The following is a 144,179-nucleotide window of genomic DNA, read 5'->3' as shown; positions in this document are numbered from 1 at the left end:
TATAGAAGAAAATATTACAGAAGAAACATACAAATCTCACTTTGTACTACTTAAAAATTTATCTGGATTTTTAAGTGGTAAAATTCATCATCAGCATGAACATCTACATATTTGTAATAAATGTTTTAAACATTTTGAAAAATCTGATGAATTAGAAGAACATATAAAAACATGTTATTTATTAAAAGATGATAATAATATAATACAAAATATAAAGTTACCTAAAGAGGGTGAAAATATTTTAAAATATAAATCTAATGGTGCAGAATTATTTCATCCATATACTTTATATGCTGATTTTGAATGTACTTTGGAAAAAATTAATAAAAAAAAATCTGACAAATGTAAAAATACAATATTACTTCATGAACACATTCCAAATAGTTATGGTATTTATAACACTTATAACAAACAATATATTTCAAAGAATACTTCTAATAGAAAAGTGCTATTGAAATCATTCTTAGATAATTTAATAAAATATGCTAAAGATTATTATGAAGTAAGAAAATTGAATAATATAATTCAGGATAAAGAATCGATATTAAAGTTTGATAATACTAACAATTGTGAAATTTGTGATATTCCATTTTCTGAAGAAAATAAAAAATGTTGGGATCATGACCATACAACTGGTAAATATAGAATGGCTTTATGTAATAAATGTAATCTAAAGTTAAAGATGCCAAAATTTTTACCAATTATTATTCATAATTTAAAAGGTTATGATTCAAAATTATTTCTAAAATATTTAGATGAATTTCATCCTGAAACTGAAACTAGTGTTCTAGCAACGAGTACTGAAAAATTTAAACAAATTAAAAAACCAGTTATTGTAGGTGAAACTAAATATTTAAAATGTAAAAATGAAAAATGTAAATATCAATATAATTTAAAGACAAGAAACACTTGTCGTAATTGTAATTCAACAGATTTAGAATTATATACAGTTGTCGAAAAAATAGAATTAAGATTTATAGATTCAATGGAATTTATAAATACTTCATTAGATAAAGCTGTTAAAAATTTATTAGATGTTAATGATATATATTGTGTAACATGTAAGAAAATAAGAAAAATGGATTATGTATCTTATAAAGTTAGTAAAAATACTGAGAATAAAATATATGCTTGTAGTATTTGTTCAGTTTGTAATACTAAAAATATAAAACCTATTAATTTTGATCATTTAGAAAACTTTAATAATATTTTTAAAAATCTATCATTAAAAAATAAATGTTATTTACTTAGAAAAGGTGTATATCCATATGAATTTATTGATGATTATAAAAAATTAAGTATAACAGAATTTCCAAATCTTGAAAATTTTAATTCATCATTAAATGGAAATATTAATATTAACGATTATAAATTTGCAAATAAATTTTGGAAACATTTTAATTGTAAAACATTTAGAGACTATCATAACTGGTATTTGAAATTAGATGTTATACTTTTAAGTGATGTATTTGATAATTTTAGAAAAGAATGTTTTAAAAATTATAATTTAGATCCTATACATTATATAAGTTCACCACATTTAAGTAATTCATCTGCTTTAAAATTAACCAAACAAAAATTAGAATTATTAACAGATCAAGATATGTATGAATTTTATGAAAGTGGAACTAGAGGTGGAATATCACAAATTGCACATAACTATGCTAAAGCTAATAATTGTTATTATTACATTTCCGAAGGAAACGGTTCACAGAGTGAACATATTGACCATGTCAACGGTTACCGAAAGGAACATGTTGACTCTGTCAACGGTTCACAGAGTGAACATGCTGATATTGTAGAACAAGTTTATAAATTAAGTAAAAAGGAAGCTTCTCTTAAAGGTATATACGATTCTAAAAAATTAACAAGTTATATTTTATATTTAGATGCAAATAATTTATATGGATGGGCCATGTCACAAAAATTAAGTGTTGGTAATCATGAATGGTTAAATGAAGATGAAATTAAATATTTTTGTAATGTTGATAATATTTTAAATAAAGATTTTGATGATAATAATATTGGATATACATTAGAAGTTGATATAAGTATTCCTCCGGAATTACACAACTTTTATAATGATTATGCTCCAGCACCTCATCATTATGTTCCACAATTTGAAGATTTATCACCAAATCAAACAGACTTAATTAATAAAGGGATTGGTAGTAAACCAAATGATAAAATTAAAAAATTAATGTGTACGTTGTTACCAAAGAAAAATTATATAATTGATATAAGATTATTAAAAGAATATTTAAATAATGGTGTAATTTTAACTAAAATTCATAGAGGTATTAAATGTAGACAAGAAGCATGGTTAAAAAATTATATTGAAAAAAATACAACACTTAGAAAAGAAGCTAAAAACGATTTTGAAAAAGATTTTTTCAAACTTATGAATAATAGTGTATATGGTAAGCAAATGGAAAATGTTAGAAATAGACTTAATGTTAGAATAGTTAAAACTGAAAAAATTATGAGAAAACTAATAAGTAGAAATACATATCAATCAAGAAAAATAATAGATCATAATATGTGTGTAGTGTTTGGTAAAAATACAAATATTAAATTAAATAAACCTATCTTTGGAGGTCAAAATATTTTAGATTTATCAAAATTATTAATGTTTAAAATGTATGTACAACTTAAAACTAAATATGGTAATAGAATGAAATTATTAGGAACAGATACTGATTCATTTATTCTTTATTTTGAAGGTAAACATATTGATGATGATTTTGATATTTATTCTGAAATGAAAGATGATCTAGATAATTATGATACCAGTGATTATATAGATAATTTTCCAATTGAAGATTTAAAATCTAATATTAATAAAAAAGTACCAGGAAAATTTAAAGATGAATATAATGGAATACCAATTAGAGAATTTTGTGGACTTAGAAGTAAAATGTATGCATTTAAGACCGATGTTTGTGATAAAAAAGTTTGTAAAGGAATAAAGAAAAATAATATTAAAAAGTTAACAATTGAAGATTATAAGAATTGTTTAATTAATTTAAAAAATAAAAATGAAACTGTTCATAATATTAGATCATATGATAATAAACTATATACTACAGAAGAGAATAAAATAGGATTGTCACCCTATGATGATAAGTTTTATTTCAATAAAAAGTTGAATAATAATGATAACGATAAGTTAAATAAGACTTACAAATTACCCTGGGGACATTATGAAATAGGAAATGTAGGTAACTAAAACGAACCCCTCCTATTTACTATACATTAAATTATTAATTATATTAGATTAAGTTTTTTTTTTTAATTTCAAATGAAATATGATGTGAACATATTTCAACGATGTTGAATATTTGAATTTTTATTTTGATTTATTATTTTTGTTTATCATTTATATATGTATGAATTTTTTAAATTATTTTTGAATTATATTTGTTTCAATTTGTAGTTTACTTTCTTCAATATCTGTTTCACTTTCTTCAATATTTAATTGTTTTATATATTCATCTACTTGAATACTTTTATCAATCTTATTATTAGTTTCATCATTTTGTTTAGTAATATTATTTTGATTAATATTGTCTTTATTTTGTAAAACTAAATCTTTAAGATAATTATCAATTAAAATTTGTTTTTCCGAATAACTATCCAATTGTTTTTCTAAACTGTTTTTAAAATTTTCAATATTTGTTTCTATAAAATCTACTTGTTTAGTTATGTTAATAATATCTTGATTTAAATTATTTTCTAATTGTTCTATTTCTTTATATACAACACCAAAAGCTACCACATTATCTTTTTCTTGTTTTTCAACTTCTTTTTGAAGTAGTTGATTTAATTCCATTAATTTACTAATAATATCTTTCATTTGATCACTATTTGAACGAATTTCTTCAACTTCATTTTCTAATGATATTATTCTATTAAGAGAATATTCATTAGATGAATTTATTTCTGAAAAAGATTTTTGTCCAAACTTATCAATTCCCATTTATTAGAAAAAAATTTTTTAATTTATTTAAATTTATATGTAATTTAATTAAACAGTTAATACGTTTCCTTCGGAGAGAGTCAACATATTTTCTTCTCTTAGTTCCTCAATAATATTCATAATTTCATTATGTATTTCTGGACTATCATTTCCTGCATTATACTCTCCTAACAACAAATTTAATCTATCTTTTAATTCATTAATATCATTCCAATAAACACGTTCACATTGTGAACGATTCGCAAAACGAACATATTCAGTAAGTAAACTAGTTTTAATTTTAAAATTTTGTAATGATTTTGAAAGATTATTTTTTGAATTTAAACCAGATCCTACTTTTTCTTTTATAATTTTATTTTTAATCAATATTGGTCTAATAAAATTCATATATTTATTTCCAACGCTAGATTTAATACGTTTAGAACTTTTGTCATTATTTTGCATGTAAGCATATGTTGATAATATAATTTCCTCATAATTTTGTAAATCATTATTTGTTACAGCTGTTGATGGTTCTTTTAAAGTTATTAATTCCCATAACCCTTTTGTTCCATTATAAGTTTTATTATTTAAAATAATATCATTATTACTAATTTTTACTTCAGTATTACCAATCCATAAATCTTTTCCATCTTCAGATCTTAGACCAAAAATATTGTCACATAATTTCATATCAGAATTATTTAAATTTAAATATTTCATTGCCATATTTCCAATTTTTTCTGAAATAAATTGTACTGGTGTAGATAACGTTTCATTTGCACTACGCAAAATAGCGTCTTTTGATGTTGATGGAGTTAACTGTTCGCTTCGTGAACATGTGCTAGTTGTTGGTGTACTTTCAACTAATTTTTGTTTGTTTGTTTTTCTAATTGGTGATAGTTGCTTTTCGTTAAATTCATTAGTTTGTAAATTCATATTATTGTCAAACGGTTTGGACTCCGTTGAAACATATTCACTTTGTGAATGTCCATCTATTGTTTTTTTATATGATTGATTTAAATCTACTATTAAATTTTTAAAGCTATCATTTAAATTGTGAACATTAATAACTGATTGATTTAATGGTTGAATAATTGCTTGAAGATCTTCATTAATTTTTTCTTGTTTTATTACTTTGTTTAAATTAAATTGTTGAAGTTTATTTTTTAAGTCTTTTTGTGTTTTAATATATTCTTTTAAAACTTTATCTGATATCATTGTTATTTAATTAAAATAAATTTTAAATATTTTTGAAATGGATAAAGATGAATTTATTGATACTAAAAATAATGATTTTAAAATAGCAAAAGAGTTGCATAAACCAGTAAGAAAAAATTTTGAAAGAAGAAAAATTATTACTAAAGGCATAAATGAACTATGGGCAGCAGATTTACTAATTATGACAACAGTTAATGTTAGAATTAATAGAGGATACAAATATATGCTTAATGTAATTGATACATTTTCTAAATTTGCTTATATAGAACCATTAAAAAAGAAAGATGGAAAAACAACTTCTGAAGCATTTTTAAATATTATTAAAAAAGCAGGTTGTGCACCAAAATTACTTCATACAGATTCTGGTAAAGAATTTTTAAATAAACATTTCCAAGAAGTTTTAGATAAATACAATATTAACATGTATCAAACATTTAGTGAAAAGAAATCATCAATTGTAGAAAGATTTAATAGAACCATTAATGAAAAACTAAAAATACGATTTGAAATTCAGAAAAATACTAATTGGATTGATGTAATTGATAAAATATTATATGAATATAATTACAAAGATGTACATAGAACTATTGGTATGAAACCTTGTGAAGTAAATGAAAAAAATGAACAATTAATTTTTGATAATTGTTTTAAAATTAATAGAAACAATTTAGAAAAACCAGTTTTTAAAATTGGAGAAAAAGTAAGAATTCAATCACATAAAAAACAATTTGAAAACAAATATAAAAATAATTGGACTCGAGAAATATTTTATATTAGTAAAATTTATCCATCTAATCCAATAACATATTTAATAAGAGATTTAAATTATGAACCAATATTGGGTAAATTTTATAAATTTGAACTTCAAAGAGTTCAAATTTGAAGTTTCAATTATTTTGCGTCCACCCTCTTCTAACGCTAAATACATACTGCACTTGTAACCATGTTTGACAAAGTCAAACGGTTTCGACAGAGTCGAAACATGTGTTGATGTATAAAAGCTTATCAAATATTATGCTTATCTTGCAGTTTGTGACTCGTATTCAACAGTATTTCATTTTTTTTTGGTTTGTGCTTATGCTTATTCTATTTATAGATTGTGAGCAATGTTGATAAGATCAGCATTGCTTGCTTTGCATACTACTCAGCTGTAATTACATTACTTCAGAATATGATGTTTAGATGAGTTGGTTAAGCAGTTGGAATTATAACAATAATTTTGTTGCAAGTTCAAATCTGACTCAAAGACTCTTGTTTTGAGGAGTTCGTCGTTTTTTTTGAAAGGTACTTTAAAAAATAAATGTATCCCTTTTTGTTTTTTTTTTTTGAATAGATTACTTTAAATATTTTGTAATAAATATTTAAAATTATCAATCAATAATAATCGACCCAACTCAAAATTTTTAACTTTTTTTTTTATTTTTTTTTTGAATAGATTACTTTAAATATTTTGTAATAAATATTTAAAATTATCAATCAATAATAATCGACCCAACTCAAAATTTTTAACTTTTTTTTTTTATTTTTGTTTGAATAGATTACTTTAAATATTTTGTAATAAATATTTAAAATTATCAATCAATAATAATCGACCCAACTCAAAATTTTTAACTTTTTTTTTTATTTTTTTTTGAATAGATTACTTTAAATATTTTGTAATAAATATTTAAAATTATCAATCAATAATAATCGACCCAACTCAAAATTTTTAACTTTTTTTTTTATTTTTTTTTGAATAGATTACTTTAAATATTTTGTAATAAATATTTAAAATTATCAATCAATAATAATCGACCCAACTCAAAATTTTTAACTTTTTTTTTTATTTTTTTTTGAATAGATTACTTTAAATATTTTGTAATAAATATTTAAAATTATCAATCAATAATAATCGACCCAACTCAAAATTTTTAACTTTTTTTTTTATTTTTGTTTGAATAGATTACTTTAAATATTTTGTAATCAATATTTTAACATTTTTTCACTTAATAGACATCGACCCAACACAAAATTTTAACTGTACCAACCTAAATATTGATTACTAGTACATCAAAAATAGATATCTTTAATATCTTAAAAATATTAACTACGAGTAACTATAATTTAGGGGTGGACTAAATCGACCCAATTCAAAATTTTTAACTTTTTTTTTGAGATAATATAAGCTAAAAAAATGAGTTAAATGTTAAAAAATGTTAAAATTTTGAGTAACTGTAAGTTAAAAAAATGAGTTAAATGGTAAAAATGTTAAATTTTTGAGTTAAAATGATAAAAATATTAAAATTTTAATATTTTTGATATTGTCCTGTAGCCCGGAATATACATACTACTGTTATGTAGTGATACCTTCCCTTGATAAGGTTTACCATATAGAAGATAACCCAATCGTGTGCAAAGTGAGCTAATCTTGTACCAGAAGCGTATAGGCTTGCCATGAATGCTGTTTGGTTCTGTGTTTACCAAAATAAGGCACCATAGACACAAATAGACAAATGCTTATCTCCGGGAAGAACTTTTGCCATAGTTAATTTCATCATAAAGGGGTTTCCAATAACAGCTGTTACAGGTTAATGAATTGCGCTATTATAACTATTTTTTATGGCCGGAATTGGATGGTATTGATCTGGACAACGTTTATTTTCAACAATATGGCGCTACGTGCCACACAAGCAACGAAACCATTGCTCTTTTACGGGAAAAGTTTCCGGACCGTGTTATCTCTCGAAGAGATGATCACAATTGGCCAGCGAGATCTTTTGATTTAACACCTTATGACTTTTTCTTTGGGGCCACGTGAAAGAGAAAGTCTACGCCAACAGCTCAGGGTCGATTCAAAACCTTAAAGATGGAATTCGTGAGGCTATCGAGGACATAGGCCAGCCCACGGTGCTCTAGAAGGGGGCTTAAATAAAAATGAGTTGGCACTTCGAAATTCCTTTTGATTATGATTCTTGGGTTAGTAGGGAATGTTTTAATATAGAATTTAAAATCAGTTCACGTGGCCGATTTTAAATAATTTGAGTTTGAAATTAGAAATAGCGCTATTATTACTATATTATATTTTATTCAATACTTTTTCGAAATCTCAAAACTGTTTTGAAAATTGGGATCGAAAGCCCTCGTTGTCTTCTATTTTATGCAATTTATTTGAAAAGAATCCGATCATAAATGGCAAAGTTATTCGCATTTGAATGTCCACCACAAGCGCACATTGTTCATTGCTTCAAATTGCTTGCTTTTAATGCGTATTGGAATTGATTTAATGCATAAATGTAATCATAAAGAAACAAAATAATGTTCATGAAATATTTTATTAAACTAATTTTATTAAATATAAATTAAAACTAATACATATAATATACTGCTCACAAAGCTATATATGTGTACTATTGTAGCTACGTACAGCTCGAAGTAGTTTTGCAAAGTAATTTTCATTAATTTTTGCTACCTTAAAGTTTTTCCACTTTTCGTTGAAATCGTGATGTACCGATTCTGTGGCTTGTTCTGCAAAAAATCCTAGACCTTTCTGAAATTTTGAGCAAAACTGTGGAACGTGGTTATAAATTGTGTGAACTTTTGGTGTTACCGAAATTCCTAAAAGTTCATAACTTTTCTGAAATTCGGTAACATGTTGTTGAAGCTTTGGCCGTAATTTAAAAGAAAAACAATCGTCAACAACTGTTTTAAACTTTCTAAAAGTATCTACGTACGCAATGCAACCTGATAGACCACCAAAATTAACTTCGCATAACCGTTGAAGTTTGTCAACATTATTAAGTAAGATCTTACAAGCATTCCCTTCAAACGAAAAATTGCCACCATTTGTACAACTTTTTTGAACATGACATTCCTGCGCCCACTTTTCTGCAATATTAGGATGTAGTTTAAGCATGCTACTGTAAAGAGTGTTAACACATCCTAACAATAGATGCAGTTCAGGAGGAGGGATCACATCCAAAATTAATTGATCCTTATCTGAGCAAAACAAAGGTGGATGTATGCAATTTTTGAAATCCTTCACTTTATTTTTCACACTTCCTTGATGACACCAATTATTGTAATTAGACAGGCAGCTTGCAGTTGTCCTTAAAGTACCACAGGAACTTAAATCAGATTTTGTGACGTCACACCAAATGCATGGGCAAAAACTTGCGTTACTTGTCAAACCCGTAATAATATTTGCAAGTTTCAAGTCCGTCGTTACTGTTGCAGGATATTCAATCAAACATTTATTTATTTCCAATTTTGACCACAGAAGTTTAACATTATTGTAATTTTCTTGGGTATCTGGGGCAAGAGCAATGATAAATATTTTTTTCACTCCAGTATCCTTCCATTTTTCACTGTTTTTTTTAGTTTTCTGGTTTAAATCATCATTTTCTTGACTTGATTGTATAGACAAGGTGAATTTCAGGGAACCTCCGCCACCGTCGAGACCAAAATTTAAGTGAAAATCAAAAATTTCCCGTTTATCAATAATGTGCCTTACAAAGAGCATCAAGTCAACACAAACAACAGCAAAGTTTGTAGCTTTTGTCATTACGTCTTTTTTTGTTGTTTCAAAATCAAATGACTGCACTTCAAAAAAATCATCCAAGTTGTGGGACGTAAAAACAAATTTTTCTTGAGCATAAGGTTCAATAATATCTCTTGTACTCGTTTTTTTTCTTATGAATTTAGAAACATTCTTTACCTGACGATTCGATAAATTTAGATCTGTTTGTATATTAACTCACATAAATCATTAGATGATATCTGACGTACTACTTTTTTCGGATTTGCATTAATGAGTAAATCTAAGGGTTTACCATGCTGCTGCGATAGGGATGCTGGAATGGTTGTGCTTCCTTCTTTGACATTTAATTTGTCTTTAAGTATGTTCTTTTTTAACAGTCCAGATAATAATTGTTCGGCTTGCTTTGGCGATTGGATGCATTCATGAATATTTGTCAACGTTGAAGTTGCATAACATTTATGACTAACACCTTTAGCAATTAAAGTAAGACACTTTGAGCAGCGCCTACTATTAGTAGTAGTAGTCTTTAAAGATTTAGATTTTTTTTTAGCATTTACGGCATCCAAATTTCCTTGTCTTGATCTAATTTCGTTGCACAAAGTACACTCACATTCTTTTTCTGACACTGATGTACGGGTTTTTATTTTAAAATGGTATTTTGAGTAATCTGGCATTTGAAGGGAACCTTTCAAACTTGGATTTGCACTAGCTCTTATAGTTTTGTGCCTACAAGCACAACAAACCACATCAGGAAGCCTTGAATCCTTTTCATTAAAATCAGGAAATAGTAGTTTGATTTGAGCTCCAATTGCGCCTGTAGTTTTAAAATACTGTTTCTGCGGCTTCCTTTTGCAAATCAAACACATACTATGACGATTTTGTTCATGATTTTTGGAAGATTTACCTTGTGACTGCATGTCTAATGATTGCTATTTAAAAATGAATAATAATAATAATGTAATAGATTAAATAAACACTTTGCGTCAATAGTTAAAGTTTAAAATTTCGAAAAATTGACTTACCTAATCTAATTAATTTTTACAAATAATGAACATAATTATTCTCTGTTCTTGCTCTACTGCGCATTTTATTTTAGTGACTATAGGCTCCTGTGTAAAACTACGACGCAATTATTTTTCTACTATGACTATGACTCTGACTCCGATTGTTGCGCAGTTAGATTCGTGAAATATATGTAATTATTTTGATGTTTACCGTTATAATTTCGCATTGGAATGTGATGCCGCAAGGGTCGTCCACCAGTACAAATCCTATACGTCCTATACAATGAACAATGTGCGCTTGTGGTGGACATTCAAATGCGAATAACTTTGCCATTTATGATCGGATTCTTTTCAAATAAATTGCATAAAATAGAAGACAACGAGGGCTTTCGATCCCAATTTTCAAAACAGTTTTGAGATTTCGAAAAAGTATTGAATAAAATATAATATAGTAATAATAGCGCTATTTCTAATTTCAAACTCAAATTATTTAAAATCGGCCACGTGAACTGATTTTAAATTCTATATTAAAACATTCCCTACTAACCCAAGAATCATAATCAAAAGGAATTTCGAAGTGCCAACTCATTTTTATTTAAGCCCCCTTCTAGAGCACCGTGAGCCACTTTGCAATTTGGTTATGGAAAATTTCATGGAAAGGATATTGTCCTGTAAGCGTGGTCGTGGTGGTCATTTGCCTGATGTTATTTTCCACTATTAACGGCATACCTTCCTCTTTATAATGAAATAAACATCCGATCATTTATATTAAAAAGTATCTTTTTTCTTTGAATATTAAAATAACACCTCTTATTGGAAAACCCTGGACCAAGGATAAACCCTTGCAGAACACCAGTGTGTACATATCTGAGCTGCCAATTTTTTAGCATTTTTGTTTGAATATCAAAATAATACCTCTGTTTGGAAAACCCTATATATTAAGAATGAAACAGGATGGGTGGATATACAAACGGATGGTTATTAAACGATAGCAATAAGTATTATTAAGGGGTTACATGGATTTCGTCGGGTAAAAAAAGGCCTATTTTCAATATTTTTTTTCTATGTAAAAAATTGTTTATTTAATTCAAACTTTTTTCTGTCTTATAGATACATATCTAAAGAATAATTCTTAAAATTTACAAAAAAAAAAAAAAATTAAAACTCCTCCATTGTGACGTAATTTCTGGTGACCCCTCGAAAAAAGGTGCGACCGCGTTGTCAGCATAACTCCTGAGAGGATCAGCAAAAATGGAAAAACAAAAATAAGAGTCTTAGTTAAGATCATAAACTCATGCTTGAACGAAGGAAAGAAATAAAAAGTAAAAATTGGAATTTTTGCAGACATTTTTCCAAAAAAATGAAAATTTCGGTAAAATTTGCTTGACATTTTTATTTTTTTTTTTTAAATTGTAATTGAAAAAAACAAAAATTCTTCTTTCAAGCATGAGTAAATTGTATCTCGAACACCTTTGTAAAATTTCATCAAGATCGGTTGAGTCGTTTTCGAGAATATTTGATAACCGACTTTGAAAACACGGTTCCGAGAACAACGCGTTTAGAGTTTTGAGTAACAATAAAAGTGGCTTGGAGCGCACACCTTCCAAAGGCTGTATCTCCGAAGCTATTATTCGGATCGACTTGAAAATTTAGGATAATATTCTTGAGATGTAGAAATTAATAAGCCAAAAAAATCGATTTTTGGAACCCACGAAACCCATGTAACCCCTTAAATGGAAATTTTTGCCATTCTGAAAATAGCAGAGTGGGTAATTGAGAGGAGATGGAAACAGATTGTAGTCTTTAGTGTAAGTCTACATTGAATACACTGAAGAACGCGAAGCAAACCTCAAAGATTGTTCAAGAATGTAAGAAGAAGCTTGAATCTGTTGCAAGATCAGTTCTACAGGAATTATGAATGACACCAGCGATTATGTACGCTGCAGAACTGAAAAGTGTTTTGTGACAAGGCCGCACAGAAAACTGTTGAACTTTCTTCTAAACCTTGGAAGAAAAGACGTTCGTTTGTGGTCGTTATAAATACAGGCCACAATCCATGGAGTCAGCCACTATGACCACCATTGAAATCATTCAGATTCCGATTTGCCTGCCTTGCTTAGAAGAGGCGGAAAGCACTGAGGAGTTTCTCTGTGAGTGTGTTGCCTTTCCTAGCGCAAGACTACGAGTTTTGAGTATAGATGCCATGAGAATGAGTAAAATTCGTTCTCTTTAACTGGAGGATATTTTCAGATTTGTGGAAGAATCTGGAAAATTCTCATAGGACTACAGGTAGATATCCCTGACTCTGTCTGTATTCTAAGCAATCTCTTTCTTTCTTTTACCTCTATGTACACTTTTACTTTCTAGACCTTCGAATACAATGGGCTTTTTAGCCTGAGTGTATTAGGAATTACCAATATCTCGGTGCTTCTTCTCTCACCTTTTTCAAAGTTCAATTCCATATTTTCAATTATCAATACCAATCAAAGACACTTAGAATGATACTAAATACGCCATGGTTTATTACAAACGAAAGTATACATAGTGACCTTGAAATTCCCTATGTCAAGGAAGAAGTGCGGAGGCTATCCAATCGATACTTGAACTTTAAACTAAGCGATCACAGCAATACTCTTGCAATATGCTTATTAGATGATAGTGAAGAAACAAAACGATTTAAAAGGTTTCACGTCCTTGATTTGCCTTTTAGAAATTAAGTATTTATGCTCATACATATGTACATATGCACACCAGATATATTTGCCATAATTGTTAAGAAAACCAAAAATTGAATTGAAGTAATGCTGCAATGAAATATGTTTTATATTTATTCTTATATTCTGCTACTTGTAAAAATTTATCACATTTGTTGAATGTTAACATGACAGATTGTAAATAAAGTACGTAAAACAAAAAAAAAAAAAAATTTTCAATTAATACGATTGAGACTTATGTACAGTGCCGGTCAATATAATAGCACCAGTTGCAATATTCTGATTCGAAAGATGTAAAAATTTGATCTATTTACTATATTATTTTTTGGAGGGTCAAAAACAGTTACATTTTTTATGCTATCTCAGAGCGTGTGCGTTTGTTGTCAAATTTCGTAACTGTTAATCAGTTATAAAAGATCTTTTGTCAACACTTATCATTTTGTGCAGTTAATAAAATAGCACCAGTAGGCTTTTTGTTTTTTTTTTGTTTTGAGTTGAATCGGCCCAACAGTTAAACAGATGTAAACGGAGTCAGTATAAATTTGTGCGTGTTGCTATTATATTGACCGCAGTTGTATGTATGCACCATATGTGCATTTTATTAATAGGAATTAAAAAAAGCATGATTGTTTATTTCTTGGACTCTTTAAAAGGTTCGATTCGGTTTCGATTTGAATTGGGCTGATGTTGGGCGAAGTTCTGTCAATTAAAATCGATGTTCGGTTGTTCTTTAGTTAAATCTATTATATTTTATTCTTATACGCATTTCTTCATGTTACACTTGCCAGTCTCACGCATTATTGAAAATGAACCAGTATCCAACATGAATTTCAACTCTCGCTGATAGTTTATATGGTTAGAGGTGTAGATTCTCACACACAACCTGCCATTCGGATTTGTTATTATATTCACAAACAGGAGACGAAGTTACTGAGCTGTAAGATGGTGTTTGTGCATTAGTGATGCATTTTTTTCTACAAAGGCTGATTGCATTTCAACTGCTCTTATGTCGGTAGTAGTGTTAGCCATAATGGATTTGCAGAAATTATTTCTCTTATTTCATTTAAGAAATATTCAGCTCTTATGAAAAAATTGTAGATATATTTGTACTCTTATATTCTCGTGGTTGAATATTTATGCTCTATAGACGTAACAGAATTGCAAATTTCGAGCAAAAAAAGTTTATGTGAAATGTAAATGTATTTGATTTTCCTTGAATTACTCCTTGTAATTTGTCTTACAAATTTATTAATATGTGCATACACTTGAACGTTGAATTTCCTGGCAATACTAATTTTCTTTCTTTAACCTATTACCCTCTAACTTCTGAGCTAGAAAATATGCAAAACAGACAGGCAGAAATGCTCCATTGGAATGCTCGCTTGCATGTCTGAGGAGGTTTCTGAATGTTAGCCAAAACGTGTTCATATTATCAGTTGTTATTGTTGGTTTGTAGAATCATAATTTAAAATATAAATTAATTCGCATGTATGTGTGTGCACAGCAAGTGTGATACTAAATATACTCGTACATTTGTATGAATATTTACGAGAGGAAGACAGATTTTCAAATCCATAAAAATAAATTATTGCAGAGAACGTAAAAAAAACTTGCAACATGAATATATTTGAAATGCATTTTTATCAAATTTTCAATTTATTATACCAAGTAGAGCAAAGAATTCTGAGCATTTTTTTCACTTTACTGTGGCGATAAGATTAATATAGTTACGATTATTCGATTTATATCAGATATGCGCCGTTTTGTTCTACAACTTTTTCCATTTTGAAGACAATTTCATAAGCCTGTAATTGAAGAACTCCTCACCACTGTTGGGGAAAAAAGCTCAAATCCAGTTTTCATCCACTAAACAATTTTTTGCAAATGCCTTAAAAGGTAATAAACACTTTGAGCCGGATATTCTGAGCACCTCCCATCCAAGATCTCGTAGATTTTGCATGGTCTCTATGTAATACAACACCTTACCTCTTTGGGTTTGTAGCATCATAAATATTCTCCAAACATGTGTGGAGTATACTGCTGAAGTTAAAATCCTTGGCTGGTTATAAGACAGCTCATTTCGGTAACGTAGACTGTCGTAGGAACAACTTCCTCTTCGTCAATTCTGCTCACTTTGGTTTCTTCGCCAGCCGCACTCTGGCCAATTGTTGACTGTAGCTTATCAAGTCAAGTGATTGGACCCTTTAGAGTAGTTCATAGTAGATGACTTACTTTTTTAATCAATGAAATTGCTACTCAATGGCGTCAATTCGGTCCAAGAGGATCGTCTGCGTCACTTTGTGTAGCATTAACAAAGTCGAACTTCCTTTTAAGACCAGCCGTATGAAAATAGTTCTAAATGGTTTTCTAGCTAATCCTTAGTTCCTGATCTATGAAATAAGTGCTCACATTCAGATCTGACGATTTCCACAATTTTCAAGACCTTTTTGCCGATTCACCTACTCGAGTGCGCATCATCCCGTCATTCATGTTTCCCAAACGGAATTATCGGAACCATCGCTTAAAAAATTTGAAGAAATATTGAAAAAATATTTAAAAAATTTTTATGAGTTCTTGTTTTTCTGAGTCTGAAAAATAATTATGGGGCAGGTATCTGTAAAATTTGGAAGAAAAAAATTTTTTTTTCATAAATTATTAAAATAATCCTCTAAGAGTATGTCAAAAAATTTTTAGAACGTAAAATTAATCTTGAAAGTAATAGCCATCACTAGCGACACATTTTTCCCATCTCTCAGGCAATTGGCCGTCTTTGGCCGCAAACCAATCTTCGAGCCATTTTTTGGTTTCTTCGTGTGAATTGAAGTGCTGCTCGGAAAGTGCGTGGCCCATCGAGGCAAACAAGTGACAATCGGAAGGCGCCAAGTCTGGTGAGTGAGCCGTATACACCAGCGGTTCCCAATCGAACATCTCCACCAATTCCCGGGTCGCTCTTGTTCGATGTGGCGGTGCATTGTCATCAAGAAAAATTACTTTGTGACGCTGATCGGCATATTCTGGGCGTTTTCGGTGTATAGCGCTGTTCAAATTGGCCAATTGTCGTTGGTAGCGTGCACGGTCAACTGTTTTACCTGGTTTTAATAGCTCGTACCAAATCATACCACGCTGATCCCAGAAAACACACACCATTGCCTTGCGGCCGAAGCAATTTGGTTTGGCCTTTGTTTTTGGCTTTTGGCCGGGCGGACCATTCTATCGTTTACGCTTGGGATTGGAGAAATACACTGATTTTTCATCACCCGTAACTATTCGATGCAAAAAAGACTTCCTTTTGAATCCGGAGAGCAGGATTTCACAAGTGGTTTTGAGGTTCTCTTGCTGCCTTTGAGTCAGTTCATGCGGCACCCATCTTCCGATCTTTAAAATCATGCCCATGTCTTTAAAACGTTTGGAAATGGTTTTTTTGGTCACTCCCAACTGCTCTGCCATCATTTCTTGCATTTGACCATCATCTTCATCCAACAGTGCTTGCAGTTCGGCGTCCTCAAACTTTTTCGGTGGTCGGCCACGGTCCTCATTCTCCACGCTAAAAGCACCATTTCGGAATTTTTCAAACCACTTGACGCACTGTGCTCTCTTAGAGTATGTCCACCATAAGCTTCTATAAGCGGTTTTCTTCAATTGATAACAGAAAATCCACGGTGTTATCAAATCGTAGTTTGAAGGCACGAAATTCGACATTTTTAAGAGCGATAAAAATGCATTGTTGTATGAAACGTAACAAACAATGAACTGAATATTGTTGACAGTTGGCAGACGAAAAAACAGGACATTTGGGAAGGTTTAAAAATCCTCCTAGTAACATCTATGGACTAATAGCTGAAAGTCTCATTTCATAGGTATATACCAATTTTGAGTTTTTGTACTCAGATCCCTGACGCCGATGCCACAATGCCCGCCGATAGAGAAACCCCGCTGCGACCTTGCTGGAAGAATTGAGGCTACATCCGCCATTTTAAATGATTTAAATAAAAAAAAATTTTAATATATATTATTTTAATGTATAAATATCTTGACTTCTTCATTTTAAATAATTTTAATGAAAATCAGGGAAAATATCGCTGTTTACAGGTATCTTTAAACTCTTAATTTGATCTGCCATATGTCCTTCATAATTTTCGAGGACCTATAAAATTTCACATTCTATAAAAGTTCACATAAAACTTTAATGTTTTGTACACAAGTGCCAAATGCCGCCCAACTGTAGCTGTGTGTAGTATCACTCATCTCTTTCTATCAGTCATCTCTTTCTAATGCAGTAAACTCCCTCTTCGGTATAGCCACATCCTACATAGCAATTTAAGTTTTTTTCTTTCGGTAGACATTTTTTAAATTCTTTGTTAAATCGCAATTGAAGCGACTGTTCAACAGATTCCATTCATATATATGTACGGGTTGCCCATATTCGACGGACCCATGCGTTTTTTGGGTCCATTCCAATCGACGAGGCTTGTCCGCAGGCAACAATCTTTGCGTTAATTGAATCTTATACGGAAATAATTGCAAATCAATGCGGATAATTCGTTGTAAAGTGGTCCGAGCAATGCCCAACTGCTGAGAACGGCGATTTTGGGATGTCCTTGGCGAAGTCTCAACACTGGCCCGTACAAGAGCAATATTCTCATCTGATCGCCTTGGTCGCATCACCAGTCGAAAACCTTTTGTACAAACGTTTAATGGTGTTCATAGAAGGCGCACTTTTCTCATTATTTAATTTTTTATACGCACGTTGAGTTTTCACAATTGACTTCTTTTGATTAATGTAAATTTCAACAATCTGGGAGCACTGTCGTGGCGTGTACTGTTCCCTAGTAAAAATCTGCTTGGACTGGCGCTTCCAACGCGGTATGTCATTAAGCCATCTGACATCTCTGTCAAAAGATACAGGGTTGCCAGATGGGTCCGTCGAATATTAGCAACCCTGTAAAAGTATATTAATTATCACCATTAGAATACATAGCTCATGTTGTTGACATGTCTCAAAGAACAGCATCGAGATTTAAATAATATTGTATATTTATTTGATTCCATAGAACAAGGCAACATTTTTAAAGTTCTACTTATAAAACAAAAAATAATAAATTTCAAATTCTGTAGCTCAAACTAAAAGTAAAATCATGAAGAATATATGAAAATAACGGAAATATTCAAAATAGTTTGGAAGATTTCAGATTTGATTTTCACATTTATATTTTAAGATCCCATATCAAATGAGAACTATAAACTTTGAGGTGGCATAAAATGAAAAAAAATTACTGATTCAAATATGGTAAATTCGTGCCGCCCTGCGGCTTCTGAAGAGGAAAACCTGCTGGCTTCTAGCCAAGATACCGCGGAGTCGGTCAAGAGCAAAGGAAGTACCAGCCCTAGTATACCTTTACCAAATAAACAACAAACTCAAGCAAAAACATTACAAAAGCTATTATACGGCACTCAGAAATAGAGCCAGACCGCGAAAACACCTAAGTCAGAGGGTCTTATCGTGAAGTCTCGCTACACCAAGGCTCGGTTCATTTTAATCAAGATTGCTAAACATGAACTTGCTGGAGCACCTTATGAGCGCGACGCGGCTGACAAAGTTAAATATCAAGAGGTGGTAAAAGAATATCAAAAATTAAAAAAAGAAAAGTCGAAAAGAAACAACAACAAAACCGAAAAAAAAAACAGATCACAGGACGTCAAGCGAAGATCACTACTGAAGCACTTAATGTACTAACACATCTACTACCATTAGACTTACATATAAAAACAGTCGCTACTTGCAGCGTGGTGAAACTCAGAAATATAGGAAGCTGGACAACAAGATCGTACAGTCACTGCAAGATCCTCCTACAGGGCCCCTCACTGCTCAAAAACAAATCAGACTACACAGTCCCCGACCTTAACTTCAAGAAACCTTTACGGTACGTTTTCCATCGGGAGCCGAATGAAGGAAAGGAAAAGTGATTGGTACATTCGACATTAAAATCTACACTGATGGTTCTAAGATGAACTGTGGTGTTGGGGCCGGCCTCTGTTCGGAGCCGCTCAACATATCCAAGTCAATCCGATTGCCTGACTATGTCAGCGTGTTCCAGGCAGAACTGCTACCAATCAGAGAAGCATGCAAGTCAGGAAACTACAACAAAGAAATTTGTGCAAGAGTAGCTATCTTTTCAGGCATTCAAGTAGCTATTGAGGCCTTAGATTCCAATTGCATTTCATCGAAGTTAGTTTTACAATACAGACAGGAACTAAAGCTACTTGGTCGTTGGGCTCAAATTACTCTGATATGGGGTCCCGGCTATAGGAACATAGAGTGTAATGAGATGGCAGACGAGCTAGTAAGAAAAGGTTCGGCACTAGACATAACAGAGGCGGTGGCAGTTGCTACCCCTTTTAACAATATAAAAACATCCATTGCTTCGCACTATCTTGCTTTAGTCGAAAGAAGGTGGAAGCAAATAAATACGTGTAGTACTACAAGAAAAACATGGCCGTCGTACAACATCCAGAGGAAGAATTATCTGTTAGGATGCTCTCGGCCAAACATTTTGTGCATAACTGCAACCCTTTCCGGTCACCGGAAAGTAGGGGATCACGTAACCAGAATTAACCTCCCTTTCAATCCCATCTGCAGAAGCTGTGAAGCGGAAAGTCTCTTCCGCTACTTATGCGAATGTCCAGGTCTGGCCAGAGCAAGACTTCGCTCTTTCGGCAATCCCTTCTTACAGCAAATTAATGAAATCTCAGACATAGAGATAAAAAGTTTGCTGTTATACCAAGATCTAACGAAATGGATGTGACTTAAAAAAAATACAAAACATCATCGGACGACAACAGTGGTAGTAAAACGGCGCTAGTCGCTAATTACGAATATTTCAACCATTACAACAACAACAACAACAACACTTGTTAAAGTCTCCTTATTTTTCTTAAACTATCGGAAAAATACTATGAGGCCCAAGGGTTCAAACTTTTTTTTCATTTTATCGCACAATGTAATTTATTAAAAAAAAAGAGAATAATAATAAATAAAAAAATGCCATGGAAATAAAAATATATCATGAGTGTTTATTTTTGAGTAGTCTAAAAGTTAACGCGAAGGCATAGAAGATGATTTACATCGGTGCCGTTCTTTTGCGTTAAAAAACGGGTGATAATGTGGAACAAATTGGTAATCTGGTCCGATTAGGATTATTAGTATTGGGTAGTCGAAAAAGTCTTTTCGTATTTCTAATCAAACTTCAACTCACTTTTTTTTTATATTTATAATGAACTTTATTAAACCAAATATGTACCATTTTGGTCGCCCACCTTTCGCCATTTTTCTTCTAGAGACATTATTCCATCAGTGTAAAACTTTTCTGGTTTCTCGGCGAAAAACTGAGACAAGTAATTTTCACAGGCTTCTCTTGAAGGCAACTTTACTCCATTAAGGGAGTTCTGCATTGGCCGAAACAAATGGTAGTCCGATGGTGCAAGGTCAGGGCTATATGGTGCATGCATCAAAATTTCCCAGCCAAGCTCTCCCAGTTTTTGCCGAGTCATCAAAGATGTGTGTGGCCTAGCGTTGTCCTGATGGAAGACGACGCCCTTTCTGCTGATCAGTTCTGGCCATTTTTTTTCGATTGCTTGCTTCAATCTCATCAGTTGTTGACAGTAAAGTGTAGAGTCAATCGTTCGAGCAGGCTGGAGCAGCTCATAGTGGATGATTCCTTTCCAATCCCTCCAAACACACAGAATGACCTTTCGAGGCGTCAATCCTGGCTTTGCGACCATTTGTTGAGCTTCACCACCCTTGCACCATGATCTTTTTCGCACATTATTGTCGTATTTGATCCACTTTTCGTCTCCTGTTACCATTCGCTTCAGAAATGGTTCGATTTCATTTCGATTCAGCAAAGAATCGCAGATGTTAATTCGGTCGACTAAATTTTTCACAGACAATTCATGTGGTACCCAAACAACGAGCTTCTTTTTGTAACCAGCCTTTTTTAAATGGTTCAAAACCGTTTGATGATGAATGTTTAGTGCCTTGGTGATGTCATGGCAGCTTATGTGACGGTCCAGGCCAATCTTTTCCATAATTCCATTGACTTTTTCAACGATAGGTCGATCGGAGCGAGGTGCGTCTTTCACATCGAAATTTCCAGAACGGAAGCGAGCGAACCATTGTTGTGCTACACGAACTGATACAGCATCGTCTCCGTGAGCTTCACATATTTCATTGGTGGCTCGCGGCATTCTTCCCTTTTTATATAAAAATTTCAAAATATAGTGAATTTCTTCATTATTTTCACTCATTTTTGAACAGCGATCACTTTTTTCAACTTCTCCGAATTTAATTTTTTTGGTTAAATGAAGTTTAAAACGTCACCTTTCTAACTTCATATGATATGACACAATGTGATTGGTAGCACTGGAGATAGATGACTCCAACGAAATCTATTGACAAAATACGAAAAGACTTTTTCGACTATCCAATATTATGTTTCAGAATGCCACACCTTAGTTAACACTACAACCTTGACGCTGTTGTTTAACTCTGTGAATGTATGAAGAAAAAATTAACGGCATTGTATTCGTTTGGTTTCAATAGTTTGGTAGCTCAGCATTTGCAGTTAGGAGCATTGACAAATCAATTTGAAATTTGAAATTATTTGAAGTAAATTAGAAAAGCTTTTTTCTAAAGATAGATTTCATGTTGCATGAGATTTTCAGCAAAAATGCTTTAATACTTTGCTAATAGGCATAAGCTACTCGTATTATGGCAAACTGACCGGACTTGAATTGAGCAGTTTGTGATTCATCTTTAATGCTGTCATCTTCCAAATAGCAAATGTTATGTAGAATACATCTACATACAATACGGACCAAGTTCTAGCATCTTGTTGTTAGTAACCCGAATGCATTTTCGACAAAAAATCTTGTGAGTGAATGTGTGAAATTATTTACGTTTCTTCTTCTTCGTACTAGCAAAACAGACGTTTTGTTTCAATGCTGCCAACACCCATACAAATTATGCGGATCCTTCCAGTACGAATTGATCGATGAGCTGGATAACTGCAGGAAATACTCCAGTAAATTATCGTTCAAAATACGCGCCTAGATGTAGTTAATAAAAATAAAACATGTAACAGTTTAGATTACTTCAGGTTTCACTATTTTTATTCAAAATAAGGCTCTTAACCGCTTGCCTTATGAATCGAGCGACGTCTTTGTGTGCCACTTTCGATAAAAGCCTTTCTCTTGCGTAAAAGGAATATCGTTAGGTACGGAAGTAGAACGAGCACGAGCTACGGGTAAAATTCGACAAGCAGGCCATTCAGGAATGCTTAGTTGTTGAGAACGTCGGAATATCGATGTTGAAGGTTGTTGAGTAGCACTCTGCGCTAGAGTTGTGGTATTCTCAATGTGCCAGTCCTTTTTCTATCCTCGACAGAACCAGTTACTTGAACAATTTTCCCCAACTTTTGAATTACCGACTCATTCGTACGATTATTTTCACCAAAAAAAAATTACACATTTTTTTAAATGTTTTTCTTAGCGACCATTTTCATAATAAATTTTTAATTTTTCAATCTTGAAAAATTATCCATTGGCGAATTTCAAAGGTGACATAAAAAAGGTACTGTCTATTGGCATCTAGGCATCCCTTTTTAAACACTCTTTATTTGACGAGTATTTCAGTGATTATATGAACACAAGGCAATGCGAAATCAATCTTCCAATTTTATTTTTGAATTACTTTTTTTTACTAAACATAAAAAATTATTTTATATGATGAGAATCTTTATTTTGACCTTTAAGTGCTCCATTTTTGTTTTTTTTTATCGGCGCAGACTAGCAATTACAGCACTCATACAGAATTATGTCCATTGCAATGCACTCGGATTCCATTTTTAATTTTCTTTAAATCTACTCGACCTACGAAGGAATCGAGCCAAGGCTGGGCAGACGCACAGAAAGTAGTCCGCCGTCTTATCCTCCTCTTCACATGCTGAGCGGAATGCACTGTCCGCGATGCCTAACTTTTCCATGTGCCTTGCCCATAGAAAGTGGCCCGTCATCAGTCCAACCAGCCTCCTACAGTCCCCTCTGCTTAGTGATAGGAAGAACTGCGACAGTCGGTCGAACATGACAGGTAACATTTGTTTTGACCATCTGCAGCTTCTCTCAGCCTGCTAAGCTCGCTTATGGGTTAGAGTAACCCGTTTGCTTACCGTGACTTTGATGGCTGCAGAAGGGAGTGGCAGAAGGAAGTTGTTCTCAGAGCCCATTCTCGCTAAAGAGTCAGAGATCTCGTTACCCGTGATACCCACGTGTCCCGTGTCCCCATGTTAACATCAGGATATTATGTCTGCCGACATAGTTCAGCCTATATTTACAGGACTCGACCACCCTTAAAGTGGGTGGAGGGTTGTTTAAGGCCATAAGCGCAGTTTTGCTGTCGCTGCAGACACATATAGATTGGCCTCTCCATCTGTTTCGACAACAAAGTTTATCGCTTCTTGAAAAGCATACACCTCCGCTTGAAACACTGATGCTTGCATTCCAAAAGCAAAGTTCAGTTTTCTCCCGCTGGATTCCATTACTTGTCTGCGTGGATCCTGTAGCTGTCTAGTTCACAAGACTTGAATAAGATTGGTGTACGGTGCCACTTGCACAAATTATAAATCTTTTGATGGGGTGATTAATTTTCCGCCACCTTTTAAAACAATGTTATGAAAAAATATTTAAAGTGAGTAAGGATACAATTTTCTGGACATTTTTTTAAATGGTAATGGTGGAAAATTTTGTATGGTAAGATATGAGAATTGCTAAGGTAGCAAATGATAGAACTAAGATAATAACTCCTCCGAACGGAAGATGGAATTGAACGTAAAACTCCATTAACGAATTTTGTGTAGGCACTCCAAAAATAAAATCACCAAGTTTGAGGGTTCATTCGCTGCCGAGAAGGTATGACCCTAACTACCAGTTAAAATTTCGTTTAAGTAAGAACTACCAGTGCCAAAATAACTTGGTTCCGAATTCAGTCATCTGCATTTTGACTAAAAAATTTGATATATAGGATTTGATATTGATAACTGTTGGTTTATATACGTCGAACTCCGCACTAAACTAATCCATTCGGCTATGCCGGCTGCCAACGAATAGTTATTGTTAAATTATTTTATTCGTATTCGAAAGTATTAAAATGGAAATTTAATAAGAAACTAGAAGTGTCCTATGCAAATAGTCTGCATATTTTCAGATCAGCCACAAAAATTTGTATGTGGTTTCTGTGACAAGTATAAATATATTCATACGTATCTATGCGTATATTAATTTATGTAAATATTGGAGAATAAATTTTGGCACCTGATATTTTGATTGATGAGTCAGCCTCGTTTTATTTAACATCAATTTATCACTTTCTTCGTACTTTTACACAACCACAAGCGATGCTACGAAAATAGCTCAAATTCGAAGCAATGCAGATACTTCACATACCTCACATACATATGCATACATATCTACATCTTCTATTGAAATTTCTGAAATGCCGTGGTGGTATAAACAAATGTATGCACGAAAAAAGTTATTCATTTATCTTCATGCAAATTTTTCACAGTAGACTTCCCATCCGAAAAATCATTGACAAATTCATTCACGTGAGTTGAGATTTAAAATATCTAAATAAGAATCTTAAAAGTGACAAATCTGTTTTTATTACATTCTCAGTCCTGTTGAATGATGGCAAATTTGTGTTTTCATTAAATATAACAGTTATTTTGGTACTTGGAGATCTTTGACCCAATAAAGTCACCCATCGATGCATGTGAAACACAAGCAAGTCAAATGAATGGAATTCCAGATTAGTATGGACTCGAAAATATGCTTTATATGTAAGCATGAATGTGTTCAAAATTGCCAAGAAGGTTTGTAATATTGCATATGTTTATTTGTTTCTCTGTTTGTAATGAGTGTTGCATGCACTTCGCTTAGTTCATTTAAGTGCAAAAGTTAAGACTTGCAGTCAGTTGGCATTCAGGTAGTCTTATATTCACATTTGAATGAATTCAATGAATTTGAATTCTTGAAGATATTTGTATTGAGTTTTAGTTGCAGAGCAGAAAATGTGGAGATGGAAAAAGTTAGGTAATAAAAGTTTAAAATAGGCTCAAATTGAATAGCTGAGTTGTGGTTTTTGTAATGCAGCAGAGATATGTGTGGAGCAGCACTTGCTTTTGAAAATGTGTCGGAAGATATTATTTAGAGGGAGTTGCTATTTTTATGTATGTATGCTATATTTTTACATCAATTCAAGCAAACACCAAAGCCTTTCATCTAATATAGATCAAAATATTAAGTCTTTTAATGCTTCCAATTTTTGCTATTCTAATTTTTTACATGCTTTAGAGATGCACATCTGTATTTAAGAAACAGTATTTTTTTATATAAAAAACAAAAACTGCAACCGTTGTTACCTTAGACTTGATGCGTCTATCATTGATGACTAACCCGGTCTTGCTAATATCTTCTCTGCTTCGACAGATGAAGCTGGAAGGCAAAGGTATTTCTTGGCACAAAATGGTAAAGGTTCAAGAGCAAATCATTATTCACCTTCAAGAGGGAAGATATTTAGTAATTTGTTGGAAAAATTTGTCTTCATAATGTTACCTTCCAAAACGTAAATGGATCAGAATTGTAATTGCAGTTGTGGTGCTCCAAAGATTATTTTTTTTTGACAATTGTCAAAAACTGTCGCTGTTCTATTGTTTTTGGTGATTACTCAATGTCGACGATTGCTTGAGGTTGTAGGAGGGCCATACCGTTCTGCTAATTATGCATTTCGTCTGGTCTCTCCATCTACAACCTGCGATTCGAAGGTATTTTAGGGAAATTGCATTCTTTACAGCACCTAATGGTGTGAATACTGGTACTGCAAGAACGCTATTCATGGCAGATCCCCCTCTTGCCAGTTTATCAGCTTTTTCATTACCTTCTATGTTCCGGTGTCCCGGGACCCAAATTAAGGTTACTTTATGGTTTTCACTCAAGGTGGTAAGGCTATTCCTACTGTGTTCCACCGCTTTAGAGGTTGTTATAGCCGCGTCCAGTGCCTGAATTGCAGCTGGGCTATCCGAAAGAATAGCGATATTGCCCTTAAAAGAGAAATCTGCGCTTAGTAACCTACAAGCTTCCCCAATTGCCAGTACTTCCGCCTGGAAGACACTGCTGGTATTAGGGATTCGCACAGTTTTTTCTATTCCAAGTCTATGAGAATATATACCAACTCCAACGCCACAATCCATTTTACTGCCATCTGTATAGACAGTCAGTCCTCTTAGTGATTAACTGAGCTTGTTGCATTGATAGACTAGCGTGACCATAAGTTTTTTCTTTCCAGCGACTCGCTTCATTTAACCTAAATGGTTGCCGTCTTCTTTATATTTAGGTCTATTGGAATAACGTGTGTCAGTGCATTGAGAGCCTCTCTAGGACATGATCTGATTGCACCGACCGTTATTGCACAGGCTGATCTTTCTAATCTGCCGAGTAATTTGGAATTGTACTCTCTCCCTAGAGCTTTCCACCAAACTACCGAACCATATGATAAAATAGGTCGTATAACCGCCTTATACAGCCATAAGGTTTACTTGGGTTCAAGACCCTATCTTCTTCCCAGCATACGTTTGCAAGCACATAAAGCAATTTCTGCTTTCCTTACCCGTTCTTCGGCGTTTAACTTCCAGCTAAGTTTGGAGTCCAGAATTACCCCTAAGCACTTTGCACTGGGTGATAGTGAAAGTGTTTGTCCGTTTCTGGACATGGATAAAGCAATGCTAATAGACCTTTAATTTTTACTGCGATTTCATTTAGTTAAATATTGTTATTTCAATAAATATCTATTATTCAGACGGCTCTCGTTTTGCCTACATACATACGTAAGTATTTGACTAAATATAATATGTAGTTAAAAAATAGTACTTCATCATCACTGTTTATATTACTAAACTCTTGACTTTAATAAAACGTCTATGTATTTAAAAATTCAAGTATGTGTATGTAAGTACGCGCCCATGTAATACTGAATGCCTTCCTTTTGACACTACCTGCCAGCAGAGGTGGCAAAAATTTAAAAAATTCGATTGGAGGTTGCAAAAACCATGAATTTTCTGTTCTGGTGCGCACGGGGAGTTTCTTGTACAAAAACAATAACAAAAACACTACAAAAAGTGATGCTGCATTCTGCATTTCAACACTTTTTTGCAACTCGCCAGTGTTAAAAAAAAAAATGGAAAATCTGAAAGCAATTTTATTGGTAAAGGCATTCCTTATAAATTGTGAGAAGAGAGGAGAAGACAGACTACCAAATACTATTCCACATACTATGAGCGTCAAATGTGTGTTTACTCCTATGCAGCTTTTTTGCCGCAAGTATGAAAAATAAATTTTTAAGTAAGTAAAATAGGTAAGGGAGACTATGTTCAGTTCGGGCTCGTGCACATTTTCGTAAAGTTTAATTTGGTTTGGTTATTTATTTTTCGAATCCCAGAAATGCATTGACAATGAGAGTAATAGACTGTAATGTCAGGATGGAAATTTAATGCTAACACATGAAAAGTGGGCGTTGTTACACCCACATTTCACAATATCATTTAAGTCAATTCTAAATGAGGTGGAGGGAAATAAGGGTAACAGGTTTGGGCGAGTTTTAATCAATTGTTATCGAGATATACGCACTTACCCAAAAGTGGAATCGTTCAATTTTAAAAATTTTACCTGCGTTGTAGCTAATTTTTTGGGTTCAACATTTGCGTTCAATCTCAGTTTTTTTCGTAAAAAAACCGGTTCATAACCCCTGCTACGTCAGCCCATCAGCTGATTCTGTTAAATCCGCTGAGAGCGGGCTAACAGGCTGATAATAGCCACACCTGTAAAAATCGTTTCACAATGATATATGTATGTATGTACATAGGCCACGCTCCTCGTTCTATTTTTGGGGTTGTTCCACAAATGGAGGGACCTACAGTTTTAAGCCGATATTAGTTTTTATTAGCAGATATTTGTTTTTATGAGGAGCTTTTTCATGGCAGAAATACAATCGAACGTTTGCCATTGCCTGCCGAGGGGCGACCGCTATTAGAACAACTTTTTCTTCATTTTGGTGTTTCACGGAGATTCGAGCCTACGTTCCCCGAATTCCGAATGGTAGTCATGCACCAATCCATTCGGCTATGGCGGCCGTCTCCCACTTACTCGCCTGATATCTGGAATACATGCCAGTCTCATAAGCCCATATCTCGTCTCCAGTAATGATGCGTTTGACTGATATCAACACGGCCCCTGTTTTGCAAGAAATTCAGGTAATTTGGGACCAACTTTGCAGCAAACAATCAACATAGCGTAAATCCGAAGCACTAACTACAATATCCTAAACAGATCCATAAGCAATGCTCAAGTGTTCTGCAAAGTCTTGTTTTCATTAGGTTTCGATGTTGACGGCCTGACACTACATTCGTCATACCCAATAGACTCGGGATCTCTGCTGAATCATTCGTAGCACTTATAAACCACTTTTTTCTTTAGAGTATCATTACGGAAATAGTTTTCCGGCATTCCTAAGGTTTTCGTGCCACTGAACCCATTTTTAGCGCAACATTATATACAACCTCGTTGTTGCGTATTCAAATCCATTTTTAAAACTGTAGAAAATCAGAAACACTTGCAGAGGTAGATTTATTCAAGACGCCGTAACTTTTACAAATTTACAGCAATGGCAATAAATTTGGTAGGAATGACATTCACAGAACTCAAAACAGTTACCCTTAGAGCGTCACCGGGCGGTTACCGTGGGCACTATTTGACGAAAGCGGTATAATTCTTAGAATATTAAACTTTTTTGGATAGCCAGATTGACATATTAGCCTTTAAAATACAATAATTTGATAATGTTTTACTTCCTTTTTTAAATGAGAACAGTTATTGAAAAATCGTAAGTTTAAAACTTTACGAAACAGGCACTTTTAACTGTCAGGATTGGGCTAAAATTTTATTGATAATTTTATATAATTAACAATCCCTTTAACTATCATAGATGACAGAAAAAAGTCGGAACCTTGAATTGAACTTAAAAAAAAGTCAACGTACAGACAAAAGAAATATATTTGTTAAATAATCTTTAAAATCGAATGTCCCGAAAAATATCCATATTTCAGTATGCAAATTGTAAATTGAGTTCATTTGACTAGATATGTTCGGGTGAATGCATACAGTAACAAAGCTCTTTGAATCATCGATTCGTTGTTGTTTTTGCTCCGGTGTGAGCAAACGCGGCACACATTTGGAAAACACCTTTTTCATACCCAAATGTTCGTGTATTATGGTGTTGTCACTGCCTGCTGATATCTTTAGAATGTCAGCAATCTCCCTCACTTTCACTTTACGGTCGGACATAATGATTTTCAGTGTTTTTTTAACGTTTTCCGGAATAACAGCGTCATTTGGCCTTCCAGTAGATGGAATGTCATCGGTGTCTGTACGACCACGTTTGAATTCGGCATACCAATAACAAATGCTTTTTTTTTTGATGGAGCAGAGTCCGAATAAGGTTTTTCAAGCCATTCCTGGCATTGAACAGTGTTTTTTTTTTCATTAAAAAACAATGATAAATCAGCACACGGAATTGCTTTGAATTCATTTTTTTTAAAAACTCAAAAATAGCGTCACTTAAAGCACTGTAACTTGTAAACAAATGGTCGGATTAACATATGATTTTGACAGTAAGCCTAAAAAGGTTGCCAACTTTCGAAAAAATATTGATTTAGTACTAGTGCCGCTATCTAAATATGTGTCAGTCCACAAATCTCCAGGCGCCCTAAACTGCGAATATTCGTCTATTTTGTGAAGTCTGTATTGTTGTACGAAAGTGAAACTTGGCTGGTCTCCAACACCACATAGGCTACAATCTTTCGTCAACAAATGCCTCCGCATCATTTGCAGAATATTTTGGCCGATAACATCACGTTAATCGGAAAACAATCATACTTCTAAGCTTTTTCTCTGAATACACGTCCAACCCAACAGTCCTCTGCAGGCTAACATGATCCTCGTGGCATTACTGAGAGTTTGGTCAAGACGGGACTCCAAACAAGTTTGCTATTCAACGTAGTGTTCAGTTTTTAAGGATGTTAGCTCAATCAAGCACTGCCTGTCCAATAGTAACAGAGCCATAGTTGGTACAATAGCAGATTTTGTGCAATATTTTGTATTGATATCTTCGTAACAAAAGGAATAGTTGATAAGAAAAGGAAAAACTGAAACTATGTAGTTTAATTTATATTTTTGTCACCTCGTTGTAATAGTCAATGTAAGCAATAATTAATCCATCCAACTACTTAATACGTTTGACGTGAGTTTTGTGAATAAATTACAGTGATTTGTAAATGCTGCTCTGTCATATACTTAAGTCTACTGTACTACATAGAAACGCCAAAAATGTGTTCACTTCGACATGTAGTCCAAAAGCTTTACACAACGTAATAAACACCCGTTACATGTTAGCGAAAATGGAGCAGAAATTCCTTCACCACTTGGTGATATTTCTTTTCCATCGCTGATTTATCACAATTCGCAGGCAATAGGGGAAGCGAGAGCTTCTGTACCACTGCCACATTCGAATACCACAAAACCCTGTCGGGAATTGTGCAGACAACTACTAAAAAATATAGCTCTGAGTTCACTTATTGTAGTTAACCACTAAGTTGGTTCAAAATCATGCAGCTGTAATGCAGATCACAGTTAAATACAGATGGCTTATTTTTCAACAAAATACCAAACATCTCTAATATAACTTTTGAAAAAAAAATTCCAAAAAAATTGATATTTTCGTTATAAGTAAATTTGTTTATTTATTGAATAAGGAAACACGCCAATGTTTTTAAATTATTGTGTGAAAATTATTGATGCTATGCCACTTACCACTAAAAGTCACAAGGCAAACTGGATGAAAAAATTGTATTGGAGAAAAAAGGAAATAATAAAAAATAATAAGGAAATAATTTTAACTTAAGGGGTTATATACGGCCAGAATTTTGAAAAAAATTGTATTTCTCGAAACTACTTTTTTCGGCATGGTCTGCATGATAACTCAGACAGATTTTAATACTTCTTTTTCAATATTCGACAATTTTCTGCCGAATTTTTGATATTTTTATTAAAAAAATTTATAAACATAACACAGCCCGACAAAATTTAACCAACATTCAGACCCAGAAACCAGACTATATATTTCCGAAGATTTATGATGCGCTGAATCCAAATCTGGCCTCAGAATTGCTCTATCACCTCTGGTTTTCGAGATATCCTCACCTAAAAGTGCAAAAAACACCGATTTTGCCCATATTTGAGGTTATGTAGCCTTGCAGATGTTTTCTCTCACCAAAATTAAAGGATGACATCTTTAAATACAAGCCTTCTTTTTTCAAATGGCGTTTTGTTTTCTCAAATATCATTTTTTTCGCTGAGATATCGCATTTTGAAATTTTCATGTTTCTAAATTTTCCTACACCTGCAAATCGATTGAGATAACATAGACATGATATAGTCGATTACTAATTTTCTTGAATTGAGTCTTATTTTTCTTAAAATTTTGTCTCATACCATAAGTGTCCTGACTCACCACACCCCTACACTATCTAACCTTTGGGTACCGAGTCACACACAGCCCTAACCTCTAGAAATCACCCCTATCATACCGCAAGCAGGCTAACCCACTTAACCCTGGGGACAGTGAGTTTAGTCACATATCTTTCTTGAAAAAAATCTTGTTTTTCTTGATGTCTCATAACACAAGTAGGCTTAACCAATTTTTTGTTACATTGTTTCAAGAACAAAACATGCGTCTAAACTCTCTGTTTCTTGTGTTAGGTGGGTTAGCTTGCTTGCGGTGTAATAGGCGTGGTTTCTAAGTGTTAGGGGGTTTATGGGGGTTGGTGGGTTAGAAGTTAAGTAAATTAGCCCACTTGTAGTTCGAGATATCAAGAAAAATATGCGACTAAACTCGCTGTTCCCAAGGTTAGGTGGTGTGGTAGGGGTGGTTTCTAAGGGTAGGGCTGTGTGTGACTCGGTACCCAAAGGTTAGATAGTGTAGGGGTGTGGTGAGTCAGGACACTTATGGTATGAGACAAAATTTTAAGAAAAATAAGACTCAATTCAAGAAAATTAGTAATCGACTATATCATGTCTGTGTTATCTTAATCGATTTTCAGGTGTAGGAAAATTTCGAAACATGAAAATTTCAAAATACGATATCTCTGCGAAAAAAAATGATATTTGAGCAAACAAAACGCCATTTGAAAAAAGAAGGATTGTATTTAAAGATGCCATCCTTTAATTTTGGTGAAAGAAAACATCTGCAAGGCTACATAACCTCAAATATGGGCAAAAATGGTGTTTTTTGCACTTTTAGGTGAGGATATCTCGAAAACCAGAGGTGATAGAGCAATTCTGAGGCCAGATTTGAATTCATCGCATCAAAATCCTTCGAAAATATATAGTCCGGTTTCTGGGTCTGAGATGCTGTCGGCCTGTGTAATAAAAGTGGGATATTTTTGTTTAATAGCCGTTAATTGCAAAATTTTTCAAAATTTAAAAATCCGGCTAGACAGACTGTAGCCACGACTTTATTTTACAAGTTTTTTTTTACTTTTTGCAGATGCATCAACATTTCAAGGAGAAATGATGCAGACCGTGGAGCAACTTTTTTTATATATTTATATATTAATTTTTGTAAAGAAAACTTTAAATTAATGTTTTTATTATATAACGTTTAAGTACTAATAAACAATGTATACAATTTTGTTATATTTATTTATATTGTTATCCCTTCAGAAAACAGTTTTTGTTTTAGCGCATTTTTGGCGTTGCTGGACGGATGTAACTCCTTACTTGTTTTAAGAAAATTTGATTATAAAATGGCTTTTAATGTGTAAAAAATTGTTCTATAAAGGGTTATCAAAAAAGTCTTTCAAATACTTAAGTACAAGGCGACGCAAAATGTCCATCGTAAGTCATATTTGAGCTAGAGAGCTGCAGTATACATATCCCTGGGGTAGTATACAAACAGGCAAGCAATGGAGTGCGTAAATGTCATAATAAAGATTTTCAACTCTCAAAATATTTTTTTTATTTAGTGAACAACTTATTCAAAATAAAATCGAATGACTATTAGATGCGCAACTAAGTTCTCCCTGTTTTTTTGATGAAAATACAACTTTATTCTGAAAAAATGGTTAGAAGTGAATCATTGAAAGTGTTGCCCATCGCTGGCTACTACTTTTTCCCTGTTTCTTTCTGTTAGATCTTTTATACCGTCGCGGTAAAACTGTTAATTTTTTGAGGCTGTTCACGGATCAAGCCATGTTTTGATGTCTTCATATGAAAGGACAGCTAGAGACCATGTGCCATCGATCGAACAGGTAATAATCGGACGGCGCAATATCTGGAGAATATGGCGGGTGGGGTGGGATTTCCCATTTCAGTGTTTTCAGGAAGGTTTTAACGGGTTTGGCAATGTGAGGCCGAGCGTTGTCATGCTGTAGAATCACTTTTCCATGCCTCTCCGCCTCTCGGCTCAATCGCATCAATTGAAGTCGAAACCGATCCCCAGTGATGGTTTCGCTTGGTTTTAACAGTTCATAATAAATAACACCAACTTGGTCCCACCAAATACATAGCATAAACTTCGCAGCATGAATATTCGGCCGAGGCGACGGCGTAGAAGCATGACTGGGTAGTTCCCATGACTTTCTTTTCTTTGGATTGCTGTAATGAATCCACTTTTCATCAGCCGTCACAATGCGATGAAGACAACCCTTCCTTTTTGCCGCTGGAGCAGTCGTTCGCAGGCGAAAAAACGACGTTCAACATCCCTTGGTTTTAACTCATAAGGAATCCAAGTCCCTGTTTCTGAATCATTCCCAAAGCATGCAATCACTTGGAGATGGATTGGCGGGTAACTCCTAATACTGAGACAAGCTCTTCTTACGTTTGACACTGATCCTCATTGAGCCATGCCTCCAATTCAGCGTCTTCGAACGATTTTAGCCTTCCTTGACGCGGATGGTCGTCAACATTAAAATCACCGTTTTTGAAGCGACGGAACCATTTTCGGCACGTTGTTTCATCTCCATAAACTTTTTGTAGCTCTTGATGCGCTGCAGCTGCCGTTTTATTCGAATGAAAGAGGAAAATTAACACTTCCCGCAAATGTCGATTACTCGGCACAAAGTCAGAAAACCAAAAGTATATGATACCAAAACAAAATCATATGATACCAAAACAAATCGAAGCAGTTTGGTTGTTAGTTTGGTTCATGACGTTTAGGTTAGTCAGAATCGAGTAGCACACACTGCTAGCGGCATCTATTGACAAACAGTGGGAACTTAGTTGCGCACCTAATAATTTTTCGTCAGCTTGTGCATTATTATTTAGATCTTTTCCAAACCTTTACCGTTTTCATTCGATTTTAAAGATTATTTTGAGAAATATAATATTTTTTTTGTTTTCAACTCTACGTTGCACTTTCAAATTGCAGTCCATGGGTTACATTTTTAGCATGTCATGGGAATTATATTGGGTATGGGAATAAGCTTCCGTTCTTTCTTAGCCAAAGTTACGAATTATTTAAGCAATGAAATAATATATGCTATTATGTGAAGTATGTCCCATTGGAAGCCACAACTTTACTCCATCTTTCAGGCAGCGGACGGATTCCTCTGACGAAAAATTTGAGCTCTTTTGACTTGATCCATTCATTGAGTTCCAGTTTTCGATGCTCTCGTTATAAGTAAAATGCTTTCCAATAAGGGCGGGCTGCATGCATAGGAACAGTAATCCGAAGGTGTAATGTCTGGGGAATATGGCAGGTGGGGCAATGTTTCCCAATTCAGTCCCTCTAAATACTTCTGGACCGATTTAGCAACGTGTGTCCTGGCGTTGACATGCAGCAAAATTAGTTTTTCATATCTACCGTCCCATTCCGGCCGTTTTTCTTTGATAGCTCGATTCAAACGTATTAGCTGCAGTCGGTAATGACCGTCAATGATGGTTTAAAGAGTTCATAATAAATTCGCGGTCTTTATCACTCACGTCGAAATTGACGAGACGACACGATTCAGCTGCACTTCTCTTTAAAAGCTAATAATGAAGCATAACTTTTTCTTTGGGAGAACGTAGACATGTTTGGCGTCAGATGAAAAAGGATCTTTATGTTTGAAACGAATGTCAACCACTGCGATGGAGACCTCACATATACACCTTCTTATTTGCATACCCAATAATAAAAATCATCTAGAAAATGTGAGCCAAACCCTGACAGCTGCTTGACAAAATTTTTAATTTACAATATTTCACTCAGTATTTCCTTCTCCACATCATTAAAAAAAGTTTGTACGCATACTATTCTGCAAATTTTAAAATTCAAAAAACAGAAGCAAGGTAAAAATAGGAAGAATCTCTACAAAGCTCCCATCACTTGTGGGTGATATTGGGAACTTAAGAGTTAAAAGGGTTATGAAATTGTGAAAGCTGTGCCTTAGAATATTCTATGGTGTCGCTTATGGGTGACGCTGTAGACTTAATTTATAAGATATGCATTTAGTAATATATATAAAGAATAGCCTGCTTTATGCGCTTCTGCATACACATTTCGCCTCTAGGTGTTGTCTGGTCTCCCGCATATTCGACTCTCTTGGGGATTCCAATCTAACGCAGGTCTTGTGATATCGTCCAGGCGTTTACGCAGTGCATGGCTGATCCACTTTCATTTGTGATGTCGTACTTCAAGGAGGATGGGTAATTGCTTATTAATAGCCCATAGGTCTGTGTTGCTTACGGGTTTAGACAGGAATATTCACACAATTGTGCGTAGACAAGGATTAAAAAAGTTTGCAAAATTTGCAAGTCGCATGTGTTCAGGTTCCACGGCCGATTTTACGTTGGCGTCGAAAATTCGCAACTTCCTATGTCTGGATATGTTCGCCGATCTCCAGACTTTATTCAGTATACCAAATGCAGAACGTCCTTTTGATATGCGATTGCGAATATTTGCTGCTGATCCGCCATTTTTTGGGGGTGCTCGCGGTCTGGATGACGTGCGTTTCAATGGTGTTAATACACATAAGTTTTGTTTTGTCAACGTTGATTTTTAGCCCTGTTCACACAGCTAGCTTCAATAGCATTAACCGGTCTGATTTCGGTTCGTACTTCAATACTGGCACTTACAGCATTTTTATGATTAACACGCGTTTCTTAATGCTACTATGACAAATTTAGAAAATTTAAGGTACATACAATTTTAACGGAACAGGAAACATTCTATTAATAAATCCTACTACCTCTCTAAATCAACCAACCATCCCGCTTGCCTAGGATGAGTACGGCGAACATATCGTCCCCTTAGTATAACAATAGCCTATGTGCTCATAGGCTATTATTTTTTTTATTGAATTTTTGGATTCTCCATCGTCGATTTTATATGTGGTCAAAATTTTGTCAAATTCTAGTTCCACAAAGTGGGTCAAAACGTCAGTCAAAAAATAATAAATATTTACAGACATAACGAGATTTGAGTGAGAGCTACTTTCGACAAAAAGTTTGAAATTCATTTTCTCAAAACATCAAAAAATTTATAGGCTATTTTAATACTAAGGGGACGATATAGTCCTCACTCGCAGTTTTGAATGCGAAACTAGACAAGTCCATATTGGAAGCCTCGACCTCCTCAACCAAAATAATGCTACTAACTTGCATCAACAAAATAACAAACTTTATTTTATCACTCCCAGAGAAGGAATATAAAACATGAGTTTGAGTACTGACGGGATATTGTATCACTCCATATCACGCAGCTACAATGGGATTGTTCCAGAACGACACGTGTGACTTATGCGAAGAACATAGCCGTACTTTAGAACACCTCCTTTGCCACAGTCCTGCTCTAGGTAGAACTCGTTACAACTGCCTGGGATCGGAGAACTTTTCATCTCCGAAGAATATTGCTGATAAAAGTTTAAACTGTTAATAAAAAACTCCGCCAAGACACGTATCACGAACTACGTTTAACACAACTCGAACAATACTGGTAACATTACGACCCCTTGTGGTCTATGAGACATTTATTCAGATCAACCCGATATATCTAACCAGCTCCTAGTGAGCTAAAAAGTAGTTGACTTTTTCGGCACTATCGATATACATATATAGTTAAGTATAAAAGGAGCTAGTTAAAATCAAGTAAAATATTCGACAGGCGTAACAATGACAAACAGTTGAAAAATGTTTCAATTATTTTAACTGAGCGTTAGCTTAATTCCCTACAGGGTATTTACCCTATGTGTGTGTGTACATATGTGGGGTCATTTAAAAACTCCAGTCAGTCTATGAGAGATATAAGCAGAGAACACTTTTGGAAGGCAAAAAATCGGTTGCAGTAGCGAAAGGGTGAACGGAAGTCAGAAGAACGAAAGGAAAAAAAAGGGAGGAACAAAGAGGTAAAAATAAAATAAAGAAAACTCAACTGATTCTGAGATATTGGAATCTTGAATAAAAATTCAATTTTCTGCGCACACATCTGTAACATTCAGCAAATGTAGGCACGCATGGTGTGTATGGAGTATAGACATATGTATGTGTGTATGTAAATGCCACTGATTGTGAGCGCCTACAAGTGCTCGTATTGCGATTTTCGTTTTTTTTTAGTAGGTGCGTTTTATTTGATATAAATACAGATTATTATTGCCATTGCGTAAATAACAATCATTCTTGTGGCTGCTGGTAGTTGACTGTGAACATTCAGTACAGTTCAGTATATATACACACACACGCTCACACAAAGGAATATATGCAATTCCATACTAATTCGCATTGCTGTGAGCCATTGTTTGCATTGTCATACCTTTTATTTACACATCCATGCTTACACACATAAATGCCTTATGTGGATGTGGCATTTTTATGTGTGTTTGAATGCATATCTTGCAATTTATATATGCACACATACATAAATAAATACAAGCTATTTATATAAAAAAAATTGTATGCATTGAGAAATATGGCAACGCTTATAACGGAGAAGAATGTTTGGTTATACATACATAAATATATATATACGCATATATATCGGCTTTCATTGGCCTGCACGCGCTCCCCATTCACTTCCTTCTTCCCACGATGCATACACACATACATATGGCATTGTACACTTTGTTAAGCGGAAAATATGAAATTTATAAAGAATTTAATAAACTTAATAAAAACCTAGTAAAATAAATAACTATTATTATTATGAGAAGATTTAGCACAGCCGCTGTAGCCGAATGGGTCGGTGCATCGTGACTACCATTCGGCGGCAGCAATGGCAAACCTCGGAGTATATTTCTGCCATGAAAAAGCTCCTCCACTTGCAATTCGAAGTCGGTTTGAAACTGTAGGTTCCATTTGTGGAACAACATCAAGATGCACAAAACGCGCAAACAGAAAGAGAAGCTCGGCCAAGCACCTAACAGAAATGTACGTACTAATTTTTTTATTTTTTATTTAACACTGCGGCTTGAAAGTTCTATGATGCTCCCTTCATGGATTCAGAGTATTTCTCTGAGCCCAGCGTCCTCAATAAATTTTAGTATTTGTTCTATTTCATTAAGTTTTATTTCCTCCTATGGCAAACTAGTCTTGGTGGTGGAGGTTGTCAATTAGCACAAAAGATGCCATTTTGATACACTACTGTAGAAGGACTACTTTTTATAAGTCGAAGCATCTTGATTTGACTATGAATTTGCCTATGCCGTCTATTTTTCCAGCATTTTATGTCGTAAAGCACCCAGACTTGAGCACTTGTTCTGATAGTAAAAAACTGTTTCGTTACATTCCTCTTGACTGCAGCTTCTAAACGGTGGTTAAGTATGAAGGGCCGATGTTGAATGTGAAACACACCTAAACGTCAAATTCTTTTCTGCATTTCATTTGACATTTTTCAATTTCAGACTAATTCAATTCGAACCATGGAAAGATACACAATAAAGAAACGCGTTAGAGTTATTCAGGCTTATTATGAAAACGGGCGTTCAAATAAAAATGCATATCGCGCACTTCATCTTCCGTGATGACGCAAATTTTCACCTCAGTGGATTCGTCAATAAGCAGAATTGCCGCATTTGGGTGAATGATAATCCAAGTGCGAATGCCAAAAAACCAATGCACCCACAAAGAGTGACTGTTTGGTACGGCCGGTTTATGGGCCGACGGCGTCATTGGGCCGTATTTTTTCCAAAATGAGGCCGGTCAGGCAGTTACTGTTATAGTGTTCGCTATAGTGAGATGATAACGAACTTTTTATGGCCCGAATTGGAAGATATGGATGTTGACGATATGTGGTTCCAACAGGACGGTGCCACTTATCTCACAACTAACGAAACAATGGCCGAATAATCTCACGTCGCGGCGATGTCAATTGGCCGCCAAGATCATGAGATTTGACACCGTTGGACTTCTTTCTTTGAGGTTATTTGAAAGAAAAGGTGTACGTCGATAAGCCAGCAACAATTCAAGAACTAAAGGATGATATAATTCGGCACATTAACGGCATAGAACCTCAATTATGCCTCAGCGTCATCGAAAATTTGAACCATCGGATGGAGGTGTGCCGCCGAGGCCGTGGCGGCCATTTGGCCGATATTTTGTTCCATACGTAATTAAGCTATATCAATATTATCATAATATTGTATATTGTATTTTAGTCAAAATCAACACCAGCCCTTAAAACTTAACCACCCTTTATATCTATCGCTGTGCGGCCACCCCATCTTCCTGGCATGGTCGCCCAAAGGCCAGTGGCCGGTTATTGTTAATGTTATTTTGAATATTTCTCCTCGCTCCAATATTAACAGGTTGTCAGTTCTGGATTTGTCGAAAGTGGGCCACGTTTGCTTATGTTATTTTGCGGGTGTTAGTCCCTCTGCTAGCGGCCCACTTCTGAAATAGCGAGTAAATCTACCTTTTGCGTACGCCTTGGGGACAGCCTATTGCCATCGCCACGGATTCGTTATAGAATGCCCCTGTGTTGCTAGTTCATCAGCTTTTTCATTTCCTTCTATATTCCTATGACCAGGTACCCAGAAGAGAGTTAGGTCTGTCGCGTGCGCTAAAGTATTAAGTTGTTCTTTGCATTGCCTGACGATTTTTAAATTGTTTATAGGTGATTTAAAAGCTAAGACGGCTACTTGACTATCTGAAAAAATATATAAGTATACTTCCGATAGCTGTTGTAGATAGTTTCTAATTATCCTGCAAGCTTCTCTTATCGCGGAGACTTCTGCTTGATAAATTCTGTTCCAATTCTCTAGGCGAAAAGAGTTGGAAGTCTCGAGATCTCTCGAATATACACCGGCGCGAATGCCACAAACCATCTTGGAACCGCCAGTGTAAAGTGCAGTTGATTTCTCTTTGCTTATTGAATTTCAATCCCATTCCTTTCACTTGAAAAACTTTACTAAACTCTATTCTAAAGTCTAGGGTAGCGATAGTAAAATTTGATAATTTGCTAGTAAGTCTTTGGTTGTATAAAATAAAACTATAACCAAATAGTGCCATTCCAAAAACCACCTTCTTGTATTCTAAAGGCGTTGCTGTTAGCTGTAGTTGTAAGGCTATTGGTAACATGATTTCATAGCTCCAGTTACTCCTGATGACTGTTCTGCGTATGCATGACCATGCCCCCGTGTGATCATGCTCCTCAGGATGCCAGCACATATTTAACGGCTTCATCCTCCTCCTTACAGAGCCTGCGCGTTCCAATGGAGTATATGCCCCGGCTAGTAAAATGATGATTCAATTCCCTATGCCTTGTTAGAATTCCTGTGATGTTTCCAAAATTTTTCTGATTTAATATCTTACAACCTTTATATAGGTTTAGATTAAAGCCATCTATCATTGATTTTGATTGCGCCAAGCCCCTTCCTCTACTTCCTGAATAAGAGACTACACGCTACCCTTTCGTAGGCCGCAAAATAGCTCAAGGACTAGAAATGGGGACAACACCCTTTTCCAGCTAATTTATTTGTCATATCGTTCCCACTAAAATAAATAATGAATGAAAATAATTTTGTGACCAAAAATTTAAAGAAAAGCAAAAATATCACTCATATCAGCTTTAATTTAAGTGATATAGAATCCTGTATATGCGAGACAGCAAAAAGCCGGATCTGGCTTTTTTTACTGATATAAAACAGCGTTACCAGAAAATGCGTCTTATTTGCGAGTACTTAACGACAATTTTGTAAAGACTGGATACACTACGTCCTGCACTTATTTATATACAAATTTATTTGTCTAAGCTCTTTATTCCGTCTAGAGATGGCAGAGGAAATGGCGAGGTTGTTCAAGCTGATGATTTTCCTTTTTCTGTCATTAACATAGGTTAGGTTGGGTTAATCCGGCTGGCATTGAGTCACGCATAGACCTTTTGGTCCCTAGCGATACCATTGACATAAGCACATCAGAAATTTTAAGAACAATATTTTTCAGCTTAAACTTATAAAAGTCGTACGATATGGAATCACTCTGTCTGAAACTTTGTGTTTGGGGATGGAGATGAGATTCTGATGGATCAGAAAGCTGTACAAAAAGGTGAATAAAGAGATATGTTAAAGCAAAAATGTAGTTGTTGAGATAATGTGACTTTTACCCCGAAATCGTTATCTAACTGCAGGGAGCTAATGAGGAGCTGCAGTCTACAAGAAAAGCCCCGAAGTTGTCACCTGGCGCCTGGAGCGAGAGAAACTTTATTAAGTGAATGCCATATTCGCGATTGAAAGAACAGGATGAAGCGCATCGAGAGCTACAAAAAGTTTATGGAGATGCTGCTTTAAGTGAGCCACGTCCCGAGATTGGTTCCATCGCTTCAAATACGGTGATTTTAATGTTAACGACCGTCCGCGTGAAAGAAGACCAAAAACCTTTGAAGACGCTGAATTGGAGGCATTGCTCAATGGAAGGAAGGAAGAGATTGTCTCAGTATTAGGAGTTACCCGCCAATTCATTTCCAAGCGATTGCTTTCTTTGGGAATGATTCATAAACAAGGGACTTGGGTTCCTTATGCGTTAAAACCAAGGGATGTTGAGCGTCGTTTTTTCGACTGTGAACAACTACTCCAGCGGCAAAAATGGAAGGGGTTTCTTCACAGCATCGTGACGGGTGAAGAAAAGTGGATTCGTTACAGCAATCCAAAGAAAAGCAATCCGAAGTCATAGGGACTGCCCTATCTACGTCGTCGCCTCGTCCGAATATTCACGCTGCGAAAATTATGGCAGGTATGTATTTGGTGGGACCAAGTTAGTGTTATTTATTATGAACTGTTAAAACCAAGCGAAACCATCACTGGGGTTCAGTATCGACTTCAACTAATGCGATTGAGCCGAGCACTGCACGAGATGTGGCCGCAATACGCGAAGAGGTATGAACAAGTGATTCTACAGCATGACAACGCTCGACCTCACGTTGCCAAACCCGTTAAAACCTACATGGTTCCCACTGAAAAGGGAATTCTTGAGATATCTATATTTAATGATGTATATTTAAAAAATATAGAACAGTAGAGCTAATAGCTAATATACATTACAAACTCCACCAAGTAATGTTAGGTTCAGATATTTTATTCATAACTCGAGTAGTTGAACAATTTCATATTGGGTGCACATACTTACGCGTACGTACATGTCGATAAGTAGTGCACAGAAACTCGTCTCGTGAAATTTACAGACCGACGTGCGATGCTGCCAGAATTTTACTGCATTTTGTCCAAACTTTGTAAGCTGGTATTTAAAACTTGTGAAGCGAACCATATTTCAACGCTCAGTTGCAGTCATTTGCAGTTTGCAGTACCAATTACAGACACATTCGATCAACTGTTAAAAAACATAAATAATCTATGAGTAACCCGGCGCGAAATTTTTGGCATAACATGGCATGAGAATTTATTTATCTCCTAAGTCTAAATTCACAGACTCTAACAGCTGATTATTTAATAAAATTCGTATAGTTTTGCAGCTTGGAATTGGAAATATTTTTGCATATTTTGCTAAATTATTGGACTAGGATTTTTAAAAATTTTGATAGCTTATTTGTATTTTATTTAATTTTAATAACACTGCCCTGCATCGGTTTTGCGAATAAGATGGGACTAAGTGATCCCGAAGGGAATTTTCGCGCTAAGCACGAACCCGAGTTCAAAAATTTTCCATCACGTCAGGTTTTCGAGAAAAAGGGGGTTGAAACCCCTAAAAATAGCGTATTTGGCCATTTTTCAAAAATTGTGGAGCAGAACCCTAACGTGCTACGATCTTCGTTATTGTCAGTAATTGAAGGTTGAACTTTGCTCTTTGAAATAAGCCCAAACCCAAATTGTTCGCATGCACCCTTAGAGTAGGGGGTGTACTTATGTCTACGGGGGTAGAGAAAAAAATGAACATAGGAACTTATCTACACCCAAGATAAGATATAATGAAAAGTGCAGTGTTCCTAAGGTACTTAGAGAAAATTTAAAACCAGGTTCTAAAAACATCATTCATCAAAATTTGGTCGACAAGTCAAAAATATGTTTACCTCCACTTCACATTAAACTTGGCCTTATGAAACAGTTCGTGAAAGCTTTAAATAAAGATGGAAAGTGCTTCAAATATCTTTGCACGAAATTCGTGCACCTAAGCGATGCAAAGCTAAAAGAATAAATTTTTGTTGGGCCACAAATCAGACAGTTGATGAGGGATAAGGAGTTTGAAAAAGCCATGACTCCAGAAGAAAAACAAGCTTGGATCGGGTTTAAAAATGTCGTTGATGGTTTTTTGGGGAATACGAAGAGTCCAAATTACAAAACTTTGGTATCAAATATGCTTCAAGCTTACCGCAAATTAGGTTGTAATATGAGTGTAAAAGTCCATTTCCTCTTCAATCATTTAGAATTTTTTCCAAAAGTAAATCTTGGTAGCATAAGTGATGAGCAGGGAGAAAGGTTCCATCAAGACATCCAAGAAATGGAAAGAAGGTACCAGGGAAGATGGAACACGAACATGCTTGCAGATTACTGTTGGTGCTTAAAACGTGACCTTCCGTCACAAACGTACAAACGAAAATCGAAAAAGCGCAGCTTCCTTGAAACGCAATAATTTGCTAATTTAGCTCACTTTCATTTCATTTCTTTATTTTTTTAAATTAAAAAACTGTTGTTAATAAACAAAAAATATTAAAAAATACAAAAAAAAAAACAAAAAAAGGAGTGTAACATTAAGATCGCCCCCACGTGATGCACTCTGGGAAATATAGTTTTATGAATTCTATAGCTAATTGACCTTGAAGAAAATATTCAAATTTAATATAAAAACAATCGATTTCATATAGAAACAATCGGTGTCACCTTAATAACTCTGCATCCATATTAGAAAAGCGAAGATGAATTGTTTCAAAGTAACAAATTTCAAGCAAATCTGATAAAGTTTTAACATTTTCGTCCGCCATTTTGAATTTTGGGAATCTGACTACAGGTTTGTAATCAGCGACACTAAATACCTTAGGAACACTCACTTTTCATTATATCTTATCTTGGGTGTAGATAAGTTCCTATGTTCATTTTTTTCCCTACCCCCGTAGACATAAGTACACCCCCTACTCTAAGGGTGCTTGCGAACAATTTGGGTTTGGGCTTATTTCAAAGAGCAAAGTTCAACCTTCAATTAATGACAATAACGAAGATCGTAGCACGTCAGGGTTCTGCTCCACAATTTTTGAAAAATGGCCAAATACGCTATTTTTAGGAGTTTCAACCCCCTTTTTTTTGAAAACCTGACGTGATGGAAAATTTTTGAACTCGGATTCGTACTCAGCGCGAAATTTCCGTTCGGGATCACTAGGTCACATCTTATTCGCATCAGAAAAATTGAAATTTGCAGGGCAATGTAATTTTTTTATGAAAATATAGTTAATTCACTTACGAAAACCCATACAAATGGGTAAATGCTTAAAATACACGCTCGCCTTTCTTTTATGTGGAGAAAATACCCAACACTTTCCATAAAAAAAATTATTAAAAATCAACTCGATTTTCGAGGAGCTGGAAAGTTGCACTTTATTATAGCGAAATTCAATGGGTCATACAACGGCATACTCGAAATTTTATTTTAAGATTTTATTAAAAGGTTTTTTTCAAGTTTTTTTTTTAATTTGCGCAAAGCTTGAAACTTGGATTTACAAGGTTTTTATAGGAGAATGTATGTATTTTCATAAAATAAAATAAATCAGCAAGCAAAAAAGTTGTCAAGTATTCGGTGCGGTAGCAGCTGGTGGTAGTAAAGGAAGAAAAAGGCCTCCTCTGCGTTGCAAGGATCAAGTGGAGAAGGACTTGGCTTCACTTGGCATTTCCAACTGGCGCTGGTTAGCACGAGAAAGAAATCACTGGCGGGTTTTGTGAAACTGGACCAAAATCGTTTAAGCTGTTATCGCGAGAATGACGAAGAATAAGAGGAAGAAGAAGTAGAGACAACCTACTTTTTTATTTTGCTGGGTGATAGGCGTACAGAGGGTCACACAGCATACGCGATATCTAGAACTTCCTCCAACTTAAGTAAGGCAGAAAGTTAATCGGATTAAGTCAAGAAAGCTTAAATAACTTCACTAGATTTAACTTGAATATCCCATAGCTTCTGGTGTATATTGCACCTTCGATGAACAGAGTTAGAGAAACACTCAGCGTGCATCGCTGTTTGGAGTCGCTCTTTGTCCAAAGGGCTAATGTGTCTTAATTATACTGAAAATATTACTTTTGCAATTCCGTCTTTTATTAAATTTTGATTTGGCATCAACGCAAGCAATATTTATTTATCTCATTTAATTCGTCCAAAATCAACTCAGGTATGCAATAGCTTCAATTTCCACGCAGGGTATTTGTACTCAATTTTTAAATTAAAAAAAAGGGCTCTTAGAAAGCTCCAGCGCACTTCGTGTACTGGTTTTTGGCACCAGTTGGTTTCATTTCATAGAATATGGCTGCAGTTATACTTCTACACTCATTCTTACTCTTTCTTGTGGGAGTGTGTGTGTGTGTGCATGCATTCACGTTCGTGTTTTTTTTTAATTTTGCAAATATTTGGCTAACTTAAATTTGTTAAAATCGTTTTCGAAGTTGGCTTACTGGCGCGCTACTGCTTCTAACTGCCTTAAACATTACTGCTACCGTTGAATAGTTCGCCGATTGGTTTGTTAGTTGGTTAGTTTGGCGCTTAAAAATATTTGGTTGGCTTCATGTCTGGTCGGTTGCTTGGTTGCTTGGCTGCTTCGCTGCATGGCTGCTCGCTTGGCACACTCGATTCGGTTACGACTCAGCTAACTTTGCACAACTTTCCGCTTGAATAGATAAGGAGATATATACACACATACATATACATACATTTAATATTTACGTAAAAAGTTGGTTATGATTTTTCTGCCAAAAATTTCGCGAGTCGCTTTCGGCATATTTACAGCTTACGTACTTACATACTTTTACACATACAAATGCCTTCACTTACGTATGAGTACTTGTGTTAGCCTTTGCGCTTGCGCGTAAATTGTGCATTAAATCCGATTTTGTGATATTTTTACATCTTTGTAGTTTATCAGCTACTACAGCTGATACAGTTCATGAAAGTAATTGAAGCTGCTTTAAATGTTTCCAGATTTGTCTGCCTTGTTGAATAATTTATTATCGCTTATTATTTTATTCTTTTAGTTTTAATGGAGCAGAGGACGTTGAATAAATACGTAAAATATTAAATAGAAGTAAAGAAATCATGATGGGGACTGGAGCTTATCAAACATACTCGTACATGAATGGGTTATAAACTGTGCACTTGAAATTAGAAAAAAAAAATCCGACTAAAAAGTTTGAAATTTAAAAAAAATAATTGTGTAATTGGCACAAAGTTTGAAAGTTGGATTTACATGTCTTTTAAGGGGTACATACGTCCAGCAGCGCCAAAAATGCGCTAAAAGAAAAACTGTTTTTGGAAGGGATAACAATAGAAATACGGTAGATACCTATGAAATGATACTTTTTTTTCAATTTCAAAAGTTTGTTAACAAAAAATGGTTACAAATTTAATCTTTAAAATAATAGCCATCGCTAGCGACACATTTTTCCCATCTCTCAGGCAACTTTGTGGATGCCGAGCCAAAACAATTGGCCGTCTTTGGCAGCAAACCAATCATCGAGCCATTTTTTGGCTTCTTCGTGAGAATTGAAGTGCTGCTCGGAAAGTGCGTGGCCCATCGAAGCAAACAAATGACAATCGGAAGGCACCAAATCTTGTGAGTGAGCCGTATGCACCAGCGGTTCCCTATCGTACGTCTCCACCAATTCGCTCTTGTTCGATGTGGCGGTGCATTGTCATCAAGAAAAATTACTTTGTGACGCCGATCGGCATATTCTGGGCGTTTTCGGTGTATAGCTATGTTCAAATCGGCCAATTGTCGTTGGTAGCGTGTACCGTCAACTGTTTCACCTGGTTTTAATAGCTCATGCCACGCTGATCCCAGAAAACTCACAGCATTGCCTTGCGGCCGAAGCGATTTGGGTTGGCTGTTGTTTTTGGCTTGTGGCCGGGCGGACCATACCATCGTTTACGCTTGCGATTGGAGAAATACACCCATTTGCCATCACCCGTAACGATTCGGTGAAAAAAAACTTCCTTTTGAACCGGGAGAGCAGCATTTCACAAGTGATTTTTCGATGTCCGCAAATCGTAGTCTGATGGCACGAAATTCGATATTTTGAAGAGCGACAAAAATACATTTTTGTATGAAATGTAACAAACAATGAACTGAATATTGTTGACAGTTGACAGTCGAAAAAAACAAGGCATTTGGGAAGGTTTAAAAATACTCCTAGCGTCACCTATGGACTAATAACTGAAAGTCTCATTTCATAGGTATCCACCGTAAATATAAAACAAATTTTATGCATTATATATTAGTACTTAAGCTTCATAAAAAAATGTATTTTAATTTTTCTTTACAAAAATGAGTATATAAAATATCACGTGACCCAAAGTGCAATGACAAAAAAAAGTATACGTTCATAAATGTCACACTTTAATTATGTTTATAAAATGTTTTAATAAAAAAATCAAAAATCCGGCTCGACAGACCATAGAGAAGACATTTTCGAATATTTAAAAAAAACCCGCATCAAAAAATATTGAAAACTGTAAGAGTTTTCATGCAGACCGTGCATGCATTGGGTTGGCAACTAAGTAATTGCGGATTTCACTCATAGATAGCTTCAGTTGAATTTTTAGGTTTGCATGTAAAACACATTTTGTTGTTGGATAGTTGGTAATTCAGCTGTAAACCAGTAGGAACAGTTTTTTGAGCGGTTGCGTAGTTTTCGTTTGGCGTTCGTTGAAAAATGGAACATTTTCGTCGTACTTTGCTTTTTTATTCCCGCAAAAGGAAAACCGCATCGCAAGCTCATAAAAAGTTATGTGCTGTTTATGGTGACGAAACCTTAAAAGAACGGCAGTGTCAAAATTGGTTTGCCAAATTTCGTTCTGGTGATTGTTCACTCAAAGATGAAAAACGCTCTGGTCGTCCAGGTGAAGTTGATGACGCCCTAATCAAAGCAATAATCGGTTCGGATCGTCACAGTACACAACACGTGAGATTGCAGAGAAGCTTCATAAATCACATACACGCATTAAAAATCTCTCAAAACAACTTGGCTATGTTCAAAAGCTCGATGCATGGGTTCCTCACGAACTGAGAGAAACACATTCAATGCAACGTATTAACAGCTGCTATTTGCTAAGGCAACGACGGATAACTATCGATGAAAAATGGGTTGTTAACAACAACAATATCAAGCGGAAAAGATCGTGGAGCAGGCCAGATGAACCAACTCAAACAATATCAAAAGCTGATGTTCAACAAAAGAAGTTTTTTTTTATCAGTTTAGTGGGATTACAAAAAAATTGTCTACTTTGAACTCTTACCCTCCAACCGAACGATCAATTCTGATGTCTACAATGAACAACTAACGAAATTAAACAATGCAGTTGAAGAAAAGCGGCCCGAATTGACAAATCGAAAAAGTATTGTATTACATCATGCCAATGCAATACCATACACATCTTTGGCCAATCGGCAATAATTATTGGAGCTTGACTGGGTTGTTTTGCTGCATTCTTCATATAGTCCTAACCTTGCATCATCTGTTTGCTTTTTGTTTCGATCTTCCCTAATGATGACGATGTCAAATCGTACCTGATTCAGTTTTTTGCTAATAAATTTGATTATGATGCTGCCTGAAAGATGGCAAAGGTCATTGATAAAAATGGGCAATATATTTCAGAATAAAGTTATTTAGTTCCATGAAAAAATTGGCTTTGATTTTCTAAAAAAAATCCGGAATTACTTGGTTGCCATCCCAATAGCCTCGAGAATAACGAGCTTAAATTTTCGAGTGCATTTCGCTGGAGGTCGCACGCCTCAAACAAAGGACAGCTACCTGTGCGCATCAAACTCTCGTCGGGCAGTTACATTTTCTATCATGACTTTGTATCTATGGGGAATTTTTACAATCGACTTCCACAGAAATACGCCTAAAACTATATTATAAAGAATGAGAATCTGTAAAAAAATCGAGTTTTTGGAAATTCTGGGCATTACTGACATTAATAAAACTAAAATTTACAATTAGTAAAAATAAAACATTATTAAATTAAACTAAGAAGCAAATAAATTGTCGGAAGTTTATGCTTTCTTTATATGGAGGAAATGCACTAAACGGCCAGGAAAGAGACAAATTTTCAAAAAACAACACTATTTTTGAATCACTTGAAACTTATACTTTATTATCATATGGGAAATTTTCCTAAAGATTCTCATTAAAAAATTTGAAATTTTTGTATAAAGTTAACTTTTTTTTAATTTCACTAAGTTTGAAACTTGGATGTAAGTAAAGAGTGATTTTTGATTAGCTATAGGAAAGTTAAAAAAAAAACACACGTAAAATTAGCAAAAATGCATGAAATTTTTATTCCAATCGATAGTACAGTCCATATAATTTAGATTACTTCATGCAAATGTTGACCGCGACTGCGCTTCAAATGGTCCATCTGCTTAGTCTAATATTGGCATACTCTTTCCAATGTTTTGGCCGGTATCTCACATATAAATGCTTTAATGTTGTCCTCCAATGCGTTAATTGAAGCAGCCTTGTCTGAATTGAGATGAGCTTTAACATAGCCCCACAAAAAATAATCTAAAGGCGTTATATCGAACTATCTGGGTGGCCAATTGAATTGTGGCATGTCGCACCGTCTTGCTGAAACCACATGTCATGCAAGTCAAGCTCTTGCATTTTGGGCAAAAAAAAGGTGGATATCATTTCACGGTAGCGCTCGCCATTCACAGTTACGTACTTTGAAGAAGTACGGTCCAATGACACCACCAGCCCATAAACCGCACCAAACTGTGACCTCTTCTGGATACGTTGGTAGCTCTTTCAATTCTTCTGGCTGATCTTCACTCCATAATCGACAATTCTGCTTATTTACGTTCCCATTGATCCAAAAATGAGCTTCGTCGCTGAACACAATTTTTCGATAAAAAAGTGGATCTTCGGACAACTTTCCAAGAGCGCATTCACCAAAAATTCTGCGTAAATTCCGTATTTTGAAAGGCTTCACACCTAAATCCTTTCGCAAAATTTTCCACGTTGTTGAGTAACAGAGGCCCAATTGCTGCGAACGGCGACGAATCGATAATTGATGGCCATCATTAACACAGGCCGATAGAGGTGCGTTATTTTCTTCAGTTCGCACTCTACGTAAACGTGTTGGTGGTTTTATGTCCAATAATGTAAATTTGGTTCTAAATTCAGTCGCAATAGCTCGAATAGCCGCTTCAGTGGGTCGGTTAAACTGACCATAAAATGGAAGAAGCGCGCGATAAACTTTCCTAACAGAACACGCATTTTTATAATAAAATTCAATGATTTGTAAGTGTTGTTCGTTTGTAAGACGATTCATGGTTAAATTATAGACCAAAGTGAAGATGTTTGACAGAGAAATAAAACACGAAACGTGCGTCAGCTCTTTAAACCAACTGTTTAAAAAGATAATAGCTAAAAAATCACCCGTTTGTTTTTAAAGGAAATTGAACAATATTTTCATAGAAAAATTATTAAAATGAAGTGTCAAGCAAATAAATTGTAAAGACTTGTTAATAAGTCCCTGTGGAAAAGTTATTTATTCCAGTGTAAATTGATTTCTCTTGCGTAAAAAATATTCGAACTCATTTTTTTTTTAAATTTTTAACATTATTTTTAAATACGTCGTTTTTTTAAAGAGTTGAAAAATGTACTGTTTATACTCAGACATCTACATAGTCGATAACAGAGATTACACCCTACTCTATTTTGTGTTTTTCCTTTCCATTCGGTTTTTGGTTTTATAATGGGTATAATTTTCAAAAAAAATTGCTTGTAAATATATAATGTCATTGAAAATTCGTAATGTTTGTTCTCTTTTTGGTTTTAGAGCCCTTTTTATTTTTTTCATTTCGTTTTCATGATGTATCGTTTTCTTTGTGAACACACACTTTGCTCTACTCACTAAACAGACATCACAGTGTTGCATATAAAATCAGACATGAAATTTTTCTTCTTCTTCATGTTGATTGGCACGATAACCCGGTTAAACGATTTTGGCCGAGTTTGACAAAGCGCGCTAGTCGTTTCTTTCTCGTACTAACCGGCGCCAGTTGGATAGATCGAGGGAAGCCAAGTCCTTCTCTACCTGATCTCTCCAACGTAGAGGAGGCCTTTCTCTTCCTCTGCTACCAGCAGCTGGTACCGCACCGAATATTTTCACAGCCGGAGCGTGGAGCCTGGATCTTTATTCGTTGCACTATGTCTATGTCGTCGTAAAGCTCATATAGTTTATCGTTCCGTCGCCTGCAATGGTCACCGTTACTAACGTACAAAGGTCCAAAAATCTTCCGCAAAATCTTTCTCTCAAACACTCCAATGGACGCTTCATCGCATGTTGTCATCATCTAAACTTCTGCGCCATATGCAAGTGGGGAAAGTTGCTGATTACCATTCACTTGGGAGTGGCCAGGACGATTCTTCTGCATACGGTCCACACAACTTACGGGCTTCACCTCTGGGTAGCTTCCGAATATCCGTTTGAAAGCGAGCTAATGTGAGAAGGCGAAGTAACCCAGGATATCTGGTTGTGCGCTAGGTTTGGGAGCCACCACCCAAAAATTCTCCCCCAATGAAAAACAAGACACACGCTTATTCATCATCATTATCAAAAATTCCTAGAATTCCAGTGTGGAACATAAGGCCACAACGAATTTCTTCCATTCGGGTCTGTTTTGCTCCAATCTATTCATTCCAGCTAAGCTGCATGGCGCGGGTTTCTGGCGTCAGCAGTCAACTCCATGTATTCGCAGGTTTTCCACGTCTGCGGCTTTCTTGGGGATTACAGTTAATGTCGGGATTTGTATTGTAATTTGGATTGCAATTAAGACTTAAATGTTTGAATTGCGTAGTTTAAAAAGTCCCTGCTCTCTTTCTCACTCCCACAGCTTTCGCACTTTTCCATAAGAATAAAAAGGCAGAAGTTTGTAGTTGGAAACACCGCCATGTTACCGCACTGCTTACAGCGCCACTCTAACATCAACCTAACAATTTTCTCTAGATAAAAAAATCGTTAACAAATATTTAAGTTTTCGTCGGTTAAAAAATTTGTGCACAGGTATACAAGCAATATTTATTTTTTTCATTCCTTTTTTGTAATGTAGGGAAATAGCAATTTAAATAAATGGTGAATTACATATTTTTATTGAGTTTTGAAGCGTACATATTTTTTTAAATATTGCCAAATTGATACACACAATTACCCGGAACTGCTTAAAAATAAAATTAAAAATAATTTGTTATTGAATATTAATTTTTTGACATTTCAGAGAATGCCATCCGGAGCTTGTAATATTTAATATTTGTTACTTTTTGTACATGCTCACAACAACAATACGAATACAATAAAAACAAAAGGAAAACTATTTAGTTTTTCACAAGTGCATACCAATTTTTTTCTGGTTATAAAATCATTGGTATTTCGGATTAAATATTAAATTATTAAGTTTTTTGTGTGGACTCATATAAAAACAAAAAAACTGTGTTACTGTCTGTATTTTTATGTAGTAAAGCTGAGGCTTAGCATAACAACAGTTAATAATTTAAAAATTTACATATTTGTTTGGTTTTAGTAAATATTCCAGCTGATTATCTACAATAAAAAGCTAACTTTTTTGAACTTTTTCGCCAATTGTGCAAAAAATTATTAATTTTTATACAGATCACATCGTGGTTGCTCTAATGTGGCTGCAATGCAAACAAGTAAAAAGTGTTGAAGTCTCCAGGGAACCGAACGAAAATAATGATTTAAGGTAGCATTGTTAAACAATTATTTTAGGGCCGAAGGAAAATGGTTTTTTATGAGGAGCTGTTTTATGGCAGAAATGCACTCGTAGGTTTGCCATTTCTTTCCGAAGGGCAACCGGAAAAAAAACTTTTTGTATCTTTTTCGTGTTTTCTGTCTAAAGGAGGCTTCGAACTTGGGCATCGGCGGCATCGTTTTTAATATACTTTCTGAATATAAGACTTCTTCTTCTTCTTAATTGGCGCGATAACCGCTTACGCGATTTTGGCCGAGCTTAACAAAGCGCGCCAGTCGTTTCTTTCTCGTGCTAACCGGCGCCAGTTGGACACACCAAGTGAAGCCAAGTCCTTCTCCACCTGATCTTTCCAACGCAGAGGAGGCCTTCCTCTTCCTCTGCTACCACCAGCTGGTACCGCATCGAATACTTTCAAAGCCGGAGCGTTTGTATCCATTCGGACGACATGACCCAGCCAACGAAGCCGCTGGATCTTTATTCGCTGCGCTATGTCTATGTCGCCGTAAAGCTCATACAGCTCATCGTTCCATCGCCTGCGATATTCGCCGTTGCCAAAGTGCAAAGGTCCAAAAATCTTACGCAGAATCTTTCTCTCGAGCACTCCAAGCGTCGCTTCATCGGATGTTGTCATCGTCCACGCTTCTGCGCCATACGTTAGGACGGGCATGATGAGAGTCTTGTAGAGTGTTAGTTTTATTCGTCGAGAGAGGACTTTACTGCTCAGTTGCCTACTTAGTCCAAAGTAGCACTTGTTGGCAAGAGAGATTCTACGTTGGATTTCAAGGCTGACATTGTTATCGGTGTTAATGCTGGTTCCTAAATAAACGAAGTCTTTTACAACCTCGAAATTATAACTGTCTACAGTGACGTGAGTGCCGATACGCGAGTGCGCCGACTGTTTGTTTGAAGACAGGAGGTACTTCGTTTTGTCCTCGTTCACCACCAAACCCATTTGCTTTGCCTCTTTATCCAGTTTGGAGAAGGCAGAACTAACAGCGCGGTTGTTAAGGCCGATGATATCAATATCATCGGCATACGCCAACAATTGTACGCTCTTATAAAATATTGTGCCTGAGCGATTAAGTTCTGCGGCTCGTACGATGCTCTCCAACATCAGGTTAAAGAAGTCACACGACAGCGAGTCACTAAGACTAATCGACTATAAATTAGATTTTTTGAAATAATTTGACGTCAGCGCTTTTGAAGGGTAATACGTCGGAATAAAGACTACCCTGTAACCTGTCCAGAAAATACGTTTGTCTGAGAGTGAGTAGTAATATGATATGATGTAAAAAAACAAGGATCTGAGTTTATTCTCCTGCACTCCCTCCGTCATCCACAATCAATTTTGTGGTAATACATCCAATTTTTTCTTTTTTTTGGTGGTAAGGTTGTGTTAAAAATGCCTTCGCTCCATATAATGACCGTCGTTACTATGTGTGTGGTGATTCCACTAAAAACATCCCTTCTCTTCTCTTGGAATTTTTCTTCAACACCTTGATTGCATCCGCATAGCTTCTGGGTAGAGGTCCAAGACGGCGTCCTTGTTAAGAAGGACACATTCACTTACTCATCCTGCACTCAGGATCGCCTGTTTTGAAAAAACTTACGGGTAATGCTCTTTATCCTAAGTTTCCATTTCACGCTGCTTTTTTCTGATAATATTCCCAACGAAAATGCGACGGCGTTCCATTTTTCTGCGCTTATTATTGTTTTCTCGATTAATTCTTTCGGTGTAAATACACCAATGGCTCGCTGCGGATCTGTTCTCTTCGTTTTTCCCCTCTCGCATTTGAAGAAGATGTGCTCCACTTAATCGTGTTCAGTATCTCCATAAATGTACAATAGTAAAGTATCTCCTCTCCTATGCAGAGGCGTGTTGGTCTAACAGGTTTTTTAGATATACAAGGTGAAGTCCAAAATAAACAAGTCTAACGTCATACATACTATATATTTTTGATGGCACCCGAAATCATACAAGCCGCCCAAAATCAGTAATCACCGAAAACTTCGTCAAAATTGTTCGTAAATTTATCGGAAATGAACCGAAATCAAAGTCGAAATTCATTGAATCAGAATTGAATATCTCCAAAACTGATCTTTTGGGCTTACGAAAGGTCTGTGCACGTTTCATTCCGCACAAGTTAATTCAGGACCAAAAATTGTTCAGAATTCAACATTCGAAATACCTCATTAAAGGGGCGAAAAAAGGCGAAAACTTCCTTTATAATATTGTAACTGGTGGTGGAACATGAACTTGAAACTAAGCGTCAAAGTGCCGAATGGAAGGCCCCACACGAGCCATCACCCAAAAAATCGCGTTAGAAGAAATTAAAAATCAAGTCGATGCTCATTTGTTTTTACGATTCCAAGGGAATTGTCCACAAGGAGTTCGTGCCAGCGAGCCAAACCGTCAATGCGATTTTCTATCTTGGTGTTTCGAAGCGTTTGTTGCATCGCATTCGTCGAATTCGCCCTGAATACCGCGAAGGAGGAAGCTGGCGCTTATTGCATGATAATGCGCCATCTCATCGATCCACTTTTGTGACTGATTTTTTGACTAGAAATCGCATTTTAGCCATCAATCACTCACCGTATTCGCCTGATATGGCTCTCTGTGACTTCTAGTTATTAGAAAAATTGCATTTGGCCGTGAAATGAAAACGTTTTGCGTCTGTAGAGATCATCCAAAAGGCTTGACATGCTGAAGGACATTCCGGTCAATGACCTGGAACACTCGTTCGAAGAGCTTTTAGATCGCGCAAAACAATGTATCGGGGCCAGAGGGAACTATTTTGAATAAATAAACTCGAAGTTATCAGAACAAAGCTCCGGACGTTTCTATTGTAGCTCAGTCTTTTTATTTGGGCTTCACCTTGCATGTAAGTAATTCAGTACAATTTAAAAGCATCGTTTTGAGTATTCGGTCAATTTTGTCCACCAGAAAATAATTCGCTTTACCAAGTTTGCAATGATATCGAATTTACTGTTGCAATAAAAAGCATATTTTTTGCGTCCCATAAATAAAATTTCTTAATAATTTAAAAACTGATGTGTCTCCAAACAGGAATATGTAAATATATAAATCATTTTGCATATTGACATTTTGGTTACATTAAATAATTTTTTATGCAGTTTACTTGGCGCGGAAATACGCATTTACTATATTTATGGAATATACTTATGTGACATATCCGCTCAAATTTAACAAACGTGCGGAAAGCGATTGGGCGACAATGCATTGTGGCCGATTAATAGAAAAACATACAAAAAGGAAGTGCTTACGATAAAAAAAGAACGAATTGGGCTTTTGTGAAAAACTGTGCACGAAAATTAAAAACAAGAACATTAACGTAGCACTAAATGAACGGAAAGCACTGAACATAAATCAATTATAAAAGTAAACAAAAATATTTATGATAAATATATTTTTACAAACTTTTTTTTGCAAGCGAAACTGTGCTGAAATTAAATGTCATTATTTTTATTGCATACATTTTGATATAAAAAACTTAGCTTGTTTTTGTATTACTAATGTATATGGTAAACTTTTCACGATTGCAGTTTTTATGACACAAAGGCTCGTTAAATTTACTATAATTAATTTAGTGCGGCAAACTTTGCGAGCGACATTAAATGGAAAGTTTCTTATGTGCAAGATGAGTAGTAAAAAAAATTTTTTTTTGATTTCAAATTAAGTAAAAATAAAATATTCCTGGCTGTATAGTCGCAATTTAAATAATATTATTCGTAATCTAATATAAACAAAGTGATTTCTACACTAATTTTTTGAATAGCAAATTTCGCCTGACATAAATTCTTCAATTTGCATATTATCTTATTAACATTAGCATAATTTCGCAAACTTCTTGACATCTCCTTAGCCGTGCCGTAAGCCACATTGCGTTTAATTTTTTACGCGCCCTTAATTGGCCTAAACTCATTCAACTATTCATTAGTTGATTTAATGATTCAGTAACACGTTCACCTCCAAGTCATGCAACGCTGTTTTGAGTGAAAGTCACTTAAACATCACTTAGTAAATCTATTCACAACTAAGATAAGCTTTTAATTACGCCTTAAGCGCAATTTGTTGTTCCTGTTGTTTGAGGGTAGCATTTATGTTATGGCAGGGCCATGTAGATGATAAGTGAAGATTGTATTGCTGCTGTTGTTGTGTGGCATAATCAAGTGCGCAACGTGGCCGTTTTTAAAGGGGTTGGTAAAATATCTGCACTGCGTTGAATAATTATAGCACTGGCTCTTATTGACACAGCTTTTTGCTCCTTTTTTAATTTTAATAATAAATTTCTATGAAAATATTAATTTCCTATAAAAGCTATGTATGTCTGAGTTTCAAACTTTGTGCAAATGAAAAACAAAAATATTTTTTTTTTATAAAAATAGCAGCTTTAGAAAAATTACGGTGCTATTTTTGAGTCACTTGAAACTTGTACTTTATTATACCATAATGCATTTTTATAGTCCATTGCATTTTGGCATAAAAAGTGCAAGTTTCAAGTGACTCAAAAAAGCATTAATTTTTGAGAATTTTCATAGAATTTTGCTGGCGAATTTTATATGGAGAAAATGCGCAATACCGAAAATCAGCGAGAAGCTTGGGTCACTCAAAACTTGCTATTTATTATTCTAAAATTGAATGGAAAAATTTATCATCAAAAGTATTTTTTTAAATTTTATTTGATTTAAAAATTTTTTTTTTGTTTTCCTTTTTTTTGTATTTGTTTTTTGTTTTTTAACTTAGCAGCAAAAGGGTAATAGTTTTTCATAAACATGATAAATGTCAATTTTTACACTTTCAAATCCTCATATTTGTAGTTCATGCAGAAGTCACGCTTGCAATAAGCTCGCACGTGACGCTCTGTTCTACAGCGCAGCAATACTATATAACTTTTTTTTTAATAAAACATAATTTTCTTCTCATCATTTTAATATCGTACAAATGTGGTCAAAGCTGTGAAAATAATACATATTTTTATCACCATAAAAACCCCTTAAAAAACGCTTCCTCTTTTTTCGCTTTTAAAGTAGGCTTCCCCTTAATTGAACTACCCATCTGATATTATTTTTTTTACGTGCGTTAACTTCTTAAATTTTTTTATTTTGCATTCAGTTCAGAGAAAAATCTATCAGATGGCTTGTACACAATGGCCTTGTAAGCAAGTCACTGTTAGATAAATTCTGCAAATTTTGCTATATTCAATTCAGTTGAACAGAGAGTTTGTCTGAAATTTTGTCTTTCTAATAAAATATTATGAGAAGAAGTGTAAAGAACGTGAACGACATCCTATGGGGACTTCATGAGTATGATGTCGAAATGAATTAACAGTTCACGAGTGACAAAAGAAACGCAAAAAAAGTGCGTGGAGCGTAGTATACATAATAAAAGTGAAACTTTCTAGGCTGACAAAGAACGAGGGAGAGACCCGAGAATGAGGGAGAGGGAGATAAAGAATACCTATCTAAATAAATTCACAACATTTGCAGAGAATACAAATAGACAAAATTTACAACAAACGGAGAAGGGTCGGCCGGTGTAGGTAAACGCCTGACACAAACCATAGCAACAACGCGCACTAGTCCGAGCGTTTATCACCCGCACAAACGCAGCGATTCCAGGACCCCAGCAACGTCACAAATTACCGCAAGGCAATACCAAAAAATCCGACGCCGGAATGGACAGCACTTTATAGTACGCACAAGCACTAGCCAGGAAACGGAAATATGCGCCAAAAAGTAGGCACCAAAAAAACGAAAACGCCAAAAAAATTGGGACTAAAAACATCCCAAACAGTAGGCACCAAGGAAATATAAAGCCATAAAGTAGGAACCAAAAATATATTACCTACAAGTTTGCACCAACAAACAAGCGCCAAAAAGTAGGCAGTGTTATTTCTTACTAGAAATTAGCAACCACAAGGAAAAGCTCAGGAAGAATAGCCTAAAGCGTATCTACGATATATATAAGGTATATACCTATCTCTCTCTCCTTTTCCTCTACTTTATACCTTTTTTCTCTATCGCGGAACGAAAATGCCCAAAACGTTGCATGGCCTTGAAATTTTACTCTCCCTTTTCGCTAGTCCACCGACCCCTAACAAGTTTCCCTTCAAAAAAAAAAAAAAACTTTAAGGTTCATTTCAAACATGATGTGGTCCCCTCCACATTCTACCCTTTAAGTCAAACAATGTGTAAAAATTAATAACTGCACGAACAGAAGCATTATAAAACTATTTATTTATTTATTTTGTAACTTAAATTGGGTTTTTTGTATAAAAATATAATTCATACTACAACAAGAATTTATGTGGCCTCGAACTTTGGATAAAATTTGTAAATTTTCGTCAAAATCTTTTGCTCGAAAATTTTCGGGTATGCAGTTTTATAGATTATTGCACTTTGTTAAAATAAAGTGCAAGTTTCAAGTGGTTCAAAACTCGCGTTGATTTTGACGTGATAACGTCTTATAATTCGATGTAGCCTGCTGCACGCACCAAAAAATGCGGCGTTACCTTGCTTGAGCTGCTAGCGAGAGCGCGGAACGAACGACAAAGAGCACAATCGGCCCCCGCGTTCGGCAACGTTCGACATCTGGCTCTGTCCTACTTGAGTGAGCATATATATGTATATATATGCGCATATGTAGGTATATAAATTCACATACTTGTATTTGCTTATGCCTTCTTCCTGTGTGCATGGTAATGAACCATTTCTCTGTTGAGAATAGGACGATGATAGGAAAAGTAGGAAATGAAAGGGAGTGTTTCGAGTGTAATGTGTCTTGAAAAAGTCAAATCGATGATGTTGCCTCTTAGTGTTGTTGACTTGAAGAAGAATTTGAAGAAGAGGTCGAGCCAAGGAGCACCAGGAGATTTGGTGGCTCCTAAAACACTCGGGCTAAAAAGCCCATTGCATTTAAAGCTCTGGAAAGGGGGTAGATAGTCAAGGAGGGAGGGAGAAAAGTATCAGAGAAAGAGATAGGAAAGAATAGAGACAGAGATAGAGATAGTTAGTCTTGTGAGAATTTTCCAGATTCTTTGGCAAATCTGTAAATATCCTCCAGTTTTAGAGAACGAATATTACTCATTCCCGTGACATCGGAACCCAATACTCGTAGTCGCGCTCTAGCAAAGGCAGGACATTCACAGAGAAAGTGCTCAGTGCTATCCGCCTCCTCCAAGCATGACAGGCATACCGGGTCCTCGATGATTCCAATGGTGGTCATATGCTGACCCCATGGGTTGTGTCCTGTAATGATGCCGACCATCAACCGAATGTCTTTCCTTCTAAGTTTTAGTAGAAAGTTTGATAGTTTTTTGTTCGGACTTGTCACAAAACATTTTGCAGTTCTGCAGCGTTCTAGACCGGACCATCGCTCTTTATGTAGATTGCCTACATAATCGTTGATCCAGTTCCTGATTCCTGCGGGACTGATTCCGATTATTGGCTCTGGCCCCTGTGGGGGCACCGCTGATCCGTGGTTGTCCAATTCGTCGGCAATTTCGTTTCCTTGAACACCGGAGTGTCCCGGAACCCATATAAGTACAAGCCTGTTTTGTCTTGCGACAGAATTAAGCTTCTTCTTACATTCTTGAACAATCTTTGAGGTTTGCTTCACGTTCTCCAGGGCCTTCAGTGCAGCCTGACTGTCACTGAAAACTCCAATCTGTTTCCCCGCTCCATCTCCTCTCGATTATCCATTCGGTTACTTTCAGGATGGCAAAAACTTCTGTTTGGAAAACAGTTGCCATTTCCTCCAAAGCATAGTGATATCTATTACTATCGTTTAAGTACCATTCGGCTCCAGACCCTATTTCAAGTTTGGATCCGTCAGTAAAGAAAATATCCGTCAAACCTCCCTGCATGCATTCTGGATTGCACCGCTGCTCACGCAATGGAAATCTGACATCAAATTTCCTTCCAAATGAAACTGTGGGTATCAGGTCGTCTTTAGGTGCCAGAAACAGTGGATACTGCTCAGATAGCAACTTAAAGATTTCTCTGTGTCCCGAAGACGGAACCTTCGTGCCAGAAACCGTATTTATGTAGTCTACACATTGCTTTTATTGCTTCCTGTTGTATCTTAAGAACCAGGGGGAGCTAATCAAGCATATCATTTAGGGCATCACCAGAGGTTGTACTCATGACACCCGTGATGCATAAACATACACTTCTTTGTAGCCTGTATAGTTCCCGGATTGTGAACTTACCCATGCTCCGTCGCCACCGGACCACAGAGGCGTAAGTGATGATTGGTCTGATAAGTGCTGTGTAAATCCGTAGGACCACAGCAGGTTTCAGACCCCAGGTTCTACCAAAGGTTCTGCGGCATTGCTGAAAAATCCTTAATGCGCGATTCACCTTCAGTGAAACGTGTGCCCCCAAAGTCAGCTTCTTATCCAAGATTACTCCTAGATATTTAACTTCATCGGAAAGACCAAGTGTTACACCTTTCAGTGTTGGTCAGTCGAGTCCATCCAATTTCCGGTTTCTCATAAACAAGACTATGGTTGTTTTGTTCGGATTAACGGAAAGACCTTGTCTCATGCACCAATCATCGATTTTGTCAAGAATCCTCTGCACTTTCGTGCAAAGCCTCCTTAAGGATTTATCCGATGTTAGCGCACAGACGTCGTCCGCATATGCTTGGACGTGAAAGCCGAGTTCCTGCATCTCCGCTAATAGGGAGTCTACGACGAAGCACCACAGCAGCGGAGAAAGAACACCCCCTTGGGGACATCCTTGCTTGGCCCTGACTGTCATTTGCTCGTCATCGCTCCCACCAGCGGTTAACAGCCTCTCAGAGAGCATGGAGTATATCCATTTTATAATGGCTTGATTAACTCCGTGTCGTTCGGCAGAAGAACATATCGAGCCGAAAGTGGCATTATCAAAAGCCCCCTCAATGTCCACGAACACGCCCATTGTGTATTCGTCAGCTTCCAGCCCAGCTTCAATCTTGCTAACAAGATCGTGTAAGGCTGATTCACATGATTTTCCACTCTGGTAAGCGTGTTGATTTCTACTAAGTGGACTTCTCGGCAATACCCCCACTCGAATATGTTTCTCCACCACTCGTTCCAAACTTTTCAACATGAACGATGTCAAACTGATTGATCTAAAACTTTTTGCTAGGGAATAGTCATCTTTTCCTGGTTTCGGAATAAATACTACTCTTACGCGTCGCCATTGGGATGGTATATAACCAAATGCAAGTTGTTGACTTACTAACGTTTGATGCACAATCGAAATTGAACATATCTTTCATGAATTTGATAAATGTTTCGTAAGTTTTCACGTTTGTCTAAATGTAACTTGATCAATTTGATTGCAATTCCATTTAGCTCCCTCTCTATATCCATACAAAATATCTATCAAACAAATAAAATTAAAATTTTCTTTTGAAAAATGCAACCATTCATCAGTATTTTCTTATGACGTTGTCACGTTAAACTTTCGTGAAGTTGACGTTGTATGGAGAAAATGCAAAAGAGAGCGACTAAAAAAAAGTTCTCAAAAATCGACTTACTTCAAACTTATAATTATCAAAATTTAATGAGCTATAAAATTGGTCGCACTTCGCCAGGAAATAAAATAAAAATTTGTTTGCGAAAAACTATCTCTCCTTCAACTGCTACATAATATTGTGGGCCAACATCAAGGGCTGCATATACAGTAACATACACCGAAGTGCGGACACTCAAAAATCATCACAATTTTTATTTAATAAATTTTTGTGCAAGGAGTAAGAATTTTTAGTATTTCTTGGTATTTACCTTTAAAATTTCGACATCTTGGTGTATAGAGAAAATACACACGATCGCCAGAAAAGAAAGTGTTTAAAAATCAACCAGGTTTTTGAGCCACTTAAAATTTGCATTTTTCTAAGAAATCTGATTAAAAATATAAGAAATTGTGATGAAAATTAGTTTCATTGTTTTTTAAGTTGCATAGACCTTGAACCTTGATTTTATATGGTCTTTATAGGATAATGAAATATATTTTTTTGATAAAACAGAATTACAGAATAAATTTAAAAAAATGAATGTTTTAAACTTGTCTATAAGTCTCTGTGTTATAGCTTTTTAGCGTACTATATTTATGTAAACTTGTATCTAAAATATAAATTCGACAGAGTGAGCGCCGAAATACAATATCACTTTGATGCCGACATATCCTGTACCAATAAATTACAAGGTGAGGAGTTAAATTTTTCATAAAAAGGTCTTCTGTATCGAATAGCACCGATCTGCTAACACATTCGATACTTTTTGTAAAGCGTAAATAGCACACATTCGCTTGCTGCGACTTTTCACCCTGCTCGTAGTGGTATTGAATAATGTAACAAATTTTTTATTTTTTATCTCTATTTTGACTTCCTGAATCACACAACTTGTCTGCCAAACATAAAGCTGTTTAAAAAGTTTTTTTAAAGTGTAATGGTGTGACCCGATGCCTCGTGTAAATCTCAAAATCTCAAGATGCTCACTAAATGCAACTAGGCGAAAACATTTAGAGCTTTTCAGTTTACCAATATAATATACAAGTAAATATAGTTGTAGGTATGTCTCTATTTCCTGTATGGGTTCTAAAACCACGATTGTAGTGATAGATACTGATCATGTCAAAACTTCGTTCAAATGTTATTTCCACAATTTTCGTAGACCATTTTTTTATTATTGAAATTTATCGCGAAATCATATGCACATCTTTTTGATGTTTACTAGGAACACTCCACTATAGCAGGTACCAAAGTTGTTTGGAGTAGAGCGTTTAAGGTTTTCTAGCCAATACAATTACGGCTAGGAATTTGCAACGGATTTTAAGCAATCCATTCAGTTATTTCAGGAAATACGTCAGACAAGCAGACAGCAAAAAATAAGAATATTTTAGAACTTTCATACATATTATCTGGTTAATTTTGGCTTAGTAATGCATTATCACAATTAATATTTCTATTGAACCTGTTTAATATACGCATGCCTGTCCGCTTCTAATTCTTAAATTTAGAAATTTATTGACATGAACCCCTAAACCCCCTCTTACGTGTGCATCTGACTATAATTAAAGGCGTTTGGCATCTTTGTTTGCCGTTGTAAGGTTGCATTTATTGTAATTTGAATTTACTGTTGTGGGACGAGAACAACACAGAAGAGAAAGCATGGGAAGAATAGTAGTTATTTAGTTTTCTGTTTTATGTCGCCCATTTCAAGGCAGTATAAAACAATGAAATATTAACAAAAGGACTGAAAAGGAGGTTAAAGTGACTTCATACAGCGAACGAAAGAGTGGCTAAACTACGCTAATAGCTAGAAAGGCAAACAAGCAATTCAGGGATAAAAGATGCAAAACACGCCAGCATTTCAAATGTCAGAAAAAACCGAGTTTAAAGGGACGTACAGTGGGTTTGGAATGGGGTAGCCGCTTTAAGAGAAGAAACCGCAAAGGATCAAGTATGATCGTATGAATTATCTCCATAATCGGAAAGTATCCGCCCTTGGCTCATATACTAGAAAACAGTGGCGAAATGAAGGCAGAAATAGAGTTACGTATTGAGATATTGATAGAGAAGGTAGGTATAAAGACGGAGATGGAGATAGAGATAGAAATAGAGATGGAGATAGATAAAGATATAGAGATAGAGATAGCGATAGGGATAGGGATAGAGATAGAGATAGGGATGGAGGTAGAGGTAGAGGTAGAGGTAGGGGTAGAGGTAGAGGTAGAGGTAGAGGTAGAGATAGAGATAGAGGTAGAGGTAGAGGTAGCGGTAGAGGTAGAGGTAGAGGTAGAGGTAGAGGTAGAGGTAGAGGTAGAGGTAGAGGTAGAGGTAGAGGTAGAGGTAGAGGTAGAGGTAGAGGTAGAGGTAGAGGTAGAGGTAGAGGTAGAGGTAGAGGTAGAGGTAGAGGTAGAGGTAGAGGTAGAGGTAGAGGTAGAGGTAGAGGTAGAGGTAGAGGTAGAGGTAGAGGTAGAGGTAGAGGTAGAGGTAGAGGTAGAGGTAGAGGTAGAGGTAGAGGTAGAGGTAGAGGTAGAGGTAGAGGTAGAGGTAGAGGTAGAGGTAGAGGTAGAGGTAGAGGTAGAGGTAGAGGTAGAGGTAGAGGTAGAGGTAGAGGTAGAGGTAGAGGTAGAGGTAGAGGTAGAGGTAGAGGTAGAGGTAGAGGTAGAGGTAGAGGTAGAGGTAGAGGTAGAGGTAGAGATGGAGATGGAGATAGAGATAGAGAAAGAGAGAGATAGATAGATAGATATTTTACATTATATATTATATATTGTATTATATGTTTTATATATTTTTTATTTAATTTCATGTTTTATATATTTTATTTTATCTTTATATTTCATAGTTCATATTTTATATATTACATTTATTATTTATTATTTTATATTTTATTTTTATTGTATTGTATTAAGTGTATCTATTTTATTTTTTTATAAATTTCTTTTATATTTACATAGGAAATTTTTCTTTACATTATATGTAAATGCCTAAGAACACCTTCAATTCCACAGCTGTGGGTGTCTATACCGTGGCACATGAGTGCTCATTTATTCTCATGGCAAATGTCTGCACTGCCGCCCTATTTTCTCCTGTACCGCCGTTTTGTGCTCTGCCATTGGATTATTTTCAGTTGTCGTTATCGCTGTTACTTAATGTTCACTCTCAGTGTTTGCCCTCATCAGCGTCGTTTTTGCTGATATTGTTGCTACTACTGCTGATGGCAAACAACAATGGCCATTAGACAATGGCCAAACGTCAAATAGTGTGGCAAAAAGTGGTGACAATAAATGCGATTACAATGATGCTGCCATCGATGATGTGGATGATGTGGCTTGATGACAGAGCTGATGATGCGATGTTGTTACTCGCACTTCTTTGCGCGCGAATGATTCTGTTGTATTGCTGTTTTACTAACAACAGTCCCTTATGATGAACTCCAATGCTGTTGTATCAAAAGTTTTGTTGCTGAACAGATGAATGATGACTAAGTTGCTTGAGTAGGTGGTCTAAATAGTTCGTGGCAAGTACCTATATATGTATGCATGTATGTGTGGAAGTATGTGCTGTGCGTCCTTGCTGAAAATGAATGTCGATATTTGTTTTAGATGCACTGTTGTTTTTTTTTTTCTTTCGGTTGCGCTCCCTCAGCGCTTGTCTAACTGACTCGTTGACGTGCCCAGGCTCGCAACACAACATCATTAGGCACTTTGACGTCAGTCAATAAACATCAGCAAATGCGTTATGCTTACGCTTGATCCACAAATGGCCAGCAATGATTGTTGTAACAACAGGCAGTAATACGGGATAAAAACGAAAATCGAAAGTTATGACAAAAAAGTTTCCTCAAATAGTGACAAGAGCTGTGTTTAACGATTTTAAGGGTTCTCTGCCCAACGTTCAGCGAAAAGCACAATTGAAATTTGAATTTGAGGTGACGTGCATAGGTACTTCGACATGAGTGTGCGTTCGCTTTTCAGCTGCCATGTGATGAGGCATAATAACTAATTTGTTGTTGATATTATGAACGGGGAACGGTTTTTACCATTATGTTGTGCGGGTAGTGCAGGAGTGATATACTACCAGGTTTGCTATTTAGCTATGGTGAAAAGGAAAATTGTGAGGGGAAGTTTGGTTGCCACGTTACTTGGGGATTCGGGAGCCGAGCTCTGCACGATTATTTCACAAGTATTAACGCACTCTTCCAATCAGTCGATGTTCAGATGGCAACGAAGTGTCATTGGTTGAATTTTTCCTATATCGCCAACACAATCTCAGTTTTTTGTTTTAAATACACCTCAAATAGCGTCAGCTCATCAGCTGTGCTCGCATAATTAAGGCACTTTAGCTTTTTAGGATATTTTCTATGTTAAACTTCTTTCGTTATTTTATGTTAAACTTCTTTCGATATTCATTAGAAACTATTCTTCATTGCATAACAGATACCTTATGAACTAAAGTTCCAATCTTTGCACAAAAATTTAACAAAAATTATGAAGAAAGTGCCATCGAAATTTTCAACTTTCTAGTAAGAATCTATAGAAAACTTCTGGGTATGCAGTTTTTTAGATTTTTTTTTTTTTACATTTAATTTGAAGATTTGATAACATTATTTTGAAAAATTGACTCCATTGAAATCAAAAATGCATGAAAGTGGCAAACAGTTTGCCAGTTCTACTCGCCACTGTACATACTGTTACTTTAATGTATAAGCACGTATGTATATATTATCAGTCGATTTCTCGTAATCTTTAGTAAAGTTCATATATTGCCGATTCTGGTCCATTACCTTATGTTTCTTAGCCAAGACAACTGTTTCCTGCCTATTTTACGTTTGCCTTCTATTTTTCTTTGCAGGATTAGTTTAGGTACATAATTTTTATTGTTTGTTAGTAATTATGAAAGTAAAAAAAAAAAATATTTTCGAGGTATTATGTGTTGTTGTTGTTAAAGTGGTTGAGTATTCCTGCTGAAATATTCACAATTAGCGACTAACACCGTTTTACTACGATAGTTCTCGTGTGATGAAGGTTTTTTTTCTTTTTTTTTTAAGTCACATCCATTTCGTTAGGTCTAGGCATAAGAGCAAACTTTTTATCTCTACGTGTGACGTTTTATTAATTTGCTGAAAGAAGGGCATGCCGAAAAAGCAAAGTCTTGCTCTAAACAGAGGAAGAAACTTACTTACACCTCACAGCTTCTGCAGATGGGACTGAAAGGGAGGTTAAGTCTGGCTGCGTGATACCCTACTTTCCGGTGACCGGTAAGGGTTGCAGTTATACGTGAAATGTATCGCCGAGAGCATCCTTACAGATAATTCGTCCTCTGGATGTTGTACGACGGCCATGTTTTTCTTGTAGTACTACACTATTTATCTGATTCCAGCTTCTTTCGCCTAAAGCACAGTAGTGCGAAGCAATGGATGTTTTTATTGTGTTAAAAGGGGTTGCAACCGCCACCAACTCTATTATGTCTAGTGCCGAACCTTTTCTTCCTAGCTCGTCTGCCATCTCATTACACTCTATGTTCCTATAGCCGGGAACCCATATCAGAGTAATTTGAAGTCAACGACCAAGCAGCTCTAGTTCCTTTCGGCATTGTAAAACTAACTTCGATGAAATGCAATTGGAATCTAAGACCTTAATAGCTACTTGACTGTCTGAATAGATAGCTACTCTTGCACCAATTTTTTGGTTGTAGTTTCCTGACTTGCATGCTTCTCTGATTGCTAGTAGTTCTGCTTGGAACACGCTGGCATAGTCAGGCAGTCGGATTGACTTGGATTTGGTGAGCGGCTCCGAACAGAGGCCAGCCCCAACATCACAGTTCAGCTTAGAACCATCAGTGTTGATTTCAATGTCGAATGTGCCAATCACTTTTCTTTTCCTCCATTCGAATTCCATTCCAGTAAGAGGTGTTATTTTTATATTCAAAGAAATAAGCTACCTTTCAATATAAATGATCGGATGTCTATTTCAATTTAAAGAGGAAGGTTTGCCGTTAATAGTGGAAAATTACATCAGGCAAATAACAACCATGACCCCGCTTACAGGACAATATCCTTTTCGTGAAATTTTCCATAACCGAATTGCAAAGTGGCTGCCCTATGTTCTCGATAGCCTCACAAATTCCATCTTTGAGGTCTTGAATCGACCCTGGGCTGTTGGCGTAGACCTTCTCTTTCACGTGACCTCAAAGAAAAAAGTCACAAGGTGTTAAATCATAAGATCTCGATGGCCAATTGTGATCACCTATTCGAGAGATAACACGGTCCGGAAACTTTTCCCGTAAAAGATCAGAGGTTTCGTTGCTTGTGTGGCACGCAGCGCCGTCTTGTTGAAAATAAACGTTGTCCAGATCAATACCATCCAATTCCGGCCATAAAAAATCGTTAATTATCTCTCGATAGTGATACATAACACCTGTTATTGGAAAACCCTTTACATTGAGCGCTTCAGTAGGACTGGTGCTAAGCGCCCCTGTGGTTAAGATGCACGTTGTTCTTTTTATTGTGTTCAGCTTGGTTTGGTTATATTTCTTTTCTATTGCGGGCCACCATACTAGTGCCGCATATGTTAGCATTGCCCTTAAAATGGCTGTGTAGGACCAATTGGATAGTTTTGGTTGGAGGCCCCAGTTTTTACTCAACATTTTCTTACACGTGAAAAGTGCTATATTCGCTTTCTTTACCCTGCATCCCACATTGGACGTTCAGCTGAGTTTGGAATCTAAGATGACTCCTGAGTATTTTGCCTGTTGGGTTAGCATAAGATTAAAGTTTGTTATCTTGGCTCTCTTTGTGAATATCATCAGTTCAGTTTTGCTCGGGTTTACACTTAAACCACAATCTGTGGCCCAATTGCTAAGTAATCCCAGTAATCCATAATCTCACTGATTGTGGTTGGAAACATTCCTGAAATCATTAGCACTATGCCATACGCATACGCCACTTCTTTAATTCCCTTTCGGTTAAATTTGGTAAGGATATGGTTGACTACTAATAACCACATCTGAGGGGTTCCCCTGTTGATAGAGCGTTTTACTTGTAGCTTGTTACATAGAAAATATTTTTCTTTTTGCATTTGAAATACCTCGTCCCAGAAAGGTTCAAATCCAAAAGGGTTGAGAGATAATTAAAGAGAGACATCTTTCGAATGAGTGGCACATTAGCACTATATGATGTCCTACAAAAGCCAAAGCAAAAAATCTTGAAACGACTAAAATTTCTGTGTTTTTTCTAGAAGAGCCGGATAGTCAATTTAGTCATTAACGAGATGAAATAAGACTAATCAATCAACAGCGAGATTCGTATGATGGTGTCGGGTCTGAGAAATTGAGTGAATATTGTGCGAAACGCATAAAAGTTTTTTGAACCCTCTTAACTCGCTTCATATGGACTGTATGATAAGGCCTTGAAATAAAAGCAGCGTAATCTAATTTGAACCGAACAAACGCGGAGTATAAAACCCCAAGAGTATATGGGTCAGTGAAATGCGATAAGTGACGCGAGCATATGAGCAAGGCGTTATAAAAGTCAAAAGAAAAATTACTTCATCGAAAACCATCTACCGTTCGAAAGCAGAGTAACACTGAAGGCCCCTATATTTGCCACGTAACGGTCAATCCAGTTATTCGGCTAGAATTGGTTGCATTTGATGTGAGTGACATACGATTCGAGTTGTTGTTACATGCGTCATTGCTGTTTAAGCAATTGATTTAATAAAGAAGATGTTCGATAATGTTAAAATTTCGGAAAAAAGGGCTGTCTTATGGCCCCATCGCTCTTGTGAATTAACTCTGTGGGATATCTATCAAGGAGGTTACGTTAGTCGTAGATTTATGCCAACGAGTGAATAAAGGAGCAGTGTTAAAGCAGCTCAAGAATAGTAGTGCACACGAAATTGCTAGTGATCGGGATGCATGAACGAGTGGTGGAAAATTCGCTCGAAAGAATCGATTGAAGAAAAGGCGCTCACGATAAACATATGAACGATATGGAATTTATTTTATTGTCAAGGTTATAGAAAAAAATCCCCGATATCTCAATTTGTATGTGCTTTATTTATTGCCCTTCTTCTCAAAAATCGTCCATTAACTACTGATAAGGCTATGCCGGTGAATATCTATCTGCCGAGGGGCAATCGCTATGAGAAAAACTTTTTCTACAATTTCACAGTAGGCGAAGAACTCCAATCTTTCTTTGATGTTGGAAAAATAATGAAAGGGTCATTAGCATAAATACTTCAGAGACCTTTTATTCGTGGTAGGAGGACAGTATTCTTGATATTCTTGACATTGTTCTCCAAACACAGTAACCGAAAATTTCATCTTACTGGTTCTTAAAAGAAACTTGCGACAGCAGAAATGAACTCGGAAATTTCTATTGAGAAAGAAATACTTACAAACTTTAGTACTGTGGTTACACTCACAAACTTTAGCACTTTACTGTTTGCAAAAAAAAAAAGATGTAAGTGCATTAATAAAACGTATGCTTCCCCAGACCCGATTATTGAAAATTTCAGCATTTTGTCCTTTAGCAATAGATATTTCGGGCTACTCGTACGATGAGTGTTAATCAGCACGCATTATAACTCGCTCTGTGCGATGTATGTTCACGCAAGCAACATTCACCAGCATTAAACTATAGCGGTGCATCGGTCGCGTTAAGCCATATTTTCGGAAACGCACCTGAATGCACCTGAATGCAGGTGAAGAGCAAGGGAGCAGCTATTCATGGTACCTACCTCATTTCGATTGCACCGTTTGTGCTCTTTGCCTTTGAAATGCAACGCAGCCATGCTTTTGTGATGAATTCATTAGAATTACTGTTGTGCTTTGTATGGGCTCACAATTTCCACGCCACGCAGAGTTTTATTTGCATGTTTATATGCGTGCGCTGGCCAATATATTCATATTCACCTTTTGGAGGGGCTACACTCAACTGAAAGGGGCCGTTGCACATACAAACATACATTTATGCTTTCGCTTGGCAGCTAATTGTAATAGTGTGCGCGCATTTGCTCAGCTATGGTACGCATAAGTCGCGTGTAATTCGCTCTTACACCTCACTCTTTCACACACACACTAGCGCAATTCACTCACAGCAGTCTACATAATCGCATTAAAAACCGACAACAAAGGTCTGAGGTTAGTCACCGTTACCAGCACTGTGTCGCTCTGTGCCAAAGGGCGAATAAATAAACGCATACATAATTACAAGCATACCAGTAGTCTTTTCACAAAATTGCATAACTGATTTTAGAAAGCTTCGTTTTCGGAAATTCAATCCGGCGTTTCTTCAACCAGTGGGTTTACCTACTCAAAACAATTTTGTACGGCTAGCCGGTTTGAATGTAGAGTTATTTATATATAATATTTGTTAGAAATTCGGCTGCTAAAGACCTTTAAACTTCGTTAGACAGTCTGAAGATATTATTGGTATTCACGCTTCTTTGCGTGATATCGGAAAACCAATACTTTCCAGCCCGCAGTGCTTCGCTGTTCAGTCTAATGAGAATAACCATACCTTCCTATCCGCCTGTCCGCCTTGCTTGGGGTGTTTGTTTCAATGTGCCAGACGGACTGATATAGGGAGTTTATCCCAGCTTAAGTTAATACTTAGGTGAGAGATGAATGAGTATAAGAAGATGTCGGGGGTAAGTCCAGTTATTATATTCTGCCTTAGCTTGGATTTTTGCATGAGAGGTAATTGCCCGTACGTGAGAGTATGTTTGTTGGTCGGCAAAGGAGGACTGGTTGCATGCCCTATTTCGGCTCCTCCAGCCTGGGATTGCTAAAAGCATTTCATCAAGGGGGATCCGTGTTTGTCTTTTTTAGACATACCAGGTACCTACGCTGAGGTTCCTCTCTTATTTGCGTATAGGAGTTATACGCTATCAATAGCCTCCATAGCTTTGTGACCAATGAGGCATCGGAAAGTTGCAATATCGTTGCTCGATATCGATTTGTCGTTTGTTTGAGTTTGTCTTGAGGTTTACTTAGACGCTTCTGCTTGTCGTTTATTCGTAAACACATTCACCCCCACAAGAGATCTGCTTCAAAACGGCTTCTTTGGGTCGCAAATTTGTTGGATGTTTTGACTCGGTCCCATTCAGAGTTTTATTACAATCCTTGTTGCAAACATTTTTACTGCTTCCCATTTCTCTTTAGAGTTCAGCATACCCGTTACCAAATTATCTGGTGTGGGGACGCATGTCCTCTGCAAATGCACGTTGTACTCAGCCATTAGGTGTCTTGGATGAGTGGGGATTAATTTTACCGATGGACGTTATGTTATGAGTGTTGTGGGCGTGAAGTGTTTAGATGGCGAAGATATTTTGAGTGCTCAGTTGATTAGTTAGTAGTTGTGTTAGTTAGGGTTGTGAGTGTTTTCAAGTGGTATGAGGTATTTTTATCTTCGTCAGTCTAGTGTTGTATGGAAGCTCAAGCTGGTCTTGGCTAGGAAGTCTTACCGGAGTTTTAAGTCTGTGGAACAGGAGCCCTCAGTGTTCGCGAGCACGGCTCCTCGGGAAGTGCAGTGTTGGTTGTGGTTTAATATCCAAACGCGGCTTTAATATGCAAAAAGGCTCCACTTTTTGACTCGATGCGTAGTTGTATTGGGTGCCGTACCCGGCAGAAGTTTAGATGGGTCCATTCCACACTACCAATTCGTATGCCGTAAAAACTTTTAGCATTTTTTGGTGCTGATCAGCGCATTCATTTGATGATTAAAAATAAAAAAAAGCTCAACAAATTTCTTCAAAATTTCATCATTTTTAGCAAATTAACCCTTAACGGGCGAGAGATTTTTTGGTAATACTCGCCCATAAGACGACATAAAATTAGGTGAACTTCTAAAACGTTTATGTGGATGAAAATTTAAACTAAACATTTAAATTGATTTATTGAGATATGAATTCAATTTATTTGCTTGATTTATAATTTTATATGATCAACAAACCAGAGATGTACAAAGTTACAATATTTGTTAAAGAAAAATACAGCGAAGAAAATGAAATGAAATGAAAACTGAATTCTTTTCATGTCCCCGTATTCGGGCCTTTCGTTTTCTATCGCAAAAGTACTTTGTCCCCATAGCGGGGCCTTTCGGCCGTTAAGGGGTAAAATTATGCGGAAATTCTCCGACCGAAATTAGGAACGTAATTTTCTTGCAGGGGATTCACCATTTTGGAAGTAAATGTTTAATGTTTTCCAACATTATTCAAGTGTAATGGCACGGTGCACTTGTATGAAAGGGAATCGCCCGCTTTGCACCAAAAATTGACTATACCTTCTAAATACTTAATTCGCACCATTGACTCGTCCATCCGCAAAGTATGCCATAATTCTCGTGATTTGAGGGAATAATTTTCACATTAACTCATATTTTTTCCATATTTACCCCGCTAACGAACGAATTTTTGAGCTCAGTCTGATCAAGATTGCCATTTGATCTCAGTGTTTTCCGAATTGTAAACAGCACCCAGTCGATCAGGTAGCCTGCTTTAGACGCTTCAAAAAATCGATTTTTACGTGGATTTTTTTGGGAAGGAAAGAAATATTCGATTGAAACGAAACTTTGTTATATATTCTAACAGTCTGCTCAAATTTTTTCATTAAAATATATTATATGTCATATTATGCCTGGCACAAGCATTTTGCCGAGGCGCCTCGAGTGTGCATGTGTCGTGCGGCGGGAAAGATGCAGGTCGCAATTTTCATCTCAAACCAAAAATTCAAAAAAAATTTTATTTAAGTATAGTATAGCTTCTAGTTGAATATAGAAAATTAGACAAAAAGTGAGAAATTTCAGCAATTTTTCGCTAATTAAAAAAAAAAAAATTAATTTTTTTGGGAAAACAAATGCACTTTAGGTTGTTTAAAAAGTGGGTTAATCATAACTTTCTAAGGTTTTTTAGATTCAACTAGAAGAGAATTTAAATCCGAATACAATCAATGTTATCTCGTTTCGGTAGGATTTTTAACCTTTTCCCTATCTTTCCCGCTAATTAGGAAAAATCGTAAAAATACAAAAACCGAGAAATCGCGCGTCAAAGCGATCCGGCCGCTCGTATACCTGCTCGACGCTTGCTCACAATTTCTTCTGTAACTCCGAAGACATTTTGAATTTGCTTCTGAAATTTTGAGAATACATTCTTGGATAGTTTGGGAAGACATTTATGCAAAAAAAAAATCGATTTTTTGAAGCCCCTAAAGCAGGCTCCCCCCTTAAAAGTCTTTCCCAGATGCTGCTTGAGATTATTGATAATTTCTGTACGACTAGTCAAGGGACTTTATTAATGAAAGTCTTTGAATAACTTTAAAATTTGCATGGTTTGTCTAATGAGAATGGGAATTTGAAAAAAAATCAACAAAATGTGTAGTGTTTTTTAAGATTTGCATTGATAGAAGCATTCCTTAAGTATAATCTCGGGCATATTCCTCTAAGCAATAGCACTATATACATTTTTTTTGTGACTGGAACTATTATGTGAGGCTCCTTAATTGGCAACAATATGATAAATAATTGAGTGCTTGTTACTATTCTCATGAGGAGTCATACTAAGCAGCCTTTATTAACTACAACAAGTTTGCAAGTAAAGTTGTTGCTGTCTTTAATTTCGAAGGAATGATGCCGCCACTACAACAGCTATACCAGGAGCACATACCCTGAAGTTTCGATGGATTCTTGGATTCTACAATATATGAGCCCCAAATAAGAGAATCCTGCTAGTAGTCGTTGATATGAGAATGCGTCTTATGAGGAAAAGGAAAAAATGATTTTTTGTATTCAATAACTAAAGGTTTCTTGCTTGCCTAAGGCTTATACAGCGAAACGATTATCGCAGCGAATGGTTATTTGTCCTAAATAGTTTAGTTAAGTGCACCTTACAAAGCCGGAGGTCTCTATGCGGAATTGTTCTTAGACTAGTGCATTTGTTGAATTGATTTGTCATATTTTCCAATTCAAGTGCACACTTTCGGCAGCAAACTCAATATTCCAGGTTTAGGAGACCGACCGATTGCAAGAGTGGCTTGTTTTGTTAATTAACTTGTCTACTCTTCCAATATTCTGCACAAATTTATCTGTCACATACCAAGTCCATCAAATCGAAAAATAAAAATCGCACACAATCGTCGTGAGGGACAACGGATGCTTTGGTAATGGTAATGGTTGCACGGGTTAGGCTAAGCCTTTTATGCACTGTGACCAGATTGATCTATTGTGCACCTTTAATTACTTAATTATAATTGTTTAGTATGTCGAGGAATCGTGCCAGTTCCTTAGGAGGGAGCAATTGTAGGTCTTCCTCCTCTAGTAGGTACGAGCCTAGGGTTCTGTGTCTCCTGTGGCCTAATGCCTCACAGTTGATGATTAAGTGTTCCATAGACTCTTCTTCATCACAACAGAACCTGTATGATCTTGTACTTATAGTACTCTGAGGCCCTTTTTATGTAGGGCTGGATCAGATTTTGCTCGGTTGGCACTGTGCCGTTCCAGTGTTTCCTGATTTTAGTTTGGATTCATTTAGTGGTTTTCTGTTTTATATTATTTTTGTTAAATCCGCGAAATGGGGTTGGCCAAATAACTAGCCCTTCTGCTCTTTTTTCGACATAAAAATCTGCCTTCTCATTTCCTGCGTGTCTCTCATGTCCTGGTACCCAAGTCAGTGAGACCTGATTATGAGTGGCCAGTTTGTTGACAGTCGATTGGCTGTCCGAAAATATTTAAATTTTTACTTTCTCGAACCCTTTTTTGTATATGATTTCCACTGTTTCCATTATGGCGAAGAGCTCCGCATGGAAAATCGTGGTATCTGTTTTGTTAAGTCTTTTGTTTAGTGTTACGGATTTGTATGCTCTAGGCCCCACTACTCCTGCTCCTACTCTTTGGAGCGTTTTGGAACCATCTGTGTTCCATTTTTGTGAGTCATCATTTAGCCATGTTAGGTTACTGTTCCTCTTTTCCTTAGTCGAGAAGATAACATTGTTTCTCTTTATAAAATTGAGTTCCGTGTTCCGTGTGGTCATTCCCCTGGGTTGTGCATACTTCATGTTGAACCCTGTTCAAGATATTGAGATGTCCAGTAAGATCTCCGGGCTTAAGTTTCCCTTTGATATGAAAAAAGAGTGCTTGCATAGTAGCTTCCTCTTGTATTGCTAAAAAAGCGCTTCTATGCCAGCAGTTGGGGTAGTCTCATGGCCCCTTAGGCACGCCAACCTTTGTAGTTTACACAGTTTTGATATAGCAGTAGTTTGATTTGTTTTAACCCACCATACCAAAGCCCATATAGTATAATAGGTCCTACCGTTTGGGTGTAGATCCAGAAGGTCATTTTAGGGTTCAGACCCCAGAATTTACTCAAGAGTTGCTTTGTTTTCCAAAGGCTTTTCGTTGCCTTTTTAACACACTTTTATTAGGTCGGGTTGTATGTATGTATGTATGTATGTATGTAACGGAATCTTTGAGCTTAATTTTCATTGGCTTCTAAAAATCTGATCGACTTGGAATTTTGCACACCTATCAATTACCGATGACAATGCAATAATTTGATAAAAGTTTTCCATTATCCTTATTAGGATTGCCAGGATTAATATTTTCTTTTTTTACCTGTGGGCAAAAAGTAAGGTGAATTTGGTTGTGAAATGAAAAATCTTTATTTATTCTTGTAAATCAATTTCATCCCCTTCAAAATAATCCCCTCTCGATGAAATACACTTATGCCAACGATTTTTCCAATCCCCGAAACATGCCAAATAGTCCATTTCCGGTATAGCCATCAGCACCTTCTTCGATTCAGCTTTTATCTCCTCAATCGACTCGAAACGCGTTCCCCGGAGTGGTTTCTTGAGTTTTGGGAATAGCCAGAAGTCACACGGAGCCAAATCAGGCGAATACGGTGGTTGCGGAACGATATGCGTGGAATTTTTGGCGAAATGGTCACGAAGAACGAGTGCAGTGTGAGACGGTGCATTATCGTGATGCAAAAACCAAGAGTTGTTGGCCCATAACTCTGGTCTTTTAGACGAATTGCTTCACGTAAACGACGCATAACGCTCAAATAATGTTCCTTATTAACAGTTTGGCCAGTTTGGAAGGAATTCATAGTGCACCACACCACGAAAATCGAAAAAAAACTGGCCAATGGAGTGGGGTAGCCGTTTCTCAGGCTCCCTCCACGAAATAAGTTCTTCATCCCGATTACTTCATTATCACGGCCGATAACTGCATATCTTTAGACTCACAGTCGATAAGAAAGGAATTAAATATAACACGAATATATCGAATCATTAATTCACTGACTGCAATGATAACAATAATTTTCATTCATAATAAAAAAATAGTTTAAAGAAAAAACTAAAAAACACGCTTTTATTGCCAATCGAACTAAAAAGTATAAAATAAATTTTAATGACAAAGAGACCTATAATGAAGTAATAGCAAATCGAACGATCAGTCATAGTCAACTACCTCAGAACAGAATTATAACAAAAATTAAGATACAAATAGAATAATTCAAATTAGAGTTAAAAGCGTGGGATGCTTGATATAGTAAATATTATAATCATTCTATTGGCACCTACCTATGTACAGAAGGTTATGAAAGTGAAGCAAAATGCATCCCACGCTTTTAACTCTAATTTGAATTATTCTATTTGTATCTTAATTTTTGTTATAATTCTGTTCTGAGGTAGTTGACTATGACTGATCGTTCGATTTGCTATTACTTTATTGGAGGTCTCTTTGTCATTAAAACTTATTTTATACTTTTTAGTTTGATTGGCAATAAAAGCGTGTTTTTTAGTTTTTTTAAACTATTTCTTAGTGAGTGAGTGAGTTTTCTATCCAAGATAATAACTAGATATTTAACCTTTACGTTTAAAGGTACCTCTATTCCATTTAATCCCAGAGTGCGTAGGTGGGTTCTAGGTCCCTTTTGCTGGTAAATGGGATAATAGTGGTTTTGGAAGGAAAGCTTTAAGGGGAGCCTGGAAACTTAGCCTTTCCGGCTCCCTGCTACTAATAATCGGATACTAAAAACTCGACCTTTTCAGCTCCCTGCATCCACATCTATCACTCCCGGAAGAAAAACTTGCACAATCAGCATGATGTATATCGGAAGCTTTAAGGGAGACTGGGAACTAGGCCTTTCCGGTCTCCAGCTACGAAAAATCGGAGACTGGAAACCCGTCCTCTCCAGCTCCATCCATTCCCATTCACTTCCATCACATACATATCCGATTTAATCATATAGGTATGTACATAAATATTTCATTGAACAACATAATTCTCTAGCAAGTAAGATTTGTTAGCTTATTGTTAGTTTCTTATTCAAGAAAGATTCAATAAATAAAGAAAATGAAAAAAAGAAAAATACCAACCGGTTTTATTTATTGTAATATACATACATACACACATATAACGGGTGGTTTAATTTCAAGGGCCGATGTTGAATGTGAACCACACCTAAACGTAAAGTTTTTGGTTTTTGCATTCCATTTGACATTTTCCAATTTCAGACTAATTCAATTTGAACCAAGGAAATATAAACAATCGAGCAACGCGTTAAAGTTATTCAGGCTTATTATGAAAACGAGCGTTCAAATCAAAATGCATATCGCGCGCTTCGTGATTTTTTGGTCAATTTAATCGTCCAAATGTGCGTATAATCGGAAAAATTGTGCAAAAGTTTGAGCAAACCGGGTCTGTAGGAGATGTGAAAACACCAGTGCATGCTCGTACAGCTCGTACTGCAGAAAATATTGCTGTTGCTCGCGATAGTGTGGTTGAAGAGCCGTCCGCCTCAATTCGTCGTCGTGCCCAACAATTGGACCTCTCACGCTCGTCGTTGATGAGCATTATGCATAAAGACTTGTATTTACACGCTTACAAGGTGCAATTAACTTAAGAACTAAAGCCTCTTGACCATTTCAAGTGTCGTCAATGGTCAGAATGGTGGCAGGAAATGGAAACAGTGAATGACCAATTTTCGACGAAAATCATCTTCAGTGATGAGGCACATTTTCACCTCAGTGGATTCGTCAATAAGCAGAATTGCCGCATTTGGGTGAATGATAATCCAAGAGTGATTGCCGAAAAACCAATGCACCCACAAAGAGTGACTGTTTGGTGTGGTTTATGGGCCGGCGGCATCATTGGGTCGTATTTTTTCGAAAATGAGGCCGGTCAGGCAGTTACTGTGAATAGTGTTCGCTTTCGTGAGATGATAACGAACTTTTTATGCCCCGAATTGGAAGATATGGGTGTGGACGATATGTGGTTTCAACAGGACGGTGCCACTTGTCACACAGCTAACGAAACAATGGCTCTTTTGCGCGAAATGCGCGAATTTGATGGCCGAATAATCTCACGTCGCGGCGATGTCAATTGGCCGCCAAGATGATGTGATTTGACACGGCTGGACTTCTTTCTTTGAGGTTATTTGAAAGAAAAGGTGTACGTCGATGAGCCAGCAATAATTCAAAAGCTAAAGGATGAGATAATTCGGCACAGTAACGGTATAGAAACTCAATTATTCCTCAGTGAAATCGAAAATTTGGACCATCGGCCATTTGACCAATATTTTCTTCCATACGTGATTAGCTACCAATATTATCATAATAAAGAGAAATGAGAATAATTTCTTAAAAAGATTGTATTATATTTTATTCAAAATCAACAGCGGCCTTTGAAACTTAACCACCCTTTATATATAATTGCCACTTACACCTTTTTGTTGGGTGTTTGGCCGAGCTCCTCCTCCAATTTATAATGTGCGTCTTGATGTTGTTCCACAAATGGGGAACTTATAGTTTCATGCTGCCTCCGAATGGCAGATGGTTTTTTATGAGGAGATTTGGTAGGAAAACACTCAGAGGTTAGCCATTGTCTGTCGAGGAGCAATCGTTATTGGATTATTTTTCGACAACTTTTCAACTTTTCAACTTTTTCTACATTCTAGTGTTTCATGAATGGTAGTCACTTAGCAACCCATTCGGCTACAGCAACCGGCAGTATTCCGATATAAAAAATTTGCCTTTGAAATTCGCAATAGCTCGTCTACACAGCGTCCATTTTCATTCTAAAATGAATAAACCGATATTCCATCCTTTACCTACACAAATACGAGTATAAAGTAATTACCACGCAGCTCGTGTACTGATATTTGTATGTCCGTGTATATAAATATAAATTCCACACACGACTTGTTTACTACACAATATTATTCATAAAATATACATAGCCTTGCGCATTTGTTTACAAACACACAAACAATATATTATTCCTGGTTTTATTATTATTATTCTATGCACGACTGCACATGTAGGCTATTTCGACCATTATCTGTTGACCCATTTTACAAGTATGTTAGTACAAATCTCCATTATGGTCAGTAGTGCGACTGCCATGCTAGTCTATGTTGTTTTGTTAATTCCAAGTAGCGCTGGATTGCGGCAATTAGTACTAAATATGCAGACATACACTAAGTATAAACCAGCGCCCCGTAAATTAATCGCAGTAAGTGGAATACGTAGTGTTTGTTAGGTATGCCGCAGGCGTTAATGATTTGTGGTGCTTTGCGCTACCTACTTGCTTGCAATAATCAGAATCATTAGAAATGGTAAATGAAAAAAAAAAAACCGATATAGGCTTATGCAAGTTAAGATAATTTGAAATGCTAGGCTTACTGAAATCTATTTAGGAATAATTCACTGATGATACTGCATAAAACGGGTATTTTTTTGAGAGTTTGAAAATCAGAAATGATAATACAAAACTGAAATATTGTTGGTATGATTTTTTTCCCATATATGTGCACGTTTTACATAGAAAGCGGTATGCAGCAGGACAACGATTGCACGGGCATGTTTCTTCTTCTTTATAAGTGGCGCGATATCCGATTTTAGCCGAGTTTAACAAAGCGCGCCATTCATCTCTTTCTCGTGCTAACCGGCGCCAGTTGGACATACCAAGTGAAGCCAAGTCCTTCTCCACCTGATATTTCCAGGGCAGACGAGGCCTTCCGCTTCCTCGGCTATCTCGCGCTGGTACAGCATCGAATACTTTCAGAGCCGTAGCGTTTGTATCCATTCGGACGAGATGACCCAGCCAACATAGCCGCTGGATCTTTATTCGCTGCGCTATGTCTATGTCGTCGTAAAGCTAATACAGCTCATCGTTCCATCGCCCGCGATATTCACCGTTACCAACGTACAAAAGTGAAAAAATCTTGCTCAGAGTCTTTCTCCCAAACACTCCAAGTGACGCCTCTGCGCCGCAAGTTAGGACAAGCATATTGAGAACCTTGTAGAGTGATGTCAATATCATCGACATACGCCAACAATTGTACGCTCTAATAAAAAATTGTGCCTGAGCGATTAAGTTGTGTGGCTCGGATGATCCTTTCAAGCATCAGGTTAAAGCAGTTACACGACAGCGATTTACCTGTCTGAAACCTCGTTTGGTATCAAATGGTTCGAGGGGTCCTTCCCAAATCTGACAGCCCTGCTGCAATTGAGGAACGTCATCTTACATTTCTATTTCGCTTTTCGGGGATATCAAATTCAGACATCGCGGCATACAGGAAATTCCTTTTCGTACTGTCGAATGCTGCTATGAAGTCGACGACAGATGGTGTGTCGGCTCACATTTCATGGGTCTTTTCCAAGACTTGGCGTATTGTGAATATCTGATCGATAGTAGATTTTCCAGGCCTAAAGCCATACTGATAAGATCCGATCAGTTGGTAGATGGCGGGATTCAGTCTTGCACACAATACACTCGCTAGAACCTTATAGGTGATATTTAGAAAACTAATCCCGCGGGCACAGATTGCGGAATCGCTTTTTTGAGGAAGGGGTAGAGCGCACTTTAATTCCAATCGGTTGGCATGCTTTCATTCGACCATATTTTGAATAGAAGCTGATGCATGCACTTTACCAGCTCCTCGCTGCCATTTTTGAATAGCTCAGTCGGCAGCCCGTCAGCGCCGGCAGCCTTGTTCTTCTTAGCAGCGTTACTTTTATCTCATCTCGTCATGGTCGGGTATCGGGTACAGTTCCGTCGTCAACTGTATCGGGATCTTCACATTCTCTGAGACATGTGCAGCTGCCACTGTTTAACAGGTGCACGATTTTTTCGTCATGGTGGTTCCTGTCGCTCATAGAAAGAATCTTTGATCGCATCGTCCTTCTCTTCCATCGGGGCGTGGGTGCAAATGAGCGCGTTGTTAAAAAATCTCGCTTTGACGCGGATTATTGCGAGATGCTTGTCCACTGGAGTGAATTACTGTACTTGGTCACGAGGCCTCTCTCTCATAACAAATCCAACACCGAATTTGCGCTTCTTTGCATGGCAGCTGTAGTAGACGTCGCAAGTCCTCGTTCATTGCATTTCTTGAAAGGCGGTGATGTCGGCGTTGTTGTTCTTACAATGACATCAGCCAGCCGGGTAGAGACACCTTCCTCATTAACGGACCGGACATTCCAGGTACTTGCCTCCAAGTTGTAATCATTAGTTCGTTCGCAGTGGTCGTCATCAGACGTCGTCATAGACAATTCTCATCCGAGGCTTTGTTCGTGTTTTCATTGGGGAGGATTTTTATGTGGCGGGTCCCAAACATAGCGCACAACCAACTATTCTGGGTTGCTTCGCCTTCTCACGTTAGCTCGCTCTCGAACGAAGCTACCCTGATGATACCTCAATCATATTTGACATTTGTGAAGTAGGCAGCTGCAGCATAAAAACAGATAGGCAATGGAGCGCATAAAGGTCTGAATAAAGAATTCCATCATACAATATATATATTATATATATTGTTTTTTATTTGAATAAACAAATTGGATGATTTATCTTACGCCACCTACAATTTAAGGCTGACTATGAACGGCAAATGATTTGTTCTGAGGAGCTTTTTCATGGCAGAAATACTCTAAGGTTTGCCATTGCCTGTCGAGGGTCGACCGCTATTAGAAAAAATATTCTAAAATTTTGGTATTTCATGTACGGAGATTCAAATCGACTCATGTCCGAATGATATTCTAGCACCAACCCTTTCGGCTATGGTGGCCGCCAGGTTGCAGAGGATTAAAATATGCTAAACTAATTTTGTATATAACCCACCCAAGATGCAAAACTCCTGCGTCTAAAAGAAGTGCGTGAGTCGCGTGTGTGCAAGCTAACATCAAAGTGTTCCTTATACCTGGCGTATGAAGTATTCAAACTCGAAAATGTCACTCAAATATCTACACAACATAAAAAGTGAACTGCAAACACTTGTCTACATATACACCCTAGATAACTACTTACAGAACTTTCACCAACACGATACCTTACACACTTCAATTCCATTGCTTTTATTAGACATTCACCCAGGCAAACGGCCTTGAGTGAGATATTCATGTATGTGAGTGCTTACAGACTTTCGTTCTTCTGTAACACAAACACAAGAGTTCGTAAATACGATAATAAAAAAACTTTGTGCTGCGAGACTAAGACACATTACAGAAATGCTGCATTGCAGAGTTCAAACAAAATCTCGCAGCAATTTGCCAACATATGCTTTCCACTCAAGCCAATCCAAAAATCGGGCAAATCAGCGTGTTTAGCGCGGTGAGAAAATCAATTAAGCACACTTGGCAGCCGAGAAATAACTTGGAAAGTTGAAAATTACTAAAATTTTGTGTTAAGAGAAATTTATTACTTTAATCTTTCGACATTTGCCTATGAGCATATGCACGCCTAGCTTCATACAATCAGGCCAACATACACGCCCGTTTGGAAAAAAACGCATATGCACTCCATTTGTGTGTAACTTTGTACGGGCTTTACAGCGCAAGGTCACGAAATTTTCTTGAATAAACGTTGGCGATGCCTTACGCGTCATGGCCAACGTCAACATGTCTGCCAGCAGCAGCAGCATGCCTTTTATTTTCACTGCCGCCACTGTCCTACCACTACTGTCACATGATTTCGCCACAAATTCCATTGCGTTACGCTTTACGTGCCACAGCAGGCATGTCCTGACATATAAGCAAAAAACTATATAGCAAATAGGAAAGTGAAAAGGAAAGAAGAGAGGGAGAAGGACCGAGAGCGAGAGGTAAAAGGACCGAGAGAGAGAGAAGGAGAGAGAGAGTGAGAAAAAGCGATGATAGTATGAAAAATATTTACTTCAAGAAGCGTGCGTACAAACTTTTATACACAAATTTTGTTTACATACAAACCCTATATCAACGCCCATTTTTCACTGCCATCCATAAATCAAATTAAGTGAAATAGTTGCGAAATTTTTGCGGTCTCAATAATTTTTTGCATGTGTGCATGCGTTGAATGCGCGCTCATTCATGCATTGAAAACATAAAAAAAAATCAGAGAAGCAACAAAAAAACGCATTATAAAAAAAATGTGGTAAAATATGGTTCGAAGCCGTTTAGCATCAAAATATCATCGAATAATAAAGGTCGAAAGTTAAGATCTAAAAATGCATAGAATTGACTTATCATCAGCGATAAATGTTCAAAAGATGCAGAACACATGAGTGACCGCCATATAGAGATTATAGAAGAAGGGACCTTCCGAGAACCGCTGCGTTATGTTTGTTGAGTTTGGAAAGTGAGCGACGTCAGAACAGAAAATAAACAAACTTTTGTGTGGAAGTGTATGCATATTTTGAGCTTTACACTCGCTTTCGCTTATTCCTCTTCCATTTTTTGTTTGTTTACTTTCTGTACCATGACGCATGATGAAGGCGCAATCTTACATTTCACCATTCTTGATGAGTGATCATTCATGGCAATACAACAATACTCTACTACTCTCTCTCTCTCTCTCTTTGTATTTATTTATGCCTCTTTTCATTGCTTCACATAGCCTGCGTGCCAACAGAGAATAGTAAAACATTTCACTTAAACTACTTATGGACCCAGTTTTGAAAACGTGTGAGCTTGAAAGTGGCTGAACTCCGCAGCTGTGGTCGCTATTTCTTATACTTCAAAGCGCTAATAAGTAAAATTCTGCGATTTTAATATCCATCAATAAACCTCTTATCAATAAAGGCTCGTTCATAAATTACGGCTAGATGTCAGCAGTGAATAATTCCTAGACGGTTCCCTTTTTATGTCATATTTGACATTTCTCAAGTAGACGGGTGCACAATTTTAAATGATAGAGCAACGGGTTGAAATTATTGTAATTTATTATGAAAATTATAGTTCTTTAAAAACAACATATAAAAAAATTCGTAATTTTTTGGGTGGGAATAATGGTCTGAATGAGTCGAGAATTCACAAGCTGATTAAAAAATTTGAAGAAAATGAAAATTTTTCGAGGATAGAAAAAAGGTCTGGCAAACCTAACACTTGACGTTCTGTTCAGAATATTGCTGCTGTAGCGCACCTGAACAACCTTTAACATCGACTTTCTCAACAATTTGGCACTCATGAAGCGACTGTGTGCAAATCTTATCTGTGGATGTGCGGTGCTCATGGTGAGCAGTTGAGTTATGTAATTTTTCACATAAAGGGTTTTCCAATAAGAGGTATTATTTTGATATTCAAAAAAAAAATGCTATTTTTTAATATAAATCGGATGTTTATTTCATTAAAAAAGGGAGATTGTAAGCCGTTAATAGTGGTAAATAATATAACATTGGGCAAATTACCACCACGACCACGCTTACAAGACAATATCCTTTCCTGGAAATTTTCCATAACCGAATGCAAAGTGGCTGCTCCATGTCCTCGATAGCCTCACGAATTCCACCTTTAAAGTCTTGAATCGACCCTGAGCTGTTGGCGTAGACTTCCTCTTGCACGTGGCCCCAAAGAAAAACGTCACAAGGTGTTAAATCACAAGATCTCGGTGGCCAATTGTTATCACCTCTTCGAAAGCTAACACGGTCCGGAAACATTTCCCGTAAAAGATCTATGGTTTCGTTGCTTGTGTGGCACGTAGCGCCGTCTTGTTGAAAATAAACGTCGTCCAGATCAATACCATCCAATTTCGGCCATAAAAAATCGTTAATCATCTCTCGATAGCGCAATCCATTCACCTGTAACACCTGTTATTGGAAAACTCTTTACTTGTTTAATTGCCAAGAGACGTATTTCAAATAAAAATAGTGAAACCTTAAAAAATCGATTGTAACTATTTTAAAACATCTTAGCGGGTCTTTTGAAAAACCTTTTATTTATACCCGCCTAGCAAAACAAGTATTTTATTAGCTGATGAAGTATCGGGTGCTTTTTATCAGAATGAAAACTATTGATGTTGATAACTGTGGTTTGACAGCTCAGAATGGCACTTTTTTCAATAAAGTTTGGCAAGTCATCATGAATTGTGGCGAGCCAAGGTTACTGTTTGTTTCCAGAATTTAGTCAGCTAAATATCGACGACATTTGGTTCCAAAAAGACGGTGTAACTTGACATACAGCGCGCTTAACCATCGATTTATTGAACTGATCGAATGGACCATGTAACTCAAAGCCGCGGCGGATATCAAAAAATAAACGCCAATGAAATTATCTACCAGATTGTAATCAAAGCAATTCATCCCAAAAATATTTCTGTTTTGCCTTATCATTTTAAGTTTTCAAGCTCTTAAGAAAACATCCGATAAATAATGAAAAGGTGACACCCATATCGTGCAGCTACTCGGCTCTCGGTGAATTTGACAGAATCGCTGTGTGTGAAGACTTGTGTAGCTTATTCGTGCGCTGTTTGCGCAATTTCTTCCCCTTCTTGCACTCTTGTTCGCATCTTTTCTCTCACTCAGCTGCACCCGTGTGACGTCACACTTCTCTGATTGGCGCAAACTTGTATTTCATTATACCTGATGTTAGCTTGAGAAAACTTTTTGACTTGAGAATGATAGAATACAATTGACCATCTGAAGCAAAATTGTGAAAGTAAGTTGGGTTGGTACGCCACACAGTGGTTTCTGGGCGGAAAAAATTCCAAATAATGAAAATTAACAAAAATATTTTAAACAATTTTTTCTGAATAGCTAATTTAATGAGGTTTCTGAAAAAAAGAAATTCATTTATTTATATGATATGTGCAGCGCAGGAAAAATCGCCAAAGTTGTAATATACTATTGCTGGCAGCAGGTTTTTCTGAATATTTTTCATAAAAGGTTGATTAATAAGTTCCTTAGCTGGATGAACAATATTTAAAATCTTTTATGATTTTTATATTAGGTATGGATAGTACCTTAGATAGAATATATAATATCGTTCCTCCAGTTATCATGGTCTTAGTAGAACATAAATCAGTTAATCGAAAGAAAATATGTAAAAGAGTATGCGATTAGCAGGTCTATAAAAAAAGCTCCACTCTTCTCCAAGCTGAGTACTATATTTTAGTATTAAGTACATTCTGCGCAATCAGATAGATGTAAAATCAGCTGCCACCAGCTGCCACCTTGGCCGTTTGAGGTCTTTAAATGTTCGTATTAGCTCAAAATCTTGATGAAATCAATTGTGTACTGTGTAAAGGCACTTGTTGATGAAATACAAATACTGGTCGAAGTAGCATTTGGAATAATAAAAAAATGTTTTTGAGAATAAAGTCAAGGAGTTGAAATAAATGTCATTAAAAAGTGTAGCCACCGGCGAATCGCAGCGTTATCTTGGAGAGTTCGACAAATATAATTTAGCTGCCTTTATTCGAAATTAGCAAGAAAACATTCTTCTAATTGCATTTTGCTTAATTTCATATTTCATTTAAATAATTTGTTTTACAAGTATATTGTGTACTGGTTAATGAATAAATATTTTCTATCTTATCAAAGTTTCAACCCTGACATTAATTTTTAGCTTTTTAGACAACATTTTGTAATGGGTTCAGTCTCTGATTAATGCAGTTGGATTTACTTTGATGCCATCTTTTTTTGTGTAAGTTCATTGACATACTGCACTTACTAGGAAAATACTCGCTCCTTCTTACAAACCAAACATTCCGTAGATTCTATACGAGTATACTTATTTAAATAATTAGAATTTATTGAATTACTTTATTGAAATGGAAAATTTTTCGATTTCCTATAAAATTTTGTATAAAAAGATCATTGATAATAATCGCGATCTTGATAAATTACAGTTATTCTTTAAAAATACTTACCCTAACGTCAGCGATTCTCAAATTCAAAAAGTTTTATTTCAAATAAAACAGCGATTTTCACCACACTTCAATAAAAAATGGAATACTTGTAGCAGGACAAAAGCCAAATTTGAAGCTAAGTATAGTAGATGGCTTGAAGGAGTTTTTCACTTCAATTTAGATGTAGAGTGTGCTTCTGTTTCAAAAAAAATTACAAAAAGAGTCGGTAGACCTCAAAAAAAGTTTGAGAATTGCTGTACGCGTGCTAAACGATATAAAATAAGTCAAGTTCGTTCATTATATTCCGATGAGCAAATTAAAAGTGCTGCTGTACATATTTATACAAACGGAAATGTCGAAATACCAATACCAAGTTTTGAGACAAGGTTTAAAAAAAGAGGGCCACGACATTCTTCCTCCTTATAGTAAGATTTTGGATGCGAAGAAGAGGTGTTATCCTGAAAGCATGACAATTACGGATACTTCATCGTCTATTGATTTACAAGAACTTATAGACCACACAGCAAAGCGGCTGCTTCATTCGATGACTGAGGATGAAATCGCTGAAATTGACGATGAATCATTAATAATGTATTCTAAATGGGGTTGTGATGGTGCGTCTGGACAATGCGAATACAGCCAAAAACTTGGTGATAAAGAGTTATGTGATTCTAATCTATTTATGACATCAATAGTGCCATTAAATTTGTCCTGTCGAATAAACAACAACGTAGTATGGAAAAACGAACGTCCTTCTTCTACGAGATATTGTCGATGTATCCAATTTCAATTCGCAAAGGAAACCCCTGAAAAGATTCGAGCTGAAAAAAATAGAGTAGATGCGGAAATCGCACAAATACAAGATTCAGTTGTTGATATACGAAATCGAGTTTTTAAAGTTCGGCATGAGTTTTTCTTTACAATGTTGGATGGCAAAACGGCTCAAGCTGTAACCGAAACTCCTGCATCTTCTTCTTGCTTCATATGTCTCGCAACCACATCTCAAATGAATTGCTTAGAAAAAATTAAAGCTCGGCCTATAAATCCTGAAGCTATCAAATTTGGTATGTCTCCTTTACACGCGCGTATCAAATTTATGGAATACATTTTACATATAGCATATAACTTACCAATAATGTGCTGGAAAACGAATGCCGAAACGCGTCCAATAAAAGAAAAGCGAAAAGCACAAATTCAGAATGAATTTGCGGAGAAAACTGGACTTAGATTAGATATGGTAAAGCAAGGTAAGGGAACTACCAATGATGGCAACACATCCAGGAGATTTTTTGCCAATCCTGCGTTAGCTTCTGAAATAACAGGTGTTAAAGAAGAAATAATTAATAGATGTGCTGTGATTTTAGAAGCAATAACCTGCACAGAACCGGTGGATAGTTGTAAATTTGATAATTATGCATATGATACTGCAAAAATGTTAGTCGCCAACTATGGATGGTATAACATGCCATCATCAGTACATAAAGTATTATTGCATGGTAAGCAAGTAATTGAAAACTGTACATTTTCTGTTGGCGCGCTTTCTGAAGAAGCTCAAGAATGTAGAAACAAGGATTATAAACGCTATCGGAATCTGCATACAAGAAAGTGTGATAGGGTTTCAACAAATGAAGATGTTATGCACATGATGCTGCTATCATCTGACCCTTTTATCAACAAATTAAGACCGACTCCAAAAAAGAAATTTCTAATTTTAAGTGATGAGGCAAAAAACTTGTTACGCGATATTAACAATAACGAATAAAGTAATAATATTCGTTTTTTTCTTAAGGAATAATAATAACTTTTCATAATGATTTTTTATTATCTTTATAAAAAAATCTTTTTAAAATAAAACACAAAAACAAAAAAATATTAGTAGTGCTAATTAACGCCATATTTACTAAAACCATTTGAAATTAAACTTAATTTTTGAAATTATGATTTTCTTTAAACTTTTCTACTGCGACTAGATTTAGTACATAAGTTAAAACATAAAAAACAATAATGCAATTGAGTTTTATTTATTTTTAGCAATTAAACGACCTTTGGGTCACCTCAACCCTGACAAATAAGCAGTTAGAAGGGTTAACAATTTATTTTTACGAGTTTGAAATCCGTTTTTATTCTTATTCATAATAGAAAAAGGACAAGTTTTTGTAAAATATTATTTTCAATTCCGTAGTTTTTCAAAACTATTTAGAATTTCCAAAATTTTTTCTAGTTTTAGCTTAGACATTTTATGAATTTTCAGTGTACCAATTTTCAGCTCATTCGGACTATCCGTTTGCAAGATATTGAATTGTTTCCGCTTTTCGTCGATTTAGAACCACTGTGCGCCATAGGGGAATTGATAGCGCAATTGTGCCGGCTCATTTCACACGTATTCTTACGCTCTTTATAACGCAGCGAAATAACATGGGTTTGCTCTTTAATTATGGGGAAAACAAATTTTGAGGGGAACTTTTGATGCCACGTCACTTGGATCTTCGGCAACCGAATTCTGCAATATAATTTCATATGTATACACATACTTGTCTAATCAGTCGTAGTTCACACGGCAACGAAATGCTATTGGTTGATTTTTTTTCGTATATCACGTAAACGCACACTAAGTGATGTCATCCCATCAGATGATTCTGTGAAATTCGCTGAAAGCCGATTAAACGGTCTGATAAATAGCACTCCTCTAAAAATCTTTTCACTATTTCTTATTTGACCAACACAATCTAAGGTTTTGCTGACCTCTGCTGTAAACCAACCGCTGTCGTCTCATCTGATTCCTTCAAATTCCCTGAGAGCCGATTAGTGGCTTGATATTGGCGACATCCTTGCATTCTGTACATCGTGGATAAAATAGTTTTAAAGTATTTATTTGTAATGGCAACGATCTCTCAATCGGAATCCGTTGAAATATTGTAGTCTGGGGAAAAGAATTCAATCAATTATTTTCTCGCAGATGGCTGTAGTAAAAGTAGTAAAAGAATTACAAAGCCTCGGATGAGAACTGCCTTTACTGATGACGACCCCTGCAAACGAAATAAGGAATATGATTTGAGGGCATGCACCTGGAATGTCCGGTCCCTTAATGGGGAAGGTGCCTCTGCCCGGCTGGTTGATGTCCTCGTGAGAGTAAAGGCTGACATCACTGCCATCCAAGAGATGCGATGGACGGGGCAAGGTAAGAAAACCATAGGACCTTGCGACGTCTACTACAGCTGCCATGTAAAGGAGCGCAAATTCGGTGTCGGATTTGTTGTGGGAGAGAGACTTCGTCGCCAAGTACTGTCGTTCACTCCGGTGGACGAGCGTCTCGCAATAATCCGCATCAAAGCGCGATTTTTTAACATCTCGCTAATTTGCGCCCACGCCCCGACGGAAGAGAAGGACGATGTGACCAAAGATTCCTTCTATGAGCGCTTGGAACGTTCCTATGAGCGCTGCCCCCGCCACGACATAAAAATCGTGCTTGGCGACTTCAACGCCAGGGTGGGCAAGGAGGGAATTTTTGGTCCCACAGTCGGAAAATTCAGCCTGCACAACGAAACATCCGGTAACGGACAGAGGCTGATCGACTTCGCCGGGGCCCGAAACATGGTAGTCTGCAGCACCAGATTCCAGCATAAAAAGATACACCAAGCTACCTGGCTGTCTCCTGATCGAAAAACGCGAAACCAGATCGATCATGTTGTGATAGATGGAAGACACGCTTCTAGTGTATTAGATGTACGTACGATCCGAGGGCCCAACATCGACTCGGATCATTACCTTGTTGCAGCCAAGCTGCGCACCCGCCTCTGTGCAGCAAAAAACGTACATCTACCTACGCAAAGAATGTTCGACATCGAAAAGCTGCAATCACAACAGATAGCCAGAAGATTCGCCACTCGACTCTCACTCCTGCTCTCGGAGAGCACTGCCCAACAAACCGGCATGCGCGAGCAATGGAGCAACATTTCTCGTTCACTACGTACCGCCGCCGAAGAAGAAATCGGATTCCGGCGAGCCCGAAAAAACAATTGGTACGACGAGGAATGTCATGCTGCCGCAGAAAGAAAGGATGCCGCCTATAGAGCCACGCTGCGATCGGGCGCAACGCGAGCCATGTGGGATCGCTACAGAGAGCTGAAAAAGGAAGAGAGACGTATTATCCGACAGAAGAAACGAGAGGCCGAAATACGTGAGTGCGAGGAGCTTGACATGCTGGCCAACAGGAACAACGCCCGAAAATTTTACCAGAAAGTTCGGCGGCTTACAGAAGGTTTCAAGACCGGGGCGTAAGAACAAAGACGGCGATCTGGTGACTGACGTACAGAGCAATCTTAAATTATGGAGGGAACACTTCTCGAACCTGTTAAACGGTGACAGCTGCGCATGTCATAGAGAATGTGAAGATCCCGATACCCCAATCGTTGACGACGGAATTGTCGTTCCGCTACCCGACCATGACGAGGTGAGAATAGCAATATCACGGCTAAAAAACAACAAAGCCGCGGGCGCCGACGGACTGCCGGCTGAGCTATTCAAACATGGCGGCGAGGAGCTGGTAAGGTGCATGCATCAGCTCCTATGCAAAATATGGTCGGATGAAAGCATGCCTGCCGATTGGAATTTAAGTGTGCTCTGCCCAATCCATAAGAAGGGCGATCCTGCAATTTGTGCCAATTACCGCGGGATTAGTCTTCTAAATATCGCCTATAAGGTTTTAGCGAGCGTATTGTGTGAAAGGCTGAAGCCCACCGTCAACCAACTGATTGGACCTTATCAGTGTGGCTTCAGACCTGGAAAGTCCACCATTGACCAAATATTCTCAATACGCCAAATCTTGGAAAAGACCCATGAAAGGAGAATCGACACACACCACCTTTTCGTCGACTTCAAAGCTGCATTCGACAGTACGGAAAGGAGTTACCTGTATGCCGCGATGTCTGAATTTGGTATCCCCGCAAAACTAATACGGCTATGTAAGATGACGTTGCTCAACACCAGCAGCGCCGTCAGAATTGGGAAGGACCTCTCCGAGCCGTTTGATACCAAACGAGGTTTCAGACAGGGTGACTCGCTGTCGTGTGACTTCTTTAACCTGATGTTGGAGAGCATCGTACGAGCCGCAGAACTTAATCGCTCAGGCACAATTTTTTATAAGAGCGTACAATTGCTGGCGTATGCCAATGATATTGACATCATCGGCCTTAACAACCGCGCTGTTAGTTCTGCCTTCTCCAAACTGGATAAAGAGGCAAAGCGAATGGGTTTGGTGGTGAACGAGGACAAAACGAAGTACCTCCTGTCTTCAAACAAACAGTCGGCGCACTCGCGTATCGGCACCCACGTCACTGTTGACAGTTATAATTTTGAGGTTGTAAAAGACTTCGGGTATTTAGGAACCAGCATTAACACCGATAACAATGTCAGCCTTGAAATCCAACGTAGAATCTCTCTTGCCAACAAGTGCTACTTTGGACTAAGTAGGCAATTGAGCAGTAAAGTCCTCTCTCGACGAACAAAACTAACACTCTACAAAACTCTCATCATGCCCGTCCTAACGTATGGCGCAGAAGCGTGGACGATGACAACATCCGATGAAGCGACGCTTGGAGTGTTCGAGAGAAAAATTCTGCGTAAGATTTTTGGACCTTTGCACGTTGGCAATGGCGAATATCGTAGGCGATGGAACGATGAGCTGTATGAGCTTTACGACGACATAGACATAGCGCAGCGAATAAAGATCCAGCGGCTTCGTTGGCTGGGTCATGTCGTCCGAATGGATACAAACGCTCCGGCTTTGAAAGTATTCGATGCGGTACCAGCTGGTGGTAGCAGAGGAAGAGGAAGGCCTCCTCTGCGTTGGAAAGATCAGGTGGAGAAGGACTTGGCTTCACTTGGTGTGTCCAATTGGCGCCGGTTAGCACGAGAGAGAAACGACTGGCGCGCTTTGTTAATCTCGGCCAAAATCGCGTAAGCGGTTATCGCGCCAATTAAGAAGAAGAAGAGATGGCTGTAGTGATCGATATCTCGTAAAGTATCAATCAAACAATTTAAAGTTTATGCTCGCTGTCAAGGCAGCATTTCACACTAAAGAAATTATTTTGCTGTTTTTTGTTTAACAAAGAGAAAAGTCAATACATTTTTCAGTTTTTCTTTGATAAAGTCAAAAATCAAACCAGGCCAGGCGAGAAATCGTGAATACTGTTCACTAGACAGAGCTAGTTTACTGGGGCGGCAGCCCTTGGTCGGGAAAAACCCGAGTCATTCAGGTAACGTAGAACCATGGGAATCTTTACCACCTGGACAAAGGAGGTCAAACTGTCTCTCAAGGTAAAAGTCGATGACACACCAATTCCGGCGGCAAACAATCCGAAAATTTTGGGTGTAACCTTCGACAGTTTGCCCTCCTTCTCAGAGAATACAACCGCAATTGCCACTAAGGTCCAAAATCGCAATAAGGTCCTCAAATCGCTTGCCGGCAGCACTTGGGGCAAAGACAAAGAACTGTTGCTATCGACATTTAAGGCAATTGGTCGGCCGGTTCTAAACTACGCTGCGCCTGTCTGGTCGCCTGGAACTAGTGACACGCAGTGGATAAAGCCACAGACATGCCAAAATACTGCCATTCGGACAACGGTTGGTTGCCTCCTGATGCCCCCTATTCAACACCTTCACCATGAGGCACAAATGCTCCCTGTAATGGAGCACAATAAACTGCTCAGCAACCAGTTCCTGCTAAGGTGCTACCGTAGGTTTCACCCTTGCAGACACCTGCTTGAGACAGAGCCGCCTCCTAGGCACTTTTTAGACTATGCCTACGAGATTCAGGACAAAACTGACAGAAATCTACTGGACCACACAGTGTTTACACAGTCAATAAACGACATCCACCGGAAGACCGTCACCACCTTCTTAAGCTCCCGTCGTGTGAATGCCGTAATTGGAGTCCAACCACCACCTATTGCAGATGAAGAGCTCCAGCTTCGCCGTGAGACATGTGTAACACTGGCACAGTTACGTTCTGGATACTGTAACAGATTAAACTCCTACTTATACAGAATTGACCCCGACCTACCAAACATATATCCGGCATGTGAAGGTAACTAACCACCTTTTCACATGCCCTCTAAAAACCTGCTCATCTAACACCCCTCTCCCTCTGGACCCAACCCGTCGAAACACCATGTTTCCTGGGCCTACATTTATACCTTACACTGACGGGGCTTCTATTACTGTTAAAACAACAACAACAAGAAGAAATCGTGAATGGTGTTTAAGGTGGTGATAATTTAACAGTTAATTACGTGCAATTTTGGTTTCGTCGATTCCGTTCAGGCATTTTTGATGTTAAAGAAAATGTCGATAAAATCACAGAAACAATCGAAGCTGAACGGCCTGTTAGTAGTTGTAGCATCGCCTAGGTGCTAAAGATTGACCATAAAATAGTTTTAAATCATTTTCTAAAAATTTTAATGTATTTCCTTTTCCTAAAACTAATATTAAGAAGCCTTCTATATATAGTAATAATTAATTTAAATAAGTAAAAGGGTTTGTCAAGTACTTAGTAACTTGGTATTCACAACTCAAACATATAGTCCGGAAGACAGGGGTCATTTTGATCTCATTATTTCATGCCGACTCATTTTAATACTGAAGGCAGACGCCATCCAATGGATGACGAAACCAACCGTCACCTGGTCCAGTAGCGGTGAGTACGTGCGTGGGATGCTGCGAAACGTGACGAAAACAAAATTTTTAACAACTCATTTAATACCGACTGAAATTTTTTTGGGCATTGTTGACATTTAGTAGAATAAAAAAAAACATAGTCAGCTGCGCCGAAGAGGGGGGAAAATACGTCAGCTGAACGCAATGATACACTCTTGCTTCGGCTGACGGTCTTCTCACCGCTATAAACGCAGCTGACTATCATTATTATATTTTCAAATTTCAATCGGCATAAAGTAGTTTTACTTTTTAATTTATTTTACAAGTTCGCCCTGTTGCCATTATTATCGGTTTTAATGCTAGTTTCCAAATAAACGAAGCCTTTTACTAATATACTTAAAAATTATAACCTTCAAGAGTGGGTGGGTGTAAAAACGAGAAGGTGCTTACTTTTCTTCTTAAAGATAAAACTACGATTCTCGATGTATTTTGAAAGATAAGCGTTCCTTCAGCTGTCCCATAATCTATAGTATTATTTTAAAACATGGCGCTTATTCTGACTAAACTACAATATGTACAAATATGAAATATACATACATATATCAAAAGAAAGGTTTTGATGAGCATATTTCCGGAAAATTATAAAAATTAAAATTGGTTAATTTGTTCATGAAATATTTGCGTGTAAAGTTATCAAAATTTTCATATTGATAACAGCGATGTCTATGCAAAGCGGGTTGACACACAAATATACGCATATACATATATGAGAGTACGTTTGCTTTGTTTAGCTCCCTTTCTAATGAGCACAGCATTGTATACATTTGGATTCTCAATAATTGTTTTGTTTTGTTATCCTTACTAATAAATACATACATATGTATTCATGAACATAGTCCCAACGGGTGCTGCGAATTTTTTTCAAAATTTTGTTGTGATGGCAATAATTGGCATAGGTGGGCACACTGCATTATAAATTTACTGCATTACAAATAGCAGTAAGCAGTAAAATTTTACTGATTAGAGTAGAATGGGGTAAGATAGGTCATTTTTTTTTTGAGAGCTCTTGCTACGGTGTTTTTGCATTGATTTTGAAAAATAAGCAAGATTTTGAAAGGTTATTTATCTGCTAACATTTTGGTTATACTGACTTATGTTAACACAAAGGTCCTATTTTTCGATATTTTCAAAATCGGGGGGCACGATAGGTCACTATATGTGAGGGGAAAAGAACAATGTACATGGCTTGGAAATTAACGTTTTAACTTTTTTTATAGAGTATGAACACTGCACATGTTATAAAAGTTAGGAATTTCTCTTTAATTCATCACGCGAGCACGTAATGTTTCGAACGGAATTTTAAATTGTTTAGAGGCTGATCGAACACTAGCATCATCTCGGACTGCCGCGATTGCGTTTTTTACGTCCTCTTCACTTCGTTTCGGCGTTTTTCGCACATAATTACGCACCATTTTGCTGCAAAAACAATTAAAATATATTTTATTCAATTAAAAGTAATGACCTATAGTGCCCCCAAGCACATGTTTTATGTTAGTGTCGATATTTTTTTTTAAAACAAAAATATCAAAAAACTAACACATTATTCGTGTTCAGCATTATTTTCTACGTAAAATAAAACTCACCTGACAAATATTTACATACATTAAATGCACTGAACCGTAGAATAAAAAAAATGCTATGTCGGAGAAAAGCTCACAAAAAACTGAACGACGCCAGAACTAGGATAACTAATAAATGGTGACGGCCGAAATGACAGTCGCGAACGTTGTTCCCCACCACGTATTCAATTCACATAAGACGAGTGACCTCTGCAAAAACAGTGCGACGAAAACCCCACCTACCTATTGTGCCCCCATACCTATCTTACCCCATTCTACTCTACTGAAAAAAATTTGCATTACCAGTACACTTTTACTGATTACTGAAAAAAATTGCAGTAAAAATATTTTTTTACTGATTACTGAAAAAAAATTGCAGTAAAAATATTTTTTTACTGATTACTGAAAAAAATTACAGTAAAAATATTTTTTTACTCATTACTGAAAAAAATTGCAGTAAAAATATTTTTTTACTGATTACTGAAAAAAATTACAGTAAAAATATTTTTTTACTGATTACTGAAAAAAATTGCAGTAAAAATATTTTTTTACTGATTACTGAAAAAATTGCAGTAAAATTACTGATAATATAATTTGATTTGCATTATCAGTATAATATTTACTGTTTATGGGAAGTCAAAATGTAATACACTCTCATCACGAAATTCAATCATTTATGTAAAATATATATATCAGATACACGTATTTATTCCCAGTCAATATATTGAATTAATGATTTACAATGATTTAGGATCTATAAATGAACATGACAGTGATGAGGAAACTTACACTGACTCCGATTCAGATGACTCGACAATTGTTTCAGGTCCTCAATTTCGATCTGTAACTCCACGTCTGTCGAAACATTTTCCTTGTGCGAGCCACACTCTAAATCTTTTGGCTTCAACCGATTTCAACAAAATTATGAATTCTTCAAGTCAGGATATAAAAGATATTCACAAAAGATCTTTCCAAAGGCAAAAAATCCTTCAATTTAATTGAAATTTTTTATATTTACATATTTTCTTACTGCACAGATGCACACAACTTTGGAATAAATGCAATAGACCGAAATCTGCAGAAATAGTTAATGGAGTGATGAATGCGAATTTAATAACTCCATGCATAACAAGGTGGAACTCGCTTTATGATTCCGTAAATAAGTTATTGGAGCACAAAACCAATTTAGCGGAATTGTGTTTCCGTTTAAAAATTCCTACCATTGAGCTTGAGTACTTAGAGGAATACGTAAAGCTTATGAGACCTATTGCAGAAGCAATCGACTTCCTTTAGGGTGAAAAGACCATGTATTTTGGTTATTTCATACCCACTATAGTGTCCTTAAGAATAAAAATGCGTCGTTTGGAGCCTAAAAGTTTTAAGTATTTAACCGAAAGTAGCAAAAAAATGCATGAAGCTTTGCTTAAAAGATTTGAAAAGTACTTCCTGATTCAGCCTGACGCTTGGGATGCTGTTATTGTCGCTATTTCTGTCCCTGATATTAAGTTGCGATTTGTGAAAGCTCTTTTAGAAACAGCTAAAACGCAAACAGAAGAGGAAGTTAAAAAAATGTTGAACATGTATGTGGTCAAGTATGGAAAAGTAGCCTGTGCCAAAACTCGTATTCTACCTCAACCCCCTCAAAAAACATTTTTTGACTTCGGGGATGAAAGTAATGGTAAACTTTTTACACTTGGTTTTCAATTAAATATTTGTTTTATGCATTTATTTACTTAAATAGATATAAGCATACAATGTGGTTCCACTGACTCGGAAAATTATCTTCAAGAAACGCTCTTATACCTGGCCGAACGAGAAGAAACAACAAGTTGCCTAAATAAATATCAGGCTATTAAAAACGTATTTTTAAAATATAATACCCCGTTACCGTCATCTGCACCTGTAGAATGGTTGCTTTCATTCGCTGGAATTGTAAATCAGTCTAGAAGGCAAAAAAAAAGGCTAATAGCTAATAGCAAATCAACAGTATTTTTACTGCATTTTTTTCAGTAATCAGTAAAAAAATATTTTTACTGCAATTTTTTTCAGTAGTCAGTAAAAAAATATTTTTACTGCAATTTTTTTTTCAGTAATCAGTAAAAAAATATTTTTACTGAAATTTTTTTCAGTAATCAGTAAAAAATATTTTTACTGCAATTTTTTTCCAGTAATCAGTAAAAAAATATTTTTACTGCAATTTTTTTCAGTAATCAGTAAAAGTGTACTGGTAATGCAAATTTTTTTCAGTAATCAGTAAAAGTTTACTGGTAATGAAAATTAAATTGCAATATCAGTAAAATATTATATTTACTGCATTCTTACTGTTACTGCAAAGTGCCCACCTATGATAATTGGTATGAATTGACAATTGACTTGAAATTTGTCAATTCACTTAAAACAACGGTAACAGTGTAAATTAGAAAGAGTTTTGGACAGACGCAAAATAGAATTTATTTTAAGAAAAAAGTACATCCATATTTAATTTTAACCTTCCGTCAGGCGCAACTATCAGGCTGTGAACTTCGGGCGCAATGTGCCTAAGTGGCACGCTTTTAAAAACACATAATAAAAGTATAATTACATAGATTATACATATGGGAAATACAGAAGTGGCATTAAGGGATATGAATAACAAATAAATCTAAATATTCTCATAAAAATCCATTTATTTGACAAAAATTTATCAGTTACAAAAGATAGTCGTAAATTAAGGTTGAAAATAAAAAGTTAAAACAGTCAACCGAAAATAGTTTACAAAAAATGAAAGAATCCAATAAAAATTCAATTTGTTGTAAATATAATGATCAAGAAAACTAATTAATTAGAGGTACAATAAAAATATAAAGCTCAAACAATCCTTTTATTGCGCTTGTTTTAGGTCTCTTCGGATAGAGTATTTTTGTCCTCTGGAGTATAACACTGTTCACACATCATATACGTATGGGATAAACAAAGTGGTGATTTACATTTCTTGCATTCGTGATTCGTCAGTCTTCTCAAACCAGTTTCGCTAGTGCAAGTTGAGCATCGTCTTCGTTTAGGGGGCGGAGAAGGGCTTCGTTCATTTGGAAGTGAAGGTCGATATTTTTTTATCCTTATTTGAAGACTGAATGGTATTCCGTGGGTTTTCAAGCTTCTTCGACGTAGCTCCTCGATTGTCAGTTCATGAGTCAACTTTTTCAAGAAAAGCCTTCTACGCAGTGGTTCTAGGTTATTACTGAGGTATATCACTTGAGAGTTAATACCAGCGACATTCAGCATTGTAAAAAATATAACCATTGGCCAGCGTTTGATATTTCGTGATACATTGTACGTTGCACACATTTTATCTACAGGCGTATCAACGCCACCATTCGTTGAATTATAAAACGAGATGATTTCTGGTTTATTTTCCTTGGAATCGAGATCAATGTTCTTGTTGTCATGAAGAGTCGATACGAGAATAACATTCCTTTTAAAACGTGGAACATATGAAACCAAAGTTTTTCCGTCATTGAACCCAAACAAACTTGTGAATTGTTGTCTTCCCTTAGTAGCTACAAAGTTAGGTGGCAATTGTCTTTTATTTTTTCTTACGGTTCCAACATAGGATAGTTTTTTTTGTTTCAGTTCGTCAACTAGATCCATATCAGTAAACCAGTTATCGTCTGTTATATTGCGTCCAGTGCCAAAAAGAGGCTCAGACATTCTCAAAACTACGTCCCTTGGCCTGTTGCTAATAGAAAAGGGCCCCTCTGGTTGCCTTCCAGCATAGATTCCCATGTTGTATACGTAATTCATTTTCGCGTCGACGAGAGCAAAACACTTGATGCCATATTTATTTGGCTTAGATGGTATATATTGCCTAAAGGGACAGTTTCCACGAAAACCGGGTAGCATTTCGTCTATAGTCATATTTTCCCCAGGAATGTAACTATCTTGGCAACTTCTTATGAATTTCTCGAAAATATCTCGAACTGGAGCGAGCCGATCCAGTTCTTTTCTTTCCTCTCTTGTACTTCGGCCATCAAAACGAAGGCAACGCATAAGTGTCTTGAATCGCTTAATATTCATGACAATGCCAAATCTTTCAACCCCATCATCGTCTATTCCCCAAAGTTCTTCCAGATATTGACGATTCCCCCTGTATGCTCCTGCAAGGTATAATAACCCAATAAAAGCTCGTATTTCTATAAGGTCAGTAGGCTTAATGTCCCTTTCTCTAGAAAAATTGTTTCTAATTGGTTGGTGTATGTTACTATTATGTTTAATATTTCGTCGGTAAAAATATTATTCCATATATCAACAGCAGTACTAGCATTTCTTGCATTCCCTTTTACTCCAGGTAAGTGAGTAATTATGTTGTGAGGTCCTCTGCGTGCACTTCGCAGAGGTGGATTTTGATTCCACTTACTGATCTTATCTTTTCCTAGAAAAAAATGTATGTCTCCGACCTAGAGTCTCATCATCCTGCTCTGTCTCGGAATTTTCACCCCGTTCTTCTACCTCGTCGTCTGAAGCAACATCGCTTTCCTCCCCAAATTCGTCTTCTATTGTGGGATCATCGTCATCAGCCACCAGCAAATTTATAACTTCTTCCACGTCTTTGGACTCATTTAAATTGAAGTATCGACGAGACATTTCCATCAAGAATATAAAACAAATTAAAACATAAAACCTTTGTAACGAGTTTGGGCGCAATGTGCCCTGCAGGCCACATCAATAAATCAGGTTATTTTCAACTAACTATTAAATATTAATAAATTATTTCGTATTAAAATGGGGCAGTAGTTAATTTCAAATCAGTAATTCTGAAAATACCTACTTTAAAAAATGTGATGAGTTAGGGCGCAATGAGCTTCTCCGATCAAACTACGTATAACTTCACTTTGGGAAGGGAAAACACAAACTGAGTTGATTTGATATAAAGAGCACACCATAAGAAGCAGCTATTGAGCAAAAGAGTAGTAAACGGTAAAAAATAATAGAGTGAGACAAAAAAATGTGTGAGCTGTGCCTCACAGATCGGGTGCGCCCGACGGAGGGTTAAAATATGCCTAGAGGACGACCAAGAAGAGTTCGTAGAAGAGTTCCTACTTTAAGTGGAGGAATAGAGCAAGTGATAAATGTTTGAAACGTCTCGTATTGGATATGATTGGTAGAAGCATCCACTTTTGTTTTCGTGTGCGTTTGATCCTTTTTGCAAAACTCAAAATTTTAAATAGTTTTAAAAAATGAGGAGAGAGAGACAAATTAGTTATTTATTTGATACTATTTCAAAGGTAAACTGTATTTGGGCTATTCTCAGACAAATTTTATAGTAATAGACGATGCCCAACGCCATTTAAAAGAACACTATTACCCATCAAATCAACGAACTTTTTGACACAGATATACATTTTTAAGTGTTTTTTTTTCTTTGTAGTGTATTCTATGTGTGTACATGTATATTTTTATGTATGCAGCCATTATCAAATCATATATGAATAAGAACTTTGAAATTTTTTTTTACCATTCTTCTTAAAATTTTTTAAAACGTAAAGATTTAATCTGATTTAACTGAAAAAAAATTTAGTGATTTAACTGAAAAAAATTTTAAAAATGTTATATTCATAAATTCTTACATATTACATATGAATAAAAATATATACTTTTCTAATCATCATAACTTTTACTATATAAAAAAATGTCACATATGCTGTTTACTTTCCGTGGGAAAAAAGCCCACCCGATTTTCGGGGGTTACATACTAGTTATTTAATAATATTTCACTTCAATTTACGCTGGGTATACATACTAAAATTCCAAACCGAAACACTTCTGTCATTAAGTGCGCGCCGTTTGACTTTTGCCACATACCCATTAGAGACCAAAAATGTATTGGGCTCGATAAAAATTGCTAACCGATTTGTGGCAGTTAATCAGCATAATATTGAGACATTAAAATCTTCAATGCTTGAATAGAATCACCGCCCGGCTGGAGCATTTAGGTGATTACGGCACAAAAAGTAGTGATAAGTAGGTATGTGTGCGCGTGTGTGTGTCTGTGACTGCGCCATAAAAGTGAAAAATTTATTATCAGATGCCCGTGGAGACATTTATGAAGATGAATGCATGTTAGTGTGTGTGTAATGCCATAATATTCGTACACACAACTATGTGCATGTGATTGTTCGCAATAGTGGGTATAAATAAGTACTTGTATGTATGTATGCATGCCTTATAGATATATGCGTTTTTTCACCCACATACTTGTGCGTGCTTGGAGTGTCCAGCGGAAATTGCCAAAAAATGCTCAATGAGTTCATGAATCAATTGACTATTTAATGAGGTCAACTGGAATGGAACGGCATTAGCTGCCAACTGCAAACAACCGAAGCAATTGTGAAGCATTAGCGAGGATATAATAGAAATGGATTTGAGTAACGCAGTTTCAGTACGTTTTGTTTTTGTTGTTTGTTTGCGTTTAATGTCTTTATAAAAGCGTTGCAAGTGGAAATGAAGCAGTTAAGCATTACATATGGAGATATCAAATAAAGGAGGAGGTGGAGGAGGAGATCGACGCAGAAGTACCCACATGCTTTTAGTGGTGCAGAGAGTATTGTGTGATGTTATAAAAACAAATAGTATCTTAATCGAAACGAGCGCTATAAAGTGTAATAAACTACTTTTATCTTAACTTTGCATCAAAGTGTGCATTTAAATCTGTGTTCAGCTAAAATACATGAGCCAAATGCTGTAATTAATCGGTAATAAACTAATACAAGTGATAGAGGTAGAAAGAGAATTTTAATGAGGTTACGATAAAACAAAAATTGGGGAGAAAAAGTACGAAACTAAAATACACCGTGCATTCAAATTATAAACATACGAAAGTTAATATACATCACCAAAATTGTGTACTCTGTTTTTTTTAATTTAAATTTTTTAAATTTTTAAATCCATTTTTTTATTGCGATCTGTTTTTTAAACATTAAGCAATATTTTTACTTAAGGCTATTTAATTAATTAATTTTTTTTTTTTTTGTTTTTAAGAACTTTTTTATTGCAGGCATTAGCAATATTTATAGAATAACTTAAACTAATGCTAGAGAATTTCCGACGTTTATGGCATGCATCCATTGGTACAACCCATTTCAGTTTTTTCCACTAGAAGAGGCGATCTGTGGTGCATTTTCTTTTGAGTCAGTTAAAAACAATATGATTGACCTTCATTTTCGTTATTAAGAAGTTGAAGTAAACTTGGAGCCTGAAATTGTGGGATCTAGCGCATTTCTCAATTTCTTGGTCAACAGCGGATACTTGGAGGTCACAGTGTATTTGCGAGTTTGTAATACAGTAGGGTGAGTTGGTGACCATTCTTAATGTTTTTGACTGAAATTGTTGTAAAATTTCGATATTGAAGTTTGCCGCAATACACCAATGTTGAATACCACATGCTCATATGGGTTTTAGAACTGCTGAGTATAAGAGCGATTTGCTTTCGAGAGAAACTTGGAAGTGGCGTTTCACTGGCAGTTAAAGGTCTCTGATTTTAATATAATATCAAGTGTTTTCCACGTTAATTTTCTGTCTAGATGCATTCCTAGATATTTGGTTTCATTGCTTTGTGGTATTTCCATATCGTTGAGTTTGACGGGTGGCCAAGTGTCTCGCTTAAGAGTGAATGTGACTTCTTCTGATTTAGTTCAATTGGAATTTGTTCTCCATTTTTTGAGCCATAGGTCGATTTTGTCGAGGCCCTTTTGAAGTTTAGAAGAAGCTGCTTGCGGAAAAGTGTCACTTGCTAGTAAAGCAGTATCATCAGCAAATGTGCTTATAGTTACTCCTTCAGTTTCGGGTAAGTCACAGTCTCACTAAAGAGGAAATCCGTGGTGTTCTCATACTCCGGACAATAACTGCGATTGAAGAAGCCACAAACTCACTTTGATCGAGAGTTATTACAAGGTGTGCCCGGAACGTAGAAGAAGAGAGGGCAAGACAGTCCCTTGGTGGAACGCCGAACTCTCGAAACTCCGGAAAACGTCTGAACAGAGCTCTTAAAACTCAGTTTGAAGAAGATTGGACTGCCTACCGAATGCTGAGGAAGGAATATAAAAAGAAAATTAGAGTATCTAAATTGGACTCTGGAACCTTCTGCAGTGAACTGGAGGAACGGGAGAGTTCAGCGAGGTTATGCAAAGCCCTCCAAAGAGACCGGACGACTAGGCTAGACTCAATGCTCAAACCAGATAGTACTTATACGGACTCAAAATCAGAAGTGTACGATGTTCTCTTTTCAGCACATTTCCCTGGCGCCAGGAATGTTGTTGGTCAAAGCTCTATCGATCAATCTGATCAAGTCAATATAATTACCAGCAGACGTGATTGGTTTATTGCATCCAGGATAGTTAACGAGGAAACGATTAGGTTCGCCTTCTCGTCATTCGAAAACTTTAAGTCCCCAGGACCCGATGGTATTTACCCAATCATGCTCAAGCGAGGCGGAGAACAACTAATAAAGGCTTCGAAAAGAATCTTTACGGGATGTCTTGCGCACGCTTATGTTCCACAATTGTGGCGTTTGGTGAAAGTTACCTTTGTCCCAAAGCCAGGTAAGGACAGCTACGCTTTACCAAATAGTTTCAGACCTATAAGCCTGACATCGTGTATGCTTAAGGATCTGGGACATATGGTGGAGAAGCACATTAGGACGAGGGTTCTAAGTCGAAACCCTCTCAACGTCAGACATCATACTTTGATAAGGCATGTGGGAAATCTTCGAATCAGCTCTGCATGAATGCATTAGCATAATCGGAGAAGGGCTGGAATCAAGAGAGTACACTCTTGGCGTGTTTGTGGACATTGAAGGAGCTTTCGACAATGCTACCTTTGACTCTACGTTCTCTTCTATCAGAAGTCATGGAGTGGAAGAAATCATTGTCCGATGGATCGATCACTAGAAGTTATATACAATAAAATACAGGTAGCTCTAAATAAGATTGAGTATAGGTCTTTCAGTGAATCCGACAAAAAGTACCTTAGTGCTTTTCACTAGGAAACGCAATATGGAAGGCCTGTTACTATCCACATTGAAAGGGGTAACACTGCAACTGTCTTCTGAGGTTAAATAGTTAGGAGTAAGCCTAGATAGTAAGCTTACCTGGAAGAAGCACGTCGAGCAGAAGGTCTCTCGAACACTAAAAGTTTTCTGGCAGTGTAAGAGAACCTTTTGCAAGACATGGGTTCTAGGACCGGCGATAGTACACTGGCTGTACATCACCCTGATTAGACCTATTATTACATACGCCTCTGTAGAATGGTGGAAAGTCACAATGGTTAATTCCAGAGTAAAACCCCTAAACAGGCTACAGAGAAGTGTGCGCTTGGGTATCACAGGTGTCACGAGTACGACATCTGGTGATGCCCTTAATGCCATTCTGAACTTGCAACCTTCTTCAAATTCGAACGGAAGCAATGAAGGCGGCGTACTGGCTGGCATTCTGGGGAAATGAAGAAAGCACTGGCCACTGTCAGATATACCACCAGTTGTCGGAGCGGTGCACACTGTTCTCGATGTCGGTGGACAATCGGGTGCCTGTCGCTAGCTCCGGTAGGAAGTATGATGTTTTGATCCCACATAGAGATCAATGGTTAAGTCCAGAGAACCTATTAACGGGATATCAGCACACTTTCTACACCGGCGGATCCAAAACCAGTGATGGAAGCGGATCTGGGTGGTACATAGACGAAGACACTAAGTACTTCTATGCCACAGGACAGATGGCCACGGTATTCCTTACGGAAGTCTATGCCATCTTGAATGTGGTGTTCTGGCTGATTGAGAAAAAGTGGCGGGGCAACAGTATTGGAATTTGTAGTGGCAAGCTGCACTGAAAACCCTTGCTAACCCACGCTGCTCTTCGAAGTTAGTCGGTGAATGTAAAACAAAACTGAACAGTGTTGAAAAACGCAACAAAGTTAGTCTTATTTGGGTGCCTGGACATTGTGGTATTACAGGGAACGAGTTAGCTGATAAATTGGTTAATGGAGGCTCTGCACTAGGCACTAGGCACTAGGCCCTGAATTCTTTCTAGGTGTCAATTCCGCATCAATTCAACTATGGATTGCTGATTTCATGAGGTCTACCCACAGAGGTTGTTGGTTTGAGTTGAACTCGTGCAGAGTAGCCAAGTGCTTTGTGAAAGAGCCAAATAAGAAAACAGCGACCTTTCTCCTAAAACTCAGCTGAGAGTACTGGTGGGTGTACACAGCCTAATATGCCTATCCTGCCTTGAGAATGGCGACACTGCAGAGAATTTTCTCTGTAGCTGTCCTGCATTTTCCAGAATCAGAATTAGGATGTTGGGTTGCGATATACTGAGTATGGACAAAGTTCACACTCTTCTTGTTCCGGATCTCTTAAAATTCATCAATGAGTCCAAGAGATTTGTGGAAGAGTGATTTTAACCGAATTTATCCGTTTCACCATCCACTTTCTATCTTTCCTATCTCTTTATTTTTACTGATATCTATCCGGGTGTAGTACAATGGTCTACTGGAATCAGGCATTAGATCTTTGACACTGATATGTTGAGAAGCGACCACCTTGGTTCCTTGGCACAACAAGATTTACGCCAGCTTCGATAGAGGCATTGGAAGGCAGCAGTTGTTCACGAGTTACCGACCGAAGTCCTTCAGCTAATCATTGAAAGTTTTCAGTGAGTCATTCAAATTGACAAGAGTCAAATTATTTTATCTTTAAATGAATGGTTCCTACATAAAAATAATGGATGGCTCTACACAAAAATAATAAAAATTGCCCAGTCAATTTGGATTTTCGTTGTTTTATTTCAATTTAAAATCCTATATCTTTAAATTGATCACGATTTAGAAAATTTAATTATCTTTACAACACAACATTTTGACCAGTTTTGAATGTTTGTCTTTTGATTTTGTGATTTCCATTAATTTTTTATAAAAAAATATAGTGCATTTGTTATACATATGGAGATACTTCGCAAGATCTTCTTCTTCTTAATTGGCGCGATAACCGCTTTCTCGTGCTAACCGGCGCCAATTGGCGCACCAAGTGAAGCCAAGTCCTTCTCTACCTGATTTTTCCAACGCAGAGGAGATCTTCCTCTACTACCACCAGCTGGTTCCGCATCGAATACTTTCAGAGTCGGAGCGTTTGTATCCATTCGGACGACATGATCCAACCAACGTAGCCGCTGGATCTTTTTTCGCTGCGCTATATCTATGTCGTCGTAAAGCTCATACAGCTCATCATTCCATCGCCTACGATACTCGTCATTGCCAACGTGCAAAGGTCCGAAAATCTTGCGCATAATCTTTCTCGTAAACAATCCAAGCGTTGCTTCAACGGATTTTGTCATCGTCCACGCTTCTCACCATTCGCTTGGGAGTGGCCAGGACAATTATTCTGCATATGGTTCAAGCAGCTCACAACTCCCGGGATTAGCCCAAGTATCCTCTGGGTAGCTTCCGTTCGGGAGTGAGCTAAAGTGAGAAGGCGAAACATTCCAGTATAGCTGGTTTGGTATAGCGAGTTTGGCTTGAACTACATTTTTCTAAAAAATTAGTGAAACCTGAAAAAGAACAAAAGAAAAGTATTCAAAATATAGCAGTGGCCAAAATTTTGTGGTATTATAACTTTTCATGCGCTGTATCACCAGTTTTAATCAACATTTTTTCGGTATTTCTAAAACTACGTGACAGAAAAAAAATGCGGATTTTCGGTTTTAGCAAACAATTTGACATGAGAATTAAATAGCTTGATTTTGGGTAAAAAAATTATTAGTTATTTGTTAACCAGTATAATTAGTTTCAATAACTTAAAAAAACTTCGTTTAAAAATGTATAAACGCATCGTCAGCAATATTTCGCACATGGCAGAAAATTTAAAAAAAATATGTAGCACCAAATTTCATAGGCACTAAATTTGGTACGGGTTGTGTGTAATACATAAAAATATTTTATGGCTTTTTCTTTTATTTCCCTGTTATAGAAATAGAATCCTAGTGTCCTACTGTGCCAGTGGCCCATGCTAGTTCAAGTGCATGACTGTTCTGTGCTAAGGGAATTAATATTAACATATCGCCCTGTTCTCCAACACATACATACAAAAAGGTGCGATACGTACAAATTTTTAGCTGTCAATTCATCATCACCTAAGCTCAATTCATTTCAATTTCCATGGACAGTAAGCTTTGACCAAAACCTTCGTACATTGCAAGGGCTGTATCAGGCATTGAAGTGAAAAAAAAAAAATTAAAAATTGCGCACACAATACGGAAAAACATAGGAACAAATACCAAATACCTTCATATACAGTTGCACTAAGAGAAATAGCAGTTCGAAGGAAAAGAGTAAAAGAATTTTTGTATTATTTTGTGCAATAACTTTTTTAAAAATAAGCCTGTAAACTGTAAATAAGGATGTGAAAAAAAAATGTTTACATTGATTCTATTGCATAGGATCCCTAGCAATATATCTCAAAATTGAGTGGTCAGGGGATAGTGAACAGTAAGAGTAATTTAATCCAAAAAAATTCTCATAATTTTCTGTAAGCACAAAATTATCTCCCGCGCATTCTGATGGGTTGGTGAGCGTCAAACACGAGCGGAGAGCCGGCAGACCAAGGTTCGTGAACAGTAGCAGTCCGGCCTGCTGTGTAACCTTTTAGTGAAATGCGGTAAAAGAAGGATTCATATTTATGTTTGAACTCTTCAGCTATAGAATATCAAAAAAGTTTCAAAATCATTTGAATTTTTATTACCATATCAATTAGACTGTATACTAAAAACTAACAATTGCAAAGTGTGTGAACATGTCGGGTTCGTCAAAAGAGAATTCGGAAAGTTGAAGCAACAAAAATGTTCCCGTATGAAAGCGGTTTCTACAAAGAGAGTTGGCAGCAATGCACATTGCGAGCTATGCCAATTTTATGAAGTATAAACATACTCGCTAGTGCTGAGTGTTACTCGATAACTTTGGTGAGCAGGGGCCAGAGATAGCGAGCAGAGAGGTCACGAATCGAAGGCGCCTTTTATCTGAAAGTAGGCTGAAATATTCGGCTTGCATTGCAATCACTGGATAAGTTAGAGCATGCCCAAAGAAGGCCTTGAATAGTTATCTATCATGTGCAATTAATATATCTATGTTTTAAAAGCTGCTTCTCAGAGTGTTCTAAGGTTAAAGGAATTGGAATATTTGGTAAAAGCGGACTTATGATATGGATTCTGAATAAATCTGCTCACTTTTGACAAAAACTCGAAGACTTTGTTTTATTTTCTTTCTTTCTTTTTCTGCTCGAAGGGCTTTTCTAAAAGCGCCACATCTTAAAACTAAACATAAAATTACAAAAACAAAAAGAAGTACCTTTGAATAAATTTTGCAAAGAACGCCGCGTCGATTTTGCAAGGGACCACATGGCATGGAGTTCTGTTATAAATAACTATCCCGGGCATGGAAAAAAGTAGTATTTAGTGGCGAAAAGAAGTTCAATCTGGATGGACCAGATGGATATAATTACTATTTCCATGGCCTAAGAATGGAGGAAAAGTACTTGAGTCAACATTACAGCCGTGAAGGTGGTGTGATGGTCTGAGCACCAATATAGTACAAATTCGAATTGAAAATTCTACACTACAAAATGACGGAAAACAGCTATAAAGCTATGCAGCCGAGTTTCGAGAAACAAGTGAACATATTAATTGAATTTTTTTCAACAGAATAATGCACCTGAATACACTTCAAGTGTGATCAAAACTTGAATTGCGTCGCAAAAAGATGAAACTTCAGCATGGCCACCGTATTCTGCAGATCTCAACATTATTGAAAATCTATGGGATGACTTGCTCGTAGATGTATGAGAATAGATAACAATTTGAAAACAAAAATGTTTTAATTCGAATCCTTAAAACAGTCTGGTCTGAAGTTTCAATATGCTTTCGCGAGAATTCGTAAAAATCCATTCATCAACGTATTTACGGACTAAATTATAAACGAGGTGGCAGCACAAACTATTAAGCTGTAAATAATGAATGTAAAAAGAGCAAAATTTCCTATATTTGTTATTATTTTTTCATATTTGGTTAGTGTCTCTATTCCATTGAACTAATAAATCAAGTACAGTATTACAGCTGCTGAAGTTTTACTGCTGTGAAATACCTTTAGATATAATAAGCAAGAAGAAGATCTTACACATGAAGTATCAGAAAATGATGGGTCACCTTGCTTTAGTAACCATTTTCTACCATAAATTTATTTCCTCTAATCCAGTGAAATGAACCTTATGACCAGAGTTAAGTTTAAGTGTACATTGAAAACTAGTAGCTTTTACGAGTTGATATTCCAGAATTCAATGGGTTTTGTTTTGAAAAACTTTTCTTGGAAAACAAAGCAAATTGCATTATTCAGGTTGAGTAATATTTTATAAGCGTCACTCTTTTCAACCATTTGCTTCAAGTTATTATTTGAAGAGGTTAATTACTGAATTACTAATCCAACGTAGAATCTCTCTTGCCAACAAGTGCTACTTTGAACTAAGTAGGCAATTGAGTACTAAAGTCCTCTCTCGACGAACAAAACTAACTCTCTACAAGACTCTCATCATGCCCGTACTAACGTATGGCGCAGAAGCGTGGACGATGACAACATTCGATGAAGCGACGTTTGGAGTGTTTGAGAGAAAGATTCTGCGGAAGATTTTTGGACCTTTGCACGTTGGCAACGGCGAATATCGCAGACGATGGAACGATTACCTATGTATATGAGCTTTACAATGACATAGACATAGCGCAGCGAATAAAGATCCAGCGGCTACACTGGCTGGGTCATGTCGTCCGAATGGATACAAACGCTCCGGCTCTGAAAGTATTCGATGCCGTACCAGCTGGTAGTATCAGAAGAAAGGGAAGCCCTCCTCTGCGTTGAAAAGATCACATGGAGAAGGGCTTGACTTCACTTGGTGTGTCCAAATGGCGCCGGTTAGCATGAGAAAGAAACGACTGGCTCGCTTTGTTAAACTCGGCTAAAATCGCGTAAGCGAATATCGCGCCAATTAAGAAGAAGGTTAATTACTGAAGAAGGTGGACATCAGCAGGAAACAGTACAACATTTGTTTTTGGTAAAACAGTGGTTAGAAAAATAATTGATAACATTTTTAAAGCTTTATAATTTATTTGCTTAATTTTCGATTTTAATAACTTTTTTTGTCACAATATTGTTCATATATCTTCCTACAAAAACTATATAAATCCACGTTTTAAATTGTGTGCAAATTTAAGAAAAATACAATACATTTTATTAGGATCGAGACCTCATATATACACCTTCAAATCAGCAGTGTATTACTAGAGCGAACCCAAAAATAGCATCAGCAGCGACACCTCTTTTACGAGGGCGGAAACTTATTCCCATACCCAATAATAAAATGCTCTCTTAAATCAAAGTTTTTAGAAAATGTTCAGTTATACAGTATTAAAGCGCATACAATTTTGGTACAATAAAGTGCAGTTTTGAAATGGTTCAAAAATTGCATTGACTTTTGCCAATTGTTTTTGCAGGCGGTATTTTGCATTTTCTTGATGTAAGAAATATTACAACATTTGTTTTTTTTTCATGAGAGAAAACACCCAACACGAGCACTAAAAGATTGTCAAAATTTAACTCGATTTTTCAGCTACTTCAGATTTGCACTTCACTATAGCAAAATTCAATGAAATATAAAACTGCATTTTTAATTTTTTTTTTTAATTCTGCTTAAAAACTTTAAATTTGAAAGAAAATTTGTTGACTTTTTTAACTGTATTTATGTATATGTTTTTTGTAGGAGATTATAAACCTTTTGCTCATAAAAATTACTAAAATTAATTAATAAATAAAAAAATTTGTCAACAAGTAACTATGGTCGTTGGTTCGCCTTTTTTAATTTAAGATTTTTAAGGGGACAGAAACCTGTAAAATTTCGAAAAAAAAAATTTATTTCATAAAATGTTAATATAATTCTTTAAGAATATATAAACAATTTTTAGAACGTAAATTTAAGTATTTCTTATATTACAGATCGTCAAACGTGATGACTCTATTCTTTTCGTTTGAGCGCTGGGAGAGGAATTTTCATGTATTCAAACTTTAGACGCTTTTTTCTCAAAACTAAATTTTTCGAATTTGCCTACACGATAACTCGAAAAGTTATTAACCGATCTCCCTGAAATTTCACGCACATCTTTTTTATGGTATTACTTTCTATGTGAATACAAGTTTTCGAAAATTTTTCGAAAAAATAACTTTTTCAAATTTTTTCCCCAAAATTAATTTTTTTCTTGAAGTATTTTATTCCGCGAATTTTTTTTCCATTTTTGTTTAATTCATATAGAAATTATGACATTAATAAACAAACAAATTTTGATTTTTTTGTATTCAGGTCACTGACGCCGATGCTACAATGTCCCGGTGCGACATTCCTGGAGGAATTGAGTGTACATCCGCCATTTTAAATGATTAAAATAAAAAAAATTTTATAATTTTAATGTATAAGTAAACTGTATGCCAATTTTGATAAAAATATATTTATTGGCTTCTTCATTTTAAATAATTTTACTAAAAATCAGGGAAAATATGGCCGTTTACAGGTATCTGTCTTCTGAAACCCTTCCATCCGATTTCGTTGCAATTTTGGTAAGGTGTCGTGAGCATTTGTGAAACGAGTTTGTTTGGACCCGCAGATGGGCTCGAGTTATTTATGAAAATCATATTTGTGGTGCTATTTAGTTCATATTTAGGATATATAGGGTGGCGCAAAATTAATCATCCAATTTTGTTTTCCATCAACTTTTTTACTAAAAACCAACAAAAAAAGACTTATTTGAGTGATGGAAGTCTTTATTTAGACCTTTCCACGAACAATTGCTTCTCTGTTTGTATACTGCAGTTGTCACAAGCGTCAAATTTGATTGATGTTTCACGCCATTTGCAAAAGTTATAAATCCTTAGTTTTTCGCCTACTCATTTTAAATCGAATAGACTCTCTTTTGGTGTACTTGCACCTTGTATATTAACTACCTAAACGAAATTATTTTGAAAAAAAAAATAGCTGCATAGATAAGCCAGGGTGGTAATAAAAAATTATTTTTGAGCTTTTGATTCAAACCCTGTACACTCTGTACACTAAACGTGACTAACTAAATATAATATAAGAATGTGCCCGCTAGGAGACTCTGGGGTCTATATACTCCGGAAAAATGAGTTAGTGGGTCGATTAGGGTTATAATCGGAGTATGTCGCACATCCCACATCCTTTTTATTTATTTTCTCAACTTTGAGTTAGTCTATGGAATTTGTTTCTTGTTAGTCTGTCTACTAATCTGCACAACTCCACTTCATAGTTATTATTGTAAATTACAAAAAAATATGTATGCCTCTTTTGTTTTTGTGAATGACACTGCATGGCGAATCATATTTTTAGTTGCATTCTGATACTCGCGTCCGGTTATTAGAAATATACTGAAATATACTTTTTTCGAATTGTGACTTTTTCTTATTCTTTTCAAAGCTGCTTTTCACTCAATTTACAACCGCGAACATGAGCTAAAGAATCATGAGTAAAAATATTTCCATAAGAAATGCGTGAATATTATATCAAAGACAAAAAGTCAAAACAATAATTAAAATAATCAGTTTAATCCACAGTTTCCAGTTTTTTCTGTTAACAAATTGTGTAATCTTTTCTCACATGATTTTTTAAAAACCTTTTCTTGCCAATAATAACGTTTTATTTTTATCAAATTTTTTTGCGCTGAAAAATAGTTTCCTGCGTTTTCTGAAAAATCACAAATTTTGAGTTGTGCTTCTTTTGAAGGGTTGTGTGATCTCTATATTAATTACCTAAAAATAAATGTGTTTGTAATCCGAGTCTTTCCAGATCAAAAGCTTCCAAAAAACTACAAACCTCCAAAAAACTGCAACACTTTGCCGATTTTGATCCCAAATAGACACGAAATATGATATGACAAGCGAAGCCCTTAGGATATATAACAGGGTAACTATGTAAATAGTTTGGCCCGATAGCTCCTATATATATATTAAATCATAACAACTTGCTAACTTGGTCACAACCTGAACTATGCCGAAAGTACAAAATTACTAGCCCAATTTCGATCTCGTTGAAAGTGGTCAGTTGAGGTCAAGAGACAGTGCAACTAATTTCCGTGCAAGGGCGTATAAAATGGAAATTTCGCGTGTATTTATATGATTCAAGTTTTCTAAATTTGGGTTTCATACAAGGTGACACAAAAATAATCATTAAATTTTGTTTTTGAATAACTTTTCGCTATATAAATAAAAAAAAAAAAAAACTTTTTTACTTAGCGAAATTTTTATTTTCACCATTACGCGCTCCATTTCTTGACTGCTTGTATATTGCAGCTCTATACAGCTGCAGAAATGCCAAACATGACCGACGTTCAAGGCCATTTACAAAAATTATAAATCTTGAAAAATTTGGTGCCACCTTATTTTAAATGGAATACAGTCTTTCGTGGTTTATAGAGCACAAAAAAGTATGCTGAGAGTTTTATAACATACAAACAAGAGAACTAACTATAAATGCGTATGCACTTAAGCAACATTGGGATTAGTAAAAAAATAAAATTACATTAATCAGCGAAAACCAAGCGGAGATTGGACGTGTGGCGTTTTGGGACATAAAGAAGTATACTACTGCGGGCAAAAAGTAAGGTGAATGTGGTTGTAAAATGAAAAATCTTTATTTATTTTTGTAAAGCAATTTCACCCCCTTCAAAATAATCCCCTCTCGATGAAATACACTTATGCCAACGATATTTCCAATCCCCGAAACATGCCAAATAGTCCATTTCCGGTATAGCCATCAGCACCTTCTTCGATTCGGAGTGGTCTCTTGAGTTTCGGGAATAGCCAGAAGTCACACGGAGCCAAATCAAGCGAATACGGTGGTTGCGGAACGATATGCGTGGAATTTTTGGCGAAATGATCACGAAGAACGAGTGCAGTGTGAGACGGTGCATTATCGTGATGCAAAAACCAAGAGTTGTTGGCCCATTATTCTGGTCTTTTTAGACGATTTGCTTCACGTAAATGACACATAACGTTCAAATAATATTCCTTATTAACAGTTTGGCCAGGTGGAAGGAATTCATAGTGCACCACACCACGAAAATCCAAAAAACTGTAATCATGACCTTTATTTTTGAACGACTTTGACGTGCTCTTTTCGGTCTGGCCTCGCCTTTAGCACGATTTCCGCTTGATTGGACGGTTGTTTCCCGTAGTGATGCATTTGAGCTTGTCCTGATAGTCTGAAAGCATTGTTTCACACACATCAACGCGATGACTTTTTCCAAGAAATTGAGAGTTTTCGGTACCAAACGAGATTTGACTTTTCGTAGGCCCAAATGGTCTTTCAAAATGGTTTTCACAGCTCCTTCTGATATTCCGATCATATCAGTAAGGTCTTTAACAGTCAACCGACGATTTTTGAGCACTAACTCCTTCACTTTATTGACGTGTTGGTCATCTGTTGACGTCGATGGTCGTTCGGAGCGCTCCAAGTCATCAACATGTTCTCGAACCTCTTTGAAGTCTTTGTACCACTTATAAACATTTTTTGCGACATTGTCGAATTACCAAATGCCTTTTGCAACATGCTAAACGTTTCCGCAGCCGAAATTTCATTCCGCAAACAAAATTTTATAGCACTTCTCTGCTCAGTCAAATCAGACATTGTAAAAATCGAAAAATGCACTCTTGGTCGTTTGGTAAACACAAGCGTAAATATATTACTGATAATGACATTCACGTGAAAGTTGGCTCAGATGTTATTAATAGTGCTGCCAACTCATGAAAAAAATATTAATTAGAGCGAAATTTTAATCCCGCGAAGTTTGACAAATAAATTCCCTTTACTTTTTGCCCATAGTATTATATAAAATTAAAATTTCTGTTTAACAAATAGTGGGTTGGCTTTCCGGCTAACAGTTTGTATAAAATAATATGAATTGAGAATTTTGAGTTGAATTAGTAATTGGGGTGGCCATCCTGCTGTAAAATTAATAACAAAAAACAAAACTATATAGAAAATGCGCACTCATTACTTGTTGGCCTTATTATATGTTGACACAACTACAGATGCAGTTTTTTGTTCTGATCGCAACTGTAAAAAAGGTATGTATGTGCTACCTGATTGCAGCATGCGACATTGCATTTATTGCATCCGCTGAAATGTGTCAAATTTTCTCATAAAAACCTAAAAACCCATAGCAAAAAAAAAACAAACATGCAAATAAAAAAATTCTTAAAATAAAAACTAAAAAACTGTAATGCAAAAATTGTTGACAGCAAAAAAATGCATATCTACATAGCTGATAGTTGAAGTAAGTTTTTATTTTTGATTTTTTTTATGGTGTAAGGTTTTTTGTAGCCATTCAAAGGCATTGAGTGAATAAATAAAACAATAAAAAAAACATAGCAACACATTTCAGTGTTGGCGCTGTATTTTTTTGTACCTAAATATATATGTAGATGTATATACGCATCGACTTGTTTGTATGCCTGTTGTAAGCGCCGCAGGCCTGTCGACACATTTGCCGCACACCGGCGAATTGCAACCTGAAGTTTTTTGCCTAGACAGTTTGGCTGACTGGCGGTACTGTCAGTGTTGCTATTGATGTGCTGCCTCTACTGCTGTTGTTATTTTTATAGCTGCTTGTGTTTACCGTTGCCTATTTCCTTGCGACTGTTGCACTGTCAAATGCGCAAACACATCCGTACAACAAAAATTGTACTTCCATGTTGCTTCTACATGAGTATCTATGGATGGTAATGTACAGTCTGTGACAAAAGTGCTTAACCACGTTTAGAGTTTGTGCGTATATGTATGGCGTGCTTTATAAAATACGTAAAATCAGTAAGTTTAGCAAAATGAGTACCACATAGAACTTATGAGTTCTAGTTTTTGCTCGACATTTGTTTTATATGAAGAAAATGTGCTACACTGTCAAGGGGGGGAAAAAATATAAAAAATTGATCGGATCTTTTGACAACTTCAAACTTGCACTTTGTTATCCTAAAGCGCAGGTATGTAGGTAGTTGAAATGCCAGTCTGGCGCTCCCCAAATAGCACTGAAGCGCCGTTTTGATACCATTATGAGACCTCTAACAGGCAGATATTTACAGGCAGCCAGAGCTGTTAATGGAGAAGATTGATGGGATTTAGGTTGGCGCACTGCCCCAGGCAGTCGAAGAAAGGAGCACCCAGTGACCTTAATCGTCTAGCTGCCAAACCCGGACATTTACAGAGAAAATTATCAACAGTCTCCTTCTCTGAAAGTTCCCCATAGTTTCTGCAATGGAAATAGAAATAGAGATCTATGTTTTCTGCGCTTTTCTGACAAATAATTTGTGCAGTTCCCCTTTAAGAACTGTCAGAGGGATGCCGATGACTGGTTAGGAGGTTTCTGTGCAGTTTCAATGCAGTCTCCATCCTGGCAAGCTCATCAGAAATTTCATTTCCCTCTATGTGCCTATGTCCTGGAGCCCAGATCAGAGAAGTGTTACCTGCACACCAAAAATATTTCATCTCCTCCTTACAGGAGTTTAAAAATTTCGTTCTGCACCATGGCGTCGTCAGAGCCTTGATCGCGGCTTGACTATCCGAGAAAATGTTAACATCTCCCTCGCTCCCGCGTTCCCTAAGCATTTTGCATGGATGCAGGATCGCAAAGACTTCTGCTTGAAAAACACTAGCAGTATTCGGCAGTTTAAAGTAGATATGTAGATAAATTGGCTGATTTAGAGAAAACCCCTGCTCCAACTCCCGATTCCATCTTGGAGCCGTCAGTGAAGACAGAAGTGCAAGCTTTAGTGCAGATTTTCTCCTCGATCCAATCCTGCCTATTGTGAAAGATTGCACTCGCTCGACCCCCAAACTCTGGTTTGAGGATAGGGAGATATGTTCGAAGTTCGGAGAAATACGGAGTTAACTGTCCGAAAATGCTACCATACCGATTGGGAGGTTGCCTCCAAATAATAAGCTATAAAATTGCATACCAATAGTTTTTCTGGAAGGTGAAATTAAAAACTCGTGGAAAATTTGTGAAATTTCTCTGAATTTTATATATTATAAAGTTTAAAATTTGGTAAAACTTTTACGGTATTACCTCATTTAAAGCACTTGAGACTTGAGCGTTTTTTGTTTTGTTCAGAACGCAAAAGTTTCATGGTGCGAAAAACAAAATAATTCATATGCGGGTGAAGTAAATGATGCCAATTGCTTTCTAAATCCACGGACTCATGGTAAAGGGTCTGGAAAAGGATAGATAGAGGTCGTGATATTGTTTTAGTTATGACTTTTCCCAAAGTTAAATACAGTTTTAACTTTGCTTGCAGCATTTAATGGTACTCGTATTATAACCAAAAGTTCCGTTCCTGATTTTCCTTCAAGAGATCATGCATAGTGTGCACTCATAAAGAGATGGTAGGACAAGGGTTTGGTTTCGAGGTTATTTCTAGATTTTGTTATATAGCTGCTAGAATTTCTTGGACTTATGCCATTTTTATTTAATAATGAATTGACAGCTCCTTTTCAATTTGAGAACAGAGAGAAGTATAAAATTTACAGATCAGAGTAACGTTTGGTGCCTGATAGTGAAAATGCGTGAGATTCAAAGTGAAGCAAAAAATATCAACTTATTTAAAGACTCAGCGACTGCCGTAGCCAACTGGGTTGGGGTGCGATTACCATTCGGAATTGGACAGGTTCCAAAACCCGGGTACGAAAGAACAAGGAATAGAAAAAACTTTGTTCCTAAAGCAGTCGCTCTCCGGTATTCAGTGTCAAATCCCTCAAAGTATTTCTGCCATGAAAAAGCACCTCATACAATTACGAACTCCATTATATTTAATATAACTTGAAGATACTGAATAAGACCGAAAGCGAAAGTTAATCAAAATTAACTGGACATCTTCAGAAAAGATTCCAAACGATTTTCTGGCTAATCTTCAGTTCATGGACGAAGTAATCAGTTGCATAAGTCAACGAAGAGTTAGCATATCGTTTAAGCTATGTTAAGATATTTTGAGCATGCAACGCATCACCGCGTAAAACTGGTCCCAAAAGGGCTTAATACGCCTTTGCAAATGCCATCGTTGTGCAATAGTTTTTGGTCAAAAACCCAACGACTGTGATCGATCACGCACTATATTTTTCTGACATGGCCCTCTGCGTTTTTTTTCTCTGTTGCTTAAGCAAAAATTAGCACTTCGAGGAAAGCGTTTGAGATCAATTGACGCCATAAATGGGAATTCGCTGTATGAACTGAACGCCTTACCTCAATTTGCCTCCGAGCTTTGCATGGTATTGGGTCAGGCGCACTTTGGTGGCAATAACATGAATTTTAATTGTGGTTTCTGGGTACTTTTTGCACAGAATATATACCATTCACATATACACGAATACAAATTTCTATTTTTCTATACCCGTGCACAAAATATGCTGAAATGGTTGCCCCCTTTTTTTATTCTTTGTAAATTCCCAATACATATGTATAAGTATTGTACAAATGTGTAAGTACATAGCAGGAATATGGGGCATTGCAACAGATTTGTTAGATATTTCTGCTATGTTTGAAACATGTAGAGCTTACACATTTTTTTCTTCACTTTTTATTTAACATTTTCGCCTGTTTTTTACATACGTTAGTTTATTTTTGCTCACCTCTATTTCCATTTCCATCTCGTTTTTGGTTTGTTTGGTTGCTTGTTTGTTTGTTGTTGTATGCACGCCACTCTAACACTCGTAATTCTTTTCAATCAAGCACAAAAATTGCTGTAAAATGCATACAAACTGCCACTTGCCGTTGCCACTTTCAACCTTTCAACCATTGTCCCTCATCCGGCATTCCATTAACCCCTCTCTCTCTCTTCACAATCACATTCTGCTCGCCTTTCTGCCTGTTTGCCTCATCGTGGTTGCCCTCAGTTGGTTGCCATCCGCTGACTGTCGTGCCAAATGTAATAAAAATGACTGTATCGAGGACGAACGTGGCCAAAATTTGATTGCTGCATTCCACTGGTGCCACAAACTGTGGCAGGTGTTAGTGTATTAGAGTGCTGCGCAGGGAAGTGGAGTGGTGCATCGCAATCTAGCGCTCGTTGCAATGAATTGTAAGTGAATTTAAATGAATTTTGTAACACTTGCAACAATTATATTGAGGTGAAAAACAGTAGAAAATAGTGCAAGTAAAAGAAATAAAGAATAAAGTGGCGGACTCGTCGGTGGTTTTTGTGGGGAGTTAAAAATGTCAAACATCTAGTTTTAAGATTTTTTGCGGTGACAATTTTAAAAAGTTTGATTTTTACAATTTTTCTATTTCGTACGTACTCGCAAATGAAGAGGCTTTCAAAAGACGACCGAAGATGTTGTTTTCAAATAAAACAGGTAAAAATTTAGATCCTTTAAGATTTTACTATTTTTGTTCAAATTAAGGCTCTTAACAATTATATGTGAAAATTTACATCATTTAAATGTTCACCATGTCTTCAGGCAAATTCCGCCACACAGTAGATTCATGAATGTATGAATGCCTAATTGTTGAGACCGTCGATATATCGGACAGAAACAGAACATTCGGGTTTTGGTCTGCCAGCTCTTTTTCTATCCTTCAAAAGCACCAGTTTCTTAAAATTGTTTCATCAGCCTTTGAATTGTCAACTCATTCGGACGATTACACAGGCCGACAAAATTTAACCAACATTCAGACCCAGAAACCAGACTATATATTTCCGAAGGCTTATGATGCGCTGAATCCTAATCTGACCTCAGAATTGCTCTATCAGCTCTGGTTTTCGAGATGTCCTAACCTAAAAGTGCAAAAACACCGTTTTTGCCCATATTTGAGGTTATGTAGCCTTGCAGATGTTTTCTTTCACCAAAATTAAAGGATCGCATCTTTAAACACAAGTCTTCTTTTTTTCAAATGGCGTTCAGTTTGCTCAAATATCATTTTTTTCGCTGAGATATCGCATTTAGAAATTTTCATGTTTCTAAATTTTCCTACACCTGAAAATCGATTAAGATAACATAGACATGATATAGTCGATTACTAATTTTCTTGAATTGAGTCTTATTTTTCTTAAAATTTTTTCTCACACCATAAGTGTGCTAACTCACCAAACCCCTACACTATCTAAACCATGGGTACCGAGTCACACACAGCCCTTACCCCTAGAAACCACCCCTACCATACCGCAAGCAGGCTAACCCACTTAACCCTGGAGACAGTGAGTTTAGTCACATATCTTTCTTAAAAAAAAATCTTATTTTTCTTGATGCCTCATAACACAAGTAGGCTTAACCACTTAACTCCTAATCCACCAACCCCCACGTATCTCCTAATCCCTAGAAACCATCCCTACCAAACCACAAACAATTTGAGCCACCTGACCCTAGGGAAAGCGAGTTAAGCCCACTTGTGTTGTGAGATATCTACATAAATAAGACTTATTTAAAAAAAAAATATGCGAGTAAACGCTGTCTCCAGGGTTAAGTGGGTTAGCCTGCTTGCGGTATGGTAGGGGTGGTTCCTAAGGGTTAGGGCTGTGTGTGACTCGGTAAGGAAATTGCCGTTGAGCTTGCCAGAAAGGGACCGGCAGAACCGGTTCCAGCTGTCCCCTTCTCAGCCAACGGTGTCCCCTTGGCCGTCGTTAAAGTGAAACTACACAATTTCTTTCTAGAAAAAGCGCAAGACAGATGGAGGTCTGTCTAATCCTGAGCTATTTCGAAAACTATATGGCCTCAATACGAAAGAAACAGAACGCTTAAGGTGATCGGGATCCCCCGACATTCAATTTCCAAACTCATTGCGGTGTTCACTGGTAACTGGGTGATCGGCACTCATGCGGACAAGCTTGGAATTCCGTACAACCCCTATTGCAGAAGTTGTGGGGATCCTGCAGAGAAACAGACTGTGGAACGCTTTCTCTGCAAATGTTCGGCTCTGGCGGATAGGCGCTTGAGATTCCTTAGCGTGCCCTTTGGGGATGACTTGAAGAAATTCTCCAGCCTAGATCCCTTTTCTCTCCTCCACTACATCAACAGCACGGGATGGCTGTAGACGATTTTTTCTCTTAATCTTTTCACAGGTGGTGGTCCACATTATGGTATCAAAACGGCACGTAAGTGCTACTTAAAGTGTACCTGGGGTGCTCTCGCCATCTTACCTACCTACCTACCTAGGTTTGGTGAACGTAGTCTCAGCTGTGACTGAAAAAATAAGGCACGGATCTAAGACGGGGTGTGTTTTAAGCACGATACAATTTTGACGTGATAACGTCTTATAATTCGATTTAGCCGGCTGCACGCACGAAAAGAAGTGTCGTTACATTGCTCATTTATCGTTACCTTGCTCATTTGTCGTTACCTTGCTCATTTGCCGTTACCTTGCTCATTGTCGTTACCTTGAATGAACTGCAAGCGAAAGCGCGAAACGAACGACAAAGCAAACGAACGGCAACGTTCGACATCTTGCTCTCTCCTACTTAAGTGAGCGTATATATGTATGTATCTATATGCGCATGTGTATATAAATTCACATATTTGTATTTGCATATGCCTTCTTCCTGTGTGCATGGTAATGAACCATTTCTCTGTTGAGAATAGGACGATGATAGAAAAAGTAGGAAATGCAAGGGAGTGTTTCGAGTGTAAAGTGTCTTGAAAAAGGCAAATCGATGAAGTTGCCTATTAGTGTTGTTGACTTATTAACGTCTGATGCACAATCGAAATTGAACATATCTTTCATGAATTTGATAAATGTTTAGTAATTTTTCACGTTTGTGTAAATGTAACTTGACCTATTCCATTGCGATTCCATTTACCTCCTCCTCTATATCCATACAAAATAACTATCAAAGAAAAAAAATTAAAATTTTGTTTTGAAAATTGGACCAATACATCAGTATTTTTTTATGACGTTGTCACGTTAAACTGTCGTCAGTAAACCGACTTTACAGACAACCTCTTTTTTTTTCAAAAACGTAAAATTTTTTTTTTTCAAAAACAAAAAATTTTTTTTTTCAAAAATAAAAAACATGTTTTCCAAAAAAATTCAAAGAAAAAACATAAATTCTTTATAAAAAGTATATTTTATTCTTAGAAATAAAAAAAGCAAAAGTTATAAAAATGTTGAAATTACTGAGATATTAATATACATTTTAAAGAACTCTTCACTTAACTTTCATCACTTATTACGTAAAATATTAAATGCGTTTTCAAATTTCTTTTCAGAGTTCCTCCTTGTACTCAAATCTACAAATAAAACAATTTTCTAAAAATTTAAGCCAATGCCTAAAATACTTGAATCACTTGACATGGCATCGCTCATAAGGAATACATTTTTTTTGAACTTCAATATTTTTAAATAAATCTTGTAAAAATAAGTTTCAGATCAATGATGAAAATAAGGCAAAAATCTTAACAAAAAAAATGTAATTTTCAAAAGCTAAACAAAATTGTTTTTCCAAAACCTTTTAAACATAATAAATCTTTTTCCAAAACAAGAAAAATCCAAAAAATTAAAAAAAAAACTTTTATAACTTTCAACATTTAATACGTAAATCTCAAAATTAATAGGTCTATTTATAAGTTCGTGCGGTTTTACAACAGATGGCGTAACTTGATTATTATTCCATCGATCCACATTTCCAAACATTCATTGGAGAGCTACTGTCGTAAGGCACAAACGTCAGTATAAGTTTTTTATTTGAAGCGTAAACAACAATATTTTTACCACACTTGAAAATGTCGAATTTCGTGCCAAATAATGTGTTTTTGCGGGGAATTCTTCTTCATTATTTTAATATGAAGAAAAAAGCAGCCGAAAGTCATCGTATCTTGGTGGAAGTTTATGGTGAGCATGCTCTATCTGAGCGAACGTGCCAGAAGTGGTTTGCACGCTTTAAAAGTGGTGATTTTGGCTTGGAAGACGAAGAACGCGAGGGTGCGCCGCCAAAGTTCATGGATACCGAATTGGAGGAATTGCTCGATCAAGATCCGGCTCAAACGCAAGAAGAGGTTGCAAAAACTTTGGGAGTTGATCAATCAACCATTTCCAAACGTTTAAAAGCCATGGGAATGATCCGAAAGGTAGGCCATTGGGTGCCGTATGAATTGAAGCCAAGAGACGTTGAACGCCGTTTTATGGCATGCGAACAACTGCTTCAACGGCACAAAAGAAAGGGTTTTTTGCATCGAATTGTGACTGGCGATGAAAAGTGGGACCATTACGACAATCCAAAACGTCGGGCAACGTATGGATACCCTGGCCATGCTTCAACATCGACGTCGGCGCAGAATATTCATGGCCTGAAGGTTATGCTGTGTATCTGGTGGGACCAGCTGGGTGTTGTGTATTATGAGCTACTGAAACCGAATGAAACGATTACGGGGGATGTCTACCGACGACAATTGATGCGTTTGAGCCGAGCACTGCGAGAAAAACGGCCGCAATACGCCGATAGACACGACAAAGTTATTTTGCAACATGACAATGCTCGGCCACATGTTGCACAAGTGGTCAAAACATACTTAGAAACGCTCAAATGGGATGTCCTACCCCACCCGCTGTATAGTCCAGACCTTGCGCCATCCGATTACTATCTCTTCCGATCGATGCAACATGGCCTGGCTGACCAGCACTTCCGTAATTACGATGAAGTCAAAAAATGGATCGATTCGTGGATTGCGGCAAAACCGACCGAATTTTTCACAAAGGGAATCCGTGAATTGCCAGAAAGATGGGAAAAAGTAGTAGTAAGCGATGGACAATATTTTGAATATTAAATTTGTAACCATTTTACGTCAATAAAGTTTCAAATTTCGAAAAAAAACCGCACGAACTTATTCATAGTCCATTTATTAAATGCGTTTTCAAATTTTTTCTCAGAGTTCCTTCTTATACTCAAATCTACAAATATTTCCAATTTTCTAAAAAACTTAAGCCAATGCCTAAAATACTTGAATCACTTGACATGGCATCGCTCATAAGGAATACATTTTTCTCACTTTAATATTTCTTAAATAAATCCCTTGAAAATAAATCCTGTCATTTTTTTACCATCTCTTTTAACTCACTCATTTTCTCTTTATGGTAGTGGCTGTTTATTGTATTGCTTAGCAATGTTGATGCAATACACCTCTAGAAAATGAAATAAATCGGCAACAAAACAAAAACACCTGGAAAGAGTGAAGATAAAAAGAAAATTTAGCAAATGCGTAACAAATTCGAGATATGACAGGTGTACATACATACACACATATCTATGCGCAACAAAATATCCTATGATAGCTGTTTATAAATTTTAGTATGTTCCACACACATACATAGGTACGAACATGCATTGATACGAATCGTGTAGGTGTCAGTTGGAAGATTCGCAGATGAATGGCAAACGGCATTGATTGCAATGGCATCGGCTGTAACAAAGCTGTCGACAGTGTCACATGACACACGACGACCGAAGTACGCTCAGTTGGTGCGTACTCTTATAAACTTTGACAGTCAGTCTGTCTGCCTGACTGTCTGTCTATAAATGCGTCCGTCATACACCTCTTGTCGCTGTCACCTCTCGTCGTTGCTTTTGATGTCGCATGCCAGTGCATGGCTCCGCTTAGTTCTGTTTATACGGATGTATGTGTGTGTGTGTGTGTGATGCTGCTTTGCATATATTACTCGTCTGTATGCTTACATTGTTGTCTATTCCTATTGTTATTGTTATTGTTATTGATTTTATATTGCACATCCAATAATATATTGTGGTCGTAAACAATATACGCAATAATACTAACAACAGCTGCTGCTCCTGCTGCTGCTGCTGCTGCTGTTGCTGCTGTTGATGCGGGAAAAGCAACGTCACTGACAACAAACAACAAATCCCTGCAATTTGTGTAAACAATTTTTCATGCCAATTGTCGGATTTGTGTCTAACCCCGGAATGTAGACTTCAAAGTGAGCAAAGTAGGCTATTGACTGTGAGAGGATTAGTTGATTGTATTTTCTTTCCAAGTAATAGGCAGCAAATAGTTTTGTTGAATCTTTAAATCCTAATGGATTCTGCATAGCGTAAAGAATTACTTTCCAGCAGAACTGTTAAAGGTATTCACATTTCTGTGCACATTTTTGGGCAAAGTACTTAGGTGGTTTAGAGCTCGAAAATTTAGGGTATTTTCAGAAACTTTTTCTTGCAAAAAAACAAAAAAAAAATGAAAAATGATATTTAAATTTTCCAGGCTTTTTACTTAACATCTTTTACATACCAAAATAAAAGCAAAAATTGTTTTTTAATTTTAAAAATGGCGCTGAAGTTGACCCTTCCGGAAAATTAGACCAGGACGTGTTGTCCATTTTGGCTCTTCTATTTATCTGAAACACAAAATTTTTAATCAATATGACTGTAGCTATGTCCCGTAATAGAATTAAAACAAAAATTGACAAAATGGCGCGGTTTTGAATTTGATCTTCTAAAAATCGGGGGTTTTCAGTTTTTTAATAAAAATTAAATACAAAATAATTCAAATAATAATATGGTTCTAATATAGTACGGGCGATAGCCATTGATGTTGTGAATTACATATTAAAATTTCAAACGTTTCGGTTGAATAGTTTTTTTTATTTTGACAACACCAGTCCGAAAAAAGTGCTTCCGAGATAAAGGAGTTTAAAGTTCGAGGTAGACGAGCGCGCTCTACCTAGTTATCGCGCTGTAGGAGGCATAATATTGGGCATTTCCGTATGAAAATTTCACAGTATATTCTTAAGAAACTATGCTTTCGAAATATTGAAAAAACAAAAAAATCGATTTTTTGAAATTTCTATACCACCGGGTCCGTTTAAGGTATTGACAAGACATTCGACTTCTTCTTTTGACAGACCACGCGTGTGCCTATTGTCAAACGTAATACATAATTTTTTTCAGTAATGATTGAAATTTTATCATGGAAAGTCTTACGTCTTACAAATTGTACAATTGTTTTACAAAAATCGACGCTCCGTGAAAATTTTTTGATTTTTGAACCAACCTTTGAATTGTTGACTCATTCGGGCGATGGTTTCAACCAAAAAATTACGAATTTAGCGATATGGTGTTCTTAAAGATCAACCATTTTCATAATACATTTCAATAATTTTAACGCGTTGTTCTCCCGTGTAAAATTGTGAATATGTCTACTTTAGAATGTGAAAGATGATAAGATAAAAAGGGTACCCGTACTGGCCCTAGATGTCACTGTGGAAATACCCTTTATTTTCTAATTGCAAAAAGCAAAGAACTCTGTACAAGAAAATTGCTATCAGCACGCGTTTCTACAATTCAGTAAACAGCAAGTGGACAAGTTTTGACTGTTTATTTACTAATCTTCTAATGGAAATTATATTTGTATAAAAACATTAGGGGTTAGGAGTAGTCAGAGGCCCGAAAAAATGATGATGTTCAATAATATTTTGACGTGATATCTTATTCGATGTAGCCGGCTGCACGCACCAAAAAATGCGGCGATACCTTGCTCATGCGTCGTTACCTTGTTCATTCGTCGTTATCTTGCTCATTCGTCGTTACCTTGCTTGAACGGTCTTGAAAAAGTCAAATCGATGATGTTGCCTCTTAGTGTTGTTGACTTATTAACGTCTGATGCACAATCGAAATTGAACATATCTTTCATGAATTTGATAAATGTTTCGACATTTTTCACGTGTGTAAATGTAACTTGAGCAATTCCATTGCGATTCCATTTACCTCCTCCTCTATATCCATACAAAATATCTATCAAAGAAATAAAATTAAAATTTTGTTTTGAAAATTGGACCAATACATCAGAATTTTTTTATGACGTTGTCACGTTAAACTATCATCAGTAAACCGACTTTAAAGAAAACCTCTTTTTTCTTAGTTAATTGCTTTATTTTACAAAAAGAAAAACATAGCATTAATACATCACGCTTCCCCCTGACTTTAGAAAAATTCCAAAAAATAAAATTAATAATTGTAAAAGTTGTCGTTGTTTATGTGGAGCCACAAGCCATCACAAGTCCTTGGAGATTCATCGAAAATCAATCGGGCAAGAGCAATTAGTTTTACTAATAGATAATCTTGTGCCTGATCGAAGTGTTTTTTTTTTAAATTAACAATATAGCGGCCTCAGGAAATACTTTTCAGGTTTTCGAGAAAGAAACCGAAAATTAATTGTTTAAAAAACTCGAAATTTTTGAAAAAAAGAGGTTGTCTGTAAAGTCGGTTTACTGACGATAGTTTAATGTGACAACGTCATAAGAAAATACTGATGGAATGGTTGCAATTTTCAAAACAAAATTATAATTTTATTTGATTGACTGATATTTTGTATGGATATAGAGAAGGAGGTAAATGGAATCGGAATGGAATTGATCAAGTTACATTTACACAATGAAATTACGAAACATTTATCAAATTCATGAAAGATATGTTCAATTTCGATTGTGCATCAGACGTTAATAAGTCAACAACACTAAGAGGCATCATCATCGATTTGCCTTTTTCAAGACTCTTTACACTCAAAACACTCCCTTTCATTTCCTACTTTTTCTATCATCGTCCTATTCTCAACAGAGAAATGGTTCATTACCATGCGCACAGGAAAAAGGCATATGCAAATACAAGTATATGAGTTTATATACCTACATATGCGCATATACATACATATATATGCTCACTCAAGTAGGACAGAGCCAGATGTCGAACGTTGCCGAACGCGGGGGCCGATTGTGCTCTTTGTCGCTCGTTCCGCGCTCTCGCTTGCAGTTCAAGCATATTAGCTTAGATTTGCTTGCGTACTGAATAGATTCGTATATTTGATATGTCCATATGACTTGTATGCATCTTTACATATAGATTTGTTCTTTTTGAAAATTGCGCGAAATTGTATATGTATATGCATGTTTATATACATATATTAGTATACAACATATCTTACAAGGTATGTGGTAAATATTACCATACATTTTTTCCTTCATATATAATAAAGAAAAATATTAACAAACTTGGTTTTATTTTAAATTCTTCAAGTAAATCAAATTAATAATAATCAATAAGAAGGCATATGCAAATACAAATACGTGAATTTATATACAGTGGCTCACAGCTTATTTCGTGTGCCCGTTTATCAGAATAAAAAAGTTTAATATTTTTGTATAAACTTTATTTAGAAAAAAAACTTAAACGTACATTCAAAGATAAATTATTTCTTGTTACAAACATACATAAATGAACTTAAATTATTTCTTCTTAAGTAATATATTTACAGCAAAATCAAAATTATAAGTAAATCCACGTCACACCTTATTTCGTGTGCTTAACCAAACTAGAAAAAACATGATTTTTTTTTTTTTAATTTATTAAGTTTTTGCTAATCTAATATTTTGTGGGGTAGCCTTTTTGTTTTAATACAGCTTTTAACCGGGATTGCATGGAGCTAACAAGTTTTCCAGTGTATTCAGGAGATATTTTCTCCCACTCCACTTGCAATGCTGTTTTTAGATCTTGTTTGTTGCTTATGTTATGTTTTCTAATTTTTTGATCCAGAATATTCCATAAATTCTCAATTACATTGAGATCAGGTGATTGTGCTGGCATTTTTACCACATGAGGGCAATTCCATATAAGCCACCGTTGCACTAATTCCGACTTATGCTTCGGATTATTGTCCTGATAGAACCTGAACCTGTCCCGATTGCCTAATTTTTCAGCACTTTGTAGTAAATTATTTTTTAATAAATTCAAATAAACTGTTTTATCCATAATTTCGTCCATAAAAACCAAGTTTCCGACACTAGCTGTTGACATGCAGCCCCAAACCATTACATGGCCCCCACCGTGTTTTACTGTACCACGCAGATTCTTCGGGTCCAGCTCCGCGTTGGACTTACGCCAAACGAAATACTTTCCATCGGAACCAAAGAGGTTGAATTTGCTTTCGTCGGCGAAAATAACGTCATTCCAAAATGTTTGGTCTTTATTAACGTGGTTTTTTGCAAACTCCACCCTTAATCTTCTGTTACGCTCATTAACAAACGGTTTGTTTTGAGCTGTACGACCATGGAAATCAGCTTTGCGCAGAATTCTTCTTATTGTTTCAGGATTACATGACTTACCAAGTACTTTTTCAACCTCTTTTGTCAAAGCTGGCGCACTAATTCGTGGGTCTTTTTTAATTTTTCTTAATATCCACCTTTCATCAGCTTCTGTAAAAATTTTGTTTGGAGCTTGGCGGCCTTTGTCAACCACTCTTTTTTCACGAGAAAAGCGTTGAATAATGTACTGTACTGTGGAAGTACTTAAATTTACAATTTCAGCAATTTTTTTCTGCGACTTTCCATTTTTGTAGTGCGTAATCACTAATTCGCGCCTTTCAATCGACGTACGACGACCCATCACGGTATTTTTAAATTAAGCTGGACAACCGACTACTTTCAATGTGTAAACTAAATAAGGATATAATCTAATATACTATGCAAAACAAATTTCCTATAATTGCTAACCGGTTTACTGGCGCCGATAACGGTAAAAGTGAACACACGAAATAAGCTGTGACGTCAATTTACCTAGTGTTCTGTTTTTGTTGTAAATATTCTACTAAAGCAGAAAAAATTTGAATGCATTTATACATGTTTTTAATTAGAAATAATTTATCTTTGATTGTGCATTTAAATTTTTTTTAAAGTAAATCAAATAAAAATAATTTTGCAATTCTTTAGTTTAACATACAGCCACACGAAATAAGCTGTGAGCCACTGTATGTACATACATATGCGCATATACATACATATTCAATTCAATTCAATTCAATTTATTTGATTTGTTTTGTACATAGTAAGACAGAGTCTTGTGGTAGTACATCTTCTTATAATTTAGAATACGAGGATGATATACATAGAAATTCTACTTAGATTTAAAAATATTCTAACTATTAAACTTATAGACTAAAACTTAGAGTAGTAAGTGAGAAGAAGAGAAAGATGGTGGGAATGGGAGAAGGAAAGGGGTATTAAAGGTTAGAAGTAATTAGAAACTGCAGTTTTAAAACACCTTGCTTGTTTTATAAGCTTTATTGTAGTTGGTATAGAATTCCATAGTTTAATGGCACTGACAAAGAACATGCGTTCTGATTCCAAGTAAGTGTAAGTCGGAACAATTAGATTCAATGTTCGGGTGCACTGGCATTGTTTAATGTTTTTATACAGGTACAATGGTTTTTGTGTGTATATTAGTTTATGCAGGAACAAAACAGAGCGTATTTTGAGATACGAGTCGAGGTTATGATCGAGAATCTGTTTTGAGTAGACAGATATATGGTCATATTTCCTTTTTTCAAACACGAAACGCGCTGCATTATTTAAAGCGATTTGCAATTTTTGTTTCGAATTATTATCAAGCCTGCAATATACTAATTCAGCGTATGATACATGAGGAACAATGAGTGATCTAACAAGTTTTAATTTAGTTTGCCGTGGCAGTAAGTAGGCAGTACAATATAGCTTTCTAAGAATATTATATACCTTGTTTACAACAAAGTTTACATGGTCAACGCATGATAGTCTTGAATTTATTCTGAAACCCAGGTTAGTTACTATGTCATCAAAGTTAATATTTACTTCATTAAGTAATATTCGCGGCAAAGAGCTAAGGTCATACTTTGAATGAGAAATAGCAATCGCCTTCGTCTTTGACTCATTTAATTTTAAGTTGTTAGATTTGGACCAGTTAGAAATACGTGTGAGGTCTTCATTAAGCCTTGCTATCAAATCTTCAATAAGACCTATTGGCCTTGACAGGTAGATCTGGGAGTCATCAGCATAGAGATGAATCGACGAATTTTGGCAACACTCAACAATATCATTAATGAAAATGCAAAATAAAATTGGACCTAAAATAGAGCCCTGCGGCACACCTGACGTAATTGGTTTTAGACTTGAGTAGTTATCGCCACACTTAACTTGTTGTAGCCGATTCGAGAGGTAACTTTTTATTAGTTGCAGAGAAAATGCTCCAAACTTATAGTGATAGCACAATTTTTTCAGTAAAATGTTGTGATCAATAGTATCAAATGCTTTTGAAAAATCGAGTAACACTAGCACTGTTAGGTAGTTTTTATCATAAGCAGAGCGAACATCTTCAAAAATTTTAAGCATAGCTGTGGAGCAACTATGCAGACTTCTGAAACCCGACTGGAAATATATATATATATACATATATACGCTCACTTAAGTAGGAGAGAGCAAGATGTCGAACGTTGCCGTTCGTTTGCTTTGTTCGTTCCGCGCTTTCGCTTGCAGTTCATTCAAGGTAACGGCAATGAGCAATGTAACGACAAATGAGCAAGGTAACGACAAATGAGCAAGGTAACGATACATTTTTCGTGCGTGCAGCCGGCTAAATCGAATTATAAGACGTTATCACGTCAAAATCCTTCGATCATGCACGAGTTTTTAATGGTTTTCAAAAGCAGTATAAATTTTATTGAAATCTACCAAGCGGTCTTTAAGTCACAGTGTTCATCAGTTCAAAAAACATAGTTTTGAGAAAAACGCATTTAAAGTTTTGCAATCGATTTAGGAGCGCCCGAGCACCCAGGCGCCTTTTATTAATTGTTGAATAACTCGAAAAGTATTTGTCGGATTCACTTCAAATGTTCACACAATATTTTTAAGATATTATGCTTTAAGAAGATGCAAAAAACGGAAAATGAATACCAGTACTAAAATTATGTTCGAGCATTGGCTCAGCTCTCTCTAAAGTTCGATAAATTTTCATCACATTTACAAAATTTTTAATTAGAATTTTTAGAAAAACTGGGAGTATGGAATTAATGATTTGTGAAAATTTTTCCCTCTTACGATGTTGCGCATTTTCTCCATCTAAAAAATCTACGATTTTTTTTTGTAATGGGAAAATACTCAACATCGTTAAGGAAGAATGTTATAAAATAACAACCTGATTTTCTAGCAACCTCAAGTTTGGAGTTTACTACTACTGTACTAAAATTTAATGGGCCATAAAACTATATGCTCTAAATGTTCCCAAAAATTCTGATGAAGCATTAGAAAATTTTATGAAAATCGAATGGAATCGAATTTTTATGATATCGAATATTTATAAATTTTGTACAGAGTTTGAAACTTAGATTTACATAGCTTTTGTAAGAAAAAAGGACCAGGTATGTATTGAAAAATAACTTCAATAAATCTTCTCTTATATATAAAAATGAATGTTTGTCTGTATGTCATCGATGAACTCAAAAACTACTGGACCGATTATTATAAAAATTGGTATATTTATATATTTTTCCACGGAGAAGGCTTGTAGAATATGCTCATTGGCGCCATTCTCCACCAGGTGGCGCTGTAGAGTAGCAACTTATAAAAATTAGTATGACCAAGTACTTTTATACAGAGGAAACGAATATGACATGTTCATAGATGATTGAAGACATATGTTCGACAATCGCTAACAAGGCACTGGTGCAACTGGGAATGCCTGCTTCAAACAGACCTGCAAATAATCTTTTTGATTCTGACGAACTAGGGACATTCGTTAGAACAAATCTTCCGCAGTTGAGTCCAGAACAACGCATTGCGTCTGACAGAATTATACGTGCAATCACAGAACAAAGCGGTAGACTGTTTTTCATAGATGCGCCCGGTGGTACAGGCAAGACTTTTCTTCTTTCACTAATTTTGGCAACCATATGATCACAAAATAATTTTGCACAATAGCATCATCTGGAATTCCAGCAATTCTTTTGGATGATGGCCAAAAATCGCATTCAGCATTGAAACTGCCATTAAATTTGGAAAACACTGAGGCACCAACATGCGAAATCAGCAAAAACTCTGGAATGGGAAAAGTACTCCAAACGTGTCAAATTATCATATGTTACGAATGTATAATGTCTCACAAGAAAGCATTGGAAACGCTTGATCGTACACTGCGAAATTTGAGAGGAAACAAAGGGATCTTCGGTGGCGCACTCATTTTATTGTCGGGTGATTTTCGACAAACTCTGCCCATTTTGCCACGTTCAACACCCGCTGATGAACTTAATGCATGTCTTAAATCATCTGTTCTATGGCGTCATTTACAGAAATTGACTTTGAAAACTAACATGCGTGTGCAACTGGCTGGAAATTTTGCAAAACAATTATTGGATATTGGAAATGGGCGAATGGAAATTGATGAATCTACACAATGTATCACCCTGCTAGCAAACTTCTGTAAGATCACAGAAAGCATCGACGAACTGGTGCAAAAAGTTTCCCAAACATTGTACAGCACTACAAAAACCATCAGTGGTTCAGTACGCGTGCTATATTAGCAGCCAAAAACATCCATGTCAATACCATCAACTTCACCATTCAGCGTGGAATACCCAGTGAAACGACAACATATAAGTCCATCGATAGTGTGGAGAATCTAGACGAGGTTGTCAAATATGCAACTGAATTCTTGAATTCGCTTGATTTGCCAGGCATGCCGCCGCACGTTCTTACATTGAAAATTGGCGTACCCATCATTTTCCTTCGAAACATAAATCCACCACGACTTTGCAATGGAACCAGACTCTCGGTAAAGAAAATGATGAACGATGTTATCGAGGCAACAATTTTGACTGGAAAATTCAAAGGTGAAGACGTACTGTTGCCACGCATCCCAATGATCCCGACAGATACGTCATTCGAATTCAAACGTTTACAGTTCCCGGTGCGAGTCGCTTTCGCAATGACTATTAACAAAGCACAAGGACACTCGTTACAAGTGTGTGGATTAAATTTGGAGAATCCATGCTTCGCACATGGATAGCTCTATGTGGCTTGCTCATGTGTCGGAAAACCTTATGATTTATTCGTCTACGCACCAGATGGAAAAACAAGAAATATTGTGTACTCTACAGCACTTCAATAAGCATCGAATTAAAACTAAACTTTGTATTGTCCCATTTTTTTCGAAATAAACAAAATCAATAAAATGATTTAGATTGAATTGAATATTTGTGTACTGATTATTCTTTAAAGTTATTTTTCTTAAATTTATTTTAGTTGATGGCGTAGGAGCGCGCGCCGAGTTCATCTAGTACAAATTTTTCAGAATTTTTCTGCACCAAGTTAAAAAAGCTGCGCGCTATTTCCATTTCTCATGCATTGAAATTTTCTCAAGATGCTCTTCGTGGTGCAAAATCATTTAAGCTTCTTCCCTAAATATGGAAATGGGTAAATGTGTCGGCAACTGCGGAAATATTTAGGTATGCATATAAATAAGTATGTATGCGTGTATGTATGTGTATGGGGTATCAATGAAATGCAGACGTGTTCAGAAAATTTACATGCATAAATATGCATTGAACATTTTGTAACATTTTTTTTTTTATCACTTATACTTTGTTCTCACTTCCTTGCTTTGCTTTATTCTACATATACATACATACATTCATTCTTGCATTTATATATTGTTGCCTCGTCCTTCTGAATGATTGGTGGCATAGCAATAATACAAGCAGCAGCAATGGCGAGGATCACCAACTCAAAATTATGCCAACAGAATGCAGCTGCGACATTTTTGCCATATTTTGCTTTTGTTGTTTCGGGAATTTCTGCGTTACGCATAAAATGACATTAAAATGCAAGGGAAAGTATGTATGCAGACACAAGGACTTTGTCGTACATAAGAAATATAGCTAAATATAATAAATATGCACATACATACAGGCATGCGTGTAATATGGAGAAAGACGGAGTTGTGGATCTGTGAGGAGCATCATTAGGACTTTCTGGCTCACAAGCATTGGAAAGGAATTTTTATAATACAATAGGAAAACGACGTTATCTCTGCTCGCTCCAATGAACACTTGATGCCATTAACTGTTTTCTTATTTAATTTTAGGATGTGTGCTAATATATTTTTTCGTGACCAAATGTAGAAATGTTATGAGAAAATAAGGTATAAAAATATAAAAAAAATAAAATAAAAAAAGTGCTAATATATTTGCTACCTTTTTTTAATAAAAAGATAATAATTTTTAGTAGCCCAATTAAATACTCGTGAAAGTTAGATATGAAAAGTATTCGAGAATGATAGAAACCAGATTGCGCCCATCAGAAAGTGGGCGACGTCACTTTTGCCAAGTTGTGCAGTGTTGCCAACCATTTGCTCTCCACCATAGCTTTAGTGCTTTTTTAGACCCAAAATGCGACCATTTTTAAGTTTGGTGTTTGTTTCTTTTTGTTTTTAATTTAAAGCTACCGAAACTGTAAGTTAAAAAACAAAACTGTATTAACTGTAAAGAATGTTGAAAAAGGTCACACAAAGGTGAGAAGATTTTAGTGCTAATGCAAGTTTGTTGATTTTTATAAAGTTATATTTTAATATTTTGAAAATGCGAATTTAATTTTTAGCTCGTTTTAAGTTAATGCAAGAATATTAAATGTTCTTCTCTCAACTCTTCTTAACATTGAAAAGCTTTTTACACATTTTAAAAAGCGTTTGAATTTACTGAATGCGAATTAAACCATAGAGGTGTAATCGTTTCGTCCGGTCGTCAATCCTTAGTAGGACATGGGGCATCAAGAGATGTATTTGCAGCAAAAATAAATAACAAAATACCAGAAAATACTGAAAAAACCATAACGAAATTTTTACGAAAAGAGTACCTTATTTTGTTACATAACCTGAAATATAGCAAATAAGTCGTTCCCTTAAGGCCGGCGGGCCAATTAAAAGGTCAAAAAAATCGATTTTTTTTTTCCTGAAATCAATAGCTTAGATATTCAAGAACATGAGACACAAATTTTCAGAGTTAAATTCCAAGTATTTGCAGAGCTACAGAGCCGAGTGTAGTGCGGCGTCGAGCAACCGTGCGCTTATTGTTGTAGTTTGAAGCGCGTTTTCTCGGCTTTTCATTTTCACGATTTTAACTAATTTATGAACACGATTGCAAAAAAACTAAACGAGCTATCCATTTCATTCAAAATGCGTTATCTTCAGTATTGTTTTCTCTTCTATGTGCACTAACAAAAACATCCAAAGACTTTTTTTAAGCGACTTTTTTACCCAGTTGAAGAGTTTTTTTTCCTTGAAAAACCACTTTTTTTTCTACCTTCCCCAAAAATCCGAATTTTACGCGTTTCTGCAAATTTTCTTAGTTCACATCGAAGATAATTACATCAAAATTAATAATCTTTTTTTTTTGTTTTCAGATGAAAATTGCAAGTTGTATCTAGTACAGAAGTTGGATACTTCAGTGGCAAGGCGCTCTGGGAATCTATTCATAACTCGGCTTACAATATATTGTTGGAGATTGTACACATTTTTTTTTTTAGTTCAAATATATATTAAACTATCCCCAAAACTTCATTTGGCTAATTGTTTTTTTTCTCATCCTACAACGCTTCGCGAAAACTACTGAATTTAGGACATCTAATTGGCCCGCCGGCCTTAACAAAGGAGTTTCTTTTAACAAAAAAACTCATAAATTAAATTGTACATATCCATAACACATTTATTAAAAACAAACGCAAATTTTAATGTTAATTTGTCACGCATACAAAGTTCTTTAAGTAATTCAATAAAAATTTGGTATTTTATTTTCTTCAAATGGGCATTTTAGTGCGTTTTTATATCCAAAGCTAGGCAACACTGCAGAAGCGAGAGAGAGATTTGACTGCTGAAAGCAGAAGAACATCAACAACTACTGCAATCGCGTCCGTAAAAAAAGTAAAGCTAAATAAAACTGAGTAAATTATTGATCTAATTTTAAAAAAATGTTTATTTTACAAAATTATAAACATTAATTTTAATTAGGAGAGGCTAGAAAAATGTCATGAAGGAAGAACTAAAACTCTGAGAGTAAACAACAAAAAAAAAAAAAAAATGCTAAACCAAGTTACGAAAATGGTAATCTGGCCATACTGGTGCTAAAACGACGTACCTCATTGTCAAATTCGCTGAGAGCAAAGTAATGGTACCACGATAGGCGCCATCTCATTATTCTTTCCATCATGAAAAGTATTAATTTTAATATGAAAAGAAAAGTAATAATTTTAATATGAAATCTCTTAAGGTACTTTAAATGGTTCCTTTCAATTTGTCCGTGATCCATTTGGTGTGGAAGTATGCATAGTCTGATTGAAACGATAAAAAAGACAATTGATATAGGAAGTTCTTTTCAACTTAGTAGCTTCGAACTAGCAAATCTCTCCTATGGAAATTCTTCTTGCTGGCACACTATTTGAATTTTGCTGTAAGATAAAAAATACACGCCAAGCCATAATAAAAAGTGACTTTCGAAAATAACTTTTACGTGAGCAATAGGACTGATCCTCTCAATTTTCTTTATGAGACTCATCAGTTTGGATTTGCTCGCTGAAAGCACTTCCTTTAGTAATACCTACGTCAGACAACTTTTTTCGTTAAATAATCACTTAAAAAATGAATTTAATAAAACATTAAAATGTGGAGATTTTAAATTAACATGTAGCTGAGCTGACTCTGAGCAGCTAGCTGTTCACTAAGAAGAGAGGGAACATTAGCGAATTCATTCTCAACAGTAACCGCTCTTTTTTCAATAACTGCTTTGGTTAGTTTCGAGTTTGCCGTTTTAGTAATCAGTTCATTGTGAAATGATTTTGATCATATCGGACTGGTGTTTGGGTATTTTACAGAACCAGCTGATGCGCTGACGTAACAGATGTTATGAATCGGTTCATTTATTAAAAAACTGTGATTGTGTTGGTGATATTCCAAAAAAATCAACACAATCTTCGCTTATGCTCCTTTGTAGCCGTCTGAACAACGACTGATTGGACGAGTGTGGAATGAGCGGGCAGAATGGCCAAACTTGGTAAATCTATCATCCTTGAGTCAGGTCTCTAATTATCTGAATTACGCTCTCTTCTGGTGTTTACCGTAACTGTAGTCAACTCTCTCCCTGCTCTTATAATTCCTTCTCCATTCGCTCACAGAGAGCTGTGGATTTTTCTGCATAGTCGAAATAGTTGCTTGTACCACGGCACACACGTCGAAATACATATTTCCGTGAAGAAATGTCATTATTTAAAAGCGCATACATATCGCGCCCTACTCTCTTGACCCTTTTTTGGTGTTTCATCGAGCTCCTCCTCCTATTTGTGGTGGCGCTTTGATGTTGTTCCACAAATAAAGGGACCTATAGTTCCAAGCCGACTGCGAACGACAGATATTTTTTTTTATGAGGGCGACCGCTATTAGAAAAAATCTTTTCTTCATTTTGGTGTTTCACCGAGATTCGAACCTACGTTCTCTCTGGATTCCGAATGGTAGTAACTTGTGTAAAAATTAACATTTGGGGAAATCAAGTTTCAAAGTTTATTGCTCTCGTGAAATTAGAAGATTTGATTTCTGAAATAAAAAAAATTATTTGTGGTTTCCTTGAATGCTTGGAAACGCCGTTTCAATCAATTCAAAAAGTGAGCGCTACAGAAGCATAAAAAACCATTTTTAGTAGCCGGAAAATGAAGAGACGGGCTTAGACGATCTGTAGATTCAGCAGGATGGCGCGCCGTGTCACATAACCTATGCCAGAATCGATATTTTGCGCGCCGAGTTCGATAATCGTGTCATCACCCGGCTCGACACTGTCAACTGGACATCTCAGAGCTGCGATTTGACGCCGTGAGCCTTTTTTGTGAGGCGTTCTGAAGGAGCAATGCTATGTAAATAATCCACTAACGACTCAGGCTTTTAGGGTGAATATTGAAGAAGCCATTCATGGGATGGAGCCAGCGACCATCACCAAGGTCTTCAAAATACTGGATTAACAGAATGCGCTACTGCAAAGCCCACCGATACAACTACTTGAATAAAATCGTGCTCCATAATTAAAGGAAATATTTGCTCTTTCGAATAAATCGATAAGATACTGAGAAAAAAAGATTTTTCACAAACAAAATTGATTTTTAATAATTTTTTTAATATTTGAAAAGAAAACACTACATATTTCACGCTGCACTTTTAGCTGTAGGCTCAACTATTTCAATTCCAATTAAATTCCCCCGATTTTCTTTTAAAAATAAGATTAAAATTTGGCGACATTATTCTTTTTATTTCATCAAGTTTTTTAGTCTATGATAAGAATGTATGTATAAAACTTAATATCAGTTAAATGCCCACCTCACTTCTCCGAGACAAGACACATAACCAGACACAAGATGCGCACATCAAAACATAACATGACCTTTTGCCATATTTATAGCTCATACAATTTCGGTCACCAGCTCTGGAATCGCCTCGGGTTTATTGGCAAAGACCATACTTATTACGTAGAACAAAAGAAAAAAGTCGAATGGTGTGAAATCGCAAGATTTGCCCTCAATCCTTCGTGAGATAATACGTCTTGAGAACTTCGTGCGCAACAGCTCTATTGTAATGTATGTTGTAATTTAATTCCGGCCATAAAAAATTTGTCACCATGTCACGATGTCAATTATCCATTCAATGTAACAGCGTTCGATACCGGCATCATTTTTGAAGAAGAACTAAAGAGTTTTCCAATAACAAGTGTTATTTTGAATAGCTCGCTATTTCGGTAGATGTCACTTTTGAAGCTGTTATTTTTTGATACTTAACAAGTATAAACTACGCCATAAATAAAAATGGAAAGATACATGCTTAAAAAACGCATTGAAATTATTAAAATTTACTATAAAAATGCTAATAATTTGGTAGAGCGGGTCGTAATACTCGAACATCGGGTCATCGTGAAGCACCTTGTCGGACCGTAATACAGAAATTGGTGGAAAAATTCGAACTATAAGGCTTATAAAGTCCAGTTAACACAAGAACTCAAGCTGGCCGATCATCAATAACGACGTGCCCTTGCTGATTGAGTCGTTGAAATGCATGAAAATAATCCGGAACTCCTTCGAATCTAGAGTGATAAGGCCCATTTCTACCTCGATGGCTTCGAGGCCAAAGCTAAATTTTCGCATCTGGGGCTCAGAAAATCCAAGAGTTATTGTTAAAAAGCCTCTCTTTCCTCAACGTGTCACTGTTTGGTGTGGTTTATGGTCCGGCGGAGTCATTGGACCTTACTTTTTCGAAAATGAAGCTGGAGCAACAGTTACGGTAAATGAATTGCTCTACCGGGAGATGATTCACGATTTTGTATGGCCGGAATTGGATGGTATTCATCTGGACAATGTTTATTTTCAACAAGACGGCGCTACGTGCCACACAAGCAACGAAACCATTGATCTTTTACAG

The sequence above is a fragment of the Anastrepha ludens genome, chromosome 2, assembly GCF_028408465.1.
Source record: "Anastrepha ludens isolate Willacy chromosome 2, idAnaLude1.1, whole genome shotgun sequence".
Lineage (NCBI taxonomy): Eukaryota > Metazoa > Arthropoda > Insecta > Diptera > Tephritidae > Anastrepha > Anastrepha ludens.
Note: the sequence above shows the minus strand (reverse complement) of the source record.